The following is a 144,179-nucleotide window of genomic DNA, read 5'->3' as shown; positions in this document are numbered from 1 at the left end:
TATAAAATGTAAACACTGTCCATTATACCTGTCTTGCTTACCACATGCCCCTTGGGAAACCCAACCAAACACTTTTTTTTAAAGATTTATTTATTATTATAAATAAGTACACTGTAGCTGTCTTCAGACGCACCAGAAGAGGGTGTCAGATCTCATTACAGGTGGTTATGAGCCAGCATGTGGTTGCTCAAATTTGAACTCAAGACCTTCATAAGAGCAGTCAGTGCTCTTAACTGCTGAGCCATCTCTCCAGATCTAGTTGCAGATACTCATGTATACCAAGTGATGCTGTGTAAACCTTGCTCCACAATTTAAAACTATTGGTTAAATAGAGGTCGCTACAGCCAATTACTGGGGAGAATAGAAGAGGCAGAGTTTCAGTTACTAGGTTTGAGGTCACAAGAAGGAACCATGAGAAGAAGAGGGGAGTGAGTGAAGGAGGAGGAAGATGGAAAGAATGGGAGAGCTCCATTAGATGTGATGGACCCAAAGGAAATGGACCCTGAGGACATGCTGATGGAACAGAAGTAACCCCTGCCTGGCAAGATTCAAACAGCATGGACTTGAGTAACACAGCTGGGAAGTAGGAATATAGATCAGGGATAATCTCCCAGGAATTGTTACAGAGCTCATTTTTCTTTTATTTATTTTATGCATATGAGTACATCACCATTGCTCTCTTCAAACACACCAGAAGAGAGCATCTGACCCCATTGCAGATGGTTGTGAGCCACCATGTGGTTGCTGGGAATTGAACTCAGGACCTCTGGAAGAGCAGTCAGTGCTCTTAACTACTGAGCCATCTCTCCAGTCCGCTAGAGCTGATTTTTTTTTAAATCCATAGAACTCTATTTTGATTATTGGGAGCCGGTTGGGTCATATTAATAACTTAGAGTTTATTAAACTCCATTTACACAGACAGGCCAACAAGGATGGGGAAATAACAAAAGGCCCCACCTCTAAATAAAGAACTAGTGGCAATTAATGGACACTGAGAGGGGAATTAGTTTTCTCCAGGGAAGAGCTACCTGATACCTAATTCCAAGTGACTAGCCCCAAACACATGTACATGTAAGGAACACTAAAGGGACTCAGTAAGTTGTATATAAATACACACAAACACACACACACACAGAGCAATAATAATTACAAGAGATGTTATAAGTTTGAGGGGGCGCAGGAGGAGCTGGGGGGACGGTGAAGGAGTTTTTCACAGCCTGAGAGACCCAACACAACGAGATCCTCCTCTCTTGGACCTTACCACCATCTCACTGATGGAGATGGCTACTCTTGGTTGTACTACATCTGGAACTAACTAATACTCAAAAATAGAGGACACCTATAAGATGTTTGCTTAATTTGAACTGGGAAGATCTTTAACTCAGATCTTTGAGGCAAGAAGACATGCTTTTAATGCAGATCTTTTGAGCTGGGAAACTAATTCAGAGCTTGAGAGGGGAAAACACAACTTTAATCCAGATCACTTGATCTGGGAAAACCCATCTCTAACCTGGACACAGCTTCTGCTGAAAGCCTATATAAGGGCATGGAAGAAGGAAGCTTTTCCTCTTTGCCTGCTTGCCCTCGCCATGCTAGGACATCCATTCCTTCACTGGCATTGGAGCCTCGTTCTTGAGGATTCCAGCAGACACTGAAGAGCAGCTGAGACATCCACTCTCATGGGCTGAGCAACTACTGGATTCTTGGGCTTTCCATTCTCAGCCAGCCATTTTTCAATTAGCTGGACCACAGCCTTTCATTCCAATAAATCCCCTTTATTTATTTACATAAAAATATAAGTCTTTTTATAGGCTTCCAGCAGAAGGTGTGGCCTAGACTAGAGGTGGGTTTTCCCAGCTCAAATGATCTGGATGATAAATAGATAGATAGATAGATAGATAGATAGATAGATAGATAGATAGATAGATTTTTATGTAAATATATATAGAGAGAGATTTATTCTATAAATTCTGTTACTCTAGAGAACCCTGACTAACACACTGGCTTCACACTCAGCCCCGTGCTCACTATTGCTCTGTACCACACCCTTCCTCCGCTGTCATCTGCTGAACACTCCCTCCAGGATCTTGTGTCTCTTCTATAAGCATCTCTTCCATCTTGCCGCTCTGCATCCTCTCTTCCATTGCTTTCTTGCACTTGTCACTACTAAATGGTATAAACTTAGTTTGTTAGCCTTCTGTCAGATCCTGGTGCCTTCACCAGTGCTGGAGGATGTTTACATTTCATGCTTGAGTGACTTGGAAGGCGGACTAGCCACTCACTGAGACAGAGAAGACTGAGAGAAGTGCACACCCTGGAGATACTTAACTTTCAGAATGATTGGGTGAATGGACAGAAGACCTACTAAAAGTGCTATCGTATTCTGACTCACATTTTACATAAGTCATCTAGACTCAAAGATCTCTTAGGTGTTGAAAGCCAAGGTATGAACCCAGATCCAAAGAAGAAAACTCGAAATGTCAGAAAGGGAGATGGGGAGGGGTGCAGAACAGAGGAGGCCAGCAAACCCCCATGGAGAAAAGACCCCTCACGGACTAAACCCATTATCCTGAGAATGCACTCCTAAAGATGTTCTGCCCACTTCTTCCAGTTAAGAGGCTAAAGCTTGGAGAACCAAAACACCGTTTGCAGGGTCACATGTCTACTTTGTGGCAGGACTAAGCCTAAACATCCGAAGGTCTGTGTTTGCTCCTTCAAAGAAAGGGAAGGCTGAACCCCTGTGGCTGAAGTACCCACCTCAATCCCCAAGAAATCGATTTTTACAAAGATGCTTGCTGGAGTCAATGCCATCTAAGTGCAAGTTAATAAAAAGGATTATAACGAAGTCAGATAGGCCTGGGTGGAAGAGGGTGGGTGATGTTCTCTGCTCTTGTCAGCAGCTTGCTGGCCCAGTCTACTCTATAGAGCCAGCTGTCTGCTATTTATTGTCATGTTCATGTGACTACAATACCTAACACAATTTAAGAAAGGCAAGGCTTATTCCCAGAGGGAGCCAATCTACCACTCAGAGAAGGTGGGGCAGAGGTCCTGGCCACAGGAGTACATGGCAAAGATTTGTTCACATCACCACGGAGATCAGAGAGTATCAGCTCAGGACTAGAACCTTCCAAGGACAGTCCCAGTGACTACATATGCTAGCCAAGGCACTGTCTTTTAAAGGCTCCACAGCCCCCCAAATAGCACCGGCATTTGGGGAGTAAGTATCCAAAACATAAAGGTGAAGGGCAGTTCGAATTTAAACTCTAACAGCATGGTTTCTGCGAATGCTGGCCCTTCTAAGCCGCACGGAGGCAGCATCAGGCAGGATCACTGCTTGGGATGCAATGTTCTGTAGTCTCAGCACCTCTTTTATTTCAACAATGACCAAGAAATCTCACAATTATCTGAGCATATCCTCCAAACATGGAGAAATATCTGTGCCTCAGAACTCACAAATGCACCAGGCAAACCATTTGTTTTCATAAACTTGAACTTTCACATTTAAAATAAACCATGTCCTAGACAAAAGAATTCAATTTGGATCTGAGCCTTCCTTTGTGATCTTCCTTCCTCTCTTTGGATAAAAGGCAAGCTTCTTAGAGCCTTGGAGTGTGGATTGGAGTATCCCAGTGATAGTGTTAATGGGAGCAAGGACTTCACTCGTGTCTCCTGGGTTGAACTAGTGCCCTCTGTGCTCTCCTGGATGTTGCGAGCATCTTGGCATTGAAACACTACAACATGAGAACCTGAGATGGGCACTTGGGTCATGGGTCTTCAAGAACAGTGAGGGTCTCAACAGAGTGGTCTATCCCATCTTAGTCTGCTTTCTGTTGCTATGACAACAGACGAAGAACAGCTTAGAGAGGAAACGGTTTGTTTGGGTTACACTTCACATCACAGTCCACCGTTGAAGGTAGTTAGGGCAGGAACCTTAAGGCAGGACCCAAGCAGAGACCATGGGGGATGATACCAGCTTCCTCCCAGGATCACCTGCCCAGGTGTGCCACCTTCTAATGTGAGCTGGTCCTTCCATGTCAATCATTAATCAAGACAGTCCCCCCACAACAAGCAAATCTGATGGGGACATTTCCTCCATGGAGGTTCTCTCCTCCAAGGTGACCCTAGTTTGTGTCAAGTTGACAAAAATCTAGCCAGCCCAGTCTCTCACAGGTGTATGGCTCTCAGCAGTACCATGGCTCTGATGTGAGCTGTCATCACATCAGAGAGTACCCACCTGTTCTTTGAGCTTATGTGGGGTAGAAGGGGTGTTGGTGCTATTGGGCTAAAAATAATATGAACCAGAGAGGCTGTGAGAGAGTCTGTTCTATTACACAAGCCACTGTGCAAACTACAGGAGATGGAGAAGTGGCAGTCACCAGAGTACAGAACAGGACTTACCTTCACCTGCTGATGGAGTTCCACATGCACCAGAGAACACAGTCCAGCCAGGACAGGAGGGGCTGGGGATAGAGTTCAGTTGGTGGAGACCTTGTCTAGCATTCATGAAGCCCTGGGTTCAGTCTCCAGCACAGAATAAGCCAGATGCAGCGGCACATGCCTGTACTCTGAGAACTCACAGGTAGAGGCCAGCCTGGCCTAGAGACACTGTGTCAGAAGAGTGGGGATCCAAGATCTCCTTAGCAGGAGACAATTTTACTCCTAAAGAAGCCTAAATACTTGCCACTGTTCTTAGAGAATTGGTGGAATCCAATACCACAGCTTAAAAATAATGTCCACAGCTCAGTATTCATTCATTTGTTCACTCATTCAGAAGACCCTGCTACATGCCTTGTTTTCATGCCATCTGGCAGAGGGGCCCAGACGCCAGCAACGAAAGGACTGCATCCTTTACGTTCCCCCATTCACATCTTTGTTTCTTTCTTGAAGCCTTCCGCTGCTGCTGCAAAGTGGAGAGCCTTCTCTAAGGGGTCAAAAGACCCCCATCTCCATCCTTACCCCTGAAGATCCAAATACTTGCTATAAAAAATAAATCCAACAAACAACAACAGGCCAGCCCTAGTGGTGCATCATGGGACATTCCTAGTCTCACTGTTTACATGCTAAGCACACAAAACAAGAAGAAAATGTGAGAGATGTGTAGTAATAATAATAACACATCCCTAAATATGTTCTAATTTAAGATCTTCATATTGTTGTTCCCATACAGCTCATGTGGTTTTTCACATACACCAAAAGGAAATAAAACTGAAAGTTTGTCAGATATTCCACATCCTACTTTGATAAATTTCTCTGCCTATCACTCTTACTACTCACTACTCACATTTTCACAGCAACTCTGTACAGAGAGGTATCTAATTCCAGCACTCAGGAGGCAGAGGCAGATGAATCTCTGAGTTCAAAGCCAGCCTGGTCTCCATAGTAAGTTCTAGGCTAACCCAGAGTTATATAGTGAGAGCCTGACTCACAGGAAAACAGAAGAAACCACCAGCACTGCCCAGTCTCAGCTTCAGTGGCCAAGCATGTTCTGGAGCACAATAAGGTCCAGTAACAAACCAAATCACAATTACACAGAGGTGCAACTTGGGGATCCAATGATTAACTTGTCTTTCTTATAGAATAGGGTCAGGGGCTACAGCAGGAATGTGGGGACCCCCAAAGCAGCCACACTAGGAAGTCTTCGTTCCACGTGGATGATGCCCTCTCGCAAAGCAGCATGAAGGAAACCTCTCCTCAAGGAGCTCCCCCCAGCCATATATGTTCTAGCCCCTACTGAGACGCCATGTTCAGTTAGGACAGAACTGTATGCAAATGGCTGAAAGGAGCAGTTGGAATCTCAGAGGACGGCTCAATGGCCCTCCACACCCTTCTTTCTATGAGGGAGTACCAACAGCCCACAGGCTTGAAGGCTGGACTCTTGCAAGAAGCACATCTGAGCTGATGAAGATGGCATCTGTTTTATCAGAAGGACTATGACTGGGGTCTACTATAGCACTTCCGACTCCATGCTCCTTCCTCACTGGTCAAAAAACAGCCTCTTCCCCTGTGAGGCCACCTCGGACTGCACTCCTCTACACACACACACACACACACACAGAGAGAGAGAGAGAGAGAGAGAGAGAGAGAGAGAGAGAGAGAGAGCTTGGCTAGAAAAGAGGAGAAAGGAGTAAACCCCCAAAAGCAGAGGCCAGAGTGAGTGTCATAACACTCACTTGGCCTTGTTCACAGAAGGGGCCCCATTTCTGCAGGAAGTGAAGCAAAGTCCAACTCAAGATCTTTAAAATACTGAGGCACACAAGTGCCCGGGTCCTTTATCAGTTCAGACTGGTCAAGACCTTAGGCAGCTCAGCGCTTGGCATTTCACAAATACACTGTCACCATTGCCTCTGAATAGGTAAGGAGGAAGACAAGGCAAAGGGGGTGGGAGGGTGTTTCTTCCTGAGATATAAACAAACTTAACAAATAAATTTTTCTTGAAGCTCTAAAATTCCTATCACATTTGGTTTGTTCTGAGCAAATCTCCTATATAGGCCACACTGCCGCTCTACCCTCCCCCATCAGTTGAGTCCGGCTTAAAGACACCATGTGTTCTACAGCAATGAGGGTGTGCAATGTGTGTCTCCTGTGATGCACACTCTAAGTGTCATTCTGGGATTCTACTTCAGATTGGAGGCTGAAAGGTGACATGGAAGTCTGTCATCGCTAATAAGCTTTCTGAGAAACAAGCCACTGAAATCCAAGGCCAGTCCCAGATGGAAGTCAGGCACTCTAGGAGCTCATGTAAGATGAAAGAGTTCTCCAAATGCCAGCAATTCCTCTAAAAAATACCACACGTGATTACTTGCAGAAGACTGTTCTAAACAGGGAAGCAGGGATGAGAAGAACACTTCCTTTCTGACATAAGAATAAAAATTCTGCAATGGAAGATTCTCAGAAGTTCGAGGACCACATAAAGACAGGGCGTTCAAGTTTGGCAGGAGTCCTTGTTGACTGGCAACTCTGAGAACAGACTAGGGCTGGGGAGCAACTGACAGTCGGTATCTGACTGCTGACTGGGCCATTGCAACAACCTCCACTTCCTGCCTCTAGCTCTACCACACTAACTCAGTCACTGCACCGAAAACTAGACAATTATTGTGTGTGTGTGTGAGAGAGAGAGAGAGAGAGAATCGTGTGTGTGTGTTGTATATGTCTGAGTGTGTTTTGTATATGTACATGTGTGTGTGACTATGAGTGTGAGTGCATATGTATGTGCAAATATGTGTGTGAGTGTTTAGGTGTGTGTATGTGTGTGTGTGTGTGAGAGAGAGAGAGAGAGAGAGAGAGAGAGAGAGAGAGAGAGAGAGAGAGAGTATGAGTGTGTAGCCCAGGTATCCTGATCTATCACTTTCTACCTTACCCCCTTAAGATAGAGTCTTTCTCCGAACTTGAAGCTTGACCTCTTTTTGCCCAGGCCATATGTCCGGCCTGCAAGTCTCAGTGATCCTTCTGTCTCGACCCTCATACTCAGTGCTGGGGTTATAATCACATGTGGCCAGGCCTGATGGGCATCTGAACTCCTCATGTTTGCACAGCAAGCTCTCTTACCAACTAAGCCATCTCTTTTGCCTTGATTAATCTTCTTAAAAATATGGAATTTTAATCATTTTCTTTTATGTATGTATATGTGATGAGTGCAGGTGCCAAAGGAGAGATCACATCAGGCATCAGATTCCACCAGAGCTAGAGTTACATATAGGTAGTTTGGGGCAGGCCAGACATGGGTGCTGGGAATCAAACCTGGATCCTCTACAAGAGGAGGGCATACTCTTAACCGCCATGCCATCTCTCCAGCCTGCTTAAGACAGTGTGGATCAGACTGTCCATCTAAACTAAATTCCTTTTCAAATGCCATCCATGTTGCTTACAGAATAGAATTTAAATCCCTCAGTATCAGTTCATCTGAATGCCTAAAGTGCCTGGCTTCCTGGCTGCCTGGCCTGCTCTTCTCACTTCCCCCTCTGGACTCATGGGAATCCCATCCGTTCTTCATAACTCCAGGCAACTAACCTCCTCCACGGGTGAAAACGACCACTCACTTCGCGTGCACGTGTGTGGGTGCATGTGTATATGTGTTCATGTACATATGCGTGCACATACACATGCATGTGTGTATAAGAGGTCAATGTTCAATTTAAAGCATTGTGCCTCAGGAGCTGTGCATCTTGATTTTGAGCCTGGGTCATGCGTTGGCCTGGGTCTCACCTATTCAGCTAGGCTGGCTGGCAGGATATCCCCAGGGATCAGCTTGTCTCTGCCTTCCCAGGATAGGGACTGCATGTGTGAGCCACCACGCTCGGGTTCTGGGGATGGAACTCAGGACTGCATGCTTATACAGCGGGCTATTTCCTGACTGAGCCATCTCCCCAGCCCGTCTCCCTCCTTCTCAATACTGGCTTTCCTATACGTAGCCATCATCGTCACTCTCTGCCTGTGCTTCCATGTGCTTGCCCCTTGTCACTTTTCACCCTGGAGAATGTGAACTCTTAGCTTAGGATCGTCTATAAGATCCCACCTATGCATAACTGCCAACATAACATGGATAGTCAATAAGTTCTTGCTGAACCTGAGCTGAGTTAGAAGATAAATTAGTGGATCTGGGGTAGTTCTGAAAGGATAGAACCTGGTTCCAGGTCCTCCACAAAGACAGCACAGACTCCAGAGTGAAGATGGGGGCTAAGTCACAGCATCTTAGGCTGGGCCTACACCCTAGCGTTCAGCACCAATCCCCAGGGGCCACCAGCTAGGGGTCAGGATGACCAGGACATTGCTATCATATTCACAAACAGATCCCTGACCTGATGAGTGGCAGAAATGACAACTGTCCAAAGGGCAGGACACCTGTGTGCACCCGTGAACACCCCAAATATTTAAATGTCCCACTCTCACCCCTGCCTCTCAGAGTAGAGCTTCCCCAAGTGTGGTTTTCCTTGGGGAGCAACCAATACATTAGGATCCAGCTAATGGCATAAAGATAGACTGAGGGGCCGGGGTGTAGCTCAGGTGGTAGCGTGGTCATCTCGCATGCATGGAGTTCTGGTTCAATACTCAATACGGCCTAAGTTGAGCATGGTGGCCTGCTGGCCCAGAGGTCCCACATGGACACCTGGCTTACATGTGGCCTGCATGACCCTTGAACGCTACCTCATCCTTCTCACCTTCTCTGTTACCACTGTTTGGGCTAGGAGAAAACAGAGAAGAATAAAAGAGCCTTTCCAGACTTAGCTTCCTCCACACCTCCTAGGGTGTGACTAGCATAATGCTCAACAGAAGGGATCCCCACGGGGTTCCACAAAAGTCCTTGCAGTAACCAAGGCCTTAGTAAAACTTCTAAGAGTGTTAATTACAGTTACAAATTGTGCTGTTACCCCACAATTCACATGCATAAGTCCTAGTCCCCAGTACCTCAGAGTGTGGCCTTATTTGGGAATAAGGTTGTTGTAGTTGTAGATGTAATTAGTTAAGATGAGATCATTAGAGTGGGCCCTAGTCCAATATGACTATTAGTTTAAAAAAGAAAAGGATATTTGGGCACTGAGAGTCCCTCACAGGGAGTGCAGCACCTCAAAGAGAGACAGAAAAAGAAGCCATCTGAGTCAGGGCCTTCCCTCAGAAGGATCCAACCCCAAAATGCTTTCATTTCAGCCAGTAGAGCCATGAGATCATGAATTTCTGCTATTTAAGCTGGTCAGCCTGTGGCAATTTGTTACAGTAATCTTAGCAAACTCGTGCTACATTAAATGTTTTTCTAACTGTAAATCAGACTTATTGATGTTAGTTAGCTTTATGTTTATCTTTACATTAACTCAAAGAATTTGGGTACTTTTATTTATTCTGCTTATCCAAACGAGGACTCCAAAGTTCTTCTGAAAGGTTAAGAAGTATCTGAGGCAAAGGTTGCTGAGTCATTCATTATGGAAGTCTGCTGCCTGTCTCTAGAGCCCTGCTCTTCGCTCTTTGTCACACACTGCTGGCGTGGAGGAGATTCCTGTGAGTAATCTCATGAGTCTTAAAGCTCACAACCTTAGTCTAGCTCCGGATCTGAGGGCAACTGCACTCACACGGGCACACACACACACACACACACACACACACACACATATGTGCGCACGCACACACACTCCACAGCTTTCATGTGGACATGCTCAAACACTGTTACTGTCAGCACAAACAGGCTTCCTGCTCATGCTGATGAGAACACATACAGCTCCAAGCTGGTCACACAAGAGCTGGGTCAGCCAGCATATCAGTAAGGGATGGCAGTGGAGGCCAGGCTGCCAATGGGAGTCTGGAAGACAAAGCAAGCAAGCATAGCAGGCTTGTGTCGTGAGATCAAAGCCAGAGTAAGCATAATTGGGATAAAAAAGAGGAAAGAGGGAAGTAAAGGCTAGGAAGGCGTGGCGAGAGCGGTGTTACCTGCACAGATGAGGCAGGCTAGGAAAAGCATGTAAAATGATACCCCACCCCTAAATAAAGGAGGCTTGGAGAGTTTTATCTTGAACCTACAAATATTTATGTGGGGTACTATGGAGTCTGGCACATTCCTGAGCATGTTTAAGATATGTGCACAGTTCAAGGTCATAACCCAAAAAGGAAAACGAGAGATGAGAACACCCTCCGAGGACTCTTCACTTATGTCAGAAAGATAACAGTCACCTTGGTGCTGGGCCTGCTGCTGGTGGCCGGGGCACTTCTAAGAGCTGCCTGCTGAATGCAAACCATAAATTAGGGCTAGGTAATGTCCTTGCAGGTGTCCCAGAAAGATTCAGCTGCAGCCAAAAGAAAGGGCACTTTGAAGAAGAGTTAACATGGCAAGGTTGCCTCCCTCCCAACAAGGCTGCCTGCATTACTTAGCTGCTAACAGTAAACCAGGGTTTATGTGCCTGGTAGGTAGGTCTAAGCTGTACAGAGTGAGCTGGGTACAAGAAGAAGGCCATAAGAATCCAGAGTGGGAAATCTTTTAAAAGATGGGGGAAAGGGGAGGAAGAATCCAAGGTGGGCAGAAAACACATAAGCAGTTGGGTAGAATGGAGCATAGAGATGTAAGGGGCTAAAGGAGGAGCAGAAATGGAGCATCCAGGACTCAGGAGGGCAGAAAAGCTGCAATTCAAGGAAAGGATGGTTTTACGGCTGGCCAGAAGGTCACGTGAGGAGCATCCCTCAAGGAGGATGATGCCCCGGGTCAGAAGTCACTGGTCTCAGGGGCCAACCTTCTTGGAGCTTAGTTGGGTGGGAATAAAGTGTAGTCGAAAGGGAAATAACTCCCTTTACAAATGAACAGAATGGAGGATGACTGTGCCCAGTGATCCCCCAAAAGTCACATAATGATCTTACATTCATGCATCCCTGGTTGAAGTTTAAGTTCAGCATCTTGCCAAAACACAACCCCTTCATTTTCCTTCTGATTCCAGGCCAGGGAGCATACTGACAAGTCCAGAGGATGTGCCCCAGTCACTTCCTGGGGGAGGGGGTGTTCTAGCTGCTATCAGCTGGACACAATTGCTTCCCTGTGTGTCTGTGGGCTCAGATATGGGCTTATGGGCTCACTAGATGGGGCCAGGCCAGGCCAGCCTGCAGAAAGCTGGCAGCTCAGAACACATTCCTCCTCTGGGCTCTACTCATCCATTTTGCCAACACACTGGCATTTTCTCCAGTGTGTGTGCCTGCTTTGGATGGGCTTGAGTAAACACTCTAAGTGTTAAATAGTCTAACACACATGTACAATATGAAAATAAATTTTCTAGAATAAGGCAAAATTTATGAACCTCATATTAAGCCACGCCTATAGCAGAGAAGAAAACCACGTTAGAAAGCACATTGGATATCTGAGTCTGGTAAATAATGACTCCCTGGAACATGATGTTGAGACTCTAAGGTAGCCTTTAGATAACGGCCATTCTTGAAACCAGTATGGAAGTTCTTCAGAAAATTGAAAATAGGATTACCATGTGACCCAGCTAACTCCTGAGCAAATGCCCAGGAGGAGTGAGAGAGATGTGGAAGGCAATCTTGTGAAGGGATAACTTGGATGGAGAACGAGGTACCACAGGCTCCTGCGACTCCTCAAAGAGTCCTGATCTGAGGAGTACAGGGCATTAGATCTAAGATGGCTCCTAACATACCCATGAGACAGCAAAAAGGAAAGAGGCAGGGTGGTGGCTGTTTCCCCATCTTCACCAAGTTCTAATATGTGTTTGTGTGTGGCCCCTGCTCCTTCTGAGTAACCTCATCAAGCAGGGCTTTCATTGGGGCATGGTGACAGTGTGGCGAGATACAACTGGCTGAGGATTTAGCGGCTTGGCATTGGCTCAAACACTGGATATAAGCTTATGTGCTGGACAATAAATGCAGATGCGCACCCTGATGGTGGTCTCTGGAGTCTGATTTCCCTGGATTCATCACATGACTTCATCATCTCTCACCTTCCCGCCATCCTCCATCCTGTTCCCACACCAAAGGACTCTAGATCATACTGTACAGATATTTGCACATCCATATTTCTTACTGCTCTATTCACAACAGCGAGGAAATGGAATCAATCTAGCTGTTCATCAAAAGATGAATGTGTAATGAAAATGTGGTACACATATGCACACAGGATTATTCAGCTGAAGAAAAGGAAAAAAAGTATCATTTGCAGGAAAATGGATGAAATTGGAAATCATATTGTGTCAAAAAATACAAGAAGGATAATGTCACATGTTTCTCTCATACATGGAACCTAGGCTCCCTGGGTACATACATGTATACACATATGACATAACAAGAGCTGGGGGGTGGGGAGGAAGCAGGATAAGGACAGGAGAGGATAGTGGGTGAATGTGGTCACAGTTCAGGATATTTTGAACAAAATGTTATGAAGCCATGACTTTGTACAATGAATATTCACCAATGAAAGACTTAAAAGTCATGAGCTGAGGAGCCTGCTCAGACTGGTAAAAGTGCACGTTACACAATCGTGAGAGTCTGGGTTTGAACCCCTAGCATCCACAAAAGGCCAGGTGTAGTTGTGTGAGTCTGTAAACCCCGACCTAGGAAGAAGAAACAAGAAGGCCTTCAGGGCTTGCTAGCCTGCTGGTCCAACCAAAGTGGTGAGCTCCAGCTTCCATGGAAGGTCCCATCTCATAAGGTGGACAGTGATAGAGGGAGACACACAATTTGACCTCTGGCTTCTACAACTGCATGTATCGGTGTATGTGCCTACATACGTCTGTACACACATCTACCACATACACATTAAAAAGTCATAGCATGGGCTAGAGAGGTGGCTCAGTTAAGAGCATGTTCTGCTCTTACAGAGGATCTGGGTTTGGTTCCCAGCACTTTTGTGGCTGTTAACAATTGTCTGTGTAACTCCAGTTCCAAAGGATCTGCTACCTTTTTCTGGCTTCTGTAAACACCAGGCACACATAATCGTGTAGACATACATGGAGAACAAACATTCATACACATAAAATAAAATAAATCTAAAAAAAAAAGTATATCTCCATGAAGGTGATTTGTTCGTTGTCTAAGACTATTGAGTTCTAGTCGGGCAGTAGTGATGCATGCCTTTGATCCCAGCACTTGGAAGGCAGAGGCAGGCAGATTTCTGAGTTCGAGGCCAGCCTGGTCTACAGAGTGAGTTCCAGGACAGCCAGGGCTACGCAGAGAAACCCTGTCATGAAAAAAAAAAAAGACTATTGAGTTCTAAATACTATACTGATCATTGATTTACTTAGTAAAATAAAATTTGTTTTAGAGGTTAAAAGACAAAGTTCCTTTTCAAAACTCAAACCCATCTTTTTACACCAGTCTTCCAAGCAGGGTAAGCACCCACAGCATTTCAGAGCTCATGGGCTGTGCAGCTAACTCACCATCGGCAGCTGGTTTTAGAATTCATTTAACCATGACCTCAGACAAATAGGACATGCTTGTAGTGTCTCAATCCTCCTCCATGCTGCCTCATCCAGAGCATGCCCATCCTCAGAGATGCCGATAAGCCACGCTGATCCCAGCAAGGCTCCTGTGGTAGAGATCCACACTGTTTATGCATTCCAGCTTGCCCTCTCTTAAACTATCAATGTTTACCAAGTGGCTGGGGGGGGGGGGTGGCTTATATTGTAGGCTCTGTGTGTGTGTGTGTGTGTGTGTGTGTGTGTGTGTGTGTGTGTGTGTGTGTGTGTTTGAGAGAGAGAGGGAGAGAGAGAGAGAGAGCCCATGGTGCCAGGTCTGACCTTAGAAGTAGGGTATGGTGGTATCAGAAATTAAAGACCAGCCTCAACTCTACAGAGTACATAAAACCCTGTCTGGAAAACAAACAACAGCAATGACAAGATGGAAGATAAACAGTAAAACCCCATCACAAAGCCAAGGCTCCACTTCTGTCCCTGAACTATACTCAACATGAAATGCAGGCAGGCACTCCTTTAGACTCAGTGCCTCCCCCACACCAGACAAACAATCAAATATGGAAGGAAGATGAAAGAAAGGAAGAGAGAGAGAGAGAGAGAGAGAGAGAGAGAGAGAGAGAGAGAGAGGGAGGGAGGGAGGGAGGGAGGGAGGGAGGGAGGGAGGGAGGGAGGAAGGAAGGAAGGAAGGAAGGAAGGAAGGAAGGAAGGAAGGAAGGAAGGAAGAGCGGACTACACCAAGCATATGCACAATCTTTGTGGAAAACATGAAGCTGGGGTCCTGGAAAAGGATGTTATGATACAGCACCTGGCCTAGCACCATCCAGGAACATTCTGCCTCTAGCTACATTTCTGTGCACCTCTTTCCTGGCACATTTCAATGCATCCTTCACACACACACACACACACACACACACACACACCACACACACACACACACACACACAGCCTCTTCATCCCATTTGGACTGCTTAGCTGAAGATAAAGTCCACTCTGGCTACAGTCAGCCAGCCCAGATTCATGTCAGGGGATTAAGCATTTTACAGGATCACCAAAAGGGATTTAGAAAATAGTTTAGATTGAACTTTCAGCAAGGCTTCCAGAAAACCTGAGCCATGGAGCAGGCAGTAGAGGCTCTCTGACCAGGACCCTACCTTCTCCAGAGTCAATGCTGCTATTCAGACCCAACTAAATGCACACCCCTTGCTTCCCACTGTCCAAGCTGATGGTTGAAGGAAATCTGCCTGCACTTCCAGAGAAACGCCAGTCAGAGGTGTGGCCTCTGTTCTCCCACAGAGCTTCAGAGACCCCTTGTGTGTCTCACCTGCAGGGGATTCTGGGAAATGTGGGTTTTAGATTTTCTTTCTTTGCTATGTTGTAGAGACCCAGATGGTAAGAACTAAAGAAAGCTTCCAGGCACCATTCAGAAAGGGATCAAAGCCTATCCATACATGTGAGTAAACTTAAATATGTCCCCAGTCACCCAATGACTAAGCCATAGGTGACATCTTGATTCTTTGTTGGAAACTCTGAAACAGGACCAGATGAGGAGAGCTGGAGTCTTGAGCTACAAACATGAAAGCTTTGAGCATCTCTGCCACAATGCAATAGATTCTGATGGTGCTTTCTTTCGCAGTATACTCTACTTCTGGGCCATAGCTGTCCCTGTGAGGGAAGAGGAGAAGCGTGATTTTCTTATGTAGTTGCTTGACATCTGACCTTCTGCCCAAGAGAATATGGACCTGAGTCAGATCTCCTGGTCTGCCTAGAAAGTAATGTAACCAGCTGAGCACTCATCCTTAAGATGTGGAAAACACACCCACACAGGCACATACACACACACACACACACACACACACACAAGTATAGAGACACACAGGTACACAGACACACACACATACACAGGTACGCAGGCATGTGTGTGCACATGCATGCACATACACACACACACACACACACACACACACACACACACACATACATCACTTAGCAGACGCTATCTTCCTTGCTCTGTAACAGGAGCGGTGATGGGAAGCCAGCTTTCCTATGTAGGGACAAGGTGTGCTTCGACGGAGATCCTGAAAAGGCAGCTTGAGGAAGGAAGGGCTTGGTCTGGCTCATGGTTTGAGAGGTTCATCACGCTGGGGAAGGCACCAGCCAGGGGATGACCCTCCTCAGTTAAACCTCTCTGGAAACACCAGACACCCCAGAGGTGTATCTCCTAGATGACTCTGAGTCCAGTCAAGTTGACAGAAAAGATTAACATCAGGATCACTGGACTCAGAAGCCTTCAACCATGTCTCGATGCCTCCATGGGGCCACCAGCCCTCTGCCCATGCACTAAGAAACTCTTCCTTCTTTCCCACTCAGTACCAGACACAGCATGTGGCTCAGCCTGCTCCACTGCCCACCAACCTGCCCCCACCCACTGCTCCCAAGGGGAAAAAAGAAAAAGGAAGAATTGCCAAGCACTGCCTCCCTGCCCCCTTTCACACTGAACATGGCAATTTTTTATGAGAAAGGACTCCAGGGTGCCTGCAAACCTGCTAAGCACTGTGTGCCTTAATGCAGCGTGGGGACAGCTGCTCTCGGGGAGCCCTGAGTCAAGTTCTTTACTTGTGGATTTTGGTTGGGCTTACACCAAGACCAAAGGAGCTAGCTCTCCTGTTCAGACCTGAAATTCAAAACTTGATGGTTTGCTGTACTCTGACATCCTAGAGCAAATACCTTAGAACTTGAAGCCATAGTTGGGTCTAAGTCTACATGCCCAGTTCCTGTGCTGCAGGCCCACGCCCCAAAGGAGCTGTTGTCTTTTCTCTTCCCTTTTGCGTGCGTGCATGCGTGCGTGTGTGCGTGTGTGTGTGTGTGTGTGTGTGTGTGTGTGTGTGTGTGTGTGTGTGTTTTCATGTGATGGGTGTTCGTGTGGGTGGGTGTTCCTGTGTTGTGTTCATGTATGTGGTGGGTGTTTGTGTAGGTGGGTGTTCATATGTGTGCTCATGTATGTGTTCCTGTGTTAGGTTCATGTATGTGTGTGTTTGTGTATGTGTGTTCATGTAGGAGGGTGTTCATGTGGGTGGGTAAGGGTTCATGTAAGTGTGGATTCATGTGAGTGTACATGTGTGTGCACATGAATATGGAGGTCGAAGTACAATCCCAGGTGTCATGTTGTAGGCAGAACCATCAGGTTTTTGTTTTTAAGGTTTGTTCATTTGTATTTTATGTGTATGAGTGTTTTGCCTGCATGTCTATGAAGACACCCGGTGTTTGCAGTACCTAAGATGGCAAGAAGAGGGCGTTGAATCTCCTGGGACTGAAGTACAGGTAGCTGAGAGCTGCCGCATGGGTGCTGGGAACCAAACCAGATCCTCTGAGGCACTGAGCCATTTCTCTAGCCCTCTATCATGATTTTTAAGAATAGGTCTTCCACTGAGACCTAGGGCTGGCCTGGTGGCCTAGGCCTGTCCCAGTGTCCCCAGAGCTTGGATTACACATGTGCACTACCACATTCAGCTCTTTTGTATTTAACTATGGTCCTGGGGATCAGCCTCAGGTCCTCGTGCTTTGAACACTTTATCGGGTGAGCCCCAGCCCCAGCCCAGAACTGGCTTTCTAACGTCCACCTTGCCTGTCCTACTGACCACAATGAGAACCTACTATAAGGCCCTCTTCCCTGCTTCCTCCAGCACTCTGGTGAAAGTCAGATAAAGTCAGATACAAGAACCTTTGAGGTCTTAGTTCTTCATTACCCTTTTCTCCTCCAAAGAGCCTACCCAAAGCAGATCACATGAACAGTCTGAGTTCAGTCAGGGCCATTCCCTCCTGGAGAGGCACCCATAAGCTTTTGAGCCAAAGAACCCTAGATGGGAGGCTGAGCTCCACTCTGTGTTGAGCAGAAGGCATCCTCTCTGAGACATCTTCATAATCCATCTTCCAAGCAGGGTAAGTAATGCTCACCCTCAGAGTGGCTAGAGAGATTGGAGGGAGGAGCAGGGTGACAGCAAAGATTTTCTGCCCTCCAAATCCAAAGGCACTGGCCTGACTCTCATCTCAGCCTCTACAAAATAATAAGATCCCCTTAGAGAGCCAGTCTTCCCCGGGTTTGAATTGTGTCACTCTCTTTAGAAGAGAGAGAGGCTGCCAGCCATCCTGGTTTAAGCACAACTGTCTTCTCCTGCATGAAGTTCCATGAACTGCACACAGTGCCTTGTGGTCACACTAAGGATCAAGAGGCCAAAAGGAAAGGAGGGAAAGCAGAGGCTGGGCCTGTTCCTGGCCTTCATCAAGAGCTCCGACGGGAGCTGCTTCTCACTGAGAATCCTGGATATAAGAAACAGAAAAGCCCAATATGAACGAATTAAAGACACACGGCAATGTGATATCAGAACCTAAAGTCCAGAGGTGGCACAGGCTATCCCGAGGCTCCACTGGGGTGGTGGACAACCACTGCCAGCTCTGTCTGCAAGCCTCGTGTCTGCACATCTCCATCAGCTTTTTCAGACTTGGCCTTTTCTTGCGGGTAACAGAACAGCAGCCGACAGCTTCCACAACTACTTCCTCCCTCATTCACTCTTAGAACAGCTGCAGTCACCAAGGCGATGTCGAGGGGCTGAGGTTGTGTTGGTACCATTAGCTGAGAATTGGTTTGATCCTAGACTTAAGTCACACTGTTGCTCTCTCTGCACAAGGACATGGAGGTGAGGAAGAGGAACTTGGAACGCATCCATAAAACCCACTGCAGAGCCCCCCCCCCCGCCCCCGCCCTTGGTGTGTTAGACTGTGAGTCAGTATGTATGCATGATAGGTCATGGGTCGCAGGTGTGTGCCTTTGAGCACATGAATGAGTGTTACATGGATGATATGTGCACATAAGTACATGCATGTGGCTTGTGGATTTATGTTGTGGCTCGCATTTATGCAAAGTGTGTGAGCTGAGAAACCCTAACCCTGGACTAATCAGTCTCCATGCAAGACCTTGCACTCTGGTCACTGCTGCTGTGGCCTCGATGGCCCCCAGTGACCTGCTGCAAAATCCCCTTCCCCAGCAGCACCTGTGACAGGTTGGACATATAAAACAAACACTAAAACCGGTTACGAGAGAGAGAGAGAGAGAGAGAGAGAGAGAGAGAGAGAGAGAGAGAGAGAAGGAAAACTAGTTTAGAGAACGAAAGAAAGTTATTTCCAACCATGTATGTCCTGGGACCAGCACTTTAACCCTCCCTAGCTCCCTGCCTGGCTGAAGCAAAAAGGGCCCCAAATCCCACTTGTAGTCACTACATCCGAGTGTGAGGCAGCCCCATTGTCACGTCCACCTCCCCCCCCCCCGTCTTCCCACCTTATTTTTCTTTTTTCCAGGGACCCACAGGAAGACACTGGCACTCAGTGCTGTATCAGCAGATCTCAACACAGTCTCTGTCTTGACTCTTGTAAGCACCAGGTTCAGCTGAGATCTAGAGAAGCCCATGCAATGGCTGCCCATGCAAGTCCCTGCTTTGCATGGCCCTCTGCTGCCCCCTGCTGGACTATACAGCCTCTGGCTCCCCAGCAACTACCCATTCATCGACCCTAAAACAAGGCTCACCAACACTTCACCCACCCATCACTATTCACTATGCTGGATCCTGTGAAAAGTCACCTTCTTGTTCCAAGGATCCTGTCCTTGATTTTTTTCTTAAAAAACAAAAAGGTAAAGAGGGGGTAAGGCTACTTTACAGAGTCACAGTCGAGTTAAAGAGCGTATCCATTCCGGAATCAAGCTTACTGTAGGCCTGCTATTTGCTAGATACTATGTCAGAAACAAGGAAAGGAAAGAAACAAAAAAAAGGAACAATCCCTGGTGCTTCTTGCCCTGAATCAACACAGCAGTGAGTCAGGCTGAAAATTTAAAAAACAAACAGACCTGCAGTGGGGTGGGAGGGTAAGGGGGCACTGGACAGAGAGAGGCAAGGAGCCAGGAGAGATGAAGCCAGAAGCACATGGGGGCCAGGCTGTCCTGTAAAAGCACAGGAGGCCACAGAAGGCTGCAAAGGAAGACTGGGAGATGGTGCCTGTCCCTCTTTCTGCCCGCCCCTGGTGGACCCCTCCAGGCTCTGCGAACTGGCATCCCTCAGGGTCTGTCTCCTGATCTTTTCTGTCTACACTTCTTGCCCCATTGTCGTGATTCTAAACAACATCTGTATGGTGGCTGGTGTCTCCGTGTAGACTTCTCTGCAGACTGCAGATGAAATAAACACTTTTCTGCCTGCATGTGGGTTTCTTAGGCACCCGCCCTCTTTATTTTAACTTTTTGGTTAGTACCCAGAGAGGAATCACACTGTGATGTGTTCATACACATTCCTTGTTTCTCTGCCCCACATACACTGCCCCTTCCCATGCACAAAGCCCCATTCGCTGGTCCCTTTCCTTCCCACATGGTCCCCATTCTGTGACACTATATTCCATGATCCTCTTCCCACCTTCCATCCTCTTCTCTCATGGTCTCATTTCTTCTTTCATGTCACACACACACACACACATACACACACACCATATATACACACACAAATTTTTTTCTCTAGATTTTGTTTGTATCAAGTGAAAATACATAGTACTTGTCTTTCTCTGGCTAATTTTGCTCAACACAATGGTCTCTAGTTCCATCTACTTTTCTGAAAATGTCATAAGTTCATTCTTTACAACTAAACCTAATCCCACTGTGTATCCGTACATTTCTGTCTCCGTGAACTTGTTGATGGGCGCCTAGGATGGCTTCACTACCTGGCTGTTGGGACTACAGCAGAGGAAGCCTGGATGTGCAAGTGTCTCTGAGGTACACTGAGCTTTTTAATAAAAACCCAGCCCAGCAAGATCCCAGCCCCTTTCTCCTGTAACTCACCCTATCTCAGCAAATCCAATACTCTCTGAGATCTTAGAATGTCAATAAGCCCAAATGTAGTGTTAAGTCCTTCAGTGTTCCTTGAGCCGCCAGCATTTTAAACACATGTGTAATGAAGTGGCTAGGGTGAATGGTTCAGAAAGGCTGCCCACGGCGAGGCACTTCGGGAATAAACCTCCGTTCCTTCCTGCTCTCACTCTGCACCCAGTCTTGACTTCCCTTCCTTTCTTTCTCCACTGCTCACACAAATGATCAACACCTTCCCGGGCCTGGTCCACTGTGGCAGCTCTGAACCGGCGTGGTGTGGCTCTCGGTCCTCCCACCACCCTCCACATGACAGTCAGAATGTCATTGCCATTCTTTGGGAATCTGCAGCTTGTCACACACACCACACCCCCACGCTTCAAATCTAGAGGTTTTACCAAATCTGGCCCACATTGCTAGAGCGATGGCTCAGCTGCTACGAGCACTTGTGGCTCTTGCTGTGGACCTGGGTTTGGATGGCAGCATCCACACAACAACTCACAATCATCTGTAACTCCAGTCTCAAGGAATGCAACTTCCTTCTAACCTTCCTGGACATAAGGTGCATGCATGACACACCAACAGACATGCAGGCAAAATGCTCATGCACATGAAACAAAATAAATAGTCTAAAATGCATTTTAATCTAGCCTTCTTTCCAAAACATCTCATCCTTTTTCCCCTGTTTCCCATGCTCACGACACAGGTCCTTCATAGTTCCTTCAAACAGGAACTGGAACTGTCTCCTGCCTTCTCTTCAGGCATGCCACTTCTTTACCCAGGACACTCCTGTCTGCTCTTTATGAAGATGACTGTGTCTTATTCACCTAGCTAACAAGACTTCCCCTGTCTCCTCTATACCAACTGTCTTCCCATACCAAGATGGACTTTGAAGTTCCAACCAATAAACAGGTTACAGGAAGAACGTACTAAAGCCAAAGAAAAATCAGCAATCAACCCACATAGCAGGTGTACTGTACAGGGAAAGTGTCAAAACAGGGCTAAGGAGGGTTGGGGTGCCATCGCCAAAGCCCAGCCCAGCCCTGAGTAGCCTCCACTGTTAGGCAGCTGCCTGCCACCTTTGAGGTTACATGAGTCCTTGTCTCACTCACTACCTCCCACAGTCACTGCAGATGAAAGAATGTTCAGATGGAGACACTAACTCATAAAGTCACTTAAAATGCAAATTATTTTATTACCAATCCAAGAAAAATAAAGGTTCTTCTGAGATGACTATAAAACCCAAGGGCCTTAAGGAGAGACGCCAGTAAATTTGCACAAATAGCAATATTATTTGGGTCTAAAAAGAGGAGTTCACTCAAAAGACTAACTTCCAAACCAGAGAAAAATCTATCTTAGAACAAACTTGTCAAAAGAGTTCTTTCCTTAAATAAACAGAACTGATACAAGTGAGGTTTTTTTAAGAAGCCAATAGAAAGCCATGCCAAGTATAGAAATATTTATAGAGAAATAAATGGAGAAGACCCTGAACATATGGGAAGATGTTCTCCTACGGTATAATTAAAGAAATTAACACGGTGTGTTTCCGGTTAGCAAACTGGGAAAACAAAAGACCAAAAGCCTCTGTGGTGCCAACAGGAAGTGCCTGATCTTCCTGAAGGGCACAGGCAGAGTAAGGGCATGCGTTCGTTTTCTCCTTCCTGGGGATCGAACCCAGGGACCTGTGCATACCACGTGGCATGCTCTGTCACTGAGCTACATCCACAAGCTGGATGCATCAAATTGCAGTTTCATTTTAGAATCTATATCAAAATTTAAAAAGGTTTATGCCCATTCGTCTAGAAAATAATCTCAGTATGTTTTATTATACTTGCATATAAATATACATACACGTATAATATATATAAGGTATAAAGGATAATGTATAATGTATAAAGGATAATATGTAGATTATGTATGTAGAGGGTTCTTCTTGACAGAATTTTTATGAAAGCAAAATCCAAAGTATATATCAAAGTACACAAATTAGGGCTGGAAGAATGGCTCAGCTGGTAAGTGCACTTGCCTGACAACTGTGAGGACCATGGTTCAGATCCCAGCACTCACAGAACAACCCAGTGTGGCCCTGCCAATGCCTGTGACCCCAGCACTGAGACAGGCAGAGGCAGGAGAATCGTGGAGGTGCTCTGGTTGCCAGCCTAACCGGAAGAGAAAAACTGGCCACTGAGTTGATAACTGGTCGTCATACCTTCATGGCGATGCCTCCATAACACTTCCTGGACTGACCATTCAGATAGCTCTGCAATGCCTGGATACAGAACTGACCATTCAGAGACCTATGCAATGCCTGGATACAGGAGCATAGGATGCCTTGGGAGGGAGGAGAGACCCAACACCCCTTTTCGACCAGGCCTGTCCTGTGGTTTCTCTCTGGCCATCCACCCTTTTCAATTGCTTTTCAACTGTGATCAGCCTGTCATCCAGTGCTGCTCTGAGTCTTTGATCTTCTCTCTCAAGTTAATAAACCTGGAGGACTGCATCACTGGAACCTCCGGTTCATACCTAAAGTTGGAAGTGCTGGTTTACAACTTAGAGCATGAGCTCTGCCTCAGAGAGAGGGGACGGCCTCTAGGTAATGAGCCTTAATCTGTGGGCTGTGGCTCTATCTCCAGCAGACAGTGCTCAAATGGAGTCAAATTACAGGACCTCCAGTTTGGGACTTCTGGAGAGTTCACTAGCACATGGAAAACACCTCACATCCATGTTAATGACTGGAAGTGACTGTGTTGAGTGGTAAATAGGAAAAAACAAAGACACAGTACATGGCAGCAACTCCAGCACCTTTTGGTGGAGTGGGGATCAGGACTTTAAGGTCATCTTCAGCTATGTAGCTGTGGTTGATCATACCTGTAACCTGGCTCTTAGGAGGCTGAGAGGGGAGGAGCTGAATTCTGAGGCCAGCCTGAGCTACATAGCAAAGCTGAGACCAGTCTAACCTGTGAAAAATCCTCCCTCAAGAAACAAACACAGTCAGGCAGTGGTGGCGAGTGCCTTTAATTCCAGCACTTGGGAGGCAGAGGCAGGCAGATTTCTGAGTTCCAGGCCAGCCTGGTCTACAGAGTGAGTTCCAGGATAACCAGGGCTCCAGGGCTCCACAGAGAAACCCTGTATTGAAGAGAGAGAGAGAGAGAGAGAGAGAGAGAGAGAGAGAGAGAGAGAGAGAGACTAGGGAAGCAGAGGCAGGCAGATCTCTGTGAGTTTCAGGACAGCCAGGACTACACAGAGAAACCTTGTCTGGGGGTGGGCAGAAAAAAAGAAATAAAAGAAAAACTAAAACAAGCAAACAAACGAGTATCCCTGAATGCAGGAAGAACTAAAGAAAGTTTCGTCTAGGTAGATAAACTTATTTTAATGTATACAGCTTGGATCTGAAGACAGACAAATCCTTTCTGTTACTGTATGCTCTTGGACAACTGAGTGCTTCACCTGAAGCAGGGGCACACTTGCACTTGTAGAGTTCTTGCACCACTGGACATACTGAACCCTGAGTGCCTGCCACACCTCCAGGGTTCAGGAACTGATAACTCATTTTTCTACTGTCTGACTCAACAACCCTCTGGCCTCAGGTTCTCAAAACATGATGGACCAGCGACATCAATATCAGAGGGAGACTCAATAAAAATGAGTTATCTACTCCTAAGAATCAGACACTGGGGAGGTACCCAGAAATCTGAGTTTAACTCGCCCCCTGGTGACACCTGTTACACTGACAAGCTTGAGCAGCAGAGGTCTTGGGAACAGGCTCATCTCTGAAATACAGAAAGATCTCTCCAAACCTTACAAAGCTCTTCCTAGACTAGCCAGTTTGGTGGTCTATGCCTTAAATCCCAGCACTGGGGAAACAGAGGTAGGTGGATCTCTGTGATTTTAAGGCCAGCCTGGTCTATACAGTTAGTACCAGGATAGCCAGGGCTATGTAGAGACAGCCTGTCTCAAAAGGCAAAGAGCTCTCCTTCCATCTCCTCATGACAGAAAGTTATTTTAAAACGCTATTAATGTTGGAAGAGAATCTTTCCAAACAAAGCAAAACGACTTGAAATAAAAATAGTGCTGACATTTTAATTCCAATGCCTTTTTCAATTATCTCTGTAAACAAGTCTGCTACATTGAGAGCAGCCTGCCCTGTGGCAGATGCATGTCAGTATGACCTGGACTTGAACTCTCTTTGACCAAAACTCACTGACAAAGTTGGCAAAGTTTACTACTCTGCTTAAGGCACTGATTTCACTAGCCACAGCGCCATCATCACGTTGACTTTCCCATAATTGAGGGAATAAGCAGGTATAATAGTTGGGAAAGAATTTCTTAAATCGTTACATCATTCTTTCCGCATAAAATCACAAGAGAGATAAGCAAAAGAGTCTCCCCTAAAGAGCAAGTTGGTTCATTTTGTTTTGTCTTGTTTTGGTGTTTTTCTCTGCCATAACAAGTTCCAGAACTCAGTGGTCCGTCTGTCTTGTTTTTGTTTGTGTTTGGGTCTTCGTGTATATCTAACACTGCATGCATGCCTGGTGCCCAGAGGCCAGAAGAGGGCATCAGACACCCCGAATCTGGAGTTACAGATGGTTATGGAGCAGCCATGTGGGTGCCCACTTTTGAGCCATCTTAGCAGAATTTTAACAGAAGGCTGCCGAGAGCGCAGGGAACACAGAGCAGATGTCAAAGCCTTTACATTTTAGTCAGGCCATGGTCTCACGTGTCACCAGCCGAAAAGCAGATTCTTGTCAAGATTGTAGTCTGCTTGAAATCTGTCAAAGCACAATTTAACTTACTTCCCTCCTTCATAAACCATCAGTAGTAAAGTCTTTAAAAGGAGAGAGGGAGGGGTTGGGGATTTAGCTCAGTGGTAGAGAGCTTACCTAGCAAGTGCAAGGCCCTGGGATCAGTCCTCAGCTCTGAAAAAAAAAAAAAAAAAAAGCTGGCAGTGGTGGCGCATGCCTTTAATCCCAGCACTTGGGAGGCAGAGGCAGGCGAATTTCTGAGTTCGAGGCCAGCCTGGTCTACAGAGTGAGTTCCAGGACAGCCAGAGCTATACAGAGAAACCCTGTCTCGAGAAAAAAAAAAAGGAGAAGAGGAGAGTCTAGTGGCTCTTTGGGGACCCGGAAAGAAGCAGGGAGAGAAGACTTTTCCCACTTCAAGTGAGAGAAAACACAAAGGGCACAGAGATGGTGGACGATGTCCAAACACAGTCCGTTTCATCTCATTCTCCCATCAATGGCAGGAGCCAGATGTGACTGCCGCCTACCCCCACTGCCTACACCACTGACCGCAGTGCACATGCCATGGGTTCTTCTGAAAAAATAAGTGACTTTCGGAATGAATGTTCTGGCACAAATAAACATTCATAGCCTGCTAGTTACTATTATTCAATTATTACCAGAAGAAATAAGGAGTAACTAAAGAGGGTCAGTAACCTTCCAGGCATTCAAAGGGTAGCACACGCTTAGGGACCACTTCTACATTTACCCCTTGGCTTGAGGAGTCCCAGACCAGGCAAACGAACCTGAGATACAGACTTGTGCAAACGCTATCCTATAGGTTTTTTTTTTTTAAGATTTTTTTCATTTTTAAAATCTCACACACACCCTTCTGTGCTCTCTCTCACTCTCTCTCTCTCTCTCTCTCTCTCTCTCTCTCTCTCTCTCTCTCACACACACACACACACACACACACACACACACACACACTCCCATCATGCACTCGTGCTTTTGGAAGCCAGAAAAGGGCATCTGATCCTCTGGAGCTGGAGTGCTCAGGTCCTCTTGCAAGAGCAGTGAATGCTTTTAACCATGGAGCCTATCTATCTCCAGCCCCTGTACTCAACTTTTATGCCTTCAAGCCAGACTGTCGCCTGTACTGGTGGGATTTTTCCAGCCTTTCCTTTTTCTTATTCTTTTAAGAAACGTCTGAGGCTCCAAGCCTGTATCCTTACAAATCTCAAAACACAAGTCCCTGGAATATGGGGACACCACCCTGCTCGCACTGTCGCTCTATGGGAGCCCTGGTGAAGGCTTAAACACCAAATCCTCAGATGGCTCAGCCAAGCGCTTTTTGGAGGATGTACACTCTTTTTTTGTTTTGTTGTTAGTTTGTTTGTTTGTTTGTTTGTAAGATTTATTTATTTTATGTATGTGAGTGCACTGTAGCTGTACAGAGCCTTCATGTGATTGTTGGGAATTGAAATTTAGGACCTCTGCTCCCTCTGGTTGGCCCCACTCACTCCGATCAACTCCACTCGCTCAGTCCCTGCTCCTTCTGGCCCAATGATTTATTTATTTATGTATTTATTTATTTTTTTTTATTATAAGTACACTGTAGCTGTCTTCAGACACTCCAGAAGAGGGCGCCAGATCTCGTTGCGGATGGTTGTTAGCCACCATGTGGTTGCTGGGATTTGAACTCTGGACCTTTGGAAGAGCAGTCCGGTGCTCTTACCCACTGAGCCATCTCACCAGCCCCGATTTATTTATTATTATACATAAGTACACTGTAGCTGACTTCAGATGCCACTGAAGAGGGTGCCAGATCTCATTACCATGTGGTTGCTGGGATTTGAATTTAGGACCTTCGGAAGAGCAGTCAGTGCTCTTACCCGCTGAGCCATCGCGCCAGCTACACTTTTTTTTTTTCTTGGATTTTCGAGACAGGGTTTCTCTATATAGTCCTGGCTGTCCTGGAAATAAGCCCGCCTCTCTCTGCCTCCCGAGTGCTGGGATTAAAGGTGTGTGCCACCACCGCCGGGCTTTTTTTTTTTTTTTTTTTTTTAAATTCAGCAAATCTAGGCATTTTTAGCAGGAAAGATTTCGGGTTACTGTAATTTCCTGAAACAAACTTCCCATGTTAAAGTCTTGAGTTCCAGTACTTAGAAAGTGTTTAAACACAGAAGCACTGACAACATCATTATATTAAAATGGGGTCATTAAGGTACTCCTCATCAACATAAGTGATGTCCTTTTACGCAGAGGCAGAAAGAACTCAGACACATAGAGGGACTGACTCTGAAACAGAGAGAAAACAAGCCCTCACAAACCAAGAAAAGACGCCTAGGGGAAGATAAAATAAACACCCAGTCAACATCCTGATCTCAGCCTCAGAGCCAAGGGAAAATGAATTTCTGTTAAGTCATCCAGACTGAGGTATTTATTACCTAAGCCATAGCAAACAATGCACAGTTTCTCAAACCTCCTTAAAGGGTGTATACAAATTGCCTAAAATATTTCCTTTTGTGTACTGATTCTCAAAAGATATCTAATTGAAGAACTAGAATATTCTTTGTTAAGATGAAACCTTCTTTTATGACTTTCAACAGTGAGATATTGTAGCAACATATGAATAGCCTGCTTTCCAGGCTGGCTCATTGTGTGTTTAACAGGGCCACGCCACTGACTACAATGTCAACAACAGAGAACAGCCTCACGGCCTGTTCTAAAGCCCTTTGCTCCAGGTGCTTCACTCTAACCAGGAGCCCAGAGGCCCAGCATGGTGCTCAGAATTGTTGCCATTGTTTGTTGTTTTGGATGAGGTCTCACTATTTAACTCTGGCTGATCTGGAACTGTGGAGACCAAGCTAGCTGACAAACTCAGAGAGATCCACTTGCCTCTGGCTCCGGAGGGCCAGAATTCAAGGCATGCGCCACCATGTCTAGAGGAGCCTAGCATTTTGTGAGCAGACATTGTGCAATCAAGCTAACTGAACTGAAAGCACGCTGAACCTGAACCCACAGCTTCAAAACATCCAATCTGATCAGTGTCTGCTACAGTCAGAGAAAAACAAAAAGCCGGCTGCACCAGGTCAGGACCGCAGCCGGAGGTCCTCTGCCTGCCATTCCCTCAGATCACCTGCTGACTACCCCGGCTTCATGCCTTCTGTGCTGAAGTGCTTCAGGGGCTGGACCCTTCCCTGCTCCTGCTCCAGTTTCTCTCTAGAATATCGCAGCCAATCCTACTGTTTGTTTGTTTTCATTTTGTTTTGTTTCTGGATCTTCAAGACAGGGTTTCTCTTATATTTTTCCGCTGTGAGCCTAGCCTTCAACGGCTGAGTCATGGTGGTGCACGCCTTTAACCCCAGCACTTGGGAGGCAGAGGCAGGTGGGTTTCTGAGTTTGAGGCCAGCCTGGTCTACAGAGTGAGTTCCAGGACAGCCAGGGCTACACAGAGAAACCCTGTCTCAAAAAAACCAAAAAACCAAAAGACAAAACAAAACAAACAAACAAACAAACAAACAAACAAAAGACAGGGTTTCTCTGTGTAGCCTGGACTGTCTTGGAACTAAATTTCATTTAAATGCTAGTAGCTCTCAGGCTTCCTTCTCCAAGTCAGGAGTCGTCCTTCAGGTCTCCGTCTCCAGCTGCTGACCTGATGACGGTCATCTTATCAGCTGGTGGATCAGTGGCTAGACAGATGAACCTTAACCCCCTCTCTCCTCCTCCACTACCTCAGGGATGCAGCATGCCACTAGGACAGAAGTCTCCTAAGCAGTCTAGCCACATTCTTTCACCTTCCAGTCCATTTGCAAGCACACAGGACAATCTTCTAAAGCCACAGAGAACGTTTTCTCATTCCCTTTCTCTGATGCATACACATCTTTTAAAACTTTTCAGTCACAAGGCACTTAGGTCAAAACCCTGAACTCAGGGAGTGGGGGTGGGAGAGCTAGAGATGGCTCAGTGGTTACAAGTGTGTTCTGTGCTTCCAGACGACCAACAAGTTTGGCGCCCAGCACCATGTTGAGCAACTCACAATTGCAACTGTCTTGTCCAGGGTATCCAATATCTTCCTCTAGGCTCCACAGGAACCTGAAGAGGTGTGGTATAAAACACACACACACCACACACACTCACACACTTAAATAAAAATAAGTCTGAAGGAGGAAGGGGAGGGGGAGGGGACACCAAAGCAGAGCTATTGTTAGAGCAATCACTTAGAGTAACATCTGTGGGTTAGTAAGATGGCTGCATGGGTAAAAGCCCTTGATGTGCAAGCCTACATTGGAGGTTGACCCCTGGAGCCCTTGATGGAAAGAAAGAAGAAATAACCTGAAAGTTGTCTTCTGTCCTCCACACACACAATAGTAAATAATAAATATGATTTTTAAGTTAAAAATAAAACACTTGGAAGAGTTTTTAAGTGAGTTCAGACTTAAAAGGACTGGTTCGGGCTGGAGAGATAGCTCAGGGGTTAAGAGCACTGACTGCTCTTCCAAAGGTCCTGAGTTCAATTCCCAGCAACCACATGGTGGCTCACAGCCATCTGTAATGAGATCTGATGCCCTCTTCTGCAGTGTCTGAAGACAGCTACAGTGTACTCACATATAATAAATAAATCTTAAAAAAAAAAAAAAGGACTGGTTCATCAAATCTATACATACCAGAGTTTCCAGTTTTATAATTAGTCAGTTAATGGTGGAAAAAGGACTATTTTCTCACATGATTCCAAATGATCTCATGTCTCCAAACTTTCACATTTAAAGTCTGCAATTAAATTGTTCTGTCAGAGAACCAGTGTCGTTTGAGAAATGTTAAATACGTTCCTCTTGGGAGGCTGTAGGTAGTTAAACATTGTCCTATACTGGTTTATTTCAAAGCACAAAGTACTCTGTGTTTCCTGCTGCACCTTGGGACATTGGCGCTGACTGACACCGTGAGCTTTTTGTTCTACGCGGCTAACGTCAGCATGCTTGAAGTAGGGGTCTTCACTTCACCCTACTCTCCACGCACCCATGCCTTACGCTCCAGTCTCATGGCTTCCTTCTGGATTCATGAAGCTCCTCTCTCTAGTACACACCCACCCAAATCATACTAAATTCCCCATTAATTATCATGTCTTCCAAATCCCAGTCTAAATCAAGTTCCCCTGTTAACCAAACATCGAGTTCTACATTATCAAGATATCTTTGGTTACCAGTAAACAAAAGACCAAATGTCTGACAGGGACTTTCATACCAGGGAGGCTTTGGGTCATGTAGAATAACCACCACTGCCTACCACAATGTGTGTGTGTGTGTGTGTGTGTGTGTGTGTGTCTGTGTCTGTGTGTGTCTGTGTCTCTGTATGTCTCTGTGTGTGTCTGTGTGTGTGTGTCTCTGTGTGTGTGTGTCTCTGTGTGTGTCTGTGTGTGTGTCTGTGTGTGTCTGTGTGTGTGTGTGATTCGTTATAAGCTTTGTCACGATTTAAGCAGAAGTCAGTGTACTTCCTAAAACAATATCCATTAACTGCATGTGAGGACATTTGAAATATGGCTTATCCAAGTGGAGGATTGACTTAATTGAAATTATGGAAAACTGAGGTATGTGACTCCTCTTCCAACTGTAGATATTAGAAAATCTAAATATTGCCGGGCGTGGTGGCGCACGCCTTTAATCCCAGCACTCGGGAGGCAGAGGCAGGCGGATTTCTGAGTTCGAGGCCAACCTGGTCTACAAAGTGAGTTCCAGGACAGCCAAGGCTACACAGAGAAACCCTGTCTCGAAAAAACCAAAAAAAAAAAAAAAAAAAAAAGAAAATCTAAATATTGACCCAAATAAAGTTAATCAACTAAATTATATATATATAATACATGCTGGATTTCTAAGAACTAATAGGAAAAATGATAAAATATATTACTAAAATTAATTTAATCTGGCTTTTATATTTTAATGTGGTTGCTAACATTTTTAAAATTATGATGGGCATGGTGGCTCACCCAGCACTGCACAGGCAGAGCCAGACAGATCTCTGTGAGTTCAAGACCAACCTAATCTACATAGTGAGTTACAGGCTATATAGTAAGACCTTCTCTAAAAAAATTTTTTTAAGATTACATATGTAGATAGCACTTTATTTATTTGGCAAGCACTTATTCAAACATGTAAAAATAGTTACACAACCATTAAGTCAAAACTTAAATTGAATTCAGGGGCTGGAGAGATGGTCAGTGGTTTAAGAGCACTGACTGAGTTCAAAATCCAGCAACCACATGGTGGCTCACAACCATCTGTAGTGATATCTGATGTCCTCTTCTGGTGTGTCTGAAGACAGCTACAGTATACTTACATATAATAAATAAATAAATCTTTAATAAATAAATTAATTTAATTTAGTTTCTCCTCAAGAGTTTTAAGAGAGTTAAGAGGAAAACTATAAATGAACTGGTATTTTTCATAAATACCTACGAGTGTAATATAGCTGAAACTAGGTTGGAGCTTGAAGCCAGAGAAGATGAAGAATCAAGAAAAGATGGCAAAGAGATAATAGTAGCTTTGGCTCAGCAGAAGAAATGGAGAGAAAGAGCAGGGAATATCTTAAAAAAACACTGGCTAGCAGGGATGGAGGGGGGCTCTGTTTTGAGACAGGATCTCTCTATTCTGGAACCCCAGATTAGCCTGCTCCTCCCTCCTAAGAGTGGAGATTAAAGACATGTGCCACCATACCAGTTAAACTGACCCTTTTTATTCTCTCTCTCTCTCTCTCTCTCTCTTTTTTTTTTGGTTTTTCGAGTCAGGGTTTCTCTGTAAACCAGACTGGCCTCAAACTCAGAAATCAGCCTGCCTCTGCCTCCCAAGTGCTGGGATTAAAGGCATGCGCCACCACTGCCCGGCCTATTCGCTTATTTATTAAGATCCTTCCCTTATTTATTCCAAGCACAAGAAACTATTTAATACTCTTCTATAATGAAATCATTAGCTACAATGTTTTTGAATTCTATAATTTCATTATTTAGGTTTAATCGAATTCTTTTGATTTTATTTAAATCAAACCTAGCAGTTCCTTTTCATTGTGCTCCTAAAGAAATATAAGTACATTAAGAAATATATAAAAGCCAGGTGCCCAAGCATATGCCAATAACCGCAGCAGTCAGAAGGCTGAGGTCGGGAGTTTCAAGTAAACCTGGGATACAGAATATCTCAAGAAATAAACAGGGTCTGCAAGAAGTTGCCTGGCTCCAGCGCTGTCTATCTGAGTTCAAGCCCTACGATCTTCAGAGTAGGAGAAAACTGATTCCCACAAGATGTCCCCTGCCCTCCATTTGCCACACCATCGCTCGCGTGTATCCATATACAAATATGTAACGCAACAAATAAAAATAATAATCCGTGCATTATTACCATAACTTCAGAATTCACTGATTATGTCTCTTTAAACTAGTCACAACGATATCACCAGTGTGACTTGCACAAACTGGCTGGGACAACACAAAACGACTGATAAAAAATTGAAAAGCTGATAAAAGATTGAATTATCCCCCAAGAAGCTTAGGTGGCCGAAGAGGCAAGGCACCGCCCATAGAATTCGTCACCAGAGGCCCCGCCCACAGAGGCGTGGTTTCGCCTCACCACTACCACTCCCCGCTCCGGCGCGAGTCTGTGAGGAGCTCAGTTTGGACTACTTAGCGGCAGATGCCGCGTTCCCGAAGGCGCTCGGTCACCTACGGCTGACACAACAACACCCTCAGGACTATCAGTCTTTCCAAAGAAGGACCCATCAGAGTCGCCAGGCGGGCGGAGCTCGCGTGGGACACGCCCTACTGGTAGTGCTTCCGGGACAGGGGGCGGGGCCTCCGGAAGTGGCCGGTCGCGGTCTGAAGCTCGTTGTTTCAGCGGCGGACAGCAGAGGAGAAGCTGGTCTCCGGCAGCTCCGCTGGGTGTGAGGTGTGGTAACCTCTGTAAGGCTGGAAGCCGGGACTGCGATCTGCCGAGCGGCGGGGTGAGAAGCGCCTGCTTTCAGAGCTCACCATGTCGCGGGGCTCCATCGAGATTCCCCTCCGGGATACTGACGAGGTGGGTGCCGAGTGTGCAGCGGGGGAGGGCTATGAACTTGGACGATCCCAGCGCCGACTTTGCTCCGCTTGGTTTTTGGAGGGGTGAGCCGCAGCCGAGCTCCTCGACCCAGGCACCACTCAGCTGGTCACCTCTCTGGCCGCAAGGACTTCGGGAAAGTTCGCCTGCAGCCTGCTCCTGTTGACAGTCGGCTGTCTTCCGGGGCGCAGGGGTGTGAGCGCCGAGTAAACCTCACCTCTTACAGAGGGGAGTCAGTGCCCCAGGGGCTACCTGCTGCTCCAACTTGCGATTTGTTTATTTTTTTTAAATCTCCCTGGGTATCTGAGAGACGACTCTTAATGCCATGGAAGAAAAGTCTGTCAAGGCACACTATTAACACTGCTCTCTGGGCGAGATAAGGGGCCCGAGATTTAGCCGCTCCTGTGTGCTGATGGCAACGACCCACTTTCATCCATGGCGTGCTGTTTGTCCGAATAAAGCTCCAGTTTTGCCTCAGTCAGACTAGATTTTACACACTTTTATTTTCGATCGAGGTAGAATTCATTTCTAAAATATGGTGGTCTTGGGTACATTCCAGAATATTTTTCTTCTAATTGTTAGTGTCCACATTTTAGGCATGTATGTGACCCACGATACTGCCTCCGTGATTAAAGTGTCCGTTGGTATTCAACTTTGCCTGTCCTCTGGGATAGAGTTTCTCAAGCTCTCAGACCTATGGCATCAGTGTTTCATTGGCTTCTGGGTTGTAAAAGATTTCATTTTGGTTTTGAGTAAGCAAGTCGTTGAGAATTTTATAGTTTTAGCGATGTGAAGAACGACCAACAGGATTTGTCTGCTTTTCTATGCTTTGACCAAACCAGACTACAACCCATTTGCCATGTGTTTCCTAAATAGGAACATGTATTAATTAATTCACTCCATTGAAAGTGAGTACATAGCCTTTGTGTATGGGCATTGATGAGTATTCAAAACAGGCAGAAGAGAGAAATTGTGAATTTACAAAGGAAACGAAACGTTTATTCTGTGTTTTAGGTCATTGAACTTGACTTCGATCAGTTACCGGAGGGAGATGAAGTCATCAGCATTCTGAAGCAGGAGCACACACAACTGCACATATGGATTGCGTTGGCGGTCAGTATCATATGGATTGCCTTGGTGGTCAATGTTCCTAGAGCAGGTTTTTCTGTTGACTAAAAAAACCATAGGGTTTTGGTTTTCAAGTACAGTAACAGCCCACATGATTAAATCTGTTGTGCATGATTAAATCATCTGTATGAAAATTAGTAGCGGGCTGGTGAGATGGCTCAGTGGGTAAGAGCACCCGACTGCTCTTCCGAAGGTCCATAGTTCAAATCCCAGCAACCACATGGTGGCTCACAGCCATCCGTAACGAGATCTGGCGCCCTCTTCTGGAGTATCTGAAGATAGCTACAGTGAACTTACATATAATAAATAAATAAATCTTTAAAAAAAAAAAAAAAAAAAAGAAAATTAGTAGCAGCAGAGGCGGGTCGATCTCGGAATTTGAGGTCAACCTGGTCTACTTCCAGGACAGTGAGGGCTATGCACGCACTCAGGAACAATGGTTGTAGTCGCATTTATGGGACAGTAAGGTTAGTTTCCTAACTATAACTCTACTGGCAAATTAATGTCTCTTGGTAAAGGTGAGAGATTCATTTAAGGTAAATAGTTCTCTATATTGAGGTTTTAATTACTTCGTGGTAATTCAGTGAAACTTAGCTTATGTATAGATAGACAGAGTAAACATTGCTTTCCATAACGCTTCTTCTGAAACATTCTGGAAGGTGATTAGGCTCCAAGCTAATGCAGAAGAAGGCCCTTTTGCAGTGAAATTTATCTCGGTATCACGCTTTTTGTCATATTTGTTCCTGCCTTCATAATATGAATGCTACTAGAAATTCTCGGCAAATCCAGTGTGGGAACCTATAATTTTAGACACTCTACTCCCTGGCATTATGTTTCCTTTTTATGAGAAATTGTAAGATAAACTATACTCACTATTCCTAAACTTGTATGCTACAAGTGGCGTTCATAGAAAGATATATAAGAAGTTCCTACTATTACCTTGATGGTCAGAAAAGTAGGTTTAGAATTGGGCACATATTCTGCTCAATTATGCTAGGGATTGAATCTAGGTCCTTGGAAATACGAGAACCCTCGTCTTGTAAGCTGTACCCCCAGCCTTGCTTACCTGTTACTATGAGGCAGAGTCTCACTAAGTTTCCCAGCTGTCCTTGACCTTTAGTCTTCCTGCTCAGCCTTCCAGATAATCATCTTAAAAATATATAATTGTTAGTGCACACTGTACCTATTAATGGGTTTCTCCATATGCATATATTGTGTGTTGGGTCATAGTCACCCTCCTAAGCCCCCTCACCCCCCTACCCTGCTGTAATCCATCTACTTTGAGGAGTTTTTTCTTTTTCTTTTCTCAATTCCAACTCACATGTTTAAAAAAAAAAATCTATACCATGCTTGTAGTTTTGTATGTGTCCTCTAGTTCCATCCATTTTCCTGAAGCTGACATGGTTCATTCTTTATGGCTAGGTAAAACTCTTTTACACATATGGTATATTTACCATTCACCTGTTGATGGGTACCTACACTGGTTCCATAGGCTGGCTAGTGTGCCACACTGAATGTGGATGTGCAGGTAGTGTTTATATGTGCTGACCTTTTCCTTTGGATATAAGACTGGGAGTGGTACAGGAGGCTCATATGGTCAGCCTACTTCTAGACCAGGAGAAACTTCCTACTGATTTTCCTCATCTTTGTCAACATTTGTTATTGTGGTTATTATCGGTAATAGCCATTTTTACTAGGGCAAGGTAGAATCTCAACTTTTTAAAATTTTGATTTATTTTTTGGAGTTGTTTTTGTTTTTAAAGATTTATTCATATTTTATGTGTATGAGTGCTTTGCCTGTGTGTGTTCTTGTATACCACGTGTATGCCTGATTCCTTCAGAGACCAAAGAGAGTATTAGACGCCCTGGAGCTGGAGGGATAGACAGTTGTTAGATGCCATTCAGGTGCTGGGAACCAAACCCCCATCCTTGCTGCCCTTAATTGCTGAGCCATCTTTCCATCCTCTGGTTTACTCACTGTTGTTGTCTGGGATGATATTATTGTTTGAAATAGAATTTCATGTAGTCCAGGCTGGCCTCAAACCAGCTATTTGTCTGAGGCTGGCCTTGAACTCTTGATCTTCCTGCCTTCACCTCCCAAGTAGTGGGAGGTTTATGTCCCCATGCCCAGCACACAGAGTACGTTTCGTACACACTTGCCTAATGACTAAAGATAGTGAACATTTTTCATGGACTTAGTTTGTACTTAGCCTTTTGGGAAGCATTTGTCATGTCATTGACCTGTTTGTTGATCGGCTTACTTGTTTTTGTGTTTGGTTTTTGGATGGTTGGTTTCTGAGTTCTTCGTGTATTCTAAAGATGGATTCTGTTAGGTGAATAGCTGGCAAAGATTTTCTCCATTCTATAAGCCATCTCCGTCACTCTGTTGACTCCTTTGCTCTGTATACACTCATTTTATTGTAGTTCTGTGTGTCTGTGGTTCTGTTTTCTAAAATGTCTACTCTAAGAGAATCTTCCCAGCTGGGTGCAGTGGCATACTTCTAAAAGCCAGCATTTCAGAGTCTGAGGCAGGGAGATTTGCAAGTTTGAAGCTAGTTTAGGCTCCATATTGAAACTGTTTCAAAAAAAGAAAAAAAAAAAAAAAAGCACATCAACAGCAACAAAATGTCTTCCACCCACATGTGGATAGACTAAAAAGTATTTCTGCTAGTGGACTTTGCCATTTTGCTAGAACAGTCAGCTTTTCCTATTCCCTGGAGATGGAGCCATTGATCCTGTTATTAATGGATAGAGTTGGTATTAATGGTAGAGTAAATTGATAAAGCTCTGTAGATTGGGTTCCTTTTGGGGAAACTAGTCTTGGGTTTAGAGAAGACTTTGTTCAAGTTCCAACATTATGCTGTTTGTCCTTAAACAATACTCTAATTTCTGAGGCTGTAACTATGAAGATGTTAGTACTGACTTTATTAGGTAGTTGTAAGGATCAGAGGAAATGTGTGTAGCTCCTGGCATGCTATGTGACCTATAGACAGTAGTTAATATAGAGTAGATATTCCTTTTATATTATCTATGAAGCATATGCCTAGGAAGTTAATAATCTGTCCCGAAGTCACTGATAATTTTTCGTAGAGGCAAAACCAGAGCCCAAGTGAGTTTTGTTGTTTTGGAGACAGGGTCTCTTGTAGCATGCTAGAATTCTGCTCATTCCGTACTGGAGGTGAGCTTAGTATATATGCTATATGTATCTGATGTATGTTGCCCTTGTGTATGCATGTGGAGGCCAGAGACCAACATTAACTATCCTTTTTTTTTTTCTTGGAGACAAGCTTCTTTTAGCATAATTAATTTGAGATTTATTTTGTAATTGCTGTCAATAGTTCACTTCTTTGCATCACAGAAATATACCAAAGCTATTTTATTGATAAACTTGTTAATTTGGCTTCCCATTTTTACTATTACAAATAAAGGTTCTAGAAACATTTGTGTTGTTATGTGTGTGGACATGTGTTTAGTGATTTTAATTTCATCCTTTGCCTAAAGCTGGAATACTACAAGCAAGGGAAAACAGAAGAGTTTGTGAAGCTGCTGGAGGCAGCACGGATAGATGGCAATTTGGACTATCGAGATCACGAGAAAGACCAGATGACTTGCTTGGATACATTGGCAGCCTACTATGTACAACAGGCTCGGAAAGAAAAGAACAAAGACAATAAGAAGGACCTTATTACGCAGGCAACTTTGTTATATACAATGGCTGATAAAATTATTATGTATGATCAGGTAAATCAAATTTGTTTCGATTTACAAGAGCACAGAATACCACGTGAAAGCAAAATGTGTATAGCAGATTCTTTGTGAAAGAATTTTTACTAAAATAATTGTTGATACAGTCAAAAAAGAATTATTGAAATTAGAATCGCATTCATCCTTAAACTGTTATAATTGGGGCAAATTTAGTGTATATGTACATGTTGAATCCATATTCCCAGTATCTTGGGTCAATTTCAAGCAGGTTTTAAGGATTGTGACCTTTGTCTTGTTGCTGTCTTAGGCACAGAGTTGCATTTCCGGGTAAGCTTCTCATTTGTACTTAAAGATTCTTACTGGTAGCCAGCTCCTCGGGTCACTTACAGAGGAGTGCTGAGCTCCGCCCACTGTGCATGGTAAACTGTCTCTAGTCTAAGTAAAGCCTGTGCATTACAGAACCATTTGTTGGGAAGAGCCTGCTTCTGCCTGCTCGAGGGTGACAAAATGGATCAAGCTGACGCACAGTTTCATTTTGTACTTAACCAGTCTCCAAACAATATTCCAGCCCTTCTTGGTGAGTGATCTTCAGCAGGGACCTTAGGTTCTAGTTGGTCATCATTGACCGGGAGCTTCTATTTGTGTGTGTGTGTGTGTGTGTGTATGTGTGTGTGTGTGTGTGAGAGAGAGAGAGAGAGAGAGAGAGAGAGAGAGAGAGAGAGAGAGAGAATGTGTTTTATATGTGTATAGTACATAAGTATGTATTATAATATGTATAAATATAATAAGCTAGTATGTATATATGTCTCTAAAGAGAGTCCTGGTAAGTTTTTTATCATTTTGGCCCTAGGTAGAGTGAAGTGGGAAAGGAACCTCTATCAGACTACCTGTAGGCAAGTCTATAGAGCATTTTCTTGAATGATAATAGATAGAGGAGGGTCTGACTCACTGGAACAGTGCCACCCCTGGGGAAACAGTTTGGGGTGGTATAAAAAAAGCAGGCTGAGCAAGTCAGAAGGAGCAAGCCAGGAAACAGCATTCCTCCGTGGCCTCTGCTTCAGTTTCTGCCTCCAGGTTTCTGCTTGAGTTCCTATCCTGACTTGCCTTCATGACAGACTAAACTGTAAGCTAAAATATGTCCTTTCCTCCCCAAGTTGTTATAGTCCTGGTGTTTGTCACAGTAATCAGAAGCAAAGTAGAATAAGTTATTGTTTGCTTCTAAAGAGTTAACAAATAATCTCTTCATAGAATAGCTACAAGGCAGTTATTTATATTGTACATAAAGACTTTTAGGATTGAAATATTGCACTACCTATGGAAAACACATTTTTAATATGATAATTCACTATTTTCAAGTATTTCTTACTGAGTTATAAATTAGTGTATAGCATAATAAATGTATGTTCTTTAATCAACAATGTTGTTTTTAAAAATAACTACAGGGAAAGCTTGTATTTCATTCAACAAGAAGGATTACAGAGGAGCTCTGGCTTACTATAAAAAAGCATTGCGCACTAACCCGGGATGTCCAGGTAGGAGGACTTTTAATTCTAAGCTGTTTATGATCCAATTTAAAATGTTGAAAATTGGTTATAAAGAGATAGTTTAGGAGTAATGAAATGACAGGATCAAAGTTATCTTGTTGTGGGGCTGGGGAAATGGTTCAGTAGATAAAGTGCTTGCTGCCCCAGAGCGAGGCCTGGGATTTGAAAAGTCAGGCAAGTGTGGTAGCCATGTGTAACCCCAGCACTCAGAAGGCAGAGATGGGATGCCGGCACAAGCCAGCTAGCTACACACGCCACAATCAGTGAGCGCTGGTTTTGTTGACTCTGCATGGATAAATATGATGGAGAAGGATGGAGGAAGAACCTATCATCTGCTTTGCCCCGCTGCAGCCGCTGCCCCCCACCCCCACCCCCATGTTCCCCCCCAGATTATTTTTTCCTTGGTGCTTGATTTAAAACCTAAATGGCAGATCATTATTATATTTTGACCTGTGCTACTTTTCTTCCCAAATAATTTTCATTTAGTATATTTTTATTGTGTGTCAACTATGTGCCAGGCACTGTTCTGTGCAGAGAATGCAGCAATGAACCAAAAGATAAAAGTTTCTGCCTGCTCATGTAATTCACCTTCCAGTGAATTAAATAAGAAACACAGAGACTGTGGAAGGTTGAGAACTTGAAGCAAAATAGGTCTATGAAAGCATTGAAGAATTACTTACAAAGGGTGGCCAGGGATATAAAGTGTTAGAATAGCCACAGGTCGTGCAGACATAAGGGAGAGTGTGGTCCTGGAAAAAGCACAGCGGATACAAAGGTCCTCAGAAAACTTGTGAAATACAACGGAGGCCAATGTAGCCAGAACGGAAATGGGTGGAAAGTCATAAGAAATGAGATCAAAGATGCTGCCCAATGCTTTTCATGCTGAGCGTCTGAGTTTATGTTAGATACTTCAAGCGTTTGACAGAAATGGGAACCCTTGGAGGGCTTTGGGCAGAAGGATGTGTGATCTGACTTGTGCTTAAGAGTACCATTCAGAGGCTGGAGAGGGAATTCAGCTCCCTCTCTGGAGTTAGGAGCACTGGCTGCTCTTCCAGAGAACTAAATTCCCTACACTCAAATGGCAGCTGAAAACTGCAACTTCAGTTCCGGGGAACCTGACTCCCTCACACAGACATATATGCAGATAAAACAGCAATGCACATAGAACTTTAAGAAAAGAATACCACTGAGCTAGAGTCTAGAGTGGAGGTGAGTGGATAGGTAAGGGCAGAGGCATGTGAACCAGGGAGAAGATTCTTACAAGTGTGCAGGTCACAGGCTGGTGAGATGGCTCAGTGGGTAAGAGCACCCGACTGCTCTTCCGAAGGTCCAGAGTTCAAATCCCAGCAACCACATGGTGGCTCACAACCATCCGTAACGAGATCTGGCGCCCTCTTCTGGAATGTCTGAAGACAGCTACAGTGTGCTTACATATAATAAATAAATCTTAAAAAAAAAAAAAAGTAGTTTAAAAAAAAAAAGTGTGCAGGTCACAGACAATTCAAGTTCAAAACTGAGGAGATAACAGTGGGTGGTACATGTGGTCACAGTCTCGTATTTTGGAAGGAGAGCCGGTGTGATATGTGAAGCAAAAAGAGCAAGAATCAAAAGCTGAACAAATTTTAAGAGTTGAAGCTACATTTTACTACATTTGGAAAACAGTCCTAGAGAAACTTGGTTAGACATTAAAAGACTGAATACCTGTCTGAGGTACTGGCGGGAAGACTTTTATCTTGGAGTTCATGAAAGAAGTCTGTGATGAACAGGTTAACTTGAAAACCAATGTATTGATGATACAAAAGCCAGGAGTGCTTGAAGACAGGAGGGAAGTAAGTGTAGACAGGAAATTGCCCCAGGACACTCGAGAGCAGTGGTCCTCAGCCTTCCTAAGGCTGACACCCTTTAACACAGCTTCTCACACTGTGGTGACCCCAACCATAATGTTATTTTTGTTGCTACTTTATAACTAATTTTGCTACTGTTATAAATTGTAATATATCTGTGTTTTCTGATGGTCTTCAGTGACCCCTGTGTAAAGGTCGTCTGACCCCAAAGAGGTCAGAACCCACAGGTTGAGAAAGCTGCTCTGAAGTATAAAGAAGATTTGGAAAAGCAGCCTAAGGAGTAGCCAGAGATAAGGAGGAAAAACAAAAACCTCCAAGTAATGTCCTTGAAGCCAAATGGGAAACGTTTGCAAGGGTGATAGACTCTGTCTCATTGTATAGTTAGGCCAGCGAAACGGGCAGAAGGCGAATCACTAGTGACCATGACTAAATAGTTTTACTGGAGTAGTGGGCATAATAACACCTCACTAGAGTGGATGCCAGAGGAAACAAAGAGAGGAATTAGGCCAGGCGTGGTGGCGCATACCTTTAATCCCAGCACTCGGGAGGCAGAGGCAGGTGGATTTCTGAGTTCGAGGCCAGCCTGGTCTACAGAGTAAGTTCCAGGACAGCCAGAGCTACACAGAAAAACCCTGTCTTGAAAAAAATCAAAGAGAGAGAGAGAGAGAGAGAAAGAGAGAGAGAGAGAGAGAGAGAGGAATTAGAGGCACCACATGTTTGATCAGTCGGGGAGTCTGTTGCCTGGAAGAACAGCAGTGGGCTGGCAGCCAGAAAAGAAATGGAATCAAGAGACTTTTCTGTAAGATGGTAGAATGTTTGAATATGGCTGAGACTAGTCCAGAGAAGAAAATATTATAATGCAGGAAAAATGAGAGATGGTACTGTCATGGTGTCTTCAAATAAATGAGAAAGAATCCCATGGCCACTGGAGTGTAGCCTTAGGGAGGACATGTTTGTGTTCTGCTACTGCCTTGAAATGAGGTAGATTGTATGAGCATAGCTCAAATGAATGACACCAGTTCTGTGTGCTCAGACATAGACTGAAAGTCTTGATGAGGGGTTTATTCTCTATTTAAGTAGTAAGGTTGTTCATGCGTGTACCAGACATTTGTATGTGTACACACATATACATAATACTTTTTAAGTAGAAATGGAGCCAGTGGTGGTGGTTTACTGCAGCAGGTACTATAAGATAAGAAGAACGCCATTATTATAGGTATTCTTTTGTATAGTTGGGGAGATACCCATAGAGGGGAGAAGGATTGGAATGATACAGTCTTAACTACTAATGAAATCAAGATTGTGGTCGGCTAACAAGTCTTAAAGAGCCCAGACACTGGAAATTGTATCCTAGATTGACAGGAAAAATGACTTGATTTTACTTATTTTTTAGCTGAAGTTCGTTTAGGAATGGGCCATTGCTTTGTCAAACTTAACAAACTGGAAAAAGCTCGACTGGCATTCAGCAGAGCCCTGGAACTCAACTCGAAGTGTGTGGGAGCACTGGTTGGCCTGGCTGTTCTAGAACTCAACAATAAAGAGGTATGGGAAGAAAGAGGACCTCTAGCTTCAGGTTTATCAGGCCTGCTGTCCCGTATCTGGGGCTCCTAGAACGAACTATGCTTTAGAGATGTAGATTCTAGGTTATAGTTGAGAAATGTGCTGCCTGGGCTTCAGGCACTGTCCCGAAAGCAAGCATATTTCTGTGGTATAGCCGTGTGAAGACAGCCTCACAGCTTAGGTAAGATGTTCCTGCCATCTGGTTTAAGACCAGCACACATACCACACACCCCTCAAAAATGGCTTTAGAACTTTCTGTAGTTTAGAATCTCAGATGAGAGATTGTAGGCCCACAGATCTGTCTAACATGTATCTGACAAAGTAACAAATCCACACTCCACTGACTTAAACAATAACACTTTTCTAGGTCACTAAACAAAGTGTCTGAGATCTTACACTTGACACTACAATGTTCCCAGAGTCAGTGATTTTCAAGAACTTTATGTTGACTCCCTCCTTAATGTGTGACTTAAGCAAGTATCTATCACCTTACAGTCATTAGCTGGTTACTGCTTGTTAGTCTTAAGGAAGGAAGGAAGCAAGAGACTTTCCTGGAGGGCTCTCCCTCAGAAGTCCCAGCTAATATGTAAAGGCGGTTCCTGTTCTGCTTCTATATTTAATTGTCCAAAAGGTTGCCAGGGTTTTTCTGTCAGCACTGTTGACAGTTGAGCCTTGAATTGTCTTTGAGTAACCGTCCTCGTTACTGAATGTTTACCAGCCTCTCTGGCCTTGACCATTAAACGCCAGTACCATTTCCATAGTAGTAATGACAAAACCTGACATCGTCCCCACTGAGAATTTCTTCCTTAGGCCAGTCTCTAGAGGAGGAGAATAGATTATCTTGACTAGCTACTCAATCATGATTTGTCACCTGGGATTGGAAAAAAGGAAGAGAATTTGCAGAAATCAAAATGTCTCATAGACTACAAAACTCTGTTCTGAGGCCAGGCATGGTGAGGCATGGTTGACTCTTACCACACAGGAGACAAATGTAGGCAGATCTGTGAGTCTGAGGCCAGTTTTGGTCTATATAGAGGGCTCCAGGCCAGCATACATGGTAAGACCATGTGTTATAAAGAAAGAACAGAAGGAAGGAAAGAAGGAAGCTGTGTTCCTTTAGCAAGGTAAAATGGCTGCCACACCAAGAAGGCAGCTGAGGCAGGACTAGTAAATAGGAAACCTTAAGCAAGAACTGACTAAGATAAGGAACTTAGCACACCCACAGCCCACACACACTGTCTTAGCTAGGGCTCACTGCTGTGAGCAGACACCATGACCAAGGCAACTCTTACAAGAACAACATTTCATTGGGGCTGGCTTACAGGTTCAGAGGTTCAGTCCATTATCTAGGCGGGAACATGACAGCATCCAGGCAGGCATGGTACAGCTGGAGCTGAGAGTTCTACGTCTTCATCTGAAGGCTGCTAGCAGAATACTTCCAGGCAGCTAGGATGAGGGTCTTAAAGCCTATGTCCACAGTGACACACCTATTCCAACAAGGCCACACCTCCAAATAGTGCCACTCCCTGGGCTAAGCATATTCAAACTATGACACACAAAATTAAATAAGATTAAAGTGGGGATTTCATTACAAATGAATATTAAAAAATCGCACCCACATTGTATCTCACAGTTGTGTGTAACTGCAGCTCCAGAGAATCTGATGCTTTCTCCTGGTCTCCACAGTCACTGTTCACACATGGTATACATGTATACAGGCAAAATGCTCATATATACCAATAAAAATAAGTCTTAGAAATATGTTTTCTACTCTTTGTTCTCAGAGTCAGCATAAGTTATTAAGACTGGCACCAAATATACTTTTGTTAAGAAAACTATATTGTAACAATTTGGCATTTTCCTTATTTGAAACTTTGTGTCTTTTATGAAGAATAGCAACCTGTCTTGTGGTGTCGAACTATAGATATAGGACCTTATTTCTGGGCAGTGCTAATTAAGAGATTGTTTTACTCCGCTGTGTTACATTGTTTTCTTTTAGGCTGATTCCATCAAAAATGGTGTGCAGCTTCTTTCCCGAGCCTATACTATTGATCCTAGCAACCCTATGGTACTGAACCATTTGGCAAACCACTTTTTCTTCAAGAAGGTAAAAATATTTTTTTTATTTATTTATTTTGAAATCTGTTTGTTTTTTTTTTTTCTGAATATAGTCAGTACATGATTTTTGTTTAACTTGGGAAGAAATTTGAAAATGACATTTGTTTTTGTTTTACTCCCAAATTAGGCCTTGTATTAGTTGACTTGAGGGTGAGCACATTCATTCATTCACAAAATTGATATGCACTGTGTGCAGCCTGGCATGGGAGATGAGTAAGACTGCTGTCTGCACTCAAGCAAAGGCCTTTGTGCACACAGAGAAATGAGCAAGTGATAGGTGGTGAGTGGAGATGTCACCACAGTGCAGAAGCTGTGAGACCTGTGTTAAACTCAGTGTCACTAGGGAGTTGGAAGAGGACAAGCGTGGGCTGGAGGAACCTCCTCAGCCTTTGGAGAAGTCAGGACATAGCATACAGTTGGGCCCTGTTAGGAAGGACTTGCTTCATAGAATTTGACCATAGGTGAACAAGTATCAGAGTCAATGGTGGTTCTGCTTATTTTCACATGTTGATCTTGCCTGTTAATTCTACCATTTTTGTGGAACAGTATTTTAGATTTCTTAACATTCCAAATCCAAGGTACTATTTAAAAATCATACATAATGAGTTGCACTGTGACCTTTTCATAGATAAATAGATATAGATATAGTATATTTTTTGTTATATCCCTCCATTTTCTCTCATCCCCCCTCCTGCTCATCCTTGACTTTGTCCAATTAGTCCCTCTGCTTTTTTTGTCTGTTTTCACTAGTTTATTTATTCATTTGACATCCCAATCTGTCTCTGACTCTGTTGCCTGCCATCGGATTCCCTTCTCCTAACTGGACTGCCTGGTTGGGCCTCAGTGTGAGAGGGTGTGCTTTTTGATCTTAGTTGGTGACTCAGTGGGTCTAATCAGGATTGCTTGTAGCAGCTTGGGTGTGCGATTGTTTATAAGCTCAGGGGCAGCTTACCAGAGGCTAGGCTACACTGCTAAAGAAAATGTCTCTCTCACCCACCAGTGACAGTTTTTATACAATAAGCAGGAAAGTTTAACGTGCTATATTAGAACCAGGGAGTAAATTGTACTATAAACTTTAAAATACTTGAGTAGCAATTTAGGTAAAAGTTGGCAGTGTATCAGCCTTACTAACAGGAGCTCATATGTACTGAGTGCTTACTAAATGCCAAGCATTGGTAAAAGTGCATGCCCACTCCTCACTCCTGTTAGCTCACATCTAACCTGGGAGGTGAGTAGGATAATCCTTCCTGCTTTCCTTTCTTTCTTGAGTGTGTGCATGTGGCTGTACATTATGAATCCACAGTTGTGTGAGTTGTGGGAGGCAAGAGGTCGGTGTGTGGTGTCTTCCTCAATCACCCTTTTCCTTTTTTAAAAGAAGGTTTTATTTTTATTTTTTGTGTTTATGCGTGTTTTGCCTGCATGTGTGTATGTGCACCACATGGTGTCTAATGCCCCAGGAGATGAGAAGAGAGCATTGGATCCCCTGGAACTGGGGTTACAGAAGATTGTGTGAGCCACCATGTACGTGCTGAGAACCGAACCTGGGTCTTCTGCAGGAGCAGCAGCTCTTGACTGCTGTGTCATTTCTTTAATCCCTCTCCCATGAGTTTTTGGGATGGTATCTCTCTGACTCTAGAGCTCACTGATTCAGGTAAAACGAGTGCCCATTCAGCTCTCCCTTCCCTGCCTCCCACACTGAGCTCACAGACGCATGGCCGATCTTGCGTGAGTAGTGGGGACCTGCACACAAGTCCTCAAGACTGCCAAGCTCTTTTTTTTTTTTTTTAATTTTATTTATTTATTTATTATATGTAAGTACACTGTAGCTGTCCTCAGACACTCCAGAAGAAGGAGCCAGATCTCGTTAAGGATGGTTGTGAGCCACCATGTGGTTGCTGGGATTTGAACTCCTGACCTTTGGAAGAGCAGTCGGGTGCTCTTACCCACTGAGCCATCTCACCAGCCCCTTTTTTTGGTTATTTGAGACAGGGTTTCTCTGTATAGCTCTGGCTGTCCTGGAACTCACTTTGTAGACCAGGCTGGCCTCGAACTCAGAAATCCACCTGCCTCTGCCTCCCAAGTGCTAGGATTAAAGGCGTGGGCCACCACGCCCTGCTGCCAAGCTCTTTCTAACTGAGCCGTCTGTCTAGCCTCTGCCCAGTTTCTTGATGAGTAAACTGAGGCAGGTTACGAGCTTAGAGCTTGATGCTGCATCATTCTTGATTGCTGCTTGTTAGAGTTAGGATTATCGCATAGTGATTATTTATTGAGGTTAACTGTTACGGTGCTAAAGTTCAACTATTTAGGGGAAGATGAAAATATACCTTATAGCTAAATGAAATGTTACCAATTAAAGTGAATTACTAGTCAAGCAACCTTCTGACATCACTCAACTTTTTTCTGGTATCAAATTCAGGATTATAGTAAAGTGCAGCACCTGGCTCTCCACGCATTCCACAACACAGAGGTGGAGGCTATGCAAGCAGAAAGCTGTTACCAGCTGGCTCGGTCCTTCCATGTTCAGGTGAGACCATTATCACCTTCCTAAGTAGTCCTTAGCTTAGAGGCTTTCAGGCTCCTGGCCTCTCTGACGTGTTGCTGGTCTTGTCGTATTCTCGTTTCTCAGGAGGATTATGACCAAGCATTTCAGTACTACTATCAAGCCACACAGTTCGCATCATCGTCCTTTGTCCTACCATTTTTTGGTTTGGGACAAATGTATATTTATCGAGGTGACAAAGAGAATGCATCTCAGTGCTTTGAGAAAGTTTTGAAAGCTTATCCGAACAATTATGAAACTATGAAAATTCTTGGCTCTCTCTATGCTGCTTCAGAAGATCAGGAGAAACGAGACATAGCCAAGGTGTGTTCTAAGTCTTAGGTTCCCTGAGACTCCAGCTGTGGCTAGCACAGCTGTGAGCAGTATATGGTGCTTCTTACGCTGCTTACGGTAGCCGTGTTTATGGTTGTCATTGCTCACTTTGACAGTGTTATTTTAATGATCTCATTTCTCCCAGGGCCATTTGAAGAAGGTCACAGAACAGTATCCTGATGACGTGGAAGCTTGGATTGAGTTGGCCCAGATCTTAGAACAGACTGACATACAGGTATTAATGTCTGCTCTTTATATCCTAAACGAGGTGCTTTAAGAAGCTGGTGTAGTTTCTCTTTGATCTGTGAGTAAATCTTACTCTGCCTGGTCCAATGCAGGGCGCCCTTTCAGCCTATGGAACAGCCACTCGCATCCTGCAGGAGAAGGTGCAGGCCGATGTCCCTCCTGAGATTTTGAATAATGTTGGGGCCCTCCATTTTAGACTTGGAAACCTGGGTGAAGCAAAGGTAAAGAAACAGAACCTTCCTTTTTTCTATGCTTGACCAAGCTGCAGGCACTTGCTCAGCTGTGTCCATAACAGTGCCTTTTCTTCCTCACAGAAATACTTCCTGGCCTCACTGGACCGCGCAAAGGCAGAGGCCGAGCATGATGAGCACTACTACAATGCCATCTCTGTTACCACATCCTACAATTTAGCCAGGCTCTATGAGGCCATGTGTGAATTTCACGAAGCAGAGAAACTGTACAAAAACATTTTACGAGAGCATCCTAACTACGTTGATTGTAAGAATTTTAGGCTTTTTTGGGGGGGTGGGGGGAGAGAGAGAGAATGAGAATGAGAGAGATTCTTCCTAAATTCCCATAATAACAGTAAAAACTTTTTAGGAAAGAAAGTCTTTGTCAAAGATGCAGTCTGGAGTGGTAGCACTCTTCTGTTATCCTAGTACTCGAGAGGTAGATCCAGAATGGATCAAGAGTTCAAGGCCAGCCTCCCTACCTAGCAGGTTTGAAGTCACCCTGGCTGTGTGTGAGGCCCTGCCTCAGAAACTGAAATAAGGGGCTCAGGAGATGGCTCAGCAGTTAAGGGCACTAGCCATTCTTCCAGAGGATCCAGGTTCAATTCCAATCACCCACATAGCGGTTCACAACTGTCTGTAACTCCAGTTCTAAGGGACCTGACTCACTCACAGAGACATACATACATGCAGGCAAAACACCAGTACTCATTTAAAAAAAAAATGAAATAAAACTAACATTGCAGTTTCGTTTACTTATGCTGGGAAATACAAGCATCAACAAAAGTCACTTGAGTGGTGCTCAGTAGCTGTGAGTCCGCTGCTGGGCTGCTCCAGGCGAGCTTTACTAGTTAATGGGTGTCATCTGCAAGTGCTCTTCCTTCACTAGAGGGTTTTCTGTTTTGTTTTTTTTTCTTGAAACAATTATTACTAAAATGTCCTAGTTTGAGTTTTTTGTTTTTTTGGGTTTTTTTCAAGACAGGGTTTCTCTGTATAGCCCTGGCTGTCCTGGAGCTCACTTTGTAAACCAGGCTGGCCTTGAACTCAGAAATCCGCCTGCCTCTGCCTCCCGAGTGCTGGGATTAAAGGCGTGAGCCACCACACCCGGCTCTAGTTTGAGTTTTTACAACCAAGGCCCTGTAAATGATTGGCATTTTAAAACTAATGTGTGTTCTCTGTATCAGTTCCTTCTCTTCTGGGCTTCACTCTCTGTAGTTTCATTTGCCTACACTCAGCTCTGCTCTCAAAATAGTATATGAAAAAATTCTAATTCCTAAATTTCAAATTGTGGACCGTCCTGCTCTCCACTCCAGCCAGCCCAGGATGTGCGTTATCCCAGTACTGTCGGTTGCTGAGCAGTCATTTCAGAGAGCAGCTTGACTGTGGGGTATCAGAATTTGTGTGCAGTGATCCTTATAGTATTTTATAGTGATCTAGCCACATATCTTTAATCCCAGCACTCCAGAGGCAAAAGCACAGGGATCTCTGAGTTCCAGGCCATCCTGGTCTACATAGTGAATTACAGGCCAGCCAAAGCTCAAGCATAGTAAGACCCAGGGTCAAAATAGAAAAAAAAAAGAAAGAAAGGGCGACCTAGTGGTGCAGTTTCTCTTTTTCCTACCTAGAGTGATGTGTCTCCCTTTGTGGGGCTTTTCTCTTCTCTCTGAAAGTATTAACAAAATACAGCTGTTCCAAATGTCAGACTTCAGTGTTAGGACCCGTTAGACGTGAGATTGTGAAGATGAATTAAATGTGCACTTTCAGGCTATCTGCGCCTCGGAGCCATGGCCAGAGATAAAGGAAACTTCTATGAAGCTTCAGACTGGTTTAAGGAAGCCCTTCAGATCAATCAGGTTAGTGGTATTGACTTGGTTTCAGAAATCTTCTCCTTTTACCTTTCAAGATCAGTCAGTTCAGTGGCTGTGATGTTTCCCGTAACCATGGCATCTCTGGGTTTAATGGCTTGTTTTATCTTTGTCTCACTTGTTAAAGACTTTAAAGAGAATGATAGTTTGTATGACTAGTCATCTCATAATCAGAATCTTTTTTTTAAATATATAAAACTATTTCCCTTCTATTTTTCTCTTCCTTGTCTGCCTCCTGTCTCCTGTACTGAGCCCTGTAGCCTGCTGAGAACAACTTGCAGAGTCAGCGTCTTAGCATTTGTAGGTCATCTGAGCTTCTGATCATGGCTCGCAGTAAGAAGAGCACACGTTAAAAGACAGCTTTACAAGTTGTTAGTTAGTTACTCTTCCTGGTGGGGAGTACACTGTTACCATTTCCTTCCATTCTGTTGCACTATGTATGCTGATACAGACACCGCTTTGATCTTGCAGTTTGCTAACAGGTCTCAACTCTCAGTCTGAGAGCCACCAATGTGTTTTAGCTATAAACCTTTTCAGCTATTAGCCATTTTGGGAAAGATGACTGATTTTCTCAGATCCCAGACTGCAAAATTTACGTCTTTATATATACATAGGATCATCCGGATGCCTGGTCTTTGATTGGTAACCTCCATCTGGCAAAACAAGAATGGGGCCCAGGTCAGAAGAAGTTTGAGAGGATATTAAAACAGCCAGCCACACAGAGTGACACCTACTCTATGCTGGCCCTTGGCAATGTGTGGCTGCAGACTTTGCATCAGCCAACCCGAGACCGAGAAAAGGTAATATCCTCTCTCCTTCAGCAGGATTAGTGTCCATATCCTGGTTGAATTTTTCAGTAATTCTTCTTTCCTATAGGAAAAGCGCCATCAAGACCGTGCCCTGGCCATCTACAAACAAGTCCTCAGAAATGATGCCAAGAACCTGTATGCTGCCAATGGCATAGGTGACTAGAAACCTTGGGACCAATAACAATTAGTGAAGTTAATACTTTCAGGGGTGTTGATAGATGAGGTTTTCCTGTTCAGTGCAGCATTTAGTATTGGACTTTCAGTTGTTAGAGCAACAGTCAGGCCTCTTACTGTCAACCTTTGTGTAACTTTAGGAGCTGTCTTGGCCCACAAAGGATACTTCCGTGAAGCTCGTGATGTATTCGCCCAAGTGAGAGAAGCAACAGCAGATATCAGTGATGTGTGGTTGAACCTAGCACACATCTACGTGGAGCAGAAGCAGTATATCAGCGCCGTTCAGATGGTAACGTCTTTGCTTCTCCAGATATTTGCATGTCATGTGGGGCCATGGCTTCCTTAACCTTTCTGGTCCCATCATGGACTTTCATGTCATCTCCTCTGATACTGTCTGTTCAGAAATTTATAACCATGTAATGACAAGACCAGGTAGATATGAATCCCAGTTCCACGAATTCATGCCTCAGGCAGAGGCAGATCCTCTGACTTGCTTTGCTATCTATAAAGTGGAGGTCTCTTAACCTCAGAGAATTTTGAGAGGATCCATTATCAGAAGAACTGGGCACTAACCTGTAGAACAAATATCCACTAAATGGAAGGTTTGGTATTTATTCCCTCAGTTTCTGAAGTGAACCATGTTTCAGAACTGTTAAGTGATGAAGTTGTTCATGTCGAGTCTCTGTATTGCCCTGGCTGACCTTGAGTACCTGTGTTAAAGTGTCTTCCCACATCAACCTCCCGAGTAGCTAGGATTACAGTCAGACGGCAGCCCTTGCTTTACTTGCCTTATCTTTTTTTTTTTTTTTTTTGGTTTTTCAAGACAGGGTTTCTCTGTATAGCCCTGGCTGTCCTGGAACTCACTTTGTAGACCAGGCTGGCCTCGAACTCAGAAATTCGCCTGTCTCTGCCTCCCGAGTGCTGGGATTAAAGGCGTGCGCCACCACGCCCGGCTTACTTGCTTTATCTTAACAGTTTATTTTTCCTTCTGTGTGTGTGTGTTGTATGAAAGCACGCCATGTGGATTAGGAGGCCTCAGGAGGCCAAAGAAGGCTTTATTCTGCTGGAGCTGGAGCTCGGGCTGTTGTGAATCACCTGAGCACAGGTGCTGGGAGCCAAGCTTAAGTCCTTTAAGAGCAGGAAGTGGGGGCTGGAGAGATGGCTCAGTGGGTAAGAGCACCCGACTGCTCTTCCGAAGGTCCAGAGTTCTAATCCCAGCAACCACATGGTGGCTCACAACCATCCGTAACGAGATCTGGCGCCCTCTTCTGGGGTGTCTGAAGACAGCTACAGTGTACTTACATGTAATAAATAAATCTTAAAAAAAAAAAAAAAAGAGCAGGAAGTGTTCTTCATCCCTGAACTATCTATCCTGCCCCACTGTTTATCTTTTAAGACAAAAGAAATAGAGAATGAAAAAAAAGACAAAAATGGAAACAAGGGTTGTACCTGTAGATTTTGTTAGTTTCTCATGTTTGCTGAGTGCTTCAGTGTAAGGAAAAGTATACTCGCTGTTTTCAGGACATTAAGATAACAAAGCTCTTGGTGTCTGTGGGTAGAGTGTAGTCAGAGCAAAAGAGGCTTCTGAACAAAGAAGACAAGAGTAGTTAGTCCAGGCTTCAGGCTTCACGTACTAAACTGATCAGAGGGATTTGCAGAGCTCAGAGTGTACAACCCAGAGCTTGTGTTCTTAGAGATAAGCCATACCAATCTGCAGAACATTAGCACTGCCTTCTAGAATGCAAATTAGCCATTAGAGATAGTCCAGGAAATTACCTTGTCAGTTACCTATAACAGGATGTGTATATGCTTGTGGTCAAAAAATGTTTATATAAAAATTAACTCTGGGGGTTAGGGAGATGACTATGTGTAGAAGTGCTTGCTGCATAGTCATGAGGACTAAGGTCAGATTCCTAGTACCCATGAAAAATATGTTCATTTTCTTAGTGCTGTCAGAAGTGGAGACAGGAGAATCACTAGGATAGCAAAACAGGCCATGAGGGTGGAGGGGTGGCAAGCTCCAGGTGAGAAATCCTGACCATGAGATAGGGCAGCCAGTGACAGCAAGACATATCAAGACACCTGACATCTTCTTCTGGCCCCTGTATCCACCCCTCACTTCTCACACGTGAGATACAGATCTCACACACACACTAGAGTAAAGAGGTGAAATGAACTCAGATGTTCATTTGCAGTCTGAGCAACATACTAGCTGAAGTGTGAGACTTGTATGATCATTGACACAGTTCCCAGAGGAAGATGTTAAGAGTGTGTCACCCAGAGGGCCCAGGTGTGACTTGTCATGGTGGCCATGATGAATTAATTCTGGATAGTGTCCTAAAGATAGGAGAAAGGGGTTTCAGAGCAAAGGTTAAGGCAGGCAGGCAGACTTAAATCTCTTTACCTTCTATTCAGCACTGGTCCAAATTCTAAGTGGAAAAATATTTTGATCCTAGTGTTTGTGTGAACAGATTTTTATGTTGTAAATATGTAAACTGACTAATGTCAGAAGTCAACTCCAGATTAGTCTCTGAAATTAGCCAGAATGGAGTGTCTTTTCAGAGCTTTAAAATTGCTTTGAAATGCAGGCACAGCATGAGAAGACCTCCCTGCTGTGTTCTTTTGTTCTTTGTTTATTTTTGAGACCGAGTTTCTCTGTGTACTGGCTGTCCTGGAACTTGATCTGTAGAGCAGCCTGGCTGGAACTCAGAGATTGGCTTGCCTCTGCCTCCCGAGTGCTGGGATTAAGGGAACGCGGCACCACTGCCCGGCTCTGCTGTGTTTCTAACCAGCATTTCCTTTCTGTAGTATGAGAACTGCCTCAGAAAGTTCTATAAGCACCAAAACACTGAGGTTGTGCTCTACCTGGCCCGTGCCCTCTTCAAGTGCGGCAAGTTGCAGGAGTGCAAGCAGACTCTGCTGAAGGTAATAGGACTGCATCCGCCCCCCACCCCCACCCCTCCCCCAACGGCTGCCTGGCTTTTACTTGTTTACTGAATGCCTTTGGTGGCATTCAGTCATAAGAAGCTACCTGCATTGCTTTCTGTTTACAGGCCAGACACGTGGCACCCAGTGACACAGTTCTGATGTTTAATGTGGCCTTGGTCTTGCAAAGATTAGCTACCTCTGTCCTGAAAGATGAAAAGAGTAATCTGAAGGAAGTCCTTAATGCTGTGAAAGAGCTGGAGCTTGCACACAGGTGAGAGCTCTGAGGAAAAGGGGCTTTACAATGGTTTGTTGCCTTAAAACTGCCTCAGAAGATTAAAAAAAAAAAAAAGATTTTCCTCAAAAACAAATAATAATAACCATTAGGGGAAAGCAAGCATTAGAGGTGTAGCTAGCAGTTTAGTTTAAGGTCAGAGCACACAGTTGCCATGTGGTGGCGCCATACTCCAGGCAGAGTCCTGGGCTCCTAGAGCTGACTGGCTGGCTGTGGGCTCTCGGAGATTTAATCTCTCAGCAGTCTGAGCCAGTGTTTTACACATGTGAGCTGTTTCGTCTCCACTTGTGTTGGTTTCATGTTCTGTTCCAATGTGTCTTTATGGGATGTTGATTTTCATCAAGCTAGGATTGAAGATCTTATCACTTACCGCTTAACAGATTTATTCAGCTCGGTTCAAATGTGTTTAACCTTATAGGACTTAGCAGTTCAGTGTGTGGTAAGATGAAAGCTCCCATCTCTGATGATCAGCTGGGCTATTGTTCATCTGTGTTAATATTTCTTGCCTCATCTGGTAAAGTGTAAGTGCGCTCGTGACTTCTGCCCCACCCACTGTGCTGACACAGTTAGTTAGAAAGTTTAATGTTTACTACCTGTTGCTATGGTTATTTCTTAGTTTACTGACAGTATTAACTATATTTTACCTTTCTTGATGAACTTCTGTTTATTAAACAGTGCCTTAATATGAGGATTGAGTGAAATACCTTTTATCTTCTTCTTCCATTTAGGTACTTCAGTTACTTGAGTAAAGTTGGAGATAAAATGAGATTTGATTTGGCCCTTGCTGCCTCTGAAGCCAGGTAATGCCCTGTTCACAGAAGGTGGCTTTGGGGGGGGTGGGGAGGGGGGGCAGTAGGCACATTGGGTGTGGATTAGGAGAGTGTCACCATGACAAAGTGGTCCTGGCCTTCTCAGGGCCAGTTATCCCCTCACCCACAACCCCTTTTCAGGTTTCAGGAAATTGATGTAGGCGTCTTAGGTTGTTGGAAAGTGCTTGCTCTTTCTGTTTTTGTTGAGGCATGGTCTTGCTCTGAAGCTAGACTAGAACCAGGATCCTCCTCTCATGCTACAAGCACAGGCTTGAGCCACCACTCACAGCTAAGAAATACGTGGCTGCTTTTCTCACGTTATGTCAGTGAATCAAGACAGGAATTCTGAGTTGGGGAACTTAGAACAGTGACTTTAAGGAAAGCAGGTGCTCTTAACTGGATATTGTGTCTTTGCATCTGAAATATCAGGCAGTGCTCTGACTTACTGAGCCAGGCCCAGTACCATGTGGCCCGGGCACGCAAGCAGGATGAGGAAGAACGGGAGCTGCGGGCCAAGCAGGAGCAGGAGAAGGAGCTCCTAAGACAGAAGCTTCTCAAAGAGCAGGTGCGTCTACACAGAACTGAGGAGTGGTGTGCACTGTGGGGAGGAGCTAGTCCTCTGTCTACTCGACAGGTGTTTCCTTCTCTTCTCTTCTCTTCTCTTCTCTTCTCTTCTCTTCTCTTCTCTTCTCTTCTCTTCTCTTCTCTTCTCTTCGCTTCTCTTTTCTTTTTTTATGGTTTTTTTGAGACAAGGTTTCTCTGTATAGCTCTAATTTTCCTGGAACTCACTCTGTAGACCAGGCTGGCCGCAAACTCAGAAATCCGCCTGCCTCTACCTCTGCCTCTGCCTCTGCCTCCCAAGTGCTGGGATTAAAGGCATGTGCCACCACTGCCCGGCTGTTTGGTTTATTATAAGAACATTTTGATCAATTCCCATATAACCCCTTCCCCCCATTAGGAAGAGAAACGTCTCAGAGAAAAGGAAGAACAAAAGAAACTTTTGGAACAGCGTGCCCAGTATGTGGAGAAGACCAAAAATATCCTTATGTTCACTGGCGAGACTGAAGCAACAAAGGAGAAGAAAAGAGGTGGAGGTGGAGGGCGGGTAAGATCTGACCCGCTGTCTGCAGCCACCTCAGAGGCTGCCTTTGAGCTTTCTAAAATGAAGAGCTTAGTTTAATTGGCTCTGTACTTACTTCTTAACCTTGACTTCCTCTACCAAGGGGTGGTCTTCTAACACAGATCGCAGTGTCCGCTGTGGGCAGTGGTCCCTGCTTTTGTGGTGGGTGTGATGCTCTGGGTGAACATGAGCTCAACACACATGCTCTGCAGCTCTTACACTGCCGACTTGAGCAAGCCAGGTAGTCCCTGCTCCCATGGGAGTTTGACTTACAGGGTTTAAAATGAGCATTCGGGAGAACTGGACTTTGAATCATGGTCTTCTCCCAAGCTGAGGGATGTGGTTTGACGTTTGGAATGTAATGCAGGGTAGCTGCAGAGACCATACCTCCTCCTAGTCAGCTCCATGGTCATGGGGTAAACAACCAACACCTTTCTGCATTCCTGGAGCTAGGGTGGGTTAAATGCCTTTCAATTGAAGGTGTGCTTGCCTTGTGCTGACTTCTCAGGAAGTTGATGACATCTCATGACAAGTGCAGAAAGTGTGGGCCCAGCCAAGCCCCTCTTCCACGTGACTTAGTAAAAAGCTCTTCACTTGTCAGACCCGAAAGAGTGCTCTCCGGCCTCCTGCGCCCTAGCTGTGCTCTCTGCCTGGAAGTGCTGATTGTGGTCTCCTTGGGTCATAGCGTTCCAAGAAAGGAGGCGAGTTTGATGAATTTGTCAACGATGACACCGATGATGACCTCCCTATATCCAAAAAGAAGAAGAGAAGGAAGGGCAGTGGCAGTGAACAGGAAGGTGAAGAAGAGGAAGGTGGAGAGAGGAAGAAGAAGAGGAGGAGAAGGTAGTGTCCTCATTACTGTTTAAGCATCTACAAAGGCCAGAGACCTTTTGCTTTGTTTATAAATGCTTCGCTTTATTTATAATCTTCCCAAATTGTCTCCCTGCTTTAGCTTGTTTCAGAATCTCAAGCATTTAATTTACATGTGTCTCTAGGTTAGTCCCTGAAACAGCTGACAGTCACAGTGTCCTTTTGTTTCTTGAAATAGGGTTTATGTATCCCATACCAGCCTTGAATTTACTGTGTATCCCAGGTTGGCCTTAAACTCACAGAGATCTACTTGTCTCTGCCTTCAGAGCTCTGGGATTATTGGTGTGCACCACCATTTGCAGTTTTCTTTTCTTATAATGTATTTTGGACACAGATGTGAATTGAGCAGCCTGGGTGGCAGCTTCATTGACTGTGCATGTGCAGTACTGGCCGTCACTGAGCCATTCCTCTCTGGAATGTGAGTGATGGTTGTGAAAGTGCCCCTTCACCACCCAGTGCCATCTGTTGCACGCTCTCCTGCCTAGGTGTCTTCTTTTGGCTATTTTCTCAGACCCGTCCTTCCTGTGCCTTCCTAGGAAGAGCCTATTGATCCATTCAGACCATCACTTGTGTAGCTGTAGTGAGGATCTTGGTAGCAGCTGAGAGGAAGGAAAAGTAGGGGAAAGATTTGGAGATCCAAAACATAGGTTCCTCACTCAGGCACTGAACCTTGTGCAGATGGCAGTGTAGATGGAAGAAGGAGCCGCATGGTGACAGGGTAATGGCAACTGTCATGCAGACCAGTCCCTGCAGACTGTAGAGCCTGTGCCCTTGAGTATAGCTGAGTCAGTGTCCAAACAGAATGGCACTACTGTGATGGCAGTGTAGCCTTAGACCCGGCAGCTCCCAACCTCCTGACAACCTCTCATTCACTGTTCCAGACCTCCAAAGGGGGAAGAGGGGTCTGAGGAGGAGGAGACAGAAAATGGCCCCAAACCAAAGAAGCGCCGTCCACCGAGAGCAGAGAAAAAGAAGGCTGTGAGTTCTAGAGCTGGTTTCCTGCTGTGTGTGTGTGTGTGTGTGTGTGTGTGTGTGTGTGTATGTGTGTATGCTGTCTGTCCGTCTCTGTCTGACAGAGTGCCACAGTACACTCTTCTGCAGCTTCTTCCAGTACAAATGCTTGCTTTCATTGGTGGCTGTTGATTCTGTTACTGTACTAAAACGTAGTCTAATAAGATGTCCCAATAATATGAGAAGCCCAACTAATGGGTGTTGCTTGACATTCTCTAGCCCAAGCCAGAACGCCTGCCTCCTTCAATGAAGGGAAAAATAAAATCCAAAGCCATTATATCATCAAGTGATGATTCTTCAGATGAGGATAAACTGAAAATTGCTGATGAAGGGTAAGAACCCCCCCCACCTTGGTAAATTTTAATGGTTAATAAGTCCTAGTTTGATAGGGGGCAGGAATCCCAGGGTAAATTCTAACTGTGGGAAGCCACAGTAGCTGCTAACCAGCCATCTGGACCCTCTTCTGTGTCTTTGTCTTTAGAGGAAAAACAGAACTGGAGAGCAGATGACTGGCAGTGGTCAGTGTGCTGTCCTCATCAGCTTCAGGCTGGCCTTGTACTCTATGCCTAGCTGTTTTGTAGTGAGAAGAAACCACGACAGACATATCAGCTTAGCTGATATCCTAGATGGCACACTCATCCCTAAGCAAGTGTCATCTGCTGCCCAGCACTGACAGGCCAGCAGCTGCTAAGAGTGGCCTGGACCTGGCCTTGTGGAGATGAGGAACTTAGTGTCCATTTCTTCCCCTGCTGGAGACACACCTCTGCCTTCCTTGGTGGACTTAGCTTATCCACCCTCAGCTCATAGCCTTGATGACATGACTCCTGACCGTGCTTGCATGTGTGTTTCCCTCTTTCAGATCGAGACACAAGGAGCCTTTCTTTAATATGTAGGATGCTTTCCCTTCTCCCTTACCCTTCCCAGTCTGAGTCTTGTTGGAATGTGTCATGGAAACCAAAACTGCTCAGCACAAGTCCGAGGCAGCCTCTCTCAGTGCTTCTGACATATTGAAGCAAGAGGCCAATATCCTCAGCTGCTGCTACCTCCCTTTCCCTGACACATATCAACCAACAGTGAAGGAAGCTGGCTTCCTGTCTAATAACCTCGTCCTTGTGAAGACCTGGTACCTTCACAAACCTGAGAACAGCACTGAGGTCACTCTTCTTCAGGTGTCTGTTGACATGGATGTTTTAGGACAGAAGTGTCCTGCTGTTCCAGTCTTAGGACTTCTGAGTCTCAGCCACCATCAGGGAGTCCATATTTTACTTTTTTTGTTTTGTTTTGTTTTGTTTTTTCAAGACAGGGTTTCTCTGTATAGCCCTGGCTGTCCTGAAACTCACTCTGTAGACCAGGCTGGCCCCGAACTCAGAAATGTACCTGTCTCTGCCTCCTGAGTGCTGGGATTAAAGGCATGCGCCACCACTGCCCAGACACATTTTAGCTTTGTGCCTAGGATTCCCCACTCTGCCCTTTTGAGTTTGAAATTGAAAAATGCCTGCTAAACAGAACCTAACACTCACTGCTCATGCGCAGACTGGCTGCCGGTCACTGTGTGCTCCCTCATTGTTGATCTCAGTTTACAATGAAGTGTCCATGTTTACAGAATAGGACACAAAACAGGTACCACAGGCCCCAGCTCCTGTGTAACCCACAAAGGCTGACCCAGAACAGAAAGTGCAGTTGGCTGTCCTAGTGTCTCATCCACACCTCTCTCTTCCAGACATCCCAGGAATAGCAACAGCGATTCTGATGATGACGAGAGGCCCAACAGACAAGCCTCATCTGAGAGCGACTCAGATGACAACCAGAACAAGTCTGGCAGCGAGGCAGGCAGCCCTCGGAGGTCGGGTAGACAGGAGTCGGATGAGGATTCCGACAGTGACCAGCCGTCCAGGAAGAGAAGGCGCTCCGGCTCTGAGCAGTCGGACAATGAATCTGTGCAGTCAGGGAGAAGCCCCTCCGGAGCTTCTGAGAACGAGAACGATTCTCGCCCAGTTTCTCCAAGTGCAGAATCGGACCACGAATCAGAGCAGGGCTCTGACAACGAGGGTTCTGGCCAAGGCTCTGGAAATGAATCAGAACCAGAGGGCTCAAACAACGAGGCCTCAGACCGAGGCTCAGAACATGGGTCAGATGATAGCGACTAGGTTTATTTCATCAAAGACTCCATGGGGTGGGAGGAGCTTTATAATATATAAAAGCTGTGATAAGAAACCTTGCAGGTGGTTAGTCATTTGTGAACTTTTCCTTAAGGCAGTTTTTTTTCTACTTGTATATTTACTAACTTCCAAGAGACATTTCCTGTGCTGGAGAGTCCAGTGTCCCGAACTGAAGCAGTGAGACTCCTGCATTGTGGTGCAGCTCCACCTGCCATATGTGAAAACTGCAGTGATAACACAGATGCTAAAGCATTCCCAAGGCTTGCAAGGCAGGCTAGCCCCTCCCCTCTCCTCTCCTCTCTGGTAGGCAGCATGCTGCTATGTACGGTTTCTGTTGCAAACTTGTACCGAATGTTGCAGAAGCCGAGATACATGCCTTTGTTCCCTTTTGAGTTGAGACTGAGTTTTATCTCCAGAGGAAGAGATGTCCCTGTACTGAACTCTGTTGGAAGGTGTTTACAATGTGGGGTTGCAGCCATGAGCAGAGTGCAAACACTGGGGAGGATAAGGTGCGGAAAGTGCTTTCCTGGTGTCAGAGTGGGAAGACCTCCCCAGCCACTTAATAAACCCTTTACCAACCATGCGAGTACCTATGTGTCCTCCTTTTTTTTTTTTTTTTTTTTTTTTTTTGGCTCAATAACATATATTTAAATATATTAAGCAAAACATTGGGAAGCTATCCAAACCAAAGGCAGTTTCATCAAGGCTTTTGTAATTCATGGCAGATTTCTGGAGGCTTTTTTTTTTTAATATACTAAAAGGTTATAGTTCTGTTTATTTATTTATTTTATGTATATGAGTACACTGTAGCTGTCTTCAGACACACCAGAACAGGGCATCAGATTCCATTACAGATGGTTTGAGCCACCATGTAGTTGCTGGGAACTGAACTCAGAACTTCTGGAACAGCAATCAGTGCTCTTAACCACTGAGCCATCTCTCCAGCCCAGCTATGGATTTTTTGTTGTTTTTGTTTTGTTTTTTTGAGGCAAGGTCTCTACATAGTCCTGGCTGTTCTGGAACTCAGTATGAAGATTAGGCTGGCCTTGAAGTCACAAAGATCTGCCTTTCATGTCCTGAGATTAAAGGCATGTGCCACACCGATTTTTAATAAGTAATTATTTTTGTAACCATTATCAAAAGTCTGTAGCAAGCCGGGCAGTGGTGGCACATGCCTTTAATCCCAGCACTTGGGAAGCAGAGGCAGAGGCAGGTGGATCTCTGAGTTTGAGGCCAGCTTGGTCTATAGAGTGAGTTCCAGGACAGCCAGGGCTACGCAGGGAAACCCTGTCTACAAACAAAAGTCTTTAGTAATCAAGTATTATTAAGTGTACCTTAAAACAGTGAACTGAGGATACAGAGGTAAATTGCCCCCTTCCAAAACACTCCATGAATACAAGTTTGTCCCTATGGAGTAAAGTGGAATGTAGTGTCTGCAGATGGGACACCAAGGAGAAAGCAGACCAGGCAAGATTTCTTCAAACAGGAGACTCCAAGGTGCTGGGCAGCCCTGCTTCATGGAGGACCTCTGAGGTGCTGCAGAGGCAAGGCCAGTGACTAAGGGAGCCAGTGGCTCCGGGGAAACTCAGAAGCCTGAGATTTGGGTCTGCTGGATGGGTACAGGTCACACAGCTAATTCTATGACTTGTATGTGAGAAGGCAGGGTTCTCATCACTTCTGTCTGCACTTCCCAGAACACTAGTACTGCTCAGACCTGTCCCCAAGTGACAAGAATCCATTCCCTCTACTACAGGTGATAAAGAGCCCATTGGAAGGTGGGCTCTGGGAAAGCCAGAGGTAACAAACATGTAGTGTGGTTTCTGTTAAGGTCAGTTTTATTCTAAATGGCTTATTCCATTCTAGGATGTTCCTTGCTCTAGGAGACTCCATTGTATAAACAACTTTTTAAAAAATGTATGTGTGCCTGTGTGTACATAGGGGTACCACATGCATACAGATGCCTTCGAAGGCCGGAAGAGGACGTGGAGCCTCTGAACTGGAGTTAGAGGTTGTGAGCTACCTGGTGTGAGTGCAGGAAACTGAATTACAGTCTTCTGGAAAAGCAGCAAACACTTAGAAATGCTGAGCCGTTTCTCCCCTTCTTTATAAACAGTTTTTTACTCCATTTTGAGGGAGAGATGGCAGCAGCTTCTGATAGACCTAGAAGTACCATCTGACAGGCTGAGAATAGAAAGGGTGCCACCCTGTATGTGAGTTGGGGTGAAGTAAGACTGTAGGGGCATATGTAAGTATTAAAATCACATCAGGAGATAGAGGCAGGTGGATCTCTGACCAGAAGAGCTACATGGCAAAACCCTGTCTCACAGAAATTCAGGACAACCAGGTGCAATACTATATTGGACACATTGACCAAGGAAAGAGTATAACTGTCTTACCAGGTCCCGGTAAGTGACAGCATGGTCTCACATCAGCCTATTGTCTGATACCTGGAGCTTCAGCTAGCCTCAGTCCCCAGCTGTTTACAAGGCCTACTTGGCTGCCGCCTGTTCCGTTTACCCCTCTGGACCTGGACTTGGTCACCTGCTTCCTGCTCCTGACCCATATCCTGCTTCGGACAGGTTTACTCTCTCACCAAGCAGCTGTACTTCGCAGCTTTGTTCACAGACCTGATTCCAGCAGCTCCCTCCAGGCACTCTCTGGATCATTTTTCCCGCAGTCTTCCAGTCCTTTTTCAATGCCTTTCAAACTCTGCTATGGTCTATCTATATCTATCTATTCATACATATCTATTCTATAACCCTTATATAGAATGGGTGTTTTGAATAAGAAGGGCCCCCAGAGGCTCGTATATTTGAATGCTTGATCCACAGTTGCTAGAACTGTTTGAGAAGGATTAGGAGGTGTGACACTGTTGAGGGAGGTGTCACTGAGGGTGGGTTTTGAGTTTTGAAAGCCCACACCATTGTTGCTGTCTCTCCTCTCTCTGTTTGTCTCTCTCTGTGTCTTTCTTTCTCTGCCTCTCTCTCTCCCTCTCCAGCTCTCTTTCTCCCCTCCACCCCTTGTGCTTGTGGATCAAATATAAGCTCTCAACTACTGCTTGAGTGCCATGTTTGCCTGCCTACTGCCACCCTTCCCACCATGATGGTCATGGACTTGTCCTCTGGAACTGTAAGCCCCCAAATAAAATGCTTTCTATAAATTTCCTAAGTCATGAAGTTTTATAGCAATAGAAAAGAACCAAAGACAATATACAGATATTTAGATACATTTCCTGTGTTGTGTGCGATGTGAGCACTAATAATATAGATTATTGCCATCACTTAAACACTGAACTTTGTGAACTTATTGTCACTCAATGAATTCTGACATTGTGTTCCTGTGTGTCTAGCCTAGTGTATTCACGTTTCTGTGGTGATCTGGCCTCAGAGGTGCCTGTAACACCCCGTCTGCTTTTTGTTGAATTAGCCTGTTTCTGTGTCCTCAGACTCCCAGAACAGCAATGTTCTCATAGTGCTGGCTACACTGTCTGCCTCAGAAGACGCTGTGAGGTTTCCTCAGGAAGGCACAGCTTCCTTCAGTGCCTGGACAATCAAATCACTCCAGAGTGATCCAGACTGGGAGAGCCCTCTGACAAGGGACCCATGACTGATTTAACTGGCCCTGCTTGGCTCCTGCTGCCCTCGGGGCCTCACAGCAGCTGGTCTCCATTGCCCTGGGCCTGGGATCCCGCTTACAGGAGCATTAGCTCCACTTCCTTAGTAGGGCGAGCGTCACCAGGAGGCTGTGGAGAAGATCCAGTTAGGGGGAAGCCCAGACCTGGGCGTTGAGGATGTAACTCTGTGGTTTGGAGTCTGTAGTGCATGAAGGCAAGGTTTGAGCCCCTGGAGTCCAGTATTAGTCCCCAGTGTTCAAAAGCTATGTGACCTCGGGCATGTCCAGCTGAGTTCCTGGCCCATCTGAAACAAACCATTTCTTAAACAGTGGGATCTGAGAAATCCTCATTTGAGGAAATGATTTTTTTGTCTTTGTTGATCAGTCAGAATTAGACCAGGCACAACCATAAAACTAGATCTTCTGGGCTGGAAAATACATTTTGTTGCCATTTATGCAAGAAAAAAACATTTTATTCTGAACTCAAAACCTTAACTACCTCCCCAAGTTAGTATTGTCAATGTCGTAAGCAGGCAGCTCTTTCACAACAGCAAAGGGATGCACTGAGGACACATGGGATGATTCTAAGCAGACTAAGTGGTGAAGATGTAAATTCCCAGAAAAATCATATGAATGCATGCTCCTATGCCTTGTGCCTCACTTGTCTGGACAATGGGCTGAGTTCAGACACCCTTTCATAGATTACTCTTTTGAAACTCCTTCCTTCCACCCACTCTTTGTGCCATTCAGTCCTCTGAGCAAAATGGCCGCCATCTTCCTCAGATGAGCTGTGCCTGCTTGCACTAGTCTGTCAGTATTGGCCCTATAAACTGTTAACAAGCTTCATAGAGAGGCAGTGGAGAGGGCCATCAGACCCTCACTGGAGATTCCTACTGCTCCTTTCAGCCATCTGGAGGCAGTTCTGCCCTAACTGTGCATGGCCTCAGGGGCTTGGGAGCTGCTGGGGTAAATAGGCTGTGGAAAGTCAGCTGAACGGGGCACCACGCTATGAGGAAACCATCAATCCAAGCTGAGGAAAGTCTTTTGGGTAAGACTGCTTTGGGGACGCCATGCTCCTGCCATTAGCACCTCCTCCATGCTCTGTCAGTGAACTGGTTACTTTCCCAAAGTACTTTGTCCTTAGGACCTGAGGAGGAGTTCGTAGATGTTGTTGTTCACTCTCCAGGGAACGCCAGTGCTCATTGAGAAAACTATTTGTAATCTAATGCAGTTGAAGTGCTTGAGATGTTTTAAAGTAATTGAAAATGGTATTTACTATTTCAGTTCTAAAATTTCATAGATATAGATAAATACACTACAGTCTTACCTATAAATATATTATTTGGCTCCTGTTTGATTTTCTTCTACTTTGTAGAAATGTTTCTGGCTAGCATTTTCTATTTTTAAATAATAATTATTGGGAAAGGCTTCAACTTGGAGGTAACCAAAAAAAATCTTTAATCTTAATTATGTATCTATTTTGGGTGCTTGTGTTTACTGAAGCTGATCCAACCTCACCACTGCTGTCTCTCCAGGGACTATTCTCTATTTGGTCCTGAAAGCCACAATTAACTAATGACTGAACACTGGGTAGGCTCGAGGCTTCCAGAAACCAGATTTTCAGACCTTTAATTGCTGAATTGATCTCACCTTCTCATCCAACTTGTTTTTCAAACATCTTTAAACCAATAAGGCTTTTTCATGGCACACAAAGCCTGCGTAAAGAAGTCCACAGACTACTGGGTGAAGGTGATGAATGCCTTTGATCCCAGCACTCCAGAGTCAGAGACAGGTGGGAGCTCTTGAGTTCGAAGCCAACCTGGTCTACTGAGCTAGTTCCAGGACAGTGATGGCTACACACACACACACACCTTGTCATGAAAAACAAACAAACAAAAACCCAAAACAACCAAAGAAAGAAAAAAGATTGGCAGACAAGTTGTGAAAATGCTGAATTCTATAGTCCTGTGACAATTTGCAAAACTTTTGGTGTTTAACAAGCGCTTGAATGGATTGTACCAGGAGTGGAGTTGCCCTCGTGGGAGTTCTGTAAGAGGAAAGTGGGGCTCAATTAGAAGACCCCGTATTGCCAGGTGGAGTGGCATAGGGTACACTCCTGAGCTAAGGCAGAAGGATCTCTGTGAGTTTAAGGCCAGCCAGGGCTATATATAGTGGGATCTAGATGAGCCTGGGGTACCTAGTGAGACTCTATCTCAAAACAAAACAAAACAAAACCAGCCTTCCTGGACAAATAAGGCCTAGGGCTGAATGTATGATACAAACTTCAAAGCAGCTCCATCTGCCCTACTCTGGAGGTGTCCTTAATGTTTTTAAGATATATTTTATTCTAAACCTGTATATGTGCCTGTATCTCTGTGAGGTATGTGGTATACATGAGCGCAAACACCTGTAAGGGCCAGAGATATCGGATACCCTGGAGCTGGAGTTACAAGCTGTTGCAAGCCACCCAACACAGGTGGGTGCTGGAAAACAAACTCAGGTCCTCTGGGAAAACAACAATCACTCTTTTTGTTTGTTTGTTTTGTTTTTTGAGACAGGGTTTCTCTGTGTAGCCCTGGCTGTCCTGGAACTCACTCTGTAAACCAAGCTGGCCTTGAACTCAGAAATCCACCTGCCTCTGCCTCCCAAGTGCTGGGATTAAAGGTGTGCGCCACCACTGTCCGGCCAACAATCACTCTTAATCACTGAGCCATGTTTTCAGCCCCTGTACTGTCTTTGAAAAGTGTTTTATATCATTTACTTGTGGGGAAGAAGGAGTGATGTGTATGCCATAGCACACATGTGGAGGACAGAGGAAAACGTGTGGGAGGTTGCTCTCTCGATCCACCATGTGGGGCCTGGGAATTGAATTCCCATCACCAGGCTTGATGGTAGATATCCTGCCCTATTGAACCATCTCACACACACACACACACACACACACATATGCAGGCATATATACCACACACACAGATACACAGACACACTTACACAGGCACACACACACACAAACATACATATACACACACTGCACAGATACACACACACACATGCTCTCTTAATTGCACTGTTCTCATTTCTCAAAGAATTGGAGGTGGAGGTTACTTGTGTGCCATAGAACACATGTACAGGTCAGAGGACAACTTGCAGGAGTTGGGTCTCTGCCTCTACCCTATAAGTCCCTAACCTGAGACTAGGTCATCTTGGTGGCAAGCACCTTTACCACCTCACCCTCCCTCCCACAGCAGACTTCTGTAATTAGGATATAAACTTAAAACTGACTCTCTTGGGCTCCTGCAGGGTTATAACTTGGACACTGGTCAGTCTTGGGATATTGAAGAAACTGTAGTATGTGGGGCTCACATACCTGTCTGGAAAAAACAAAAACAAAACAAAACAAAAAACCCAAAAAAACCAAGACTTAGCAGTGTATTTGAAGTAAACTCCAGTATTTTTGAGACAGAGGTTTCTCTGTGTAGTTCTGGTTGTCCTGGAACTCGCTCTGTAGACCAAGGGGAATTAATTCATAGAGATCTGTCTGCCTCTGCCTCCTGAGTGCTGGGATTAAAGGCATGCGCCATCACTGCCTGGGATAATTGAACTGCTGAATTAGAAGAAAATATGGGTGTTAGAGTTATTCAAACTTTTAGTCCAGGCTCCTGGCAGACATGGCTTTTAAACAGCTGAGCCTTCCTACTTTCTGAACTGGGATAAGTGATATCTCCATCTCAGGGCTTGAAACGTTCTTTTTCCTGCCTGATTTCTTTCTTTCCTTTCTTCCTTTTTTTCTTTTGTTGTTGTTGTTATTCAAGACAGGGTTTCTCTGTGTAGTCCTGGCTGTCCTGGAAGACCAGGCTGGCCTCAAACTCAGAAATTCACCTAGCTCTGCCTCTCAAGTGCTGGGATTAAAGCCCACTGCCCGGCTCCTCCCTGATTTTAGAAGAGCTGTTTGTGGTCAACTCCTGATCCCGGCACTCTTGGTTTGTTTACGCCAGTGGTTCTCAATTGTGGGTCAGGACCCCTTTGGTAACCCTCCATTATGATTCTTAACAGGAGTAAAATGGTTGGGAGCCATCACACACGGAACTAACTGTATTAAAGGGTCCCAGCATTACCACTGGTCTCTGCTCTAACCATTGCATCCAATTGTGTGAAGCAGCTCTGGAGTTCTAGGGAGGTAGGAGATGGGAGTGAGCTAGAAGGCATGGTCCTTGAGGGTGCTGTGCTGGGCAAGAGCAGGTGTAACAGGCTCCCAGGGCTGCAGTAACCAGGTGTCTTCAAAGCAAAGCAATGTTTTTCTCTAGAGGAAGAGGCACTTTTCTTCTAATGTTGCCTGTGATCTTGGGCATCTCTACATGGCTACTGGCATCCTTAGCTCTGCTTCCATCATCAGGTGACATTGTGTTTCTTCTCTTTTTGTAAGGACACCACCACAGAGGACTACTGGCCATCCTCAGGACTTCATCTGATTTGGCCACATTCAGGCCTTTAGAGTTGGGGATACAATGCAGCCCATCATAGGGGCAGTCCGGGCTAAGTATGCAGTACTCCATCCAGGTCTCAGGATCCAACCCTGAGGTGACTTTAGCTCCAGTCACACAAGTCCAGTGCATAAGTTTCTTTTCTGTTGCTGTGAAAAAAGCTCATGACCATACATGTCAATGTTCAAGAGTTTATTTTGGCTTATGGTTGTAGAGGAGTCCATATGGGTGAGGAAGAAATGGCAGCAGTCAGTGGCCAGAGCAGGGAGCTGGCTGATGTAATTTCTGCTGCACATAGGAAACAGTGGGTGAGCTTATAAGCCTTCAAGTCCTGCCCCCAACCCCAGTGATATAATTACCCCCAGCAAGGATCCACTTTCTAGAGATTTCCTAACCTCTCCAAATAGTACAATCAACTGGGAGACCAAGTATGCAGATACATGTACATGTACGGGGACACTGCCTATTCAAACCACCAGTAACTTTTGTTAAGGAGACCAAAATAGCTAATAAGCTATTTATGGAGGGAAGGATTTATTTTGGGATACAGTTCAAGAGCATGTAGCCCATGATGGTAGGGAAGCCATGATGACAGCAGTGTGGTCACTGGTCACATAGTACTCACAATCAGGAAGCAGAGAGAGACAAGTGCTGGAAACCTCTTCATCCATTCTTCTGTTAAGAAACCCCAATAAGCTTGGAGAGATGGCTCAGTGGTTTAAGAGCACTGACTGTTCTTCCAGAGGTCCGCAGTTCAATTCCCAGCAACCACATGGTGACTCACAACCTTAACAATGGGATCTGATACCTCTTCTGGTGTGTCTGAGTACAGTGACAATATCCTCATATACATCAAATAAGTAAGTCATTAAAAAGAAATCCCAATAAACTAGACTTGGATAAAATTTTGTCAGTCATCCAGGTTCTCTCTGGGGTGCATAGACATTTGTTCACATCATTTCCATTCTAGTAAAAGTTACACAGGAGTGCTTAACCAGTATATAGTCACATGTGATAGGACCAGGTACAGAAAAAGGGAAAATAGAAAGGGGCTGGTAGCATGGCACTCACTGCTCAAGCCAGATGATCTGAATTCCAAGAACCAGTTTTAAAAGCCAGCTGTGGTGTCTCATGTCTGTAATTCCAGCATTCCTACAATGAGATGGAAAGTGGAGACAGGAGAATCAAACAGAAACTCACATTGCTATGCTGTAGAACAAGAGAGCTCCTTCCTCATAAATACCATGGAAGAGAATGGACTTCTGAAAAAATAAGTCTCAATACCCTGCCCCACCTCCCCTTCACACACACCTTACAGAATCTTAGAAAGGGCTTGGGCTGGAGGGTGGCTCAGTGGTTTAAGAGCACTGACTGCTCTTCCAGAGGTTCTGAGTTCAATTCCCAGCAACATGGTGGCTCACAACCATCTGTAATGGGGTCTGATGCCTTCTTCTGGTGTCTGAAGAGAGCAATGGTGTACTCATATACATATTTTTAAAAAAGGAAAAAAAAGGGGGGGGGGTTCATTCCACAGGCATGAAGTTTCTCTGGATGTGATAGTTAACCTTCCTTGCCAACTTGATTAAATTTGTAAATAAGTAAACTGAAGACCCACTTGAAAGTGGTGGCATCATCCTTGAGCTGGTGGAGTGCTCAGACTGAATAGAGGAAGCAGTTAACTTGAATCACAATGCAAGATTTCATTGAACGTGCCACTTTAAGAGCCTCTGGTTTGGGAACTTTGTAAACGTCTTATACAAGGTATATGACTCATCCAAGTCTCAGTTTCCTCATCAGTAAATTAAAGAAGGCATAGTACCTGAGATTAGATGGATGAATCATAGTATGTCTACTCTGATCTGACATACTAAATGCTCAGTGTTGCCTATGTTGACTAGAATAACCAAATTTTGCTTTTAGTGAATAGTATCCCTGATAAATAACTCTCTGAGCACAGCCCGTTTCACTTTGAATAGTTGGATTGGTTCTACCATCCATCTCTCTCCTGCTTCAGACCACCTTTCTCTGCTGGACCACCCTGACCTTGTTTAACATCCATCTGCATTTCAGGGGCTGTGGTTTTAGCTCCCTTGTCTGAAGGTTCTTCCTGTAGGCTTGATTCCCTCCTGAAATTCATCTCCCCCAAACATGGGATTCTCAACACCCTGTTCTCCCTTATCCTTACTTTTTGCTACCCATAAATGTTCCTGTTGACCAGAATGTATTCCAGATGTTTGTTCGGCAGCCCTTAAGGCGTCACTACTTCTGAGCCATATTGAATCCTTCACAGTCCGTGGGGCAAAATTCTCACTTATCGCTCCCTTCAGTGTGTCCACCAAGTCTTTTTGGATGAAGGACAAACATCCTTATATCTTGTCTACCAATGTCCAATCAGGAGGCTGGGGTCTAGCAGAGGGTTCTAGGAACACTCTTGGAGGGCAGATGGTTTTTTGTCCTGTTTTTCTGACCCAGTTCCAAGAAATGTGGGGGTGAAGTCCATATGACTCCAAGTTCAGTGCTATTCTGCTCCACTGTCTTTCTGGACCAGGACTCTTGTCAGGCTGGGGTAAGAGCTTTGTAATATCCTGGTTTACCTTAACATTGAGAGCTACAGCTAGCTGATCCACAACACCCACCTCAAGGATTTGGAGTTTACCCATGCCGTGAGCAGTCCTCGAGACTGCTTTCAAGGTACTCATTTTCCAATGTGTGTATATAAAATTATATAGTAATTATTTAATGTAGAAGATAGTATATGATATATATTACATACAAAACAACCACCGCACTGTGAAGGCCAAATAATGGGTTGGAGGCATTGTGCAATGCAATGCTAGGATCAAGTGGTGTAACAAATGAAGAAAAACCCAGGTCACTATCCAAGCATTTATTCATTACTAGTTTTTCTAGTGAATGGGGTATACACAGATCATTTCAGTTAGTTCTGTTAGCCCTAACTCAGTTATCATGCAGTCAATCAAGCTTCAGATTCAAAGACAATCTTTTCTCCAGAACATTTTAGATCCTAAACCTAATTTTGAATTGCTCTTAATTTCTATTACTGCAATTCTCTTAAGATTGAAGCTCACAAACTGAAAGTTATCATCAGACTCAGCAGTGGCTGAAGACACATCTACACTATTCCCCTGGGGCTCTGCTTTCACCAAGGGGTGGGGTAAATGGACAGTGGACTAAAGCTAGGCTGAGATGTGGGATGGGCCTCCTCAGCTGTCCACTTCGACTCTTCCCAGTGTCTTCTACTCTACTGCAAAGCAGACCATGGTTCTGCTGGGAGGCAGCAAGAGTTTATCTGTTCCTGCTCTGCTTATTCTGGTCACCAGTAGGAGCTGGGGACACCTGAGAACAGATATTTGACAGGGGACACAGGACTTGACCACCCAGTCTATTTCTGTGGTCTACTGTTCTCTGGATTCCATGTTAAAATACAACTTTTTCTTTTGCAGCAGACTTTGACACAAACATCTCACTGTCCCAGCAGAGAAAGGCTAGTTCTTTGACATTTATATCACACCTGAAGGTTAAAGGGTGAGGGGACCACTGACTATTCCAGGTAAAGTAACTGAATATGCAAGGGCAAGAAAAATGAAAAGCAGCAAGAGGGAGCCAATTTTAGGATGACTTAAAAGTCTGCTGGGTTCTAAACCATGCAGCAGTTTTGTTTTTCAGTTTCTTGTTCTGGCTGTTTTGTTGCGAAGAACAAATGGAGATCAAGGGCTAAACAGGTATCTCAGCAGAGGTTGGTGGAGGAGACAAGCTTATTCCTTAGGTGCTTAGAAAGCAGAGCCAAAGAGTTGATTGACACAAGGTCTGTAATAGTAAAGGTCAGATTAAGTTGACGGTTTGCATTAGATTGATAGGGAACAGTCCTGAGGTGAAAAAAAAATTAATGCTTGAATTAAGGGGTGTTACAGGCTCAATCACTACTAATTAAGACTATGAAATTAAAAATTTCCCAAGTTCTTAAACGGAGATAAATCCATACCTCAAAACCAAATGAGTTCTCCATTACTTTGCAGATACTATTTGAAGTCATGTACAACTACATCAAGTATCACAATGTTTATTGATAGATACAAGTATATAAAATCAGGGCATGAACATGACTTGATAAATTAAGTAGACTTAATTTCAATACTATAATAAGAGGGACCAATTCAAATTCTCACCATTTGTTTCACACCCACAAAAACCACTTCAAGGGCATTAATGATCTCTCAAACTGATCAGTTTTGTGCAAGTAAACCATGTTTCTTTTAAAAAGACTTGTGCACTTGCCCAGGCTCAAGGATTTTAAAATCTAGCACATAAAGCCCATTACTAGAGGTAGAAATACAGGCAATATACTATTACGGCAACAACCATCAATTACAGTTAAGAATTTTTCTGTAACAACCAAATGGATAATCAAATATTGCAACAACTCAAGTATTACTGAGCAAAGTGCATCTCTACAGTATTCAGTGTTGCTATTCAGTTTTCTAACTTAAAACAGCCTATGGTAACTGGCAGCAAAGAAGGTCCTTGCAATAGACTGCCTCTGCTTGAGAACTTAGGATGTAATTATTGCATGCTGCTAATATTCTATCTAAACATTAAGGATACTCCTAAAGTATTTGATGGTAGACTATGATTAAGACATCACACTACAAAAACCTTATGCAGAAGGAACCTTACTGACGTGCTTCTGCTTTAAATATTGTGAAAAAACGTTACAGCGGAATGAATTTTCGCAGTGGTTAGGTCAAATGCAGTTACATCATAGCAACAGTATGTTTTGCACAATTTAAGGCTTTGGCTGGTTCTTTAGTCAGCTTCTTCCTCTGATTCTTCTTCTTCAGCAGTTTCTAGCCAGGTTAGCCACTGATTCACCTGTAAATTAAATTTATCATTTAGTAAAAATTAAGTTTTGGTTAAGGATATATCTAAAAGGAATCAACTTTGGTCTTTATCTATTGAGTCTTTCCCACAGCCTTCTAAAAACCTGTGTACCCTGTGTGCAGGGCCCACGGCAGCCCAAAAGGGCCACTGGGCCCTTGGAAACTGAGAACTACAAGCACTCTGAATTGCTGATAATGTCTCCAGTTGCTTACTAGGCAACAAGATCTCACAGTCCAATCCAGGCTTTCCTTGAATTCATCATGTAACAGAGTACAACTCTAAACCTAGTCTCTGTCCTTCTAACCCAACCCATGCACCACACCTACTTTCAATTAACTAGTCTTACACTTCTGTTTGACAATTCTACAATGACATTTCAGCCTTTCTTATCTAGTCCAAGACAGCAACTCTTCCAAACCAAATGTGATAGGCAAGGATGGCATGCCAGGATGTATACCAGAATTACTTATCAGATTCTCAAAAATAGGAGTAGGAACTAATCCTTAATGATCTTCACGAAGTAGCCTACAAACCTTAGAAACTTTTATAAACCAGGGCTTCCTTAAATCTGATGCTTAGAAAAACTAGTAGAGAAATATCTGAATTGTGGTAAATAAAGAACCTTTAGTACCAGACTGGGATCCTACTATTAAACTCACTCATTTATATACATTCTGGATTATGGAATACTTTGATGTCAAGTTCCACTCTTAGGACTAACTCCAGTGATAACAGAAAACCTAACTAGATGCTTTTTTCACCTAAGGTTTAACTAATCCTTTAACCATGCAAACAGCTCTACCACCAAAATTGTCACCTAATTTAACACCTTTATATCCCACTATTTCATCCTGTAACTTTATCTCATTTTGCTAACTACCTACTTAACTAGAACTTGTATCAGTGCTGACACATTTGGACACATTCAAGTTCGAAAGAGGGCCATTTAAAATACTAACAAGAAAAACAAAAACCAAGCCAAGTTGACAGTCAAAAAAATCTCAACAAAGCACTTACCTGGAACAAAGCCTTGCCTTTTCCTGGAAACTCTTGAGTTATGTCTTCCTTCCAAGCTAAGAAAGCTTCCTCTTCAATGATTTCCATGTCATAGAAATGAACAAAAAATCGAAGTAACATGCCTTAAAACGAAACACAGCATATAATTCATTATTTAACATGCTATTTAGACTGCCTCTCAATCCCCGACTCCTGAACAGTCACCTCACCTTTTGGGAAGCTGCTGTTGTAACAGTGCACCTGCAAAGCATACAGGGCACTGACCTGTAGATCCACATGATCATGAAGAAATTTCTGCATCACTGGCTTAAAAGAGAGCAGCAGCTGTTTTTCCTGCTCTAACTGCTCTTTGGAAGGAGCAGAGGAAGAATCTGTCTCATCGCTGGGTGGGCTGACTTCACTAGAAATGTACTGTAAGAAGCTGAACAGCAAGTTTTTTGTTAGAAACCCAACGGTTGTCTAGCTCAGCACAAGTTGTTATTAGACTTGTGGCCAGTGAACTACTCATCTTACCTGGTCATTAAGATGTTCACAAATCCTTTATCTACATGAAGTTTGGGAGAGATGTTATCTTTAATCCATTTATATATAGTTTGAGGGGATGGATCCAGCTTAATTTGCTTCAATAGTTCCTTCTCCAATTTAAGGAGTGGGAATAAGAAACTCAGTCCCTTTCCTTCCAAAATCTCCAACATTCGATCCTTATTCTGATCAATTTCTGCAAACACAAAGCAATTTCTCATTTTACCAGGTTGACCTTACTTATCTAGACAAACCTTTACAAATGACTTCTTAGCAAACAAAAATCCACACAAGGACCCAAATATCCATTCAATGTTAAGTCAGCTGGCTCTTACCTGGCAGCATTTTCTGCATATTGACCTTGCTTTGTTGAAAAAGTTCGGTTAACCACTCTCGGTCTTGTAATTTAGCTAATTGTTGAAGACAAAGTAAGAAGAGAGGGAAATGGGTGCCACTCTCCAGTGGTTGAGCTAGTTCAGAAATGCTCACCAACTCTGAAATTATAGCACGAGCTGCAAACTGTGCCAAGTAAGACTTCACCAAGGGGATGTCAACCTCCAGTTTGGGGCACTGCTCCAATACATTCAGGAAAGCCTTGTGAAGAAAATCCAAAACAGTTTCATTAATTTTTCAATCTTAAATGGGAAGAAGTTACTTTACCACACTATTGGTAGAATGTTCTACCTGCATAAAGTTGTCACTTGTGGCTATCCCTTCCTGTTTGAGTAAACTGATTAAAGAGCTTGCTTTTTCTTTATCTTCATCACTTCTATCCAGTGACAGGATGATCACTTTGCTTAGCATCTCAGGAAGAAAGTGTTTTGGAGCTCTCATTTCTCTCACACCACTGACAGCGTCGTTGGCATTTCCACTGTTCAGATAGTCAGTCACAACGGCTTCCTAAGAACACAATTCAATTCTCATAAGCATTCCCTACCCTCAAATGTTTTCCAAGTACCAGAGATGATTTATTTATGAGGCTTTCTGAAACTTACGGTCAGTTTAAGTAGTTCTTCCTTTGATGGTGGTGGCTTTTTGCTAGTCTTGGCAGGCTTTTCCTGGATAAGTGGTGGATTCGTTTTGAGACCAAGTTGAGGTGTCTAAAGACAAGAAACACAACGCATGTTTAATCAAAATGAAACAAACCAAAAATATCAGCACCACCATGAAGCAGAGGGAAGGAAACACTTGAGTCCTCACCCACCTTCAGGGACACTGAGAAATGTACTACACTTTGGGGGCCCATACCTGTCCCAGAGGCGGTGTTTGAGTGCGTGGTGGCTGTGCACTGGGAGGAATCATAGTTATCTGGGGCTGAAGCTTTGGCACCTGATTTTTATTCATTAGAAACGACTGAGCAGGCCTCAAACTAATCTAAAATTTAAAACAAATCAACATACAACCAAGTTAACAGAACTAATGAACATAACTATTAACACTTTCAATACCCCACAACTAATTCTATACAAATCTATTATGGCAGTGATATAATTCTCCAAAAACTAAGTTATTTCATGTCACATAATGAATTTAACTTATGGGAAAAATACCTGGTTTAAAGAGTAAGATACTGAAATTAAAAAAAAAAAAAAAAAAAAAAAAAACCAACACTTTACAAACCTTATGCTTGTACCGTTCAAGTCTCCCAATATCAGCAATGCAGATAAACCCTTTATTCTACTTAATATCTTTACCATTTTCTCATGATAACTATTTAAATAACTTAGAAACTTGCCCTCATATCTCATAATCTTCGCTCATAGGACGCTGGACATCCAGAGAGAGAAAAAGCAGAGAAAAGTAGAAAAGAAGTTGAAGACATAGAGTAGAGGGGAGAATAAAAGGAAAAAGAATTCCAGCTTTAAGTCCTCTTTCGCGTCTTTTTATAATCATCGGGCAAGAGACTTCTGCACTGACAAACTACTGCATAGAAGTAATGTAGGCAAATGTACCTCATCTGCATTAAGCTGTCCTTTCTTAGAAAACCGAGGTGGCATATCCTTCGACTGTCCTTGTAGCTGGGATAAGAGTCCCTGACTCTGGTTATGGTAGAGCTGGCTTAGCCCCTATATTTCAGAAAGGGAGAAAGAAAGTCTAGATAAAAATTATGGTAATCAAGTACCAAAGGGATGATGAGCCAAGCCATTGCTTTGCCCAGAAAAGGTGAAACAGGGAAGAATATCTAACCTATCTGTTAAATAAAGTGATGTGATTTTACTAATCTTAAGGATAAGCATCTTACTCAATTTCAAACAACTGTCAAATGGAAATATGCTAAGGAAAAAAAAAAAGCTTAAGAACTCAGCTTCATTTAAAAACAATAAAGGGAAAAGGTATTAGATCTAAGGCTGGCCCTAACACTATCAATATCTTACCTGGCTTTTCATAAACTTGCCCCCCATCTCTCCAAACTGCGATTGCGTGGGAGGCATGATGTGCCCCCCATGGCCATTGAAGAGCTGATTTGAACGATGACGTCCCATTGTGGGTGAAAATCTATCCTGGATAACTCCTGGACCAGTACCAATTCCACTACCTTAAAACACAGACAATTCTTAGAAATTCACTAAAATATTAACTTTTGGTTTATCCAAAACACTGCTGCTTTAAAAATTACCTGGCATTTGCCCAAACATATCAGCAAGTCCCCCAAGTGGGTCCCTATCCATTTTCATCCTTGGCGGCATGAACGGTCCCTCCAGGAAGAAGTCATTCCTCCCTTGAGCCATAGGAGCAGGAATAAACACTCCTAGATCCTTTGAGAAGAAAGTGGGTAAGTACTGTCCTTATTAAAATGTAATGCTACCATTCTCCCAAATGTTAAATGTTTGTTTAAGAGTTAACAAAAGGAGGGACAGGAAATCAAAAATCCCTTACTTTTACTGCATCTTGACGGATTTGATTGATCGTCTTTGGTCCATTGTCAAGAAAAGCCTTGCGAGGAACCCAATGGTGCTCTCGCAACTCTACAGTATCCTGTAATTTAAAAAAATATAAATTTTATTTTACCATTCCAACTGAAAAAACTCAAAAACTTTGAACACAGTAAAAACCATCTTACCTGCAGTAGGAAACGAATCCTGGCTGGCAATTCCTTACTTAACATTAAGGAACACATTCTGGCAAAGTACTGATCCATTAAGGACTGATAAAAGAGACAGAAACACACAATTAGATAGACGGCAAATGTGTAAGATGCTTTGGATTATTGCTATACAGGCCAATGACTAGAGTAAATACTAGCGCCTCACAAGACACCACCCTTTACACTGTTCTTAACAAAAACATACCTTGGCTCGTTCATGGTCTAATCGAGGTCCCACTGTCCTCATTATCTGACAGAGGCACTCCAAATCCTCTCCCATATCTTTGAGTTGGACTCTCTTCTTCTTTTCCAAAAGCTACCAAAAGAACATGTTACGATCATTGTTACTCTTGTTTACGTAGTTTTTCCTTTTTAGATTTGGACTGACTCATTTGTAATTCCTAAAGCATGTGAGACAATGCTTTCCTACCAGCTTTCATTGAAGTAACCCTCTAAGAATTTTAACACAGGCAATCTGTTCTATCTCTACTTTATAAAGCACACTACAAACTCTAAGTTATCCCTATTATCAAAATGTGAATAATTGTGACTGCCTTACCCCTAACCCACTACACCTCAAGTCATACGATGCACTTATGAAGGATGGATTCATGAATAAGATCAAGTCATACGATGCACTTATGAAGGATGGATTCATGAATAAGATCAAGTCATACTTACTGTTTTGATGCACTTATGAAGGATAGATTCATGAATAAGATCAAGCTTGCCAAGTTCTCCAATGAATTTGATGTTCCCCAACATCTTGATCTTAGCAATGGCTCTCTGTTCCTCCTCCTCAGGAAGGAGGGGATTTTCACGCTTATCATAGACTGAGGGAAGGGAGGCAAACAAAATAAAGAACACTCAGAACCACTCCTGTAAGTGTTCTGACCTTTACACTTAGGCCATGAAATGTGTGCACGCACACATAAAACCACCCAGTACTATAGCAAATTTAAATTCTTACCATCAACATTTCTGGTTCGGTTTTCAAATTCATCTTGCAATTTGGAAATCAAGAGGCGTCTGAATGTCTATTTGAAAACAAAAAGGATTTGTAAAAAGAAAAAAATTTTCAAATTAATTTCAAAACAAAGAAAACAAAACTGCCACTCACTGTGCTTTGCTTCTGTCCTGGTTGACCCTCTGCTGCTGGGCCATCAAAGTTTGGTGCATCCTCTGCCAATCGCAGACATAGCTGAGCATACAGTGAGCTATACTTTGGCTCTTCTAGGGCTTTGTCCACAATCTACAGAAGTCATTAGAAAACAAACCACCATGAACTAGAAGCTGAAATAGCCTCCCTTTAAACAGTCATACTCTTACATTTCACAAGTTACAATCTCAATTTGGACAACTCAGGAAAAAACAACACTTTTAAGCTTTAAAAATTTACTGTCTGATACAATAGTCTAGATCTCATGTTATATACCTCTTCCCCAATTAGAAATGAACTATAAATCATAAAACAGAGACGTTGGATTTGGGACCCAATTCTGTGGTAGTCATGCAAAATAAGATGCCAGAATTCAGTCTACCATAAAATTCCCCAAACCACTTTTACTTAAGGAAAAAAACTGCCGGGCATGGTGGCCCATGCCTTTAATCCCAGCACCGAGAAGACAGGCGGAATTCTGGGTTCGAGGACAGCCTGGTCTACAGTGAGTTAGTTCCAGGACAGCCAGGGCTACACAGAGTAACCCTTCTCAAAAAAAAAAAAAAAAAAAACCAAAGGAAAACAACTTAACAGCTATTTCTGGACAGCATGGTCAACCAAATGGTTCACCCCCTTGGATCTTGATAGCCATTCTATTTTTATTAGCATCATTACTCAATCATATCCATCGTGTATGTATATGTATCATATACTTATCTCTATCTAAGAACTAATCTCACTATTTAAAGCAATAACTCAGTCAAACTTGGGTCTGTTAAATTTCTCACCCTCTTTTAAGCTAACATCTTAAACTTACCAGCAGTATGACCCCTTTAAGGATGAGTTTAGACTCTACACCCACATTGAGGAGCTCAAGGCATAGCTTGTCAAACTTTTCAGGAGTAAGCTTATTTAGTATGCTAGGGGGAAAACACAAAATGTGACTTAACATTTTTCTTGAATTAAAAAAAAAAAAAAAAGAGCATTTAAAATTTAACTTTTCCTTTACTGTGGTCCTAAACAAGAAAATGTTCCTCCCCCTCCCCAACTTGAGATTTCCATCGTGTATTTTAAAATCATATTATTTTCTGACCCCACCCCCCATATGTTCTCTAATTTATTCCTGAACTTAAGACTTGCCTTGGAGTGTGGCTGATATATCAACTGATACTCCCTGGTGAGGAAGAAAAAAATCCCTCTCCCAGCAACACGTATTTGCTATTAGCTTCTTGGCTAGGAGTAGGGCTTTTGTCTGGCTTGAGCTTATGCAAATCTTGTGCATGGTGTTATAGAAGTGTTCAGTTTTCATCCAGAGATGCTGGAATCACTTCTCAGTTACAACATCTGAATTGTATTTGGGCTTTCCTGCTGTTTCAAGAAACTTCTCTAAATACTCAAGAGCAGTAGGTCTTCATTATATGGAAGTGACCATGAGTTAAGATGGTTATATTACCCATGTCACTGAGTTACACACTAAACCAACAATGGAAATGCCATCATTTCCAACTTGTAGGTTGTAAATAAACCTTGCTGTCAAATACCAATAGGCTACACTTCTGTTTAAGATTCTTTAAAATATTGTTGATATTTGAATCCACTACAATGTAATGGATGCCTAGTGAATCTTGCCAAAATCATGCCTGAATTTTTCAGTACACATACTAGAATATATAGCTCACCTCTACTTCCCTCAGAACAGACTTTGGTACTTACCCTCTTACTTTCCTGAAGATTGCATCATGTCGTTCTTTTTCATTTGCGGAGTTGTTTGCTGCGGAGTTGTCATCTCGTCTAGTGCTTCGTGCAGGAATCCATTTCTGAGCGTTTTGCCCTGGGGTTTTCCCCAGGAACTCGCTAGTTTAATAAAACATTGAAGTGGCTTACAATTATGAAAAAACTTGGAACAAAACACTTACAACAAATGCCACACCACCCTAAAACCGCTAAACAGAGGGGAAAAGGAGCCACCAAACCAAACCTTAGGCTTTACTTTTTCCCCCACAACAAAACAATCCTAAAAATCTTTTTTCAAACAGCATCAGAATTGTCCAGATGGCATCTTAAAACAGACTGGAAGGCCCATTCCCAATTTCTGTTCTAGTAGGTTTGGGGTAGTACCGGAGAATTTCCACTTCTGAATATATATATATTCCCAGGCAATGCCAAAACTGCTGGCCCAGGCACCAAACCTTGAGACTTAATACTAAAATGCTTAACAAGCAAATTCCACACAGACCACTTCACAAATACCCTATAGTAGGGATTGTAATTTTGAAATACCAGCAAACATAAACCAAGAGGATGAAAAGCAGTTTGGAATTATGAATCCACGTCAAGATTACTGATGACTTCCCAAGAATTATCCTGTTAGCATGGAAGTCGTTAATCAAATTGACAGTTTTAATCGTTAATTGTCTTTACAAGTTTTACCATACCTGTTGCCAGCAGTCTTGGGATAGTGCTGAGGTGCACCCCTACTTCCTCCTCCGCCCGAAGAAGCACTATTCAAAAGAAAATTTTTACTATACCAATTATGCCTCACTTGAAAGGGAACCTATTTATATTTTAGAAATTACATAACAAAGTGAACTTTGGCCTAAAAGAAAGTGAACTAGAGGTTAGAGATGGCTCAGACACTGAAAGCAGTTCAGTTCCTAACATCCACATGGCAGCTCACAACTCCAGTCTCAGGGGATCTGATGCCCTCTTCTGATACTGTACACAGAGATGTATGCAGACATATATTCGGACAAAATAATCCCCCACCCCACCCAGGTAATCCATTTACTCTTTATTCTAGAACCACAGCACATTAGTGGGATTTGATAATGACTTTGTTTTTTGAGACAGGGTTTCTTTGTGTAGTCCTGGAACTTACTCTGTAGACCAGACTGGCCTTGAACTCAGAAATTCGACTGCCTCTGCCTCTAAGGTGCTGGGATTAAAAGCGTGCGCCACCACTGCCAGGCTTTTATGACTGGCCCTTTCTGAACACCCCCTCCCATGTTATCTACTACCCACTCCCAAAACCATACCTGAAACGAGAAGCACCCCCTTCTGCAATCGCACTCTCCACTTTGGCGGCTTGACAACGAAGAATCTTCAAAAGAATAATATTAATGGATGGGGTGGGGAGGGGAGGGGATGGTAGAAATGAAAAGCCTGGAAAGAGAGAAAACACCAAAATTAGGTACTGCCATACAGAGCTATAAACTTTCGAGTATAATTTATTTCCGTTCCCAGCACTGCAGCTGGTTGAACTTTCACTGCATTGCAGCCCTCAAAAGACTAAAATAGAACGAAGTCAAAACCCACAAATACACAGTAAAACCTTGTTTAGCCCCCGTGGATTCTCTTAGTATCCAAGGATGCAAAGAACAGCTTTTGTGGGAAAAATAAACGAAAAAAAAAATCGATGCTGCCTAGGAAGCAGCCGTATTATGGGGCCTTTAAAATTAAACAGAAATGCTATCAAGACCGGCGGTGCTACAAGGGAGATGTCTGCGGTACTAAAATGGGTGGCCGGGGTGGTGACAGGCCGGCCAGAGCCTCACTACCCGGTGTTGGGCAGCTTTTTCCTCCGCTCGTCTTTATAACCCCTTCGTTTTACACAGGGCGCGTGTGGAAAGCCGCCGGAAGGCCGGGGCCACAACATGGCAGCAGGCACCTCCGCCCCACTCCGCGCGAACAAAAGAGCAGCGAGTTCCTCCCCCAGGCCCAGGCTGGCTCAGCTTCCGAGCGGCGTCTAGCGAGGGCCCAGGCCTGGGCGGGAGGCGCCCCCTCCGGGCCGGCCCTTTGTTCTCCCGCAGGAAGGCGGCCTCCTGCCCACCCGCCGCCTCCACCATAAATCCCCCGGCTGACAGCGCCTCGGCTGCCACGGCCCACAAAGAGACCGAGCCTCGCTCTTGGCGTCGCCCGAGCGGGACATCCCGCAGTACGGCCACACACCTCCTCCCCGCCGGGAGGCCGGGCTCCGGACTCGTTCGCCTCGCTGGTCCCGCGCCAACGGCCGGGCCCTGCCGCGGGCCGCGTCCCTCCCGCCGAGGCGCGAGGCCTGCCACGCTCGCACGCTGTTCCCGGATCCCACGTGAGGATCCCGGCTGCGCCCGCCACTCGACCGCACGTCAGCCTAGCTCTTCGGTGGGCACAGGAAGGAGCGCGGAGGCCATAGTTTTCTAAGTAGCCCAAAGGCAGAGGAAAGGCCGCCCCGCCCGGCTCCGCCTGCGGCCGCCATTTTGTTCCACTCGACAAGAAGCGGCCAGGGGCGGCGGCCATCTTAGAGGGCTCCGCTCGGCGGCGGCGACTCCACTCACCTTCACCGAGAACTCAGCAGCTGCCACCGCAGCTGCCTCCTCTGGATCCGGTCGTCGGGGACGGGGAAGGGAGGGGGAAGGGGAACGGAAAACAAAAAAGGGGGAGGGAAGGGGGAGGAAGGAGACGCGGCCGGCTTGAAAGTCTCAGCTCAGAGGAGTAGCTGCTGCAGCCGCCACCTGGTACCCGCCGCCACCTCCATAGAGCTCCGGCTCGCTGCTGGCGCTGAGGCGTGTCTGAAGCCCAACTTATCACTCTGAGGCGGCCGACCCACCAGAGCCTCCCCGAGTGGCTCCTTCGCTATCCAATCAGCAGCCGGGCTTCCGTCCGCTACCAATCCGCGCAGGGCGGCGGGGAGGAGCCAGCGGGCAAGCTCGGTTTCGGCGCAGCCTCGCCGCAGTGCGCAAAGCCATATTCGCGAAGGCTCTGGGGCCAAGCCAGTGGCGTAAGGGCGGCGGGCCGGCGCGTTGCGGGACTCTTGCGTAGCGCCGGGAGCCCCGTGAGTGTGCGTCGCCGGGCCGCCTGCTCTTCCCGGGCCGGCGCTTTGTTCCGGAGTCCCAGCCTCATGCTTGCCTAGAAGAACCTTTTCCTCGCCTCTCCTCCCTGACCCGCCCGGGTCTGGCGTCCCGAGGGCTCGGCGTGGCCTCGCGGCCTGGCCTCGGTCTGGCGTCTGGGAGCTTTGCTGAAGAGAGGGACGTGTGCCCATCGAGAGGAATGCGTTCTGTTTGTTGGTCCTCCATCTGCAGAGTAACGAGAAAAGGATCAAAGGAAGGGCTTTGTACCCCAGGCTAGAGGCAGCTTTAACTCAAATGCTCGGCCTGCTGTCACCGAGCTTGACCCAGACAGAATATACTAGGCAGGCTTGAAAAGTGTTTGCAGAGCGCGGGCATTTGGAAATTGCAAAGTCATTTTTTAAGTTTTTCCTTCATTTTTAACAAATATTAAAGACGGGCAGCGCAGTGTTTTCATTTTATTTAAGGGCTATATAGGAAAATGAAGCATTTCAAACTAATACTTCCAGGTGGTATTTTAAAAGATGGGTTATGTATGTATGCCACTGTATGCGACATTTTAGCTTTCCAAAAATGAAGGTATGTAAACGAGAAATGTCCCATCTCTGTTAAGCATGCATTTTTTTTTTTTTTTAAATAAAAGGGGTTACTAAACTAAAGCACGTGTGTTTTCAACAGTCATGGTTTGGAATTCATTCCCAAGAGCTGGGTTTTCAAAGACCCAAACGTAATTTGACATGTCTTGGTGTTGAAAGCCCTAGTTCTTAAATAGAATTTTCAGCAGACAATTGTACTTTCCTTAGTATTTAAGTCTGATAAGTGTGGCTTTGAAGGTTTATAGTTCTAGTAAACTTAGGTCTTTGCCTTAGAATTAATGCTATTAAATAAACTTTCACTTAAACTAAAAACTGTAAAAACCATTTTTATTTGGGGGGTTAAGTGTAAAAAAGAAAAGCATTTTTTGGGAGAGGGGCATTTTTTTCAATACAAGAGATTTTGCTTTGTATATATAACTTGTACGGCTTTATAACTAGTAGAAATATATGTGATATTTTAGTTTTTCACAAGTGATTTACATTCATTATGATACACTAAAGACATCTGTGTGGTAGAAACACAGTGGTCCAAAAACTCAATACTCACTATACTAGTGTATATGTCAAAGAATAGCCACTTGGTTCTAAAACATGGATATCCTAAATACAAGGAACTAAAATGTAAATATATCCTAATATATTTATATTATACATATATCTAATATAAATAAAACAAAAACTAAAATATAAAGTCTTAAAAACAGGATCTTGAATTTAAAAAATGTTAAAAGGGACAGCAAGGTGGTGCTGCTGGTAATGAACAACACCACGAGCTGCCAAGCCTCATGACTGAGCTCAATCTCCAGTTCCACATGGAATAAAGAGAGAAGGCTCACACACACACACATTTTAAAAAGGGCTTTTTCAAGCTTTGTTAATTGCAAAACTCAGCTATGAATTTTCTATGCAGGTATGTGAGGTGCTGACTGACAGGGAGTAAAACCAAGAAGAAATTAAAAAAAAAAAAAAAAAAAAAGCTGGGCGTGGTGGCACTCGGGAAGCAGAGGCAGGCGGATTTCTGAGTTCGAGGCCAGCCTGGTCTACAAAGTGAGTTCAGGACAGCCAGGGCTACACAGAGAAACCCTGTCTCAAAAAAACAAAACAAAACAAAAAGATGGAAATAAACATAGATTTAAAAATCTACTTTTCAGTCATAGATATAAACATTCACAAATTTAAAGTTTCTATCATATTTTAGATGTGTAAAACTTCAAATAATTGGATTTGAAATGTAACCAAACAGCTTTATATGTCTATTTTATTCATTTCTAATTAAGTCTGGAAAACTGCTAAGAGTCTTGACTTAATATATTTTCACATGGTTTTAATCCTGGCAGTACTGTTTTTTGAGCCTCTCACCATGGAGTTCAGGATGGCCTCAACCTTAGTATCTTCCAGCTTCAGCTTCCTAAGTGTTGGTGTTATCTACACCTGGGATTCCTGCACCACCCACCTCACTGGTTACTGTTCTAAGCACACACTGATGTGTCTACTATCATTTCTGCTTAAGGATTCCCTAATCATGTAACTGAAGACCAGGGCTCTCACTTCTGAATTTCTAACAACTTGATCAGAGAAGCAAACTTGTAGCCTTATTTGGTTTGAGCCACAGTAGTTTTAAGCAACTTGACACTGAAATATTAAGAGATTATATACAAGGAAAAGGCTTACATCTTTTGTGAAGTTCTCTAGCCTTTACAGCCAGTTTGTTGTTTTGAAGTCTTCAATAGATTCAGTACATCAGTACTGGATCTTGGGAGTAATTTGTTTGTTCTCTTCTGGTAAGTGGAATAATGACATTTAGAGTTACAGTGATTGAATGAGATTATATATGGAAGGGGCATAGCATAGTCACTGAAATATGCGTTTGAATTGTCCCTCTCAGGCATGTTTTGTGAGCATTTGTTCTCTGGTTAGTGGTACTTTTTGAAGGTTGTGAGCTTTTTGGAGGCTGACAATGACTAGTGAAATAGGTACCTGAGGCAGGCCTTTGTTAGTTATACTTACTCCTGGTGCTGTCCATCTCTTTTCTGCTTCCTGATCTGGTAGCTTCACCTTACACTCTCATTACCTTGAAGAGCTGAAATCTCTGAAATTGTGAGCCAAAATATTTCTTCCCTTTAGTTGTTACTATTACAACAGTAAGAAAATCAATACCGAGATGTTCATGAGTTTATTGGGGGCTGCATATGGCTTGAAAGTGATATGTCATCCAGAGGCTCTTGCATTTGAACACCTGGTCCCAGCTATTGATCCTAGACCAGATAATTCTGAATATTTAGTTTTAAAACCCAGACATCAATAGTATTTAAAGTTCTCATTTTATTTCCAGGAGCAACCAAGTTTTACAAACACTACCATAAAGAAGAGCATTACAAAAATTACATTTGCAGGCCATAGGAAAGAAAACTAGAAAATGGAAATTGTCTCTTTCAAAGCAGGGTAACAAATATTCAAACCCAGGGATTTCAGCTTTTTAGTCCTTTAGATTCTGCTACGCCTACCTTTCTGTTGGCCTTATTTTTCACCACTCCCATCTCATAGGGAGCCAGTTAGACAGGTATTGCTGCCCTGAAAAAATCAACTCCTCGGGCTGGCGAGATGGCTCAGTGGTTAAGAGCGCTGACTGCTCTTCCGAAGGTCCGGAGTTCAAATCCCAGCAACCACATGGTGGCTCACAACCATCCATAACGAAATCTGATACCCTCTTCTGGAGTGTCTGAAGATGGCTACAGTGTACTTACATATAATAAATAAATAAAACTTAAAAAAAAAAATCAACTCCTGGGCAAGTGAGATGGCCTAGTGAGTAAAGGTGCTTGCCCCTGAGCTTGACAATGAGTTTGGTCCCAAGGACCAATGTTTGTAAGTTGTCCTCCGACCTGAACAAATGTACTGTGATAAGAATTCGTGACCTATTCATCTCACACATACAAAATAAATACAAAAGTAATTAAAAAAAAAACATCCACACATAATACTCTGCTGTATGCATTTATTTCCTCTGCCATTCTCCTTTCTGAAGTAACAGATATTAAGTATCAAACCCTTACTGTCCTATTGCTATGAAGAGATACCATGACCAAGGCAATTCTTATAAAAGAAAGCATTTAATTGTGGGCTTGCTTACAGTTCCATCCATCATAGCAGACAGCATGGCAGCAGGCAAGCACGGTCCTGGAGGCATAGCTGAGAGCTACAGCCTGATCTAGAAGCAGAGAGTCTGGGCTTGGCATAGGCTTTTGAAACCTCAAAGCTCACTACCAGTGATATACTTCTAACAAAGCCACAACCTCCTAATCCTTTCAAATAGTGCCACTCCCTGATTGCTAATCATTTCAATATATGAGCCTATTAGGGCCATTCTCATTCAAACCACCACATCCACTCCCCAGACCCCATAACCTTGTAGTTATTTCATAATGCAAAAAGACATTAATTTCAATTTCAAAAGTCCCCATAGCTTATCATTTTAATTTCTATTTATTTATTTATTTATTTTTGGTTTTTCGAGACAGGGTTTCTCTGTATAGCCCTGGCTGTCCTGGAACTCACTTTGTAGACCAGGCTGGCCTAAAACTCAGAAATCTGCCTGCCTCTGCCTCCCGAGTGCTGGGATTAAAGGCGTGCGCCACCACCGCCAGTTTATCATTTTAAAAGTCCAAAGTTCAAGCCGGGCGTGGTAGCGCACGCCTTTAATCCCAGCACTCGGGAGGCAGAGGCAGGCAGATTTCTGAGTTTTAGGCCAGCCTGGTCTACAAAGTGAGTTCCAGGACAGCCAGGGCTACACAGAGAAACCCTGTCTCGAAAAACCAAAAAAAAAAAAAAAAAAAGTCCAAAGTTCAAAGTCTCTTCTGAGACTCAAGGCAATTTCTTCCCTGTAAAACCAAAATCAAAAGCAGATCACATACTTCCAACACACAGTGGCACAGAATATACATTACTATTCCAAAAGGGAGGCAAGGGGCATAGTGAGAAAATACTGGACCAAAGCAAAGCCAAAAACCAGTAGGACAAACTCCAAATGCTGAATCTCTATGTCTGATGTCAAAACACTCTTCAGATCTCCAAGTCTTTTCAGCTTTGTTGACTGCAATATACTTTTCTTTCTTTGGCTAGTTCCACACCCAGTCTGCAACTTTTCTTGACAAGTATCCCATAACTCTGGCATCTCTAACATTTGGGGTCTCCAACAAAATCTAGGTTTCACTTTCACAGCTTCTTATAGAGTGTCCTTCCTGGATCTCAATGCAGCTATACCCCTGACACAAGCCTGATCATGGTAGCTTCCATTAGATGTGGAGGCAGATTCCATAATCTCTTCATTGTATTCCCTGACTCTAATATCAAAATCACATCGTCAAAACTGCCAAGTTCTGCAGTCAAGTGGGGCTGGCACGTAGCCCCTTCCAATTCCATTCACATCACCTTTCTGTTGCTGATATTTCCCTTCTGCTGCTTAAGCCTCCCTTTAATTCCTTTTCACAAGTTAGAAGCTTAGCAGGTTGGGATCTTGCCCTCAAATCACTACTCCATTTGTCCCATTTACCATCAGGCTTTAAAAAACAAAAAAGCAAAAAACTTTTTGGGCTGGAGAGATGGCTCAGCAGTTAAGAGCACTGACTGCTCTTCCAAAGGTCCTGAGTTCAATTCCCAGCAACCTCATGGTGGCTCACAACCATCTGATGCCCTCTTCTAGGGTGTCTAAAGACAGCAACAATGTACTTACATATATAAATAAATAAATCTTTAAAAACAAAAAAACTTTGTATTGCTTTGAGCTCCATTATACTTCCTGGTATTGCTTTTCTCTTCACACTACACATTTTGTATATCTCTTTGTCCAGCTTGCTCCTTTTCATTGTAGATATGCACAGGAGTGACTACTAATAACCACGTGACAGATATAGTCTAATATTAGGCTGTATTGAAATCTTTTCCTGCTAATGCCAGCCATCAGTACAAAACTCTTTATTTTAGCCTCAGGCAAAAAGCAGCCACATTCTTTCCTGAAATATCACAAGAATAGTCTCTAGGACAGTTACTAATATTCTTCCCCTCTGGAACTTCTTGAGCCAGGCCGTAATAATTTACATTGCTCTTAGCTCCACTGTCATCCATGCACTTACTAGTATGGCCCATTAAGCCCTGCTTTAAGTATTCAACTGCTTTCCTAATCCAAAGTCCCAAAGCTCACATTCCACTAACTAGCATGGTCAAGCCTGTCACGGCAATATCCCACTCCAGGTATCATCTTCTATCTTAGTCAGTGTTCTATTGCTGTGAAGAGACTCCATGACCAAGACAACTCTCAGAAAGTATTCAGTTAGGGGATTGGTTACAGTTCCAGAGGCTTAATTAAATTATCATCATGGCAGAGAACATGGTGGCAGGCAGAGCTATACCTTGATCTGTAAGCAGAAAGTTTATGGGCTTGACATGGCTTTGAAAACCTCAAAGTCCACCCCCAGTGACACACTTCCTCTAACAAGACCATAACTCCTAATCCTTTTAATCCTTTCAAATAGTGTCATTACCTAGTGACTAGACATTTAAATCTATGAGCCTATAAGGGCCATTCTTATTCAAACCATCACACTACCTTTCCTTTAACAGAATAACTTCTGAATTCCTTTCCTTAGTTTGGCATTAAAGGACTTTTGCTGGTTTCAGACTATTCCCCTATTCCTAAGTCCACCCTTCCTTCAATCCTATAGTTAACCCTAGTCTAGTTCTATGGCACTCATGTTTTGCTCCATTGTACCATGTTCTATATTAATGGTTCTAAACTCTCCTAATGCCGTGGCCCTTTGATACAGTTTCTCATGTTGTGGTGACTCCCCACCATAAAATTATTTTTGTTGCTACTTCATAACTACAATTTTGCTACAGTTATGAATCATACTGTAAATATCTGTTTTCTAATGGTCATAGAGTGACCCCTGTGAAAGGGCTGTTCAATGCATACCCCCCAAGTTGTAACCCACTTGAGAACCACTGTTCGATGATTAAAAATCAGTAGCTTTTGTCCATTTTGGGAAAGAAGTTAGTGAATTAATATAATGATTATGCAAGGAACTTAGGTATAATTATTTTTAAGGGGTTTCACAGTATACCCAAAAAATAATTATGCTGATCTAACACTTGGGAGGTAGAGGCTGGCAGATTTCTGTGAGTTTGAGGCCAGCCTGGTCTACATAGAAAGTTCCAGGACAGTTGAAGGGGTTTGTAGCCCCATAGGAGGAATAACAACATGAACCAACCAGTACCCACCCCACCCCCCAGAGCTCCCAGGGGCTAAACCACCTACCAAAGAGTACACATGGAGGAACCCATGGCTCTAGCCGCATATGTAGCAGAGGATGGCCTTGTTGGTCATTAATGGGAGAAAAGGCCCTTGGTCTTGTGAAGGCTCTATGCCCCAGTGTAGGGGAATGCCAGGGCCAGGATGCGGGAGTGGTGGGTTGGTGAGCAGTGGGAGGGGGAACGAGGTAGGGGGTTTTTAGAAGGGAAACCAGGAAAGGGGATAGCATTTGAAATGTAAATAAAGAAAATATCTAATTAAAAAAAAGAAAATCATATAACAATTATAGGCAAAAGGTGGACACTTAAGTAGAAATTTAATTAAAAATCTTATAGCCAGTAAAAAAAAAAAAAAAAAAAAAAAAAGTTCCAGGAGAGCTAGAGTTACATAGTGAAACCCTGTTGCAAAAATACAACCCCCACCCCAAACAAAACAAACAAAAAACAAAAAAAGAAATGATGGAAGGAATGAAAAAATATGCCAGTTATAAATTAAGGGCAGGGAAGGGTTGTACCAAATGCTATATTGGACAACCAAGAAGAAAATTCTGTAATATTTTATAAAAGGAATATTAGGAGATAAATCTGTTGACTTCTATCCATTATGGAACAATGCTTTGAGGTTTGACTATACAGGCAAAGAAAGTTCTTGAACATGTCTGAACTCTGCTCAATTTTATTTAAGCAAATGCCTTTTTATTGACGAGTGGATGATCTCAGGGAAACAAACCACTACCGTAGAAGCTTCCACCCCAGTTTCCTACAGAGCTGTGTTTTCACCTCATAGTTTAGGGGTCAACCTGGTCAGATGCCTCTGAAGAAGGCTTCACCTGGCTACAGATGTAGTTCGGTGACTGCCGAGAATGCACAAGGCCTTGGGGTCAATCCCTAGAGCTGCGGGGGTTGGAGTAGATATTCCCTTTCTCAGTACTCTATTCCATTCCCCTCACTTCAAAGTCCTTATTTTCTGAAACGAGTTTCATTCATATGTATTGTCTGCTCATTGCATTATCATGTAAGCTCAATGACAGTAGGACCCTTGCCTGTCATGTTACATCACTAAGAGTTTTTTAAAAATGAATTGTTTCTGGGTAGAAACAGGCAAAATTTCTGTACTAGATAAGAGACACAAATGACCTTTCTGAAGAGGACAGCTGATGCTTTTTAGGTTACTGTGATTTATTATATATTTCCTTTAGAAAAAATAAAGTTAGAGAATGGATGATGCTCATTACATAAGAAGCACTCCTGGAAGTTAATCAAGATTAACTGGCAGTGAGTTAAAGGAAAGCTGCTTCAAGGTGTGTATAATTCCTTTCCTCTTCTCTCCAATGTAGTAAAAGATATATGAGTATAAGTCACTGAAAATATTATTATAGAAACACCAAATTCTTTCTCCATTTTTCCTATCTTTTAATTCTTTGAGAATTAAGTTCTGATCATATTCACTCCCTCCCCTAACTACTTCCAGGTCACCCTTCTTCCCTGACCACCCACCTTTGTGTGTTTCCCCTACTCATTCAGTGTATGTATTTATGGAGGTGTAGTCTTCCACTAGAGTATGGTCAACCTAACAGCAGCAAGTCTTTCAAAGAAAACAGATTCTCCTTCCCAGCAGTTATCATTTGCAAGTAGCTCCTCAGCTAGGGGTGGGACCCTGTCTACTTTCCTTCCTCATTCTAGGATTTGGTCTGGCTTGAGCTTGCACAGGGCTTGTGTATGTTAATGACTGCTGTGAGTTTATAGGTGCAGCTGTCCTATATGTCTAGAAGCTACTGTTTGTACTTATTCACACCATTGGCTCTTATAGTCTTTCCATTCCCTCTTCCATAGAGATCCCTGAGTTTGGGGAGGAAGGAGAATGTTCAGTAAAGATATTCCATTTAGGGTTGAGTGTTCTGCAGTGTCTTATTCTGTGCACCTCTTTGGCCATTTGTGGGTCTTTTAGTTAATCATTGTCTACTGCAAATAGAAGTGTCTGTGACAGAGGTTGAGAGATGCACTAATCTGCATCTCTGTATTACCAAATCCTTTTTTACTTCTTAAACAGGAGAGTTGCAGCTTAGTTTAGTGGTTCATGTCTATAATTACAGCACTTAGGAGGCCGAGGAAGGAGTATTGCTGTAAGTTTTAAATCAGCCTGGGCTACAGACCATATCCCAATAAAACCATTTACATATTGAAATATTTTATATATTTTATTTGCAACAGTAGTAATAGTCCATTTTATAATAAAATATAATCAAAATCTGCAAAAATGATGCAGCTAAAGAACATTATCTTAGAAAATAGAAATTACTAAATTGCAATAAATTTAACTGCAATAAGCCAATGTTTTATTAGGAGGAAAGTACATGTTATTCACACAGACTAGGAAGTTGATTCTCTCTCTTCACGATGTGTGTCCTAGAGACAGAAGTCATTGGGAGGCTTGGCGGCAAGCACTTTACCTGCTGAGCCATCTTATGGGCCCTGAATAATGTTTTTGTATACAAGGAAAGAAATCTCCTGTTAAGGGTTGAATTCAAGGCCTCAAATATAAGGTTCTGGAATTTCCACTATGGGAGAGATTCTATTACTGACTCAAATTCCTTACTCATTGGTCTTTTCAGATTTTCTATTTTTTCATTTTTGTTTTGTTTCAGTAGTGTTCTTTATTGTATTTAGAATCAAAGTAAGATTTCAGATATATTCCTTCTTTGAATATAAAGTTAATGAAAGACCACTGGGATAAAAGTTTAAGACAATAGATATAGATTTCAGTTTTTTAACCTATTTTTTCTATAAAATGAAGTAAATATTTCTTGTGGGCTGTGAATACAGCTCAGTGGTAGCACACATAGTTAGCATAGTCAGATGCTTTGGTGTCTGTGAGATAACTCAGTGGGTAATGGTGCTTGCCATCAAGCCTAACAAGTTGTGTGTGTGTGCCCACACCTACACCCATACACAAGTACACACAAACATAAAATGTGATAAATTTTGTAAAGGTGATTTGCTATGGTTAGGTGGCATTCATCCTAGAGATGCAAATTTCTTTCAATGTCCAGACATCTATAAATGTAATATATCACATTAACAGAATAAAGTGAATCACTTTAATAGACACAGTAAAGGGATTTGAAAAATATTGAACATTCATTCTTCCCTAAAACCCTCAGCAAATTTTGTATAGAAGCACGGCACCTAAGTATAATAAAACCAGGACAACCCATAGTTAAAAATCATACTCAACAGAAAAATGATGAAAACTTTTATTTTAATAGCTGCATTATAATAGAAGTTGGAACCAGAGAAACTCCTGTATAAATGGCAGGAATCAGAAAAAAGAAATAGAAAGATATCACATGTTCATAGATTGGAAAAATACTGTTAAGATGTCCATTCTACATATATTAATCTATAGAATTGTGGGAGGCTGTGGCCTCCCCCCCTTGGACTGCCCGAGCCGCACCTGAAAGATGCAGAGCTGGTGGTGTAAACAAGTCCATATTTGGTGGAGATGCGCCCCTGCCGCCCTGATTGGCTGAAGCCACATGCCTGGTGAGGTGACATGGCCTGCCTTGAGTGGATGGGGGGCTGAGAGTCTATAAGAGTGAGAGGGGGAGAGAGATGAAGACTGAAGCTTGCTGAATAAACTGCTGTGAGAAGAACTTAGTGTCATCGCTCTTTTCTGCTGGTCAGAATAGGAAGCGACAAATGGTGGCGTGTACGGGGAGACATTCAGAACTCATCGCAGTCAGGGCAGCTAGCTGGTAAGGTTCCCAGGTAAGTGGGATAAGTTAAGGTTCCCGGTTTTGGGACAAGTTAAAGCTCCCGGCTTTGGGACAAGTTAAGGCTCTTGGCTTTGGGACAAGTTGCACCAAGCACCATGGGGACTTGAGGTTTGCAGAGGAACAGGGGGTTTTACCAAAAGGGGTTTTGCCAGTCTGGAAGTTAGAAATTGCATAGAAGATAGAGAAAGATGTGGCGCAGAACTCCAGAGAGGTAATGAGGCGCTGAATCAGGTAAGAGAGGAGCGCTCTCAATTGGTTTGGGCGAGAGGGTCTGTTTGTGTTTCCCCAGGATCACCGATAACAGCTGTGGGTCCCGGAGTGGCTGACCAGAGCAATTCAGGGCAAGCAGAGCTATGAGGACGTGGATGTTCCTGTGACTGGGAATGCTCCTGCTAGTGAGAACTGAAGAGCTCTGTGTTCCCGAAACCCATGCTGTTGAAGCATTCAAGTGTTTCCTCAATTCTTTACATCTAATGCTTCGCTACAATTGCCTTTTTTCTATGCTGCTTCAGCTAAAGGGATTGTTGTGTTTTCAGATGATTCAAAATATTTCACAGATGAGTGATTGTGTTCAGCTGTATCTACTAAAGCTAATGCTACCTGGAGGAGTGTTCCTGATTCCCTTCCACCTTGGGCAGTGAATGTGGGGTGGAGATATTTGTTATTATAGTATGTGCTGGAATGCATCTGAATATCATTTAGCTGTTGTGACTAGGATCCCTTGCTTTGTACCTTTGCCTGTTCAAGTTACTTTGTTTACAAACTGCAGTGGCTGTGAATAATTTATCCGCGGGTTTTGCAAAACTTTGGATTGCTGACAGCTGTCTCCCGCTTGAAAGAGTGGGCCAGAATTGGACTTGCCCTGTGTCTGATATTAATCAGCATCCTGGCCTTCTGGTGCACCTGCTGCATGCAGAGTCATCAGCGCAGAGCCCAAGCCTTGATGAGATACCCTGTGTTGGGATGGGACCTCTGGCAGTGGTTACCCGTATGCCTACCATGCAGAAGCTCCGGCTGGCCATTGTGACCATGACTCGAGTGGATCTATCCCTTGCCTCAGGGCTGCACCTCCCTGATGCATGAATCATCTGAAGAAATGGGCGGGAATGGGAGCCCTGGGATGTATGCTTGTAATTGTGTGTGTTGTGTGTTTGGTGCATGTGTCGGCAGCGTGTGCAGGCCCACACTTCCGCCATGGTGGCGCAGGCCTTTGCCGCAGTGGAGGCGGGGCAATCTCAGATTTGGCTTGCCGCTCTAAAAAAATAATGCTGCGTTATGCCGTGGGTTGCGAGGCTAAGCATTGCACAGAGGATAGCTTGTGAGCTGTTGGCATCCTGTGGAAGGCATGTCTGATTGCATGAAGGTTCAGTGTCCTAGTTCCCTTTCCCCAGGAAAAAAAATGACACGGGAGCTGGCCAAGACCTCTCTGGGTCATCACCCAGGGATGGCTTTGTGTAGGGCCCCTATGCTTGTACACTGGGGATCAGACCTCTACCTTCACCCATGAGGCTTGCTTGCAGCAATAAAACAAGTTAGGGGGAACTGTGGGAGGCTGTGGCCTTCCCCGCCTTGGGCTGCCTGAGCCGCACCTGAAAGATGGCACCTGCCGGAAGCAGAGCTGGTGGTGTAAATAAATCCATATTTGGTGGAGATGCACCCCTGCCGCCCTGATTGACTGAAGCCCCGTGCCTGGTGAGGTGACGTGGCCTGCTGTGAGTGGATGGGGGCTGAGAGTATATAAGAGGTCCCGGGTTTGGGGGAGAGTGATGAAGACTGAAGCTTGCTAAATAAACTGCTGTTAGAACTGGTGGTCATGTTAGAGGATGCGACATAGAATCAATGCAATCCTATCAACATATCAATGACATTCTTTAGAGAAATAAAAATTCTAAAGTCCATGTGGAAATAGACCCTGAGTAGACAACCCATACTACAAGACTTCAAAGTTTTTTTATTACCAAAGCAGCATACTACCAGCATATAAATAGACCAATGGGACAGACCAGGGAACCTAGAAATTCGCACATCGATAGCCACCTAATTTTCCAAAAAATTTCGAAGAATACCCAATAAATAGTCTTTTCAATAAGTGTTGGGAAAACAGAATATCTACACAATGTATCTGTGAATGACCTCATTTCATAATCATATATAGAAATCAACTGAAGGGCTGGTGAGTTCAGGGGGTAAGAGCACTGACTGCTCATCCAAAGGTCTTGAGTTCAAATCCCAGCAACTACATGGTGGCTCACAACCATCCGTAATGAGATCTGACACCCTCTTCTGGTGCGTCTGAAGTCAGCTACAGTGAACTTATGTGTAATAATAAATCTTAAAAAAAAATCAACTGAAAATGAATTAAAGACTTAACTATAAGTCCAGGAATGATAAAGCTACCAGCAGAACAGATATACTTCATGGCATTCTTCTGGGAATGATTTCTTTGGATACGTTCCCCAGAGTACAGGCAATCAAAACAAGAAGCCAACGGGCTGGAGAGATGGCTCAGCGGTTAAGAGCACTGACTGCTCTTGAAGGTCATGAGTTCAAATCCCAGCAACCACGTGGTGGCTCACAACCATCCTTAATGAGATCTGATGCCTTCTTCTGGTCTGTTTGAAGACAGCTACAGTGTACTTACATATAATTAATAAATCTTTAAAAAACAACAACAAAAAAAAACAAACCCAAGAAGATAGAATTATACCAAACTTGAACAGCATAGCCAAGAAAACAGTAACAGAATGAAGGACATGTAGGGTGGAAGAAACTATTTTTAAACTATGCATCTGTTAAGAGGTTTATGTCCAAAATATACAAAGAACTCAACCCCCAAAGCTAAGAAGCAAATAATCTGATTAAAACCCAGATAAAGAACCTAAACATGAGCCAGGCGTGGTGGCGCACGCCTTTGATCCCAGCACTTGGGAGGCAGAGGCAAGTGGATCTCTGAGTTCAAGGCCAGCCTGGTCTACAGAGTGAGTTCCAGAACAGCAAGGGTTACACAGAGAAATCCTGTCTCCAAAAACCAAACCAAAAAAAAAAAAAAAAAAAAAAAGAAAAAGAATTCAAAGCTAGTCTGGAATACATAGAGGTTCAAAGCCAGCCTGGAGCACATCAGATCTTGTCTGGGGAAAGAAAAAATGATATATTCAATGGAACTTTATTCAACCACAAAGAGAAATGTAATTATGAACTTTTCAGGTAAGAGGATGGAGCTGGAAAATATATCAAGTGAGGCGACCCTGGCTCAGAAAAATAATGCATGATTTCTCTCATGCAGATCCTAGGTTCTGAGTTTTATGTATCTGTTTATGTGGTAGTAAGTATATGTAGAGGACAAGAAGTTGGAAGGAGGCCATGAAAGGGGGGAAAGGTTTAAGGAAGAGGTATAATAGAAGAAATGTCTTAAGAAAGTAGATGGGGTGAATGCTAGGAATAAAAAACTTTAAGCAGGGAGATGGGGGAGAGGAGGTTCAACCAAAACTAAGAATATTTGAAAAGCATCCATAAGGAAACCTGTTATTTCATAAATTAATTGAGAGAGGGGAGGGGAAGGGGAAGGAGGGGGAGAGGCAGAAAGAGCCCAAGCATGGTAGTGATGGCCTTTAATCTCAGCCTTTGGGAGGAAGAGGCAGGCAGATCTCTGTGAGTACGAAGCCAGCCTGATCTATATAGTGAGTTTCAGGACAACCAGGGCTATGTAGCCAGACTCTGTCTCAAGACAAACAAAACAAACAAACAAAACACAAAACAAAACCAAAAATAATAAAAAGAATTTGAATGGAGGTACTTTATGGATGCATAAAGCTGCTCCCAGAAGCCACAGTTAAAAATAAAAGGAAACGTCTCGTTGTGATACTTTTTAAAGCGTAAATACAGTTATGTAAGACTTTTAAGTCCTCAGTCACTAGGGCAGTAGTTCTCAACCTGTACTTGTGCGTCACAGTCCCTTTGGGTATCAAACCACCCTTTCACAGAAGTTGCCTATGACCATCAAAAAACACAGATATTACATTATGATTCATACCAGTTGCAAAATTACAGTTATGAAGTAGCAATGACATAATTTTATGGTTAGGGGGTCACCACATGAAGAGTGTATTAAAGGGTCAAACCATTAGCAAGGTTGAGAACGACTGCTCTAGAGATGGGTTTATAATGTTGTATCACACCATAATTCTAGCTCAACCAACTTGTTTGAAAACTTACCAGTTTTTTTTTTTATTTTGCATACTGGAAATGTTTTACACACACACACACACACACACACACACACACACACACACACACACAGAGTTTCCAGAGATAATGCTTTAATGAATATACGTGCATATAATTTTGTAAATCCTTTTGCATTTCTCTAATGAAAGGAAAACATCAAGAATATGTACTGCATATAAAGATTAATAATTACAAATTAAAGTACATCAAACTATGCAGCACTGTTTTTCCAAGTTCTGCACGTCCCTGTAATCAGAGCTCAGTACCCAAGAGAGGAGATTGTAATGGGAATTAGAATTATCTGAGTCTACAAATGATGAAACTAAAGCATGAGATCTATGTTTAGGGTCTTGCCCTTAAAGTTGTACAAGGCATGGAGTAGATGCCAGCACAAGCCCCCTGTCCCAGTACCTTCTCTTTGAAAGTCATTTGTTTCATATCTCCTGAGCTAGGAATTTCAGACTTTGGTTCTGATCCATGTTCAGGTAGTGACTCAGAGCTGTGCTTGCTGTATGGTCAGATACACCATATTTTCAGTAATTTTGTCACTAATTGAAACATAACGTCAAAGGACCATGGGGTGGTTTGAATCAGAATGGCCCTCAGAGGCTCAGAGGTTTGAATACTTGGTCACCAAGTAGTTACACTATCTGAAAGGATTAGGTGTGGCCTTGTTAGAGGAAGTGTGTCACTGTGGATGGGCTTTAAGGTTTCAAAAGCCTATGCCAGGCCAAGTGTCTCTTCCTGCTACCTGCAGATCTGGATGTAGAATTCTCAGCTACTTCTCCAGCACATGTCTGTCTATGTGCTACCATGCTCCCTGCCATGATGATAATGGACTAAATCTCTGAACTGTAAGCCAGCCCCAGTTAAATGTTTTCCTTTATAAGAGCTGCTGTGGTCATGGTGTCTCTTCATAGCAGCAGAACACGGATTAAGATAGTCAACTTTAATAATGAGAATTTCAAATATCTGTAAAGGCTATAAAGAATTCCAGTATATTTGGACCTGGAATGTAGTGCTCTTAATAGGTCTTATTTTTAGGTGACAATATTAGTGGATATAAAAAAGATAATGTGAAAACATGAAAAAAAATGAGAATGTTTGTGATGGCAGGTGAAGCAATTGAAATTTAATAGCTCAATCAGCCTCGTCCTTTCTTCTTTTTCTTTTCTGTGTGTGTATGTGTCATGGGGGAGGTGAGTGTTGAAGACTGAATCCCAGGGCCTTTCATATGCCAGGCAAATATTTTACCATCATCAAATTTAAACTGAAGCCCATTATTTAAATACTTAAATTTTGGCATTAAAATTAAAAATATAGAAGAACTTTAATTTTCCTTATCAAATTAAAAAGAAATTAAGTGATGCTCCATTCAATATAAAAATTATCTATAGTATATTATTATACTGATAATTTTGGAAGAATTTTATCTTAAAATTATTGGGAGATTAATGATTTATTAAAAAATTTGCGGGACAGTTAAATAACTTGGTTGCTGCTACCTGCTGACCTGAGTTCAGTGCCTGTGTGACTCCACAGAGTTGTGGCCTGACCTCCACACATGTGTTAAGGTATAGCCTCCCCACCCCCAATAAAGGTCATAAAATAAAATTAAAAGCTTTTATGATAACCAGTTGACTTTGATTTTATAGTCAGAATGGTGAGTCAAATCTAGAAGGGAAAGAAATTTTGAAATAGTAAGGCAAAGTTTTGTGAATTCTGGTTGCTATTAAACTAAAAATGCCTACTTTTCCTTAGCTATAAACATTCTGTATTTGTTGACAGTTGCATCTCAATATGGCTGATCAGGTAAAGGGTGTGTGGCACCAAGGAACTCCATACAGAAGGCCAACACTGGTGAAACAAGCAATGCTGTCAGAAGACTAATCTGTCTCTCTGCTCTCTTGTTTCCCATGTATCCATTTCCACATTCTGGCTGCTAGGCATCCTCCAGATGGGATAGTACTTGTCAGAACAAAAATAAAGATGCCTCTTTAGCTAATTAACCATATCTTTCTTAAGCTCCACTCTCCTCCTTTTGATTCTCAGGTATCATTTATATTAGAACTTCGTAGTTTGTTTTAGAAAATGTTCTCTATTATCTTCTAGTGAGAACATTTAAAAAGTTTGCCTCAGCCAGGTAGTGGTGGCACATGCCTTTGATCCCAACACTTGGGAGGCAGAGGCAGGTAGATCTCTTAAGTTCAAGATCAGCCTGGTCTACAGAGCAAGATCTAGGACAGCCAGAGCTACATAGATAAACCATCCCCAAAACAAACAAACAAACACCAAAGGAAAAAGAAAAAAGTTTGCCTCTTTTCTACATGTTTTCACTATAATCATAAGCCAGTGATAAATCCAGCCAGATCTGAGGAGCAACTAGTGAGAATGGCCCTAAACTAAGTGTAGATGTCTCTGACACCTTTACAATTAACGTTTAATCCTCCCATCCTGTTAACACCCAAAGGGGAAACGTTGGTGGACAAAACCACCAACTCAAAAATCCAGAAAAAGAAAACCAAAAAGACTGGAACCAGCTCAAGGTTTAAAGCTTCTGAGAACTTGGAGAACTGAGAATTTGGGGAATGACAACATGTAGTTTTGTTTTTGTTTGTTTGTTTGCTTACTTGCTTTTTCCTTCTTCCTTTAAAAAAATAAAAATTACAGGTCACTAGTTTGCTCTGGGAATCCTGCCATCTTGTAAGGTTGGAATTACAGGCCAGTGGCCACACCCACTCAGTACTGACTCAGGTTCTGAGGGTCCAAACTCCAGTCCTCACACTTGCATGGTAAATGCTTTAACTGCTGAGCTGTCTCACCATCTCTAATTTATTTTTAATAATAGGAAAAGTTATAATTTTGACAGTCTCTATTAAATTTACTCAAGAGAAAGGGAATCATACAGACCTATGAATGCAAAATCTGCTTCTGTTCTTCTGAAGAAAACACTATATAGTAGCCATTACAAAAAGGTACTTTCCCCTGGGATATCAGGGTATGTACAATAGCTAATCAGGTGGCTTAGCAGCCAGGCATGGAGGCAAACCCTTTAATTCCAGCACTCAGGAGGCAGAGGCAGGAGGATCTTGATAAATTCCAGGCAGATCTGGTCTATAAATAGAATAATCCAGGGCAGGATGAGATCATAGAGAAACACTTTCTCAAAACAAACAACCAAACCAAGCCAAACCAAACCAAAACCGTGAAATGTCAGAACTCAAGGTAAACATGTTTTCTTGCATTCAAAAGTAAACAGATCTGGTAAAATAGCAGGCTGCGTACACACACACACACACACACACACACACACACACACTGAAATGTTAGCACAAATCTATAATTCCAACACTCAGGAAACGCAGAAGAGTTGCTGTGAGTTTGAGACAGTCAGACAGACAGACAGACCAAAAGAAACCAACAAAGCAGTAGAGATAATAATAAAGGATCATCTAGAAAAACAGTTATTCCTTGCCATTAGGACTATCAATAGAAAAAGGCTGCTCATGAAAATTAGCATTAGGGTCTTTTTGTTTGTTTGTTTTGTTTTGTTTTGTTTTATCTTTGTGATCTGCCCAGCATACTATCTGGCTCCCATGGTTAATAAACACTTGCTAAATTGCCTCTGTGATATAAGTACCCTGAATCTTTCTCAAATAAGGTCCATTCAAGCATGGGTGAAACACAAATGTTCACCATGTTTTAGTCTATGTTCTAAATATTTCATATATGCATAGATAGTATTTCTTTAAATATATCAGGAGAGTGAGACACACAAAAATACATAAATAGTACGGGGATTTGAGACTAGGAAGCATAGCTACAAGAGGTATAAACTATACTAACAGGAGTACTATCTCAGGTAAATTAGGAAAAAAACCCCAACCAACCAGAGGTTACTCACTATATTAAATAAGAGTTGAATACCTATTGGATCCAAGAACCAAGAATGCTTGCACAGAGTGGCATGATTGATTCCCTCATATAATGTGGGTAGTGGATACTAGAGCAGTGGATTTCAGAAGATCATCAATCTCCTGGATGCTATAAGGAGACTGCAGAGAGCCAGAGTGAGAGAAACAATGAGGAGGGAAATGGAGAAGAGGTGGAAGGAGGAAACAGACAGAGGAAAACAGAGTTAGGGACAAAACCTGGCAAGGGAGGGTAGGGTAAGTAACAGATGGAGTCAGAGGGTCAAGCTCAGAAGTTGACTTGTTTGTGGTGGTAATAAACTTGGAATTTTAATATTTCTCCCTAATTCTAAAATCTGACAAGTAGTAATGATCATGGTTTGAAAAAACTGTCTGCTCTGGGGTGTGAAATGTGCTCCCCTGGGCCAATTCATATGCTGAACTCTTAACTCCCCAGGTGATAGTTTAAGAAGTAAGGCCTTTGGGAGGTGATTAGATCAAGAGGGGAGATGATCCCGTATTAATACAGTAAATGCCCTGAGATAAAGGAGGACAAAGAGAGGAGGAAAACCACCGATGAGTCATAAGCAGGACCCTTACCCAACACTGGATCTACTAGGACCTTGGTTTTTGACTTTCCATCCTCCAGACAAAAAAACTGCCCAGTGAATGGAAATGTTATAGCCACCTGAGTGGAGTAATATACTTTTGAATAAATCTTCTCTAAAAAAATATTAGAAGTGGAGGCTAGAGAGATGGCTCAGTGGTTAAGAGCACTGGCTGTTCTACTGGAGGACCTGGGTTCAAATCCCAGTACTCAGATGGCAGCTCACAACTGTAAATCCAAGATCTGACACCCCCATATAGACCTACATGCAGGCAAAACACCAATGCACATAAAATACAATAAATTTTAAGATATTAGAAGTGATATATGAAATTTAGTTTAACTTAATTAAGTTTTTGTTAGCCTGAGTCTCTATAATGGAGGCAATCAAGGAAAAATGGCCTTGGTTAGGTGAGAGACTTTTTTTTTCTTTTCTTTTTCATTAACTGAAGAGACTTGCCAACTCTCTTGTTCAACCACTACAGAGAGATTCAAAGAAAGTCTTCTCTTTTTATTTATTATGTATTTATCTTTATTTTATGTACATTGATGATTTGCTTGCATATATGTCTCTGTGTGGGTATTGGATCTCTTAGAACTGGAGTTTCAGACAGTTGTGAACTGCTATGTGGTTTCTGGGAATTAAACCTGGGTCCTCTGAGGGAGTAGCCAGTGGTCTTAACTGCTGACCCATTTTCTTTCTTCTCTTCTTCTTCTTCTTCTTCTTCTTCTTCTTCTTCTTCTTCCTTCTTCCTTCTTCCTTCTTCCTTCTTCCTTCTTCCTTCTTCCTTCTTCCTTCTCCTTCTCTTCCTTCTTCCTTCTTCTTCCTTCTCCTTTGTTCCATCTCCTTCCTTCCTCCTTCCTCCTTCCTCCATCCTCCCTCCTCCCTCCTTCTCCTTCTTCTTCTGACCCATAAGCTTCTTGTATATTAGTGATTCCCCAAGACTCATACACTGGAACTTCAGAGAACAAAGGGTAGGAACTGCTAGTGTGGGATGGTCAGGAGGGCTATTGAGCAGATCTAGTGACCCTAAACATTGTCATGTGCTAAAACAGGAAGTTACAAGTCACATTTTCAAGATTTAAAATTTCTTGTTTGTACTTTCCCTGGAGATTTTTTTTAAAGTTTTTAGAGATAAGGTTTCTATCTCAGGTCTGGCTGTCCTTGTACTTACAATGTAGAGCAGGCAGACCTCAAACTCACAGAAATTTGCCTGCCTATGCCTCCCAAGTGCTGGGATTAAAGAAGGTGTGCGCCCCATCCCCCACCCTCAGCTAGGAGTCCATTATGTTTTAACAACACATTTTGTGTAAAAAAAAAAAAGTTTCATTGCACTAAGAATGGGACAAATAAATTTTGTTATTTACTAATACATATCAGAAACAGCACTGTATGTATCCAATAAATATCTACTGAATGTCTGCTATGTGCTGGGAGCTATGTCACTTGCTGGTGAAGTGATAGATAATGAAGGGAAGCAGAAATCATTTTGGCCTTCATGTTAACTAAAAGCTCTTTGGAAGAAAGACACTGACAAAGAAACTGGCATGTGGTGTGTTATAAAACAGAAGTTCAGGGTACTGTGGGTATTAGTGGCTAGAAAAGTTAGAGAAATGGGAACAGGAGCTCTGGCCATTACAAGAGTGAACAGCTAAAGACATAAATAAGTGAGAAAATTGCAAAGAAATCAAAATCCAACATAAAAAGCTAGGAGGGCCAAGAATGAGTCATAACAGACAGTGGTCCATGAAACCAAAATCTGATTTGCTTGACTAGGTTGAACAGTTAAGGGTCCTATTTTTCTTTCTGGGCCTTTTGTCTAGAGAAGAGGAACATTCTGAAGGAGTTGGTCTGAATCCATTTCCTTATTATCTTTACAGATTAATTTTGTGACACATGAGCTAGCACGATGGCTCATTGGCTAAAAGTGCTTTTTATGCAAGCATGACAAGGAGCTCCATCCCCAGAACCCATGGTAGAAGAGAACTGACTCCTGCACTCATACAAACAAGGACAAATAGAAACTGTTAAGTGGGCTGGCGAGATGGCTCAGTGGTTAAGAGTGCCGACTGTTCTTCCGAAGGTCCGGAGTTCAAATCCCAGCAACCACATGGTGGCTCACAACCATCCGTAACGAAATCTGATGCCCTCTTCTGAAGTGTCTGAAGACAGCTACAGTGTACTTACATATAATAAATAAATAAATCTTTAAAAAAAAAAAGAAACTGTTAAGTACAATAAGCCTAGAAAATGTGACAAATCTGGTTTGTTGTCCCCCAAATTGCTCTTAGTCTTCTGGGAGAAACAGTATATAAACATAAAATTAAAGAAGCCTACTAGACTATAAAGGATTAACTGCACATTAATGAAGACAGAGGAAGTTGTTGGCAGGAATGATAAGAGATAGCATAATCTTATACAACTACTAAGTTGACAATCTAAGGACTATTGGGCATCCTCCTATAGTCCTGGCACTCAGGAGGCAGAGGAGGGAGAATCACAAACAAGTCAGACTAGTCAACATAGTTGAATAACAAGACAGCCAGGACTATGTAATGAGGTCCACTCTGAAAAAAAAAAAAAAAAAAAAAAGATTTGGGTCTAAAACTAAGTCAGGATTTCTCAACTCCAACATTATATATAAGGGTTGATCTTTGCTGTGGGAGTCTGTTTGGTGGGATGTTTATCATACTTAGCCTCTATCTACTAGAACATTTCTTCCATCTATGACAAAGAAAGATGTGTTGCCAGAATTACCAAATGTCCCATGGAAGACAAAAATGATCTCTCAGTTGATTATCCCTGCTTAGACACTGCCATGTTTGTCAAGTTTGGCAAGCATGTTTGGCTTGGGTGATGGTAGAGAGCAGTGTAGCAATATAGGGGATAGTTAAGGGTCAGTAGCCAATCTATAGTTATGAGGAAATAAATTGGCATCAAGATTATATGTTCTGGTATCCAGAAAGAGGTTTTCAGAGGTCAGGATAAAACTTTCCTTTTAGACTGAAGAATCAAAGTATTTTTGCCCTTAAGAATAAAATCCAGTGCACGCCTTTAATTCCAGTTTGGGAGGCAGAGGCAGGCGAATTTCTGAGTTCGAGGCCTGCCTGGTCTACAGAATTCCAGGACAGCCAGGGCTATACGGAGAAACTCTGTCTCGAGAAAAAAAAAAATCCAGTGGTTAAGACAAGTCAGCTATTTTTGGGGTCAATCTCCATACTAAGACTCCAAGGAAATATTTTTAATATCTTCCCAATAAGTATCAATCGCGGATCTGAGGTACAACTGTGTCACCATACAGAGGATATCATGTTATTCACTACACAGATGAATCATCAATGAGCTGGCAGGGAGAAATATGTGTAGAATTTTGTTTCCTTTGCTTTGGTTTTATTAGTATTGTGGGATTTGCCTAGGTTATCTTTTATGTTCTTTCCAACTCCTGAATTCTATGAGATGGGAAAGACACTTTAATGATATTATATGCCACCTGTGTGTTTACTTCAGGCACTTTCATGTATTATTCTACTTGCACATCTCATTGAGAAAGTATAATCCTCACAGTACAGTTAAGGTTTAAAAAGGTTTAATAACTTGCTCAAGGTTACATGGCTACAAAGAAGCCAACATTAAAACCCATATTTGTCTGACACCCAAATCCTGGAATTTTCTGTACTCACACACAGAAGGGTTCATAGTAAATACTGTAAGAATTATTAAAATCTCAATTGTAAAAATAGTACAGTGTTTAATTATGGTATTATGTTTTAGGGAGGTGCTAATAAAAGCAAGGGAAATAAATTTGAAAAAATTCTTTCTTTTAAAGAACTGTGTAAAACACAGCCAATATAACTAGCAAATCTACAGTGTAATGGCAGTTCTTTGTGGGTGTGCATGCTTGTCAGTGAGCTCCAGTGATCCGCTGTCCTCACCTCCTCAGCACTGGAATTACTCGTTTGCACTGCTACACTTGGCTATTTCACATGGATGCTGGGGATAGAACTCATGTCCTTCTGCATGTAACCAGCTGGCCTATCTCCCCAGCCTTATAACAGTGCTTCTTCATCTAATCAATGTCAAGAGCTGTGAATTGATGCTATGACTATATCACGGAAGTTCACAAGAAAGCTAACAAGTGACAGTTTCTGGACTTCAATTTCATTTAGGATTCTAGATTCAGTCCAATGAACTGCATTAAGAGAAATTAAAAATTAAAATATGAGAAAAGATGCATGGATAATGTGCTATGTGAACTTGTTAGAGGGGACGTATATGACTCTGAGGATTTTTCTAACAGTAGCAACATTGGTAATATGATTGTATTGTGACAGCACTGGTAGCAACTACAGCCATAGGCTGGGAGCTTTTCTAATTACAGCAGAAATTAGAGTTGTTGTGAGCACTGAAGACATTTCCAAATAGTTGGACCTACAGCTTGATCCTTTAGACTTTTCCGTGGGTTGTCATTAAATCCTTTTTTTTCCATATTTTTGCCTAAACTATCCTTGATATTCTTTTATGCAACTGAACCTTTAAATACAGTAACAAAAGTTGTAGGTGGGCACAGTGACTCACACCTTTAATCCTAGCACTTGGGAGGCTGAAGCAGGGAGACCACAATCAATTCAAGGCCAGCTAAGACTACACAGTGAGTTTTCCGCTATCCCCGGTTACAGTTTGAGACCCTGTTCCTCCCAACCCTCAAATCAAAACCAAACAAAGGCGTTGCATATTAGTTTGGGTTTGGTTGACCAGAATCAACTTGAGAAGGAAAGAGTTTATTTCATTTACATGCCCTGATCACAGTCCATCATTAAGGGACTTGAGGGCAGGAAATCAAGTAGGAACAGAAGAGGAAAGCTACATACTAGCTTGCTTGCTTCCTTGCTCTCCTTCAGCTACCTTTCACATATAACCTAGGCCTCCCTACCCAGGGATGACACCATGCACAGTGTAAGGGAACAGCTACCACTAATTTTAGTCTTGGGAAACTCAGAGACAGAGGCCTTGTGTAGAATGTACTATGTATCTCTGAGAAAAGATCCTGCCTATCAAGGATATCTAAAGTATCACCCATAAATCTTTCTCTCACTTTTCCCTAAAAGGGACATAAAAGTAAATATGCATGGGCACAGGGGTGGGGATACATCACATCCTTAAAGGGATTATTAGACAGCAGTGTTAATCCCTGATGACCCAGAATGCTATACTCACAAGACTCACTGGTTTTACTGTATACTATATCCCTGTACTGTTTTGTGTGTCAACTTGACACAGCTGTAGTCATCATAGAGAAAGGAGCCTCCCTTGAGGAAATGCCTCCATGAGATCCAGCTGTAAGGCATTTTCTCAATTAGTGATAAAGTGTGGGAGGGCCCACTGTGGGTGGTGCCATCCCTGGGTTGGTGGTCCTGGGTTCTATAAGAAATCAAGCTGAGCAAGCCAGAGGAAGCAATCCAGTAAGTAACATCCCTCCAAGGCCTCTGCATCAACTCCTGCTTCCAAGCTCCTGCTCTGTGTGAGTTCCTATGCTGACTTCCTTTGACGATGAACAGCAATGTGGAAGTGTAAGCTGAATAAACCCTTTCCTCCCCAGCTTGCTTCTTGGTCATGATGTTTTGTTCAGGAAAGAAATCCTGACTAAGACAATCCCATATCCTGTTTTTGTACAGACTTTAATATTTTTATGCTGAGAGATTGTGGTGCATGCCTTTAGCCCCAGCACTCAGGAGGCAGAGGCAGGTGTATCTCTGAGTTCAAGGCCACCCTTATCTACAGAATGAGTTCCAAGATTGCCAGGACTACATAGAGAAACTCTGTCTTGAAAAACAAAACAAAGAGAATATTCTTATACCTTAAAAGGTCTATAAATAAAATCAAAGACTATGGCCTCAAACTCACAGAGATATGTTATACAGCTTTAACATTTTCCTCACTCTAGACTGTAATCTGAGTCCTACAGCATTATCCTTAAGGAGCTAGCAGCAAACGTCAAGTGCTGTCTCACTCTTCTGTTATGCCTGATAATCTAACTCATAAATTGTGTTGCTTTCTAGTCCTACAACTTTGATAATTTTGTTTTGTTTTGTCTAGAGATCTTAGTATCCATGGAAGTAATAATACTTTCCCCAGAAATCCCAAGAATAGCCTAACTTAACTGGAAATTTATGCTATAATTTATTTTAGTGGGCTTTGTTTTTGTTTTTTCTTTTTTGAGACAGTCTCTCTACATAGCCCTGGTTGTCGTAGAACTATGTAAGCTAGGCCTGACTCTGCCTCCTGAGTGCTGGGATTAAGGAGTGCACCAGGCCCTATTTTGGGCTTTTCATGCTACTGGAACAATGCAAGGATACAAAGTTCCATTTAGCCTTGAGATCAGGGGAAATATGGTTGCTACTGCATAACAAGAAACAATGACAATGGTTTGAAAGGGACATGTCCATTCATTGTGTTGCCATGTACAGTGATAAGTGGTACAAGAAGTCACAGCAATCCATTCAAGTAGAAACATTAAGGACTCAAAAGTTTTTAAGACTGAGCGTTATCAATTCATGTGAAAACTAAAATCAGCAGAATGAACATTGAAGGTAACACAGCATAGTAAACAGGTGTAGAAATAAGGATGGAATAACTACCTCTTTTTATTTAGCACTCATCTATACATGTTAATTATTCTCATTTTTTTCTAGTATATATAAGGCTTATTCCTAATTTTTAAAATGGCTTTGTTCTTTTAAAATTGATTTTAATCATTATTCCATGTTCAGAGTTTGGGGGAACTCTTTGTGAAGGTAACTTTTGAGACTTTTTTTTTTTTTGGTTTTTCGAGATAGGGTTTCTCTGTATAGCCTTGGCTGTCCTGGAACTCTGTAGACCAGACTGGCCTCGAACTCAGAAATCCACCTGCCTCTGCCTCCCGAGTGCTGGGATTAAAGGCGTGTGCAACCACAACCTGGCTTGAGACTTCTGTAAATCTAAATTTACTTCATAATAAAGTGATTGTGTATGTTTACATGTGTATATTTATGTATACAGGCATGTATGTGTGGGTATATATTTCATAATAGCTTTTGTGAAGTTTTTTGAGAGTATGTCTTGCTATGTAGTTTGGCCAGTAGGAAACTCACTATGTAGACCAGGCTGGCCTCAAACTCAGAGATATGTCTGTGCCTGCATCTCAAATGCTTGGATTAAAGGTGTGCACCATCACACCCAGTTGGTTTTTTTTTTTTTTTTTTTTTTTGAGGCAGGGTTTCTCTGTGCAGCCTTGGCTGTCCTAGAACTCACTCTATAGACCAGGTTGGCCTTGAACTCAGAAATTTGCCTGTCTCTGCCTCCCAAGTGCTGGGATTAAAGGCGTGCACCACCATTGCCCTGCCACATACCCAGTTTTATACAGGGTTAGGAACTGAACCCAGGGCTTCATGGACTTGAGGCACTTTATCAACTGAGCCACACCCTCAATTATTCCTTTGGAGTAGATTTTCAAAACATGTTACTGAAACTTATTCTTCCAGTTTTGTTAATTTACTCTTCTCTGGAACACATGCTGTTTTGCTGTTTTGTCTTTCTTTCTTTCTTTTCTCTCTCTCTCTCTCTCTCTCTCTCTCTCTCTCTCTCCTCTCTCTCTCCCTCCCTCTTTCTTTCTTTTCTTTTCTTTCTTTTTTTCTTTTTTTCTTTCTTTCTTTCTTTCTTTTGGCAGTACTATGTATTCAATTTAGGATGTTATGCATGTGAAGCAAATGCTTTTAACTATGAGCTATAGCTCTGTCCCAGAGCAAAGATCTAGTTTTTGTTGTTGTTGCTGCTTTGAGAACTGGTTCAGAATGCCCTTAAAATTATAAATCCATTCATTACTTTAACCTTGTTGAAAGTATCTTCTTATATTTTTTAAAAAGAAAAATTCAGATACTTCTAAAATTTGGAAGTTATCTCGAACCCAAAATAAAAAGTTTACCTCTTTATATCTATGAAGAAAATATTTAAGATGAATAATCCTAGGAAAAACAATTAGAATGGAAGCAGCTTATTCTATCTTAGAGAACAAATATATTTTTAAAAAGTGAAGAATTGAAGAAGCCAACATGGAGGCAGATGGACAGGAAGAAGATCCTAATCCCATGTGGTTTTAATAGCCACAAGTAGCTAAGATTTTCCTCAAGGTTAGAACAACTGGGGTAAAGCTTTTATCACTATCAACTGGCTCTGAAATTATTGTGTTGGCATCTTGTAAATTGTGATATTATTGTTATATAGATCCGATTGGATAATTTAAAAAAGTGAGTGATTAATCTCTAGCAGGATAAATGCTAGTCCAATGCATAGTCACTATGCATTCACTGGGAGAAGAGTAATTGATGGGTGTACTGGCCTTGTTCCCAGGCAGATGGGACACAAGAGTCTCAGGTTAGCTACCCATTACCTTTGTGAAACTGGAAAAGCAAGTTCAACTCTCCCAAGCTGTGGGAGATGTCTCCTAAAATGGCTAAATCATCTGTGCCTCCTTGGACTTATGCCCTTGTGTAATACTCACACACCTTGAATAGGAACAGGATCCATGTGACTTGTTTTGAATGGTAAAACACAGCAAAAATTCAGGGGTATCAATTCTAATACAACTAGATTATAATAGATGGACTTCAGACTGGGAGATGTAGCTCAATAGTGTAGGATTTATCTAGCATGCACAAGGCTCTGTCTCCCAATTAACAGCAACAAAAAGACTGACTTTAGTATTCCTGGCACTTTCACTAATTCATCTTCATAGAGCCAGCTTAGGTATGCTGTGATCTGCCCTGCAGAAGTCCATGTATCAAAGAACTTCAAACAGACTGAGACAAACCACATCCTGCTGACACAAATAAGCTTGGAAGTGCATTTTTCTCTAGTGGAGTCTCCAAATCACTACAGTCCTGGCCAACACTTGCACTACCAGCTTGTGAGAGATTCTGAATCAGGGTTTGAAGCTACACTGTATCTGATTCCTGACAGGTTAAAAACTGAATTAAGGAATACTGCTATGGCCAGAGATGTAGCTCAGTGGCAGAGTGCTTGTCAAGTATGGACAAGGCCCTTGGTTCAATATTTTAGTACATAAATATATAAATATAAAAGTTGATGTCTAAAAGCTAGTAAGTTTTGAAGTTTTGAGGTTTTTTTTTTTTTTTTTTTTGGTTTTGGTTTTTGGTTTTTAGAAACAGGGTTTCTCTGTGTAGCCCTGGCTGTCCTGGAACTCACTCTGTAGACCAGGCTGGCCTCGAACTCAGAAATCCGCCTGTCTCTGCCTCCCAAGTGCTGGGATTAAAGGCGTGCACCACCACCACCCGGCAGTTTTGAGTTTTTTAAATACATCAAATTTAGTTTCCTTATCTTTAAAACAGGGTTAATAGTCTACGTCACATGTGTATTAAATAAGATTACATAAAGCAACTGGCACCTAGTATATTATTGAAAAGAAAAATGTTACCATGAATTCAAATCTACTCTTGCAGGTTACATTGTGATATAACACTGTTGGTATAAAATATTGTCTTTAGATAAGGTTACAGCATTTTCCATGGTGATTTTAAGCATTCCAATCACTTGCCTTCGCATAGATTAGAATATCACTTTGTTTTGAGACGGGGTCTCATTAGCTGGAGCTAGTATTGAACTCATGTCCCTACCTTTACCTCTCAAGTGCTATAATTATAGGCGTTTTCTCTATTAATATTAATAATGTAGCACATTATTATTATTATGCCTGGCCAATTATTATTTCCTTTTAAGAGATAAAGAAACTTAGGGTCAGAAGACTTAAGCGACTTGTTCATGATTTTCTACAGTTAGAAAGTTATTAGACCTAATCTCTTTTCACCATTACTATGTAACATTTAATCTTTAACTATTAAGTATCAGGTGTTATTTTAGGCTTAGAACAGAAAGATAAAATCAAAGATTTTGGGTTTTTTGAAGCTTATATTTCCTTTTACATGCCATAATAAATTGGAAAAGGCAATTTAGGCTTTTATTAAAAAATAGTCAAGCTTGTGTTTCAAAATATTTTGACTTGGAAATGCAATGTTTATCATTATCTTTGTCATGACCGCTCTAAGGCTATTTAATTAACAGTTATATAACATATGGCAGTGGCTTGCTTTATTTCACTGACTAAATTCCTGATAGAGCTTCATATATACACTGAACAATTATTTGTTGGTTGTGATAACACAGTTTGAGTTCTCAACTTCAGATCTTTTACTTCATAAGCTTTATTCATTTCTTGGCACATAGTTTAGCTGATTAAGAGTGTCTTTTCTCTTGAGTATAGAAACAATCAAAAGTACAACAGATGCAGCTTATTTAGTAATATTTCAGATAGTGTTAGACTGACGAGAAATCCAAGAACAATATGAAAATGTCTTAACTCAGCTTACTAAGTAAATGTGAGAAGTCACTAAACTCAGAACTTGTAAACTACTCATAGATCAAAGCAAAATACTGTACTTGTCTGAATAGTCTAAGTTTTAGAATAAATACAATTTCCTCTTGGAACCCACTCTCCCAACACACACACACACACACACACACACATATACACACGATTTTCTGAAAGACTGTTTAATTCCTGATGACAACTGTCTGATCAAATTATGGTGTTTTTATAGATCATTTAAATGATCTGCAATTCGCAAGTGAGTTGCTGTTAGGTAAAAGTATTCAGTTGTGTCCTTGAAACAGGGGTTTCATTGAGAAAAGAAATGGTGAATGAGAATGAAACTGGTAAGTTTCTTCAAGCACTCCCAGAGGGCACTTGCGTTTTTGAAAATGCTACAGCACTTCCTTTCAGTAGCCTATCTAGTGTCTTTTCATTCTCATCTGGAATAGTTAAAACTAACATTGGCCTTTTAAAGATTCCTGTAAAAATATATCCTAAGTGTTAAACAACGAATTCTTACACAGACAGGATTTGGTTCTATAGCTTATGAAGAATGAATAACCTAACACATATGAAGTGCTCTGGGTAAGAATGGACTAAATTTTAAACACTGTTTCAGGTAGCAAAGAAAAGCCTTGGGCTAAAGTCCTATTGTCCAAGTTTATTTTGATTCCATGTTTTATTATTCAGATCACTATTCTCCTTTACATACTTTGGGCAGGGAGGAAAGGATATTTCTTTATATAAGTCTTAAAAATCATGATTCAAGGAGAATAGAATTTAAAAACTAAGCTTAAAAATTCCAACAATGAAATCTCCCCAACAGGATTTCCTGGATGAGAGGAATAGTAGGGAAGAGGCATAGCAGCGAAGACCCAGCAGCTGTGCAGTTGAAGGGTCCTAGCTAAGGACCTTCATGTGATAATCATCCCTTTCACTTGATAAAAACAAAAGCAAATGTACTGGTGAGTTTTATGTTAACTTGACACAGCTAGAGTCATCTGCAAGGAGACAGTCTCAGTTGAGAAAATGGCCGGCTGTATGGTATTTTCTTAAATAGGGATCAGCAGGAGAGCCCAGTTCATTGTGGGTGGTGCCACCCCTGAGTTCTATAAAAAAGCAGGCTGAGCAAGCCAGTAAGCAGTATTCCTCCATGGCCTCTGCATCAGTCTCTGCCTCCAGGTTCCTGCCCTGTTTTGAATTCCTGACCTGACTTCTTTCAATGATGAACAGTGCTTTTTGGTCATGGGGTTTCATCACAGCAATAGAAATCCCAACTAAGACAGCAAATTTGGGGATTTTTATAGATTAAAGGCCTGGCTAGTATACTCTATTTCTCTAAGATAAAACAGGTAATTCTTCAAGTTACACAAAGAGCCTGGTATAAAAGGTGCTATATAGTATGAAAAGCCCAAAGTATAGTCCCTACTCTTTGAAAAAATGGAGTCTTAAGACAGAAATAGTGGCCGGGCAGTGGTGGCACATGCCTTTAATCCCAGCACGTGGGAGGCAGAGGCAGGCAGATTTCTGAGTTTGAGGCCAGCCTGGTCTACAGAGTGAGTGCCAGGACAGCCAGGGCTACACAGAGAAACCCTGTCTCCAAAAACCAAAAAAAAAAAGGACAGGAATGGTGTTTACCTGCACTCTTAGTACTTGGGAGGTGGAAGTAAGACAGAGTCCTAGGCTAGCTTGGGCTACAAGGAGAATTTTGTGCTATCCTGGGTTACAGAGTTCCTATCTTAAAGAAATAAAAACAGAAGACTGAGTCTCTTTTAACTACTATATACATTTCTCAACATGGTCTTTAAAGTGAAAGATCCCAGAAATCTTTCAAAGTACAGCTAGCACATAAACTCAGTTTTTCAAGAATATCTTGTATGGGTACTAAGCTTATATTAATGGCTCCTTTAGGAAGCTTTATTTAAAGCTTTTGACAGAAAGCAACTTTTAAGGTCGAGAACTACTCAAACGACTCTGCCCGTTACTTCCTCTACAGATCATGACTTACTAAGGTGCTTTTGTTTGTTTTTAAAGTTTCATCATCTTACTAATCTCCAGCAAAGGAAAGAAAATTGAACAGGTCCTAATCGCTAATTTCAGTTATATAGCCAATTCAGGACTAACTTAGCCTAAGCTTAAAAAAAAATCCATGAATTTCCAAGTTGGTCCACTGAGAGAAAAGCCATCTGATGATACTGATCACCACCACATGTCCTGACTGAGCTCCCCATCTATACAATCGAAAGACAACTGGACCTAACTCCTCACACTTTAGCCTTTCCTTAAATGTTTCCCAAAAGTCAAAACATGTCTCCCTCGCTCCAAAACACTTCATTCTTTACAGTCAGTATCCATGAAAGGGCAATTTGTTAATTTTCATTTGACTGATATGAAGTGGTAAAAGAGTAATTGAAAAAGGTTGGCTTCTAAGAAAAAAAATATTTTATTTTTAAAGATTTTAAAAAATGTGTTTGAGGCCGGGCAGTGGTGGCGCATGCCTTTAATCCCAGCACTTGGGGGGCAGAGGCAGGGGAATTTCTGAGTTCGAGGCCAGCCTGGTATACAAAGTGAGTTCCAGGATAGCAAGGGCTACACAGAGAAACCCTGTCTCGAAAAGGAAAAAAAAAAAAAAAAGGAAGAAAAAGATTTTCATCCGTACCATCAGGCCACCCTCCTGCCTCAGTTCCAGGGATGGCAGGGACAGCGTGCAGATCTCCACCTTAATAGTTTGCTCAGTCCTTAACAAACCCTAACCCTTAATATTTTACCTCTAACTTAACAGCCAGCACACACACAGACAGACACACAAACTTTGTCATAAAATCCAACGTGCCTTCATGATCAAAGTTCGATAGTCAATAGTACTAGAAGAAACACATGTCTATAAAATAAAAGCCAGAACCTTTAAAAAAACAATGTGTTTGAGTGTTTGCTTGCAAGTACGTAAGTGTACTACATATGTGCCTGGTACACTCAGAGATTCAAAGGGTTGGATCCCCTGGAACTAGAGTTTCAAATTGTGAGCTGTAATATGGGTGCTGACAACCAAACTGGGTCTTCAGCAGGAACAACAAATGTTCTGAACATCTGAACCATATCTCCACAAATATCCCAAATTTAAATTTCAAATAATTGAGTCCCTAATGAAATGGAAATTAAGGGTTCTTTGGAAAGTTGGTTGGATGGTGTTTTGGTGGGGCAAACATGGGAGGGAACTTTTTGTTAAAGTGGACACAGGTGTGAAAGATTAAAGCAGACTCGTGAAGAAACATTTTGCTGAAGCAGACACAGGAGAAAGGATGTTTTGTTAAAGCAAGCACTTGAAAGGATACATGATAAAGGATTCTTTGCTAAGGACATGCATATATTGGTTGGCTTTACCTTGCATAGTTGAGCTGCATTTGTTGAGACTCCATAGACAGAAACTCAACAAAACACTTCTAGTGGTATGCTGTAGTTTCTTGCTGCTTCTGTGGATTCAGGCAGGGTGATGTGTCTGACCTGAGACAGACACATGTGCTGAGGCAAGACTCATGGGAGACATGTAATGTTTGGAGGGTATAAACAGGACTCTGAACAGTGCAGGAAGCAGAGCTTGGCTTGCTTATAGAGCTAGCTGTGCAACTGTGGGTTTCATGTCTTCACTGATCTTTCCCTTTACTGAGAGAGGCACAGCTGAGAACTTCTCCTGGTGTTCCTGCTGGTCCCTCCTGTTGAATCAAGCCAAGGCTGAGGCCTGACTGTCTCTGCTAGGTCATGTCACCACTGTTGCTAACCCAGCTGTACCAAACTGAACTGCTGGTGTATCCATGAGGTGTTTGCAAGTGGATCAAGCTGCTGCCGCCTGCTAACCTGTGAAATGAATTGCTGATTTCCAGACAACACAGACAGGAGTTGCTCCAAAAAACCTTTCTAAACTGGTCCACTTCCCCCATATCCTTTCTTTCCCACTACCTCTGGTGAGTGGTGGGCTAAAGGGAAATTAAGCATTTAAGAACAATCATTTAAAATGGGTTTTGAAAAAAATTAAAATTATACCCTAAATCCTTATTTGAATTTAAAATTTGATCTTATCTGGTAAGAATTTTAGAGCTCACTTCAGTTCAATCCCTTTCATTTAAAAAATTAACTAAAGCCTAGAGAGGGATGAACTTTAAGACAGTTAATTAGTTACAGAACACAAGTCTCTTGATACTTACTCCAGAATTCTTTCCATTGTGCTAATTAACAGTAGTCAGTTATAGTAACTTAAAATGAAACATGCAGCAGTTCCACAAATACATTTCCAAAGCTGAGAGACCATTTTATAAGTTATAGGTAAATTACATTTTAGGGAATAAAACAATCTTAAGGCAATAGGGAATTTCCCATAAATGCTGCCTTTGAAGCTCTTGAAATACAGGTTCATTTTTAATCCTGTTTAAGGAAGGCTTCATAAAGCAACTCTCTCATGAATTATATTTTACCCTTTAACTAGAAAATTCAATCCACTTTTCTATCATTAGAAATCTGGCGGCCGAGTGATGGTGGTTCATGCCTTTAATCCCAGCACTTGAGAGGCAGAGCCAGGCAGATTTCTGAGTTCAAGGCCAGCTTGGTCTACAGAGTGAATTCCAGGATAGCCAGGGCTATACAGAGAAACCCTGTCTCGAAAAAAACCAAAAAACCCAAAACCAAAGAGGGGGGGGGGAGGGAGGGAGAGAGAGAGAGAGAGAGAGAGAGAGAGAGAGAGAGAGAGAGAGAGAGAGAGAGAGAGAATGAATGAATGAATGAATATGAATAAGAATCTGGCTAGGTGGTAGTGGCACATGCCTTTTGCCAGGGTTGGAGTGTGGCAGGGGTGGTGAGACAGGTTTTTTTCTGTATAGGTCTGGCTGTTTTGAAACTTGTTCTGTAGACCAAGCTGGCTGACACATGCCTTTAATCTCAGCACTTGGGAGACAGAGGCAGGCAAATCTGAGTTTGAGGCTACCTTGTAACAGAGCTAGTTCCAGGACAGCCAGGACTATAGAGAAACAGGTCTTAAAAAAAGAAGAGCAGGAGGAGGAAGAGGAAGAGGAAGAAGAAACAGACTTTGACTACCACTGTATTTATGTGCAGATGTATATCAAGACTAAAAAGGCACAGTCCTCATTAAGAAATCTAAGCAATTTGAACTATTTGAAATACAGAGATTAAAGATAAGAAAGTCCTTTGGGGTTCAACACATCAAAGTGGCACTGCTTTAGAGATACGCAGGCCAGGTAGCTGTCATTGCTGGTGCCTTGAAAATATCATTTAGCCCTCAAGTAGCTATTTTAAGTGAAGTTATTTATTTCTCCTTTTAACATTTCCTGTGTGTGTGTGTGTGTGTGTGTGTGTGTGTATGTGTGTGTATATGTGCGTGTGCAGGAGAGTGTGCTCATGTGTAAGATATATCAGATAGTATCTTCCTTCAGGCTGGAGAGAAAGGTTCCCATACTGTTCTTAAAAATGCTGCCTGGCACAATAAACACAGGGCTTGTAAACAGTCAAGAAAGGGAGACAGGCAGAATGGCTAACTTTGGGTTTTAAGAACAGCCAGCCAACTGCGAAGGACAAGTGTTTAAACACAGAAGAAAAGAATCTTCTCTTTGGGGACCCAGTTGTAACTAACAGATTAGAACGATTTAGAAGTGTGGTATGGAGTTAGTCTACTTTTCAGCAGGCATCAGACCCACCTTTACATGCTAAAGTTCATTTTCCCCAGTTACATACTTCATAATAGAATAGGCCAGATAGGTTTCAGAACACTTGAGTTGGTGTCAAGTTGGGCACGAGGTCTAATAGCAGGAAACAGGGTCCCAGTTAATATGACTGGATAAATAGAACAAAGTGGACGGCTAAAAATGCAGTTTAGGAAAAGATAGGGAAGTAATACATTTGAAGAGTGAGACATCCTGGAGAGAGATTTAACACATAAGAATCTTTTAGTTGTCAGAGTTCAGTACAAGACAGATGCAGAAATGCTTCTCAAACCGAGGCATGTTTAATACCAGGGTTTGTACATAAAATGTATTGCATGTATAGGAAACTATGATGCATTTTTGAATATTTAACTTTATATTAAAGAAATTTGTATTTTTTTTCAGAAAAATAAAGTTATAAAGTAGATAATCCACTTTGGATGAATTTAGAAGACGGATTTCAAAGAATATTTGGATTTTAGGAGCTACTGTTGTACTGAACTTATAAAGTCACTGTCTTCTTTTCTTTGAAAAGTCTGCAGGGCAGTGACAAAGTACCGTCTTTGAGAAAGACTAAACTTTGCTACTCAGTGTGTTACTTCACTCAAGCCCAAGTCTTCCAGTATTATTATAAACATTAATCATAACACGTTAGCCGGGCAGTGGTGGCACACGCCTTTAATCCCAGCACTTGGGAGGCAGAGGCAGCCGGATTTCTGAATTTGAGGCCAGCCTGGTCTACAGAGTGAGTTCAAGGACATCCAGGACTATACAAAAAACAAACAAAAAACCCCCAAAACCCCTCAACATGTTTACTAAGGCAAATGACAGATAAATCGATTTTTACTAAGCTGACAAAGGCAGGAGTGGGGGGAAACCTGGACAGAAGTACTTCATTTTCCCCTAGATCAAAATATGTGTGTTCTATTGAATGTTTCCTGAATTGTTGAATCAAGTTTATCTGGGATGCTGGATATGGTAGAGAACACATGCCATATACCAATTCTGGATTGGTCTTTAAACATATTCTCACTTAATTTTCTTTTTTTCTTTTTCTTTTTTGGTTTTTTCGAGACAGGGTTTCTCTGTGTAGCCCTAGCTGTCCTGGAACTCACTCTGTAGACCAGGCTGGGCTTGAACTCAGAAATCCGCCTGCCTCTGCCTCCCGAGTGCTGGGATTAAAGGCGTGCGCCACCACCGCCCGGCTGTCTCACTTAATTTTCAAAATTATCCTGAAAAACTAATTTTAAAAATAAATTAATGGAAGTTTAAGAGAGTTCAGAATGCTGTAGTCAAATATCTAGCTAAGTAGCAGGACATCTGATTCTAAGATATTTTACCACAATTTGCCAAAGCAGGAGAATAAATGTTTCAGTAAATGAGATTAAATAATGACTACCTGTAGTAGCTCTTGAATACAGGAGCAACACAAAATATCTAACAGAAATGGTTACCAAGATTATGTGACATGACTTGGAAAAAGTAGTCCAGAGACAGCAAATCAACAGGAATTTAAAAAAAGTTTTCCAAGATAGTGCCAATTAATAGCATTATAAATTAAACAAATAAGTCAACCAAGTATTTAACACACACACACACACACACACACACACACACACACACACTAATTTCATCAATTTAGGCCATAGTACAATGGAATTTGCAATAATCTAAAAAAACTTAAGAAAATATCTAAAATATTCTTCATACTTCCATACTTCTGCTCCTTTCCTTCTGTAGTTTGGCCTCTATCAAAATGTTAGAACATTCTTCAATGATTTCTGTAGAAGGTTCACACTGAATTCTACTTGGCAGGATACCTAAGCCATTAGCAAAAAACCCAAGTGTAACATGTGTGCACTTCCCACCACACCAACCAGAGAAGTAGGACCTCTCCATTTCCAAGTTTTTGTTGGTTCTCCTTCACCATTTTGCTCCCCTCCTTTTTAGTGAACTTTAATAAAGGCTTTTGTCAGATAATAAAGTAGAGAACTAGGTAAGATCCTCTAAAAGTTCAGCCAATAACATTGGAAATCATCATCATCAACACACACACACACACACAACCCACACCAGAATAAAATAGGATAAAAACCTAAAATATCTAGAAAAAGCACTGTGACAAAATAAATCGTAGTATTGAAAAGTAGGAGTCGCTGGATGTGGTGGCGCACGCCTTTAATCCCAACACTTGGGAGGCAGAGGCAGACGAATTTCTGAGTTCAAGGCCAGCCTGGTCTACAGAGTGAGTTCCAGGACAGCCAGGGCTATATAGAGAAATTGTCTTGAAAAAAAAAAAAAAAAAAGAAAAGAAAAGAAAAGAAAAAAAAAGAAAAGAAAAGTAGGAGTCACCAGAGACTATGTGAAAGCATGAAACTGATATTTTTATGGAAGGGAAAGACATTTCATAGAAGTAGATGTTTGTAGGGCAAGGATGGATAGGAAAAAGGTAGGGAGCACATCCTAAGTGCTACACTAAGTAAGGAACTAGACTTTTGTCTTACAGACCATCATTTCCTAGTTGTAACTATGGAACCCTTTGAAATTTACAATGTAAGAAATAATAGCAATAACATGTTTGAAGTTTTGACTCATTTTCTTAAAATCTCAATACCAGAGATAAATCCATCTTTTATTTTCAACTTACATTAACAATAAGACATGCAAACCCCTTCAATTTAGATGAGAATAGTGTTTCTATGTCTTTTTACTACACACAGGTTTAATATTAGGTGTGATGTTGCTAAGTCAGATCCGCATTTAAGCCGCAGCATCAAGTCTTTTCCTGTACTTGTTTTTGTTGCAGCATAATATGAAAACCCGTGTCACACAGGTGCATTGCTGTAAAAGGAAGAAGTATGTGAACATCACGTCTTGCAATGTTTGGATATTCTTGAATTAGGCTACTCCAAAGGTGTCAGTTCACTGAAATGTTGCTTCACTTGGGATTCAGATGTTAAATCAATCAGGCTTTCGTGGTTCTGAGCCTGATTAGGCTGGTTTAACAGTTACCATAAATGGATTTCTAACTCAAGCATTATCATCACTTGTCACAGAAAATATTTTAAAAGAGCAGAACTTAGATGCTGCATGATAACACCACAGATTAACTTTATTAACTGTATAAAGACGTTTATCAAAATTTGAGTATAGAAGTAAGGTGGCTTTCTCAAAGTAAGTTTCTTATAAGACTTTGAGCTTTGGCTCTACACTCAGAAGAGCTGAGCACTGAGCAGCCATTTCCTCACATAAAATTTTTAGTAACTGGGATTCATGTGATCCAGCTTTAATGTAACTGATAATGTGTACTGCTTGATCTATTTTTTACAGATGGAGGCATTATTTTAACTGCTGATGCATGCCGATATAATAGGCAGTGACTACTTGTTCTTCCTGGAGCTACATGTTTTAAGGTGACAGCCTCAGCAATTTTTCCCATCCACTACCCTAGAAACAGCACTGCAAACATCAACACATTTCTTCTATTCAATTTCATGTCTCTGCATAAAATTGTTGATACAGTTGAATATTTCTTCACCAGTTGTGTTACGCTGTAAAGATCCACATAAGAGTAGGTCCTCCTCGATAGATTTATTAAATCTATAATGAATAAACACAAGCAGCACAGCAAGTCCTGAAACATCAGCTGATTCATCTAGTTGCAGTGAAAACCCATCACAAAATTTCAGTCTACAAACAAGTTCTTCTTCAATATCAGCAGCTAGATCTTTAATTCGATGGACCACAGTACTGTTCAAGAGTTGTACTGCATCTCCCTTTTTACTATACTGTTCATCAACCATCTGCATCACTACATCTTTTGCACAAGGTTTAATAAGCAATTCTTCAACAATGAGCCTCTCCACTCAGGGCTAGGTTGTAGCCTTCACTGTACGCTGCTTCTGTAACACTTTCAGTCTCTGTATTGACAATCTTAGGTGCTGGAGGTTTTGTTTTCAGGTAAATCAAGATGTTGCTTGAAAAAGCTTATGTCTTTGTCCTTATACGCAACATGTTTAGTTTCTAAATGTCTTCCAAGCTAATAGGGACTAAAGAGCTACGGGATAAAGTTTTCTTATATAGTACACACTAAGCATGAGGTTCATCTAGATTTCCAGAGTAAATAAATGCAAAGGACAAATAACTTTCATCACATTTTCTTCTTATTTATTTAGTTTTTTATTTATTTTTACAAAATGTTGCTATTTTATTGGAATTGGACACAAATTTGACCCTAGAAAGCCCACTTTCGGGTTTTTCAGAAACTGAAGATTGCAGTGGTTCATCTTTACTTTGTACTATACCAACCTTGTTTTTGACATTCTGATTGAGATACTGGTTGGTAACAAACAAGTCTACTTCTTATTTAAGATTTCCTTGTTTTAGCAAAGGATAATGAGTTTGTGGCACAAAACATGGTTAATTTAGACTTAACACCGAGTATCACAAATGTTTTGAAATTGTAGGACAAGAAACAAAGAAAAGAGAGATCTACAGAAGCACACAAGTTAATTTGTAATGCTACCTACACATCCTCATGAAGATGGACATCACTTGTTCTTTTATCAGGTGATCTCTCATGCAACTTCCTGGTGCTCTGGTATGCACATCTTTCTTAAAGGTAGATTATCACATAAAAATAAAAACTATAGAAATGTGTTTAGTATTCTTAACTTACATTCAAATCATCTTATACTAAAACTATAAAGAAAAACTATTATTGCTAGTATCAATTTTCTTTCTCGAAACACTCAAGAGAATATTAACATTATTCAAAATTACCTGGGACTTAGTAGGGTAAGAAATAATGAGTTTGTATGTACATTTTTGAGGAAGGGATCTTTAGAAACATCTTTAGGAACCCTTCCATGGCAAATGTTGGTAAATATTTAAGACCATACAGTAAAAATGCTTGCTTTGTTGGTTATACAGATTCTGTTGCAACTATTCAACTCTGTAGTTATAGCATAAGAACAGATCAAAGAATGGGTGGGTGTTCCAATAAAACTTTATGTACCAAAACAGACTTTGTAGGCTTAATTTACCAACCTAATCTCATAGTGTATAATACTTTTGAATCTTTTATCTTTCTGGTAACTATTGCCATTAGATGCACTCAATGTTGATAGTATTATATATCAGAAGTCTCCCTTCAGAGCTGCAAGAATTCTAATAAGCTGTATTAAAAATACACATTGTTCCAAGACAGAGAACTCTAGTGTATTCTAAGCATTATGTGTTAACAATGAAAAGTAAACTATAGACCAAAAAGTAGATACTACTTCTCCAGTTTAAAATATAAACTTATATTATCTTAATTAAGATATATTTAAAATAATGCATACTGTTACTAGTTATTCTGCCTACTGTTGTGCCAAAGGTCAGAATCTTAAGAAAATATAAACTCACTTTAATAGATTTTTCTCTCATGTAATACAAGGGTAATGCAAACTTAAGACCGTCTAATGAATATTGTTTCCTAAGATTTAAATTAAATTTGTAAAGGAATACAGATTGTTCCTGTTGATTTAAATGCCATATGCTTAAGGATTAAGCTCTATCCTATCCTTTTAGCTCTTCCATCAAAATGGTTCTCCTGGTAGGTAAAATACCTGAAACAATGAACACGTCTTTCTGTAATTGCTCTCTCCACCTTGATAGCTTGAACTGCAGATTCTTCAGAAAACTAAAATTAAGGGATAGGGTGGGAACGGGAGTAACCAGAAGCCTAGAATAAGAAAAGTTAAAATCAGACACTGCAACAAGCAGAAGTATAAACGTCTACGATGACAACTTATCATATTTTAAATATAGTCAATACAAATGATTTTTCACTGCAATGCAGCTCTTGGGATGTAGTGAAGTAAATATGCTAATATTTTCTATTCCACTTACTGTTCTGGTAATTTCCTTGCTTTGAAATGCTTTTTTACCCACTGACATAGAAATATTCGGGGGTGGTGGTGGTGGGAATAAAAACCAACTGAGCTTTTTTTTTTTTTTTTTAAATACAGCCCCATTTCAATATCTCTAAAACTAAAAACTCAATCTAAAGTGGAATTAGATATGCAAGTGTTACATGACGTATGCTGTTACTATAATCAGTCTGTCCCCACTCTAACAATTAATGCTTACTGAGTAACTCTTATTTTCTGTGGCCTGTTAGTATCTGTGCCCAATTCCTCATATAGGTCAATTCATCTAATTGTCAAGAACCTGAGATTATCAACGACTGCATTTTAGAGAAAGATACAGGGAAGCTGGCACCTGCTAGGTTAACACATTTAGTCAGTGAAGAATGAACAGAGTTCCCAAACTGACTGTGCAGCCCACGTGCCTCGACAGTACTTGGGAGTTTTCTACTTCATCAAGCATAACGAGCATTTGGTACTAGAGGTTGGTGTGTGTGTACAAACAGATTGCCAGCGTGTTGTAACAGGCGAAGGCAGCAATCTTAAACCAAGCAGCAGTTAGAAAACCTATTCCTTAGCAGTGGACTCTCCTTCCAGCCTCGATTTAAATTTAGCATAACAGAGAGCTTCTCGGAGCCACTGGTTCACCAGAAAATGAAAATTTCCCCACCTCGTTGTCAAGTGGGCACAAAAAAAAAAAAAAAAAAGGAGCTTCGTTTTCTTAAAAGGGCCCCTTATTCCTTTCTCTTCAGAGGTACATCCCAGCAGCTCTTGGGGACAAAGCATCTGTCCTCCTAAATTTCCAGTTCCTTTCAGGGAACACTAGGGTGTCCCCTTAGGGGCCCTTTGCTGCCGGGCGGTCCTAGGTGTGAACGGGAGCGCAGGCCAATCGCAAAGGTTAGGAAGCAGGAGGGGCCGGGCAGCTCCACTAGGACCTAGAAGTATTTCAACGCGGTCACTTCGCCCTGCGGCCAGTGACAGCCATCCCTGCGGGCCAGGGTGCACTGCTCGCCGAGCACCACGCCCCCGGAGGCACGCTTCCTGCCCTAGCCTACCAGTGCCTCAGGATTCCTCTCGCCCCAGGAAGGTCGACTGTGCCATCGACATGAAGTCGTGTCAACACACCCAACACCTTTCCACTCCATCTCCATCGGCCTACCGTCTCGGCCGCGGCTGGGCTGCAGAGCCGCGTCGCGGTCCCCAGCCGAGCACGAGACCGCCATTTTAGACAGCTCAAGGCAGCGGCCATTTCGGAGCGGCCCACTCGCCGGCGGCTCAGCTCCTCACCTTCAGCGAGGGTCTAGGGCCAGTCGTCGGGGACTGGAGGGAGGAGGGAGAGATGAAAAACAAAACAGAGGGGAGGAGGACGCGGGACGGGGTGATGCTGTCAACTCAGGGATACCGCCTAAGCCACCTCAAAGGGCCCCGACTCTCGGACGGCGCGGCCTGAAGTCTGAAAGGACACTTAGAGCTCCACTGCGGCCAGACGCGATGGTCTGCAGGAGCGACTTCGCCGCTGTCCAATCAGCGACAGAGCTGATCCCTACCGCCAATCCGCGCTGAGCAGCGAGGCGGGACTAAGAGCCCAGGTTTGGTTGAGGCGCGGTGTGGCCTGGGAGCCGCCTAGCCCGCTCTGGGCTCCCGGCTGCCGGGCGAAGCCATTGTTTTCCGAGTTCCCCGGCGCGCCGTGGGCCTGGCGCGGGTTTAGAGAGCAGATTCCGGGGCTCCTCCAGTTCCACGTGGCTGATGCTGACAGACAGATGGCGGCCCAGTCGGCATTTCCCTCAGCTCTGTCGCTCTGCAAGGACTGCTGGGACAGCTATGGGTCCTGAGCTCGGGAGCCTAGGCTGATGGTGGCCCGGTCACTCAGTGCTTGGAAGCGGGAAGAAAAAACTCACCTTCCTCGGCGTGCATAAACCTTTACCAGCCGGGGGGGTTAGGCCCGGCCAAGGGCAAGCCTGATGTTTGGCCTCCCAGGTGGCCCAGCAGGACGAAAGGGAAAATCCTTAGAACTCTTCTTTTTCTGAGGTTTACCTCAGAATTACCAACTCATCTCTGTTGGGTGGGCTGGCAACATTTGGGTGTTTTAAGCCATCCATCCCCGTTCTCCCTCTTTTCCAAAAGGGCATGGCCAGGCTTGAGGTCCTGTGTGTAGGGATTAAAAAGCATGTGCCACCACGCCCCGCGAAGCCTAACCCTTACCAGGACTGATGGCAGTCATCTAGCTTCAGGATAATTTTGGAATAAGATTTTGTTTATTATATATTTTTATATATGCTCCCAATGTAAACTTCACATACCTGGTTTGTGTCTTTGTAAATTGGAAAAAAAAAAAAAAACTAAAAACTAAGACAATGGGAAGAATAATTAATTAAACATATTCGTGTTTAATTAAAGACTAGGATTTAACTTAGGCTCTATATGCTGACGAGTCTACTGTTCTTGAAACATACAGATTTTTTTCTGTTAATTGCTGTGTCAAATTATAATTTATTATATATTTATATACAGTTACGATTATGTTGGTTCAGAGAAAAATACAGGCAATGTAGGACTCAGCAAATAAAAGATAATAATACTGTTTATAGAGTGCACTGTAGGAGCCAGGGGCTGTTTTATGTACTTTTTGTTTTGTTTTGATATTTGAGACAGGGTTTCTTTGTATAGCCTTGGCTGTCCTAGAACTTGCTCTCTAGTCTAGGCTGGCCTTGAACTCATAGAGATCTGCCTGCCTCTGCCTCCTGTGCTGGAATTAAAGGTATGCACCATCACCACCTGGCTGTTTCGTGTCCTTTCAGTGTTTTAACTCATATACTCAGCACCAGTCTAAGATCAGATCCTATTTACAGGTAAGGACTTAGAGCATAGAGAAGTACATTTTGCAAACATGACCAACTGATAGTCTATGTTGGGTTCCTTTTTAGTTGTGGGAACCACAAATTGTGTATTTACTTGTGGGCATGCGTGCATTCATACAAAGTTAATTTATATTAGAAGACTTGTAAGATTACAACAATATATCAGTTAAGAAGGTGGGGCCTCACTTTTAAAAAGGAACTGAAAGCTGGGTGTGTCGGCACACTTCATAATCCCATCACTGGGAGGGTTAAGGAGAGATTACCACACAGACTGAGAAGTATCAGACCAGCCTGGGTTACAAAGCAAGATATTGTCTCCAAAAAATGGAGGGAAAGGTAGGAAGACAATTCAATAAAGTGCTTGCAAGAAAGAGCCAGCATGAAATCTTGAGTTTAGTCTCCAGCACTAATATAAAAAGGAAGGTATGGCGACATATTTGTAATTGCAGAGCTCTGCATCTCAGTGTCTTAAGAAAAAAAGTAGGAGGGCTGGAGAGATGGCTCAGATGTCAAGAATACTTGTTCCTGCAGAAGACCTAGGGTTGATCGCTAGCACCCATATTGTGGCTCAGTTCCAGGGGATCCAAGAGGCACACATGTGGTGCATATACATGCACACAGGCAAAACATTCATATAAAACAGCAACATTCCAGCAAAACAAAATTCCAGAAAAGAAACAAGATGGCGGGCTGGCGAGATGGCTCAGTGGTTAAGAGCGCTGACTGCTCTTCCGAAGGTCCGGAGTTCAAATCCCAGCAACCACATGGTGGCTCACAACCATCCATTACGAAATCTGATACCCTCTTCTGGAGTGTCTGAAGATGGCTACAGTGTACTTACATATAATAAATAAATAAAACTTAAAAGAAAAAAAAAACAATGTAAAAACTAACATTAAAAAAAAAAAAAAAGAAACAAGATGGCTCTTGAAGAACAATACCTGAATTTAATCTCTCACATGTGTACACACACACAAACACACATACACACCAAACAAAACAAAAATCTGTAATCTGAACCCCAAGTAAAATCATCACTGAAGCAGTAACAAGAACTCAATTCCTTCAGAAGTCTGAGGTGGCAATTCTTTTGACCTTGGTTGCGGCTGGATTACATACACTACAATTAAATTCTCTAGGAAAGATGATGAGCCAAGTGCTCTGAACCTATTGCGAGCCAGTGTCCTGCTTTGGGATTTACAGTCCACTCTATCTTTCTCAGCTGGGGGATGCCCTGGAAGGGCATGATTGCCACCAAACAGACTCTGAAAGATTTGATAATAGATAAAGACCATCTTTCCCAAACAATGCAGCAAATCCTTTCTTGAAGGAAGACTGTAGTGATGCACCTCCATTTTTTACAGAATCTATAACATTTAACTATGATAGTATAGTTTCATTATTTCTGTGAACATTATCATTAGTGGTACATGCTTTCTCAGCTTTTGATGTCTATGAAACTTGTATGTGAAGGTCACTTTGCAAAAGTTAGGCAAATGCTCATCACTGCCTGTGATGGTTTGTATATCCTTGGACCAGGGAGTGGCACCATCTGGAGGTGTGGCCTTGTTGGAATAGGTGTGACCTGGTTGGAATGGGTGTGTCACTGTGAGGTGGGCATAAGATCCTCACCCTAGTTGCCTGGAAATCAGTCTTCCACTAGCAGCCTTTGGATGAAGACATAGAACTCTCAACTCCTACTGTGCCATGCCTGCCTGGATACTGCCATGCTCCCTCTTTGATGATAATGGACTGAACCTCTGAACCTGTAAGCCAGCCCCAATTAAATGTTGTTTTTTATAAGACTTGCCTTGGCCATGGTGTCTGTTCACAGCAGTAAAACCCTAACTAAGACAGAAGTTGGTACCAGAAGTGGGGTATTGCTGTAATAGGCCTGACCATGCTTTTATTTGAAAGAATGTGGATTTTGGGACTTTGGATTTGGAAAGCTTTAATAGAATAGGAATGCTTTAAATGGGGCTTAATGGGTCATCCTAATAGGAATATGGAAGACTTTGTTGCTGGGAGTAATTTGAACTGTGTTGACCTGGCCCAAGAGATTTCAAAGGAGAAGAATTTCAGAATGTGACATAAAGACTATTTTTGTGGTATTTTGGTGAAGGTGGCTACTTTTTGCCCTTGTTTGAAATGTCTGCCTGAGGCTAAGGTGAAGAGACTCAGATTAATTGCATTGACAAAGGAAGTTTCAAAAAAGCCCAGCAGAGACTTTGTTCTCTGGTTAAGTCTTATGAAGAGAAGTTTGAACAAGCATAGTAAGCTTAGAAAGGAAAAATATAAAATATATGGTTTGAGTATTAAAGGGGTACTAGGAAGTGAAATGGAGCAAAATCTTGTGTTCTAGGAGATAACAGATTAAGGGAGTGAGACCTTGGGGCAAGATCCTACCCAGATAAACTTAGATCCAGGCATGGTGATACACACCTTTAATCCCAGGAGACAGGCGTGCTGATCTCTGCATTCAAGGTCAATCTACAGAGCAAGATCCAGGATAGCCAAGCTTAGGCAGTGAAGGATTTGGAAAACAGAAAGCCAGTGACAATGTAATAGCACAAGCGGGTCATGTTGTAGTTTGTACAAGCAGCAGAACTTTGCAGCTTCAACCACGTGGCTCTGGCTCTAGAGTTAAGAATGAAAAGAACTACTGGGACAATTGGTGCTGGTTAGCTGGAGCTAAGAAATTAGCAGTGATTAAGAAGAGACCAGCATCACTGAGGTGAAATCTTCTGGGAAGTATTTTCTGGGAGCACAAAGAAGCTGTGTTCCAGAGATAGCCAAGGTTGTACCTCTTGTTGCAGCTGGACTTGGTAATATGTAAGAGTCACCCAGGTGTACTGGTTTTGAAGGCATGAAGGTGTAATAAAGAACAGCTGAGGCTTGGCACTATGAGGGTCATGGAAGGCCATTGGAGAAGGTGTAGCCTTGGCTGTAGTTGATGGCCCAGGACTGAAGGGGTCAGGCAAAGGATTTGATGCTTGGCATCATGAAGAGAGCCTATGAGAGGCTATTGGTGAAGCTTAGTTGGAGTGAAACAGCCTAGTGAAGTGGATCAAGTTGAGCTTAGAGTGCTACAGAGGGCTGAGCTGGAGAACTGATGCCAGCCCTTAGGAGGAGTCCAAAAGGTCAAGTGGAATCCCAGACACCAACACAAGAAGCTGTAACATTGAAATTGCCTTGGATACTCAAAGATGTTAAAGATGCCAGAGCCATGGAATACATGCTGATGAAAGCTGCTAACAGGGAGTGGAACTAGACCAGGAGAAACAGTTTGTTGCAGTCAACAATTATGAAAAGGAATGGAGATCTGAAGCCTGCTTTGACATCAGCCATGGAGATGCAGAGTTTGGAGTTTGCCCAGCTGGTTTCCTGCCTTGCTTTGGGGATTACAGTTAATTAAATTGGATGAATCTCAGAAGAGACCTTGAACTTTGGACTTTTAACATTGTTGCGACTATGAGGACTTTGAAAGTTGGACTAAATGCATTTTGCATTATGCTATGTTTAAGTATGGCCCCCATAGACTCATGGTTTTGAACAAGTCTATGGGGACCAGGGAGTGGAATGTGATGGTTTGTATATCCTTGGACCAGGGAGTGGCACCATCTGGAGGTGTGGCCTTGTTGGAATAGGTGTGACCTGGTTGGAATGGGTGTGTCACTGTGGGTGTGGGCATAAGATCCTCACCCTAGTTGCCTAGAAGTCAGTCTTCCACTAGCAGCCTTTGGATGAAGACATAGAACTCTCAGCTCCTACTGTGCCATGCCTGCCTGGATACTGCCATGCTCCCTCTTTGATGATAATGGACTGAACCTCTGAACCTGTAAGCCAGCCCCAATTAAATGTTGTTTTTTGTAAGACTTGCCTTGGTCATGGTGTCTGTTCACAGCAGTAAAACCCTAACTAAGACACTGCCTAAGATATTATTACATTTATAATAATAGTTTCAAGTGTCTAAGAAAAATTAATTAGTTGAATATATAAATAACATTAAATATTTAAGAAATACTTAGTTAAGCTTGTGAATTAGATCATAGCAAAGTGGAAGTGTCCATATTTTATGATTATAAAATTTGAAAACATATAATATTTATTAAGCTTAAAGGCATAGGAAGTAACTGTTGTATAATTTAACACATTTTGATTATATTAATAATCAAGCAAATCATGTCAAATTATCAGGTTTTTAAATAGCTTATATTCACTCCTGAAACTATTTCTTTCATATTTATTTATATGTACTCACCATATACATAAATAATAAGTTGATAATAAACATATTTTAGGATTTTAGATTCTATTAAAGCCCTATATTGTTACACTTGGAGTCATAAATTTTTCTGACTCATCTTTATCTCTTGCAGATATAGACATTGTCTTAGCTGAGAATTCTACATCTTGATCCAAAGGCTGACAGGAGAAAAGTCTCTTTCAGCAGGCATCCAGAAGAGACTGTCGCACTGGCCAAACTTGAGCAAATATGAGACCTCAAAGCCCTGCCTCCACAGTGACACACACTTCCCCTAACAAGGCTGCCTTTTCCAATGAGGCCATACCTCCTAAAAGTGCCACTTTCCACAGGCTAAGCATATTCAAACCACCATATTCTACTCCCTAGATTCCATAGGCTTGTTCAAAAACATGAGTCCATGGGGGCCATACCAAGTCATAGCATAATGCAAATTAGTCCAATTTCAAAAGTCCCCATAGTCTATCACAGTTCCAACCACGATTCACAGTCTCTTCTGAAATTCAGGCAGTCTCTTAACTGTAATCCCCTATAAAATTGAAATATAAAAGCAGGTCACATACTCCCAACATCATAGGATATACATTACTATTCCAAAACATCATAGTGAGGAACTACTAGACCAAAAATAAGACCAAAAACCAACTGGGAAAACCCTAAACTGAATCTCCATGTCTGATATCCAACTCCTTTTGGCTTGTTGACTACAACACAATTCTTTCTCTTGGGCTAGTTCCATTCCTTGTTAGCAACTTTCCTTGGCATGTATCCCACAGCTTTGGCATCTCTAACGTCCTACAAGCTCCAAGGCAGCTTCATAGCTTCTTGTTCCAGTGTCTGAGATCTACACATCATGTGTGATCTTCTGGGCTCTTCCAAAGGGTTTGGGCCATTTCTTCAGGTCTGCCCTCTGTAGCACTCTAGGCTCTGGTTGACTCTACTACACTGCTGCTGCTGTTCTTGGTGGTCATTGCATGGTACTGGCATCTCCAATACTTCTGCTGCAATTAGGCTTCACCAATTGCTTCTTATAGGCTCTCTTCACAGTGCCTCAACTCTACATGACCACTTCAGTCCTCGGCCATCAACTTCAACTGAGGCTACACACCTTCACCAATGGCCTTTCCTGGCTTCTCACAGTGGCAGGCCTCAGCTGACCTCTCCATGACCCCTTCATGATTTTAAAACCAGTACCAACTGTGTGATTCTTACACATTATCAAGTCTGGCTGCCAGCACTGAAGTCTGTCTCTGGAACATGACTTCTTTGTGTTCTCAGAAAATACTTTCCAAAAGATTTCACCTCAGTGATAGTGGTCTCTTCTTCTTTTTTTTTTTTCTTTTTTTTTTTTAAATAAAGATTTATTTAATCTATATGAGTATACTGTCATTATCTTTGATAAGAGGGGATCAGATCCCATTACAGATAGTTGTGAGCCACCATGTGGTTGCTGGGAATTGAACTCAGGACTTCTGGAAGAGTAGTCAGTGCTCCTAACCTCTGAGCCATCTCTCCAGCCCAGTTTCTTCTTCTTCTTCTTCTTCTTCTTCTTCTTCTTCTTCTTCTTCTTCTTCTTCTTCTTCTTCTTCTTCTTCTTCTTCTTCTTCTTCTTCTTCTTCTTCTCCTTCTTCTTTTTCTTCTTTTAGACTTATTTATTTGTTATATGTAAGTACACTGTAGCTGTCCTCAGATACTCCAGAAGAGGGCCATCAGATTTCGTTACGGATGATGGTTGTGAGCCACCATGTGGTTGCTGGGATTTGAACTCGGAACCTTTGGAAGAGCAGTCGGCACTCTTAACCACTGAGTCATCTCGCCTGCCCCAAACCCAATTTCTTCTTAATCACAGTGATTAACCAGCTAACCAGTACCAATTGTCCCAGTTACCCCTCTACTCTTCTCTAAAGCCAGAGCCACATGGCCGAAGCTGCTGAGTTCTGCTGCTTGCTGGGCTAGAACATTGTCCCCTTATTCTATTATATCATCACTAGCTTCTGTTTTCCAAATCCTTCACTACCTAAGCTTGGCTATCCTGGAACTTGTACTTTAGACTGACCTTGAACTCAGAGATCTGCATAACTGTCTCCTGAGTGCTGGGATTAAAGGCATGGACTACCAAATTGTCTTTCAGGGTTTTACTGCGATGAAGATACAATGATCATGTCAAATCTTATAAAGGACAATATTTAATTGAGGCTGGCTTACAGGTTCAGAGGTTCAATCCATTATCATCAGATGGGAACATGCAGCACCTAGGCAGACATGGTGCAGGAGGAGCTGAGAGTTCTACATTTTTAGCTGAAGCTGCTAGCAGAATACTCTCAGACAGCTAGCTCTTGGGTATTAAAGCCCACACCCACAGTGACACACCACTCCAACCAGGCCACACCTTCTAATAGTGCTGTTCCCTGCCCCAGGTGTATACAAACCATCACACACGCCTAAGTCTAAGTCTTTCTTTACCTTTTCACAAGATCTATTTTTTTTTTTTGGTTTTTCGAGACAGGGTTTCTCTGTGTAGCCCTGGCTGTCCTGGAACTCACTTTGTAGACCAGGCTGGCCTCGAACTCAGAAATTTGCCTGCCTCTGCCTCCCAAGTGCTGGGATTAAGGCGTGCACCACCACTGCCCAGCTCACAAGATTTTTTTAAGTTCTGGACTGTAGTTTATTCCAGATATAGTTAAGTTGACAACCAAGAATAGCTATCACCATCCATCCTTTGTCATTTGACACATAATCATATCTCCTTATGTCTAAATGAAAACAATAACCAGGTCATAATAGTACCTAATGATATAACTATCACTTGTTCAACTGCAAAGACGTAAACAATAAGCTTAGCTGAGTGGGATCTTGCCCTGAAGTCACCACTTTCTTAATTTCATTTAATATCCTACCTCCATTCTACTTCCTTGTGCCCCTTTAATATCTGAACCATACATTTTGTATTTTTCCTTTCTCGGTTTGCTACACTTGATGAAAGCACTCTTTATAAGAGTGAACCACAGGGCCGAGTCTATGCTAGGCTTTTTGCGACATTCCTAGCACTCTTTATAAGAGTGAACCACAGGGCCGAGTCTATGCGAGGCTTTTTGCGACATTCCTCAGCGTAACTAACCTGAATCTCTTCACCTTAGCCGTGGACAGACTCTCAAGAGAAGCCAAAAAGATACCATGTTCTTCACCTAAATGTCATAAGAATGATCTCCAGGCAACAGAGTAAAATCCTGTCCTCTGAAACCTCTTGAGCCACGTCCCCACAGTTCAAATCACCCTCAGTTCAACTGTCTTCCATATTTCTACTAGGATGACCCATTAAGCCCCCACTTAAAGCATTCCAGGGCTTTGAAAGTCAAAAGTTCTCAGATTCATGATTCTCCAAACAAAAAAAACATGGTCAGACCTATCATAGCAATACCTCAGTCCCTGGTATCAACTTCTGTCTTGTTAGAGTTTCTATTGCTATAAAGAGAGACCATGACCAAAGTAACCCTTTAAAAACATTTAATTGCGGTTGGCTTACGGTTTCAGTCCATTATCCACATGGTGGCAAACATGGGAATGTCCAGGCAGACTTGGTGCAACTCTCTTCCAGCAGCCATCCAGGAGACACTATCATACCTGCCTGACTTGAATATATATATATATATATACTGGAATGCTTTAAGTGGGGGCTTAACAGGTCATCCTATTAGCAATATTGAAGAATGGAAGACAGTTGTACTGAGGGTGATTTGAACTGTGGGGGCATGGCTCAAGAGGTTTCAGAGGAAAAGGATTTTACTATGTTGCCTGGAGATCATATATATATATATATATATATATATATATATATATATATATGTGACCTCAAAGCCCCACATCCACAAAGACATACTTCCTCTATCAAGGCTACACCTCCTCTAAAAAAACCACACCTCCTAAAAAGTGCCACTTCTCATGGGCCAAGCATATTCAAACCACCACAGGCATTGAGTTGTTACTTTTTATTAGTTTCTTTTTTTTCAGTTAGTTTTTAATTTTGTTGACTGTGAGTGTTTTACTTGCATGTATGTCTGTGCACCACTTTCATTCCTGGTGTTTGTAGAGGCCAAAAGTATTGGCTCCACTAAGTGGAGTTACAGATGGTTGAAAATAACCAAGTGGGTACTGAGAATCAAGCCTGGTCCTTTGTAAGAATAGTCGAGGCTTTTAACCACTGAGCCATGGCTCCAGCCCTATATTAGTATTTTCAGTACTCATCTTCTTCCTTCTGTCATCTTACATGTCTCTTACACCAGGGTCAAGAAGACGTTTTCAAAGTTACATTTATTCAGTATGCGTGACCGAATACTGGAGTGCACTCCCAGGTGCTAGGTTCAGTCCCTAGCACTACATAAACCAGGTGTGGTGGCACATGCCTGTAACCCCAGCACTCAGGAGAGGCTATAGCAGGAGGATGGCAAATTCAAGTTCCTAGGCTATGTATTGAGACCCTGTCTGAGCAAAAACCAGCATCATAAGTTTATCAGTATGGGCTTGGGTAGATTCTATGGTTCAAATAAAGTCTATTTGACTTTATATTGTATCTATCAATGATAAGCCCTCTTTTCGTAGTATAATGATCTGTGGCCTCTCCAAACTTCCGGGGAGAGAGAAAATTCTTTCCAGCAGCATTAGAAGAAAGCTTCCAGAAAGGACTTTAATCTGAGGTTGTGTTTGTGAACTAAACAGTTGTAGCGTCCACTTTAGAACACTCTCTCTCTCTCTCTCTCTCTCTCTCTCTCTCTCTCTCTCTCTCTCTCTCTCTCTATGTGCTTAGAGATTTATATTCTCTTCTTTCCTTCTCCCCTTTCCTCTAGAATGGGGGTCGGGGAGGAAGGGGTGTGCACAAATGCTTGCAGAGGCCAAAAATGGGCATCAGAATCCCTGGAGCTGGACTTTTGAGGCAGTTGTGAGCTGCCTGACATGAGTGCTAGGGACCAAAATTGGATCTTCTGAAGGAGCAGCAAGTGTTAACTGCTGAGCCATCTCCTAAGTCCCTCTCCTGTTTTAAGGGAAGACTTATTCTCATCAACACTCAAATCCCATGGAGTAGATGAAGGGCTGTGTCTAAAAGGAAATAACTGTGGAAAGAAAAAGTGAACATTATGTAAAAACAAACAAACAAACAAAAAACAACATTTTGGGGGGAGATGCAACACACACATCTGTTTACTTCAGATAGGGAACTCATGGCAGACTGAAGTATGGAGACAACTAAAGCCCAATTTGGTGACCCTATGAGTTCTATTGGTGTTACTGATGGTGTTACTGGAATATGGGTGAGGGTTACTTATAGTAGCAGAAATGACTCAAGGACAGCTGCATCACTAAAGTCTTACCCCAGGATGGGCGATAGCTCATAAAACTGGGGGCCTGGAGCACTCTGCACAGCCTGCAGGAAACCAAACAGGTTGGAGAATGTCCTTTCCAGATGCCTCAGTTGGCCTGAACTTCTTCCAGGCAGCTCAGTTGATTTGTTTCTTCTAGACTGCTTGTCTGGTCTCTGAGAGTCTGAGAGTCTTCTGGGCAGTTCAGTTTCCTTCTGTTTGGGAGGGAACTCTCAGCTTTTATTTCATACTCTGGTAGGGAGGGGGCCTAATGGATCTAGTCAGTTTTAGGGACTTCTGAAACTATTTTGAGTTGTTCACTGGCAAGCTTCCTTGATGGAGTGTTTCAATCTCAGAGGAAACGTACAGTACAGTGGAAGACACCAAACTTACTTTTGCTCCTCAGATTTTACCAGGCAAGAAGCCCCCCCCAACAATAGATCACCATGTCCATCCTTTTCTCTAGCCTCACTGTCACCATTTTGATTCTAGTCTATCTCCTAGGCAATCTCAAATTTCTCTCTCTCTCTCTCTCTCTCTCTCTCTGTCTGTGTGTGTGTGTGTGTGTGTGTGTACTATGATGGTTAACACTGTCAACTTAACAAGACCTAGTATTATCTAGGAGACAAGTCTCTGGGCAAGCTTATGAGGGATTTTTAGATTAGGTTAATTAAAGTGGGAAGAGCCACCCTGAGTTAAATGGCATTATGCCATGGGATGGGATGTGGACTTCCCCACTGGATACAATGCGACCAGGTTGCCTCAGCTCCTCCCATCAGAATCTTCCCAGCATGGTAGATGGTACTCTTGAGCCATGAGCCCAAACAAACCTTTCCTGAAGTTGTTTTGGTCAGATATTTTATCACAGCAATGAGACAATTCATATAGATATTATTATAGACTTTCTGTAAAATCCAGATATTAGAGTCATCTTCTCATTTACTGTTGGAAAATTAACTCCTTTTGGCATGACATTTAGGCTTTTTAGAAATAATAATGAATTTTTGTGTTTACATTTTTGGGGTTTTTTTGAGACTTGGTCTCATATAGCTCAAGCTGGGTCTTCAACTTAGTAAGCATGGACTTGAGAATGACCAGGAAATCCTAGTTCTCCTGTCTTTACCTTCCTAGGATTGGGACTACAGATTTGTACTATTGTGTCCAACTTCTCAAAAATAATTTTTATTGTTCTTCAAGTTTACAGCAGCAGAACTGATAGGAAGCAAGACAATAAGGACAGAGTGTCTAGAGCCCTTCTCTTTAGCTAGTGGTCACTAATTGTGTGCAAAACCATGAAATTTCTGGTGAAGATGTTGTCCTGCTTATCGATGACCTATCATTGTCCTGGCTCCTGTCTGCCCTGCAAGGTGGTCTGACAAGTTCTCAGAACTGTGTGGAATCTTTCCCTGGGAACCGCAGTCTTCTTCAGACTGGCGCCAGGCTTCAGCCCTCTTCTTTCCCCAGCACTCGTTGGAGAGCATCATTTCAATTGTCTGATAGCCAAAGGGAGGGGCATGACTGTATCTTCATTCCTGCCAGGGTGGTTACATCAGGCCTGGAGCAAGATGGGTGGGTACACTAGTGTGATTAATATTTTGGCATCTGATTGTTGATTACATCATAGATTGAAGAATTTAATTCTAACAGCAGGTCTTACTGTTTGAAGCTGGAAACACAGAGACTACATTTGCCGGAAGACATTACAGGTTGGATTATAACCTTAGTTTCTGTGCCTTGGGACTGTATGGAAGTTGAACATGAATGTTCACGTGAAGACTATACTTTTGCCACATCTGTGGTTCCCACTAGGAAGGAATGTTTTTTGTCTTTTTTTTTTTTTTTCTTCTTCTTTTTTCTGAGACAGTTCAAGCTGATGTCCCAGCATCGAGCTCCTACATTTCAAAGATGATGAGAGATGGGAAGTAGGGGCATCCATTTTGCTGGTTCAGATAGTGGCAGAGTGTTCAGACTCCCAGTTCTGTGTCACAAAAGTATGGTGCCCAGGTTGGGCTAGTTCTGTAAAGGGGCTCTGGAAGTTGTCTCTGAAAGTCCAACCCTGTTGTTCCAACTCCTCTGGTACTTTTATAAACACTCAATTCCTCCTTGTAAATCCCTTTATATTTAACTAGGTAGAGTGAAATCTGTTTTACATGCTGTTGAATCCTGATACATCATTAAGATATGGGCACAGGGGAAAAATTCCTGAATAGAACAGTAATGGCTTGTGCTGTAAGATCGAGAATTGACAAGTGGGACCTCATGAAACTACAAAGCTTCTGCAAGGCTAAAGACACCATCAATAAGACAAAAAAACCACCAACAGATTGGGAAAGGATCTTCACCTATCCTAAATCAGATAAGGGACTAATATCCAATATATATAAAGAACTCAAGAAGGTGGACTCCAGAAAGTCAAATAACCCCATTAAAAAATGGGGCTCAGAACTGAACAAAGAATTCTCACCTGAGGAATACCGAATGGCAGAGAAACACCTGAAAAAATGTTCAACATCCTTAATCATCAGGGAAATGCAAATCAAAACAACCCTGAGATTCCACCTCACACCAGTCAGAATGGCTAAGATCAAAAATTCAGGTGACAGCAGATGCTGGCGAGGATGTGGAGAAAGAGGAACACTCCTCCATTGTTGGTGGGATTGCAAGCTTGTACAACCACTCTGGAAATCAGTCTGGCGGTTCCTCAGAAAATTGGACATAGTACTACCGGAGGATCCAGCAATACCTCTCCTGGGCATATATCTAGAAGATGTCCCAACCGGTAAAAAGGACACATGCTCCACTATGTTCATAGCAGCCCTATTTATAATAGCCAGAAGCTGGAAAGAACCCAGATGTCCCTCAACAGAGGAATGGATACAGAAATTATGGTACATTTACACAATGGAGTACTACTCAGCTATTAAAAAGAATGAATTTATGAAATTCCTAGCCAAATGGATGGACCTGGAGGGCATCATCTTGAGTGAAATAACACAATCACAAAAGAACTCACACAATATGTATTCACTGATAAGTGGATATTAGCCCAAAACTTAGGATACCCAAGATATAAGATACAATTTGATAAACACATGAAACTCAAGAAGAATGAAGACCAAAGTGTGGACACTGTGCACCTTCTTAGATTTGGGAACAAAACACCCAGGGAAGGAGTTACAGAGACAAAGTTCGTAGCTGTGATGAAAGGATGGACCATTTAGAGACTGCCGTATCCAGGGATCCATCCCATAATCAGCTTCTAAACGCTGACACCATTGCATACACTAGCAAGATTTTGCTGAAAGGACCCAAATATAGCTGTCTCTTGTGAGACGATGCCGGGGCCTAGCAAACACAGGAGTGGATGTTCACAGTCAGCTATTGGATGTATCACAGGGCTCCCAATGGAGAAGCTAGAGAAAGTACCCAAGGAGCTAAAGGGATCTGCAACCCTATTGTTGGAACAACATGATGTACTAACCAGAACCCCGGAGCTCTTGTCTCTAGCTGCATGTGTATCGAAAGATGGCCTAGTCGGCCCTCACTGGAAAGAGAGGCCCATTGGACTTGCAAACTTTATATGCCCCAATATAGGGGAATGCCAGGGCCAAAAGAATGGGAATGGGTGGGTAGGGAAGTGGGGGGCGCTATGGGGGACTTTTGGGATAGCATTGGAAATGTAATTGAGGAAAATATGTAATAAAAATATTAAAAATCAAAAAAAAAAAAAAAAAGATGGCCTAGTCGGCCATCACTGGAAAGAGAGGCCCATTGGACTTGCAAACTTTATATGCCCCAATATAGGGGAATGCCAGGGCCAAAAGAATGGGAATGGGTAGGTAGGAAAGTGGGGGGCGCTATGGGGGACTTTTGGGATAGCATTGGAAATGTAATTGAGGAAAATATGTAATAAAAATATTAAAAATTAAAAAAAAAGTTTTTTAAATACATTTTTAATACATATTTCATGGAGACAGTAAAAAACTAATTTTCCATCAGTTAAATTACACACATCCCTACATGGTGTAAGTATTTGGAACATTTTGGTATTTTACCCTTTTCTGTAGTGCCCTCTTTTGCAATTTTTCTGAACTGAATACATTTTTTTTGGAAACATATTAACTAGCAGGTTTTAAATAGGTCACTGATTCTTGTCAACAGACTGAGCCATGAATAATTCTATGGTTTTAGTTTTAGTCTACCTGATGAATTTCACCAAAACCTTCTGTATAATGAGGCAAGGTACAAAAACATTTGCAGATAGATTAATTACTTCTTTTATTGTGGTGGCCAAAACCTGACAGACCAATATTAAGAAGGAACAATTTATTTGGTTCCCAATTCAAGAGGATATAGTCTGTCAGAGCAGGAGATGATGGATGCTGGGACCCTGCACACGGCAGCGGAACCTTGTGGGATAATGTGTTATATCTCAATGGATTAGGAAGCAGAGCTCTTGGACCAAAAGCAGGGCCAGGCTACAAAGCTAGTCCTCAAAGCCCAACCCCTGGACACTCACTTCTGCTAGCTGGACCCCAACTGTAAGGGTCCATGATTCGCCGAAGAATGATACCCCAGGCTCAAATAGTATGTAAACGAAAAGAGTGTTTTATTCTGCAGAAGTCCAGCATGCTGGGGTTACCCTTACCAAGGTATAGAGACAACCAAGTGAGCTTGCAGTCTCTATTTAAAGCACATTGGAATTCCAAGGTAGGTGACCTCTACGTTAATCTGTGGGGTCCATCTCTATGGACATTCCATTACTGGGGCATGGAATCTGGACACTTGCTGAGGAGGTCTGGAAACTGTTGCTGAGGAAATAGCTGAGGAAGTCTGGAAACTGCTGCTGACCAATTGGCCTTGCCTCAGGCTAGGTGGCAGGGCAGCTTCTGAGGCCTGGACTTGCCTGGTATTGCCCAGTTCTTGGAAACAGACCTAGTCTCCTTAACTGTCAATTTGAAGCCTGTCATGGAATCAGTCTAGCCTTCTCTTAAAGATCCACAGCTTCCCAGAATAGTGTCACCAGCTAGAGACCAAGTGTTCAAGTGCATGGGCCCACTGGGGAAATTTCATATTCAAACCATAACATGCTGGCCCCGGCTCTCATAGACTCTTGGCTATCTCATAACACAAAATGAAATCTACCTCCCTAAGTCCCTACAACCTTAACAGTTCCAAAACTTTAAAAACAAAACAAAACAAAACAAAACAAAAAACAAAAACCAAAAAAACAAAAAACAAAAAACAGTTCCAACACTTAAAAAAAAAGTCTGAAGTCTTTTCTGGCACTCATAATTTCTTGACTGTAAACTCCTGCAAAATAAAAAGGAAACTATTTGCACAGTTGCAGTGTGCAATTGCTCAGAGTAAACATTCCCATTCCAAGAGGAGAAGCTGGAGAATAGCTAGGGAAGACCAGAGCAAAGCCAGAGCAGAACCCAGCAGGGTAGATCAATCCTGCAGCTCCATGTCTGGCATCTGGAACTTGAGGTGACATCTTTTGAGCAACAGGCTTAGGTAGACCTGCTCCTCCAAGCTTACTCCCTACTGTGCATGTGTGTTCTCTCTTGGGCTGGCTCCACTTGGTGCTTGTAGCCTTTCCCCACCCCACATTCTTAGCATCTCCAATATCCTGTAGTCTTTATTGCAATGCATCTTCACTTTCAAAGCTTCATGTATCTGGGGCCTCTCTTCAGGGGAACCTGATCCTGCCACACATTGCCTGGCCACTGTGTTTGGGGGGAATTTGGTATAGACCGCCATGATGCTGTAACTATTGTATTATGTGTGCCTGGAAA

The 144,179-nt window shown here is 42.7% G+C and overlaps 3 protein-coding genes and 1 non-coding gene across 7 annotated transcripts; 1 reads left to right on the top strand and 3 right to left on the bottom strand.

Annotated features, from left to right (window-relative positions):
• Positions 1 to 33,310: 33,310 nt before the first annotated feature.
• On the top strand, positions 33,311 to 61,441 carry Ctr9 (CTR9 component of Paf1/RNA polymerase II complex). Its single transcript, XM_021166717.3, has 25 exons — positions 33,311 to 33,556; positions 34,589 to 34,687; positions 38,204 to 38,443; positions 38,867 to 38,984; positions 39,850 to 39,939; positions 43,189 to 43,337; positions 45,355 to 45,462; positions 47,890 to 47,997; positions 48,100 to 48,336; positions 48,491 to 48,580; positions 48,684 to 48,812; positions 48,906 to 49,089; positions 50,586 to 50,674; positions 51,301 to 51,486; positions 51,563 to 51,650; positions 51,810 to 51,958; positions 54,478 to 54,594; positions 54,723 to 54,868; positions 55,618 to 55,689; positions 56,128 to 56,263; positions 56,657 to 56,803; positions 57,504 to 57,661; positions 58,570 to 58,666; positions 58,919 to 59,031; positions 60,420 to 61,441. Exons 1-25 carry the CDS (start codon positions 33,512 to 33,514, stop codon positions 60,844 to 60,846), a joined length of 3,522 nt encoding a protein of 1,173 aa, XP_021022376.1. The 5' UTR covers positions 33,311 to 33,511; the 3' UTR covers positions 60,847 to 61,441.
• A 10,382-nt stretch (positions 61,442 to 71,823) lies between these two features.
• Eif4g2 (eukaryotic translation initiation factor 4 gamma 2) lies at positions 71,824 to 83,908 on the bottom strand. Its single transcript, XM_085842440.1, has 23 exons — positions 83,855 to 83,908; positions 83,582 to 83,762; positions 82,669 to 82,795; positions 82,069 to 82,134; positions 81,347 to 81,487; positions 80,451 to 80,553; positions 79,595 to 79,726; positions 79,445 to 79,511; positions 79,156 to 79,307; positions 78,680 to 78,790; positions 78,451 to 78,534; positions 78,267 to 78,365; positions 78,007 to 78,145; positions 77,765 to 77,925; positions 77,342 to 77,455; positions 76,638 to 76,763; positions 76,385 to 76,489; positions 76,074 to 76,289; positions 75,725 to 75,983; positions 75,381 to 75,585; positions 75,077 to 75,288; positions 74,868 to 74,989; positions 71,824 to 73,841 (listed from the first exon to the last, which is right to left on the bottom strand). Exons 1-23 carry the CDS (start codon positions 83,906 to 83,908, stop codon positions 73,776 to 73,778), a joined length of 3,042 nt encoding a protein of 1,013 aa, XP_085698566.1. The 3' UTR covers positions 71,824 to 73,775.
• On the bottom strand, positions 77,121 to 77,289 carry LOC115031678 (small nucleolar RNA SNORD97). Its single transcript, XR_003837341.1, has one exon. It is a non-coding gene; the product is annotated as a small nucleolar RNA SNORD97 (small nucleolar RNA).
• A 182-nt stretch (positions 83,909 to 84,090) lies between the features above and the next one.
• Positions 84,091 to 127,413, bottom strand: LOC147002879 (uncharacterized). Of its 4 annotated transcripts, none has more exons than XM_085841399.1 (3): positions 127,196 to 127,408; positions 125,609 to 125,724; positions 84,091 to 84,684 (listed from the first exon to the last, which is right to left on the bottom strand). In XM_085841399.1, the coding sequence occupies exon 3, from the start codon at positions 84,648 to 84,650 to the stop codon at positions 84,096 to 84,098; it is 555 nt and encodes a 184-aa protein (XP_085697525.1). In that variant the 5' UTR covers positions 84,651 to 84,684; positions 125,609 to 125,724; positions 127,196 to 127,408; the 3' UTR covers positions 84,091 to 84,095. The 4 variants fall into 4 exon arrangements, 2 of the variants coding, with proteins under 2 accessions (XP_085697525.1, XP_085697524.1); XM_085841398.1 differs by having other exon boundaries at positions 127,068 to 127,406; XR_015047826.1 differs by lacking the exon at positions 84,091 to 84,684 and adding an exon at positions 122,344 to 122,837 and having other exon boundaries at positions 127,068 to 127,413.
• Positions 127,414 to 144,179: the final 16,766 nt, after the last annotated feature.

The sequence above is a fragment of the Mus caroli genome, unplaced genomic scaffold (assembly GCF_978045245.1).
Source record: "Mus caroli unplaced genomic scaffold, Mus_caroli_1 scaffold_8, whole genome shotgun sequence".
In the NCBI taxonomy this organism is placed as follows: domain Eukaryota; kingdom Metazoa; phylum Chordata; class Mammalia; order Rodentia; family Muridae; genus Mus; species Mus caroli.
Note: the sequence above shows the minus strand (reverse complement) of the source record. Positions and strands in the feature narration are given on the sequence as shown.

Bases quoted from the DNA above. Each gene is read 5' to 3' on its own strand.
- Ctr9 (XM_021166717.3), top strand. From the start codon at position 33,512: ATGTCGCGGGGCTCCATCGAGATTCCCCTCCGGGATACTGACGAG. The intron at 51,487-51,562 runs GTAATATCCTCT...TCTTTCCTATAG, and splicing joins CAACCCGAGACCGAGAAAAG to GAAAAGCGCCATCAAGACCG. The intron at 58,667-58,918 runs GTGAGTTCTAGA...GACATTCTCTAG, and splicing joins GAGCAGAGAAAAAGAAGGCT to CCCAAGCCAGAACGCCTGCC.
- Eif4g2 (XM_085842440.1), bottom strand. From the start codon at position 83,908: ATGGCCGCCGCCCCTGGCCGCTTCTTGTCGAGTGGAACAAAATGGCGG. The intron at 79,308-79,444 runs GTAAGAATTTAA...CCCTTCCCTCAG, and splicing joins CCGAACCAGAAATGTTGATG to TCTATGATAAGCGTGAAAAT. The intron at 77,926-78,006 runs GTAATTTTTAAA...CTGTGTTTTAAG, and splicing joins TATGTTTGGGCAAATGCCAG to GTAGTGGAATTGGTACTGGT.
- LOC147002879 (XM_085841399.1), bottom strand. From the start codon at position 84,650: ATGGGCACACGTCCCTCTCTTCAGCAAAGCTCCCAGACGCCAGACCGA.